At 38.0% G+C, this 144,179-nt stretch overlaps 1 protein-coding gene, 2 long non-coding RNA genes and 1 pseudogene across 3 annotated transcripts in view; 3 read left to right on the top strand and 1 right to left on the bottom strand.

Annotated features, from left to right (window-relative positions):
* The window catches only part of LOC129439701 (uncharacterized), a 6,005-nt gene extending 784 nt beyond the window's left edge, over positions 1 to 5,221 (top strand). Inside the window, exons 2-4 of the long non-coding RNA XR_012360095.1 lie at positions 4,648 to 4,787; positions 4,931 to 5,013; positions 5,130 to 5,221. This is a non-coding gene — a long non-coding RNA (uncharacterized lncRNA). The remainder of the gene's footprint in view (positions 1 to 4,647; positions 4,788 to 4,930; positions 5,014 to 5,129) is intronic.
* Positions 5,222 to 34,346: 29,125 nt separating this feature from the next.
* LOC141352844 (fucolectin-like) lies at positions 34,347 to 50,287 on the top strand. Its single transcript, XM_073858856.1, has 5 exons — positions 34,347 to 34,428; positions 36,160 to 36,436; positions 49,685 to 49,824; positions 49,967 to 50,052; positions 50,177 to 50,287. The coding sequence occupies exons 1-5, from the start codon at positions 34,347 to 34,349 to the stop codon at positions 50,285 to 50,287; spliced, it is 696 nt and encodes a 231-aa protein (XP_073714957.1).
* Positions 50,288 to 61,481: 11,194 nt separating this feature from the next.
* Positions 61,482 to 102,706, bottom strand: LOC141352843 (uncharacterized; annotated as a pseudogene).
* Positions 102,707 to 116,308: 13,602 nt separating this feature from the next.
* On the top strand, positions 116,309 to 120,303 carry LOC141352791 (uncharacterized). Its single transcript, XR_012359924.1, has 3 exons — positions 116,309 to 116,449; positions 116,605 to 116,690; positions 120,094 to 120,303. It is a non-coding gene; the product is annotated as an uncharacterized lncRNA (long non-coding RNA).
* Positions 120,304 to 144,179: the final 23,876 nt, after the last annotated feature.

Genomic DNA, 144,179 nt, shown 5'->3' with positions numbered 1-144,179 from the left:
GGAACTTTGAAGGGTCTTCTTTAATATGTTAACATTTACAATAACAACACATCTTTGTGTTTTTGTCAAATAAAGAAAATAAACAGGGTGCGCATTCAGACATTTCTGACAAAAATCTGTTAAAACTCCATGAATACTCATCACACAAACATGATACATATCCAAATAAAGCCTGAAATGTCTACTTTTAAACAAGCTAATTATAATCGAAAACATCAGGCGGTACGCGCTGTTCACATGGTAATGAACAGACAAACAGTTCAAACAATAACAAACAAAACGTAAAGTTTGATCAGATTTAAAGATTTTACCACATGGTTGGATGATAAACTTCATACACATACGTGAGGAAGATCTTCATTTATGTCTGGACATTGAGGAAGAGAAATGTTAATTCTATCATTACCTAAGAAGAAGAACAATGGAAGACGCACTGGAGGAGAATATATTCCTGAAGTAAGTAATTTATACTCATTTATATTTGCTATCATGTAATATGCTTATGGCTTGTGCAGTTCAGCCTACATAAGCGACCTCAACAGACTGCACGCTTCAGATTGAAAAACTTTCGCATTGTTTACAAATGAGGACGGGTGAAGTCACGTAATGGCGGATAACTGTTACATGCCGTACAGTGTTAGACACAGTAATTCACTTTCGTATCCTTCATGGCAACTTTGAGCAAGGCTGCACTGCAGGATCTTTTAAATGTGTGTGCTTTACATGCGACACCGTTTTTTACGAGCGCCATGTTGTGTACACGGAGACATGAGTACTCGCGCACATGGACGCCATATGCGATGTGTTTTTAAAGTTCATACACACTTACAGAAACGCATTAAAACATTGTTAAAAACAGAAGCTAGACGATCAGTGGTATTGACCCATCAGTTATGTATGTAAGGGTATTTCTGTGGACAATTTATGCTAACAGCTGTTTATAACTCTCTTACAGGTCTGCATCCCTCTCATCAGTACAAAACTATAAAGTGGTAAAACATATTCACACTTTTTGGACAAAAAGTTATATGGTAACATGAGCCACATGAAGTTTACAGCTCTGTTGTGTATCAGTTTCTTAGTTTATACAAGTTAAGTTTTTGAATAGGGTTTGTTTCCAAATAAACTGAAAATGTCCTACTGACCTTCATTTCTATTTTGATTATATTGTTAACTTCTTAATAAACCTCAAACAAACGTGTATATATTCCTTCCTTCATCATCCTGGTGAATGGCAGCAGATTTTTCTTAAGAATCTCCCAGTAAAGTGCGTGGCTGGTTGATTTATTTTGATTGATTTATTTATTTGTTTGTTTATTTGTACAGGGACAACGCACAACAACAGTGTTGTGCCAGAGTTAGCTATAATAGAGCTCATTTGCATCTGCAGTCCCTGGCCAGGATGTTGTTACAGAATTACAATATTAAAAGACAAACAATACAATACATACAACACATACATTATCAAATTATACTACATTAAAATACAAACCCAAGGCAATGGTCATATATCTGATTTTCTCTGTGTATGTTTTTGATGATGTTGCTTCCACTTGTGGTTAATGGCCATAATGGTGCTTACAGGAAGATTCAGAAATTTTAAAATACAGTATAACTGTATCCTATTCCATCAATATGTTGTCTTGGTGCTCTATTAGTGTTCTTTGCTATTACCCACCATGAGATGTTTCTTGTGTGACACCTTGGTAACAAAAATAACATTTTTAGCTCATCAATTTACTAACCCAGCTGATAATAATTTGCACAGATATGTAATATATATATATATACTTTCTAAATACTTATGGATTTCAGCTGGTTCCTTACTTTATTCCTATGTCATTTAACTTTATTGTGCATAACTTTATTTATGGACTTTAATGTTGTGAATTCTTTATATGTGTGTATTTCTTGAGTGTATACGGATGTCTGGTGAACATTTCATGTGAAGAACCGCATTTGAAATATGTGTTGACGCATTCAATACTTATCTATTATAAAAATTTCAATTAACATAAAAATAAAGTTTGAATTAACTCTTTCCCCGCCATTGACAAATGATCAATTAAGAGAAAACACTTCCTGCCAATAATGCTTTCCTGATGGGTTTTTATGGTAATCTAGTGCATCCACTAGATGGCGCTCTTACCCAATTTATAAAAATAACTGTAGCAAAAATTAATTTTACAAATTTTAAACTCTGTGTATGTTTTGATAATCATTCTGAATCTGATCTCTGGTAAATTACAAAAATGCCATTATTTCTGCTTTTTGCTCAAAATTTTGTATTTTTTAAGAAACCTACCCATATTAGAGAGGTTATAAAAAAAGAACAAATAAAGATAGGAAGAAACATTTTTTCCAGTTTTGTTTGTTTGTTTGAAAGCAGAGGGTCTGTTATTTCATTTGATATATTTGTATGTTTATATATTTAAAGAAGAACATTTTCCTGGAAGGCATTTTCTGAAACTTTTGTGAAAATCGCAAAAAAATACTAGCTGGCAACTTAAAAAAAGGCTAGCAGGGAATGTGTTAAAATGTGCTTTTGTGAATTCTTGTGAAAATAGACATTTTTAAACTGTAATTCTGTGTATGTCTATATATCAAGGTTGCACACTCACCCGAAAACGTACAAACAAATATTATTTTATATGTTTAGTTACTAGAGTATTGGGATCACTAGACGAGGGCTTAATGTAGGCTACTTATTTTTTTTTTGAAAACATAATTTTAACAAAATCGACAATTATACTTTATTTTGCCTCTAGCTCAAAATTAGACAGAGCACATTCTGACTTTAGACAGCATTGGTCACATATGCTAACTTTGCTGACAGACACAATAAAATTTAAGGTGATGTACAGCATTCAATACAGTGCTGCATAGCACATAGACGCAAGCAATAAAGGGCTTTGAAAATGAGAAGTGTGTTGTCCATGCATATTAGTAACAAGAAGAATCAATTTATGTCTTGTTAATAAAAAAAAATTATTATCATTATTAGATAGCTATTTACAGTTATGTTTACAGTTATTTTTAAATATATTATAATATTAAATACTAAATTTTAGGGTTGTAACGGTACGCAAAAATGACGGTTCGGTGCGTACCTTGGCTTTGAAGCCACGATTCAGTTCATTTTCGTTACAGTAAGGGGAAAACTGCTAACGTTAAACTGCAGGTTGTTAATTACTATAAACTTTTTTTAACAATGTATTTACACTTTTTTAAACACTTTTTATTAAAATATAATAAATAAAATATATATAAAATAAAAAAGAATATTAAATAGAATACTGCTGCAAAGTTCTCCACTAAATAACATACTTTTTTACATTATTTTATAACAGTATGTAACTCTTTTCTTAACCTTCTCTTAAACTTTTTCTACTTAAACCTTGCACTAAACTAACAAATTCAATTCCTGAATACATTTATGAACTATTAGCTTACATTTTTGCCACCAAAAAAATGTTTCTGTTTTGATTTATTTTGGATTGTTTAACTCACAGTATTGAATTGATTATGTACCATCTCTGTATAAAATAATATAACTGCTCTTAAACAGCATAGCAAGCAACATGATGATATACTTATTATACTCATATTGAGATGAGTGAGTTGCATACATATCCATCTTTTATCTTTTGCACGTTTCTCCTAATCTTTGCTTGTGTCGCCAATGTAAGCTGTGACTAACGAACCCCTCTGCAGCTGAGTAAACCCGGGTTACAGCTCTTCTCTGTCCCGACCAGATTAACTGTTCGCATTGTGACAATGATATGATTGACATGAGGTGCAGATGAAAAATCTGATCACGTATTCCGTTGTTCTCGCTGTCACAGAAAGCGCGACTCATGATTGCGTAGCAATAAAAGACGCGCAACCTCTCACGCACTTTTGAAAGAACAAAACAGTGTGTTGACACGCGTTTAACACGCGCTCTATGACGTGACACGTAAGCGGCCCCGTAAACGTTTACATCAATAATCAAACAAATATACAACTAAGTAAATAAAAATCTTTCTGCGGGCCGAATTATGTCATATGTTTGACAGAAGACTTGCGCTGAACGTGTAGACTTCCACCACTTAATATGTTCGTGTGGAAACACGAAAATTACCTATGTTCCGCACACAAAATATTGCATTCTGCCATTCGGTGCACATGTGCACCGTGCCGAAAGCCCTGTCCCAAAACGCTCTGGTATGAATACACGTACCGTTACACCCCTACTAAATTTCATGTAATTTGATACACTTACAGTTGAAGCCCCACCCACTTCTGGTTCCATCAGAATACAAAACAAATAATTTTGAGATTAATACAGATACAAATACTGACTCCACGGCACACCCATATACACAACTTCTTCAAGCTACGCCTTTGTTATTGTTTAATTGTGACATCTGGCAGCCAAAAATTGCATATTGTGACTATATTAATTGGTTAGTTCCTATCCTTGATTCTGATTGGTCAATTTATTCATGATAAAACATGGCTATGATCACTTCACCCAACAGTTCTAACAGTAACAATACTTATTCACAATACAGCACAGCTTCCCGTACATCATTGCTTACTTATTGCATACACATTAATTTATTTAAAGACTTCCAGAGATTGATTGATTTTCTCTTTGTCTAGATGTGGTGTAGTATCTGGTCTTACTGCCAGTGCCAGTACCTTCAGTTATTCGTGTGATGGAATGGAGGGACGTTATGTGAATGTGATCCTACCTGGAACTGGTTATCTCACTGTGTGTGAGGTGGAGGTCTATGGAAAACGTAATTTCTGATACATAATTCTCTACAGTTAGATGAGATTTTTTTCCATAAATGGTCTGATTTTCATTTATTTGTTTTGCTCTCTTGTAAAGTTTTGGTTGAATATGTATATGATTGTTGAGTTTGTGTTTGTTGTGTTTTAGGTGTTTTAAGAAAAAGCATTTTGAGACTGAAATTTCTCTCCCGTGTTGATGCAGCGGCTCTGAGCGACAAAATCCTCTCTCAGGTTAGAGAAACCGTGAGAAGGTCTTCAAGTACAAAAAAACGTGTTATTAAAAATAGATCTGATACTATAAGTGTGTTAAATGTGAATAAATCAATGTGTGTATTGATGAATTTTAGCTGCAGTCTGCTCTGTCATTATACATCTCTGATTTTAAACTGTCCTGGACACAACGCCCTTTTAAAGAGAAGGCAAAACAACAGAATACAGGCAAGTATAAAGTCATTTTAAAACTATTTACATTAAGTTATTTACGTTACAATACAGAATTATGACATTACACACTAATCAGCTTTTAAAGGTATTACGGAGGATTTTCTTTTTACGGGTGGTCATCCTAGTTGTCAATCATTCTGATGATATGTTTACGTAAGGCCGTTGTACGTGCTTGTCCCAAGGTTCAGGTGTCTGTTTGAGAAACTATGCTGCTGTGTTACATAGGAGAGTGAGCAGAACGTCACCGTAGTGCAAGGACATGCAGGGTGGCAGTTGCATACTGTGTTTGAGAAAGTATGCTGCTGTATAACGCAGGAGTGTGGGCAAAACGTCAACATAATTGTATCCAGTATGAAATATGTAAAATACTGTGATTTATTGAATCCATGTGTTTCATTTACAGGTCAATGTTAAATCACCCTGAAAAAGACTGACTGTATATAAAGGTATATTTATTTTATATTCACTAGTTTGCTGTCACAGTCATTATTGCTTCTGTACGTTTGATAAAAAGCGTTTGTCTAAATGTTCTGTGTACACGTTACAGTTACTTCATTTAGTTTAAAAATATGGGGATAATTTTACTGTATGTTCTTTGTAATGTAATTTTATTTATTGATAACTGATGATAATATTAGTATTTTGGGGTTTGTATTATGTGCAGTTAATATTTGTATCACATACAGATGAAGTGATTTTACAAAAGTTCATCTGCTGCCTTAAAAATGTGAGTTAAATATACTTGAAGATATGTTTGTTTCAACTCGCAAGTAGTTAAGAAAATGTGTAACTTTATGTTTAACTTTTTGGGAACTTACAAACATAAGTTTAATATCTAAAACTTTCCATGATTATTTAAATTAAATCGAAAGAGTAAGTAGACTACACATAATTTAATGAGGCTTTCATGTTTTACAGTGCACATTCTCTTTTAATTTTTTAACAAAATCATAAATTTTATTACTGTTTTGGGCTTTGCAGTTTTTTCAATCAGATAATTAATAAAACAATTGAAAGATATAGTCTGCATATAGTCGTTGTGGTGTGATCAAGAATAATGTTATATGCCTGGACACTGGGGGGCAGTAAAGGAGCTTCCTAGGAGTACAGGGAAAGTTCGTTTGTAAATAAAAGCACAGAGCAGCGCTATGCTCAGGTCGAAAAAGAGGCGCTGGCACTGACCTGGGCATGCGAACGATTCAGTGACTTCATCACCGGCCTTCATTTTGAGTTAGAGACAGATCACAAACCCCTCGTGAGCCTGCTGGGCAGTCAAGCGCTGGATTCCCTTCCACCTAGAATACAAAGATTCAGGATGAGACTCATGAGGTACAGGTACACGATCAGGCACGTCCCAGGGAAAAGCCTCACTACAGCAGACACCCTGTCACGAGTGCCGCTGAAGCATGGCGAGACTGATGGTGATGGCTTGATGGAGGAAACAAACATTTATGTCGACTCTGTGATTGCAAATTTACCAGCAAGTGAAACCTACCTATCTGACCTGCGGGATCAGCTACGGACAGACAGCGTGTGTGCCGAAGTGATGAAATACTGCATCAAAGGATGGCCAGACCGCAGTAGATTGGATGCTCTGGTAAGACCCTACTGGACTGAAAGATCTGTTCTCAGCACTCACAATGGGCTGTTATTGCGGGGTACTAGGCTAGTTATCCCCTCAGTAATGAGAAATAGGGTGCTAGAGAAAATTCACGAAGGACACCAGGGAATCGTTAAATGCCGGGAACGCGCCAAACAATCTGTGTGGTGGCCGGGGCTGAGTAGCCAGATAGGAGAGCTGGTGCTGAAATGCACATTGTGCATTAAAGAACGTGCCAACGTGACAGAGCCTCTTATGCCTTCCAAGCTACCAGATAGGCCATGGCAGAAGCTGGGGGCTGATTTGTTTACATTGAAAAACAAAGACTACTTGCTTGTTGTGGACTATTTTTCCAGGTATGTGGAGGTGGCCCACCTGGGGCCGACAAGAAGTGCAGATGTGGTAAATCACCTCAAGTCAATTTTTGCCAGGCACGGCATACCTGAGATTCTAGTCACTGACAATGGGCCTCAGTTCACGGGGGCTCACATGACTGCTTTCGCCACTGAGTATGAGTTTGAGCATGTAACGAGCAGCCCAAGATACCCTCAGAGTAACGGAGAGGCGGAGCGTGCCGTTCAAACCATCAAAAATCTGCTGAAGAAAGCAACTGACCCGTATCGTGCGCTGCTAGCTTACAGGAACACTCCTTTGAGCAATGGCTTTAGTCCGGCTCAGCTGCTTATGGGGCGCTGCCTGCGCACAACGGTGCCAGTTCACCCGGCGATGTTGGAGCCAGCCATCCCAGACCTTCAGTCGTTACAGCATAAGGAAAGGGAGAAAAGATGGATGGACACAAGCAATTATGACCGTAGACACAGAGTAAGAAACCTTCCAGACCTGTCTCCAGGAGATCAAGTGTGGATTACAGATACAAGATCTACAGGTACTGTGACGTCTGCACATGGCACATGAAAAGATCTTACCTGGTTAGTGGATCACAGGGTACTTTAAGGAGAAATCGTCGTCACCTTGTGCCCATGTCTGCACAGAACCAAGTCTGGAAGATTTAACAACTTTACCATTCAGTCTTTGTAGTTCTCACAGGTCCTATCTGGCTTTTTGATAAGTCTTAAAAAGAGGGTTAATGGGAAGTTTAATCCTGTTGAGTGTTGAATGTTTTTCAGACTACTGGTGTTCCACAAACAAACAAAATAAATAACAAAAAGATAGATAACTGAATATTGATATTGTTGAATGTAATCTGGTTTCTTATTATGTGTTCTCTGGTAAGTAAAGTGTTAAATAGAAATAGGTCTGTACAAAAATGTATTATAGTAGACCTGATATTTCACAGTGTTACAAAAGTGAAATTAAGAGTTTAATGTAACTTAAGGATTTACATCTAAAGTTTATTGCTTTTCAGAAAGGGAGATGTGGTGTGATCAAGAATAATGTTGTATGCCTGTACACTAGCGGACAGTAAAGGAGCTTCCTAGGAGTACAGGGAGAGTTTGTGTGTAAATAAAACGTGTGTATGCCATGTAGATGTGTGCTGCTGCTTCTTTATGATATATTCCACACAGTCTCCTGAGGATGCGTATAAATAGCAAGAAGTGTAAAAATCATGCAATACATACGCCAAATTGGCATGCATATGATACGCCAGTCCTTCCCATGCGAAAATTTAAAAAAAATAGCAAAAAAATTGTGAAACAATAAATAAAACAACAAATAAAGATGCATCGTTTAAGTGAATGGGAAGGACTGGCGTATCATATGCACGCCAAAGTGGAATTTCGCATATGTATTGCATGATTTTTACACTTGCTATTTATACGCATCTTCAGGAGACTGGGCGGGATACATTCTAAGAACCCAAACACGACAGTTGTCTCAGTTAAGCATGAACATGTGAACTGTTGGACAAATATACACAATTGATTTATAAAGATCTTGAGGTAAATTATTTTAGTCAAATTCAGTTCATTTTACCTTTTGCTATAAGCAGAGGTCCACAATAATATATTTTACTTTCTATTCTTCATCAGCCGTCCCACCCACAGTCTGGCACAGATCACAGCAGCTCTACGCAACACCACCAACAGCCAACTAATAATGATCAGTTTCAGAAATCTGGACACAAACAGTGATGATAAATGATGTTAGATTACATTGGCAGAAGAGGAGCACATGCATCTACATATGACTCCACCCTTTAATCTAAACAAAACCCATTCATCAGTTCTTTACCTAAAATGAGCTCATGAGGGTACCACACCCCCTTTTAGTTAGACTAGGCTTTTGATATATTAGGACCTTTAGGTAGTTTAATCAAACATGCATTTTAGTCTAGACTTAATATATGGAAGAGCGGGTCAAAAGTAATGTGGGACAAAAGAAACAAAACAAAGTGATTTTCTCAAAGCTATGACAGCACGTTCAGCGGTTAACCCTTGATAGTGCTGCCAAATATCTCATCATTTCATCATCATTTCCTGCTGTAAGGTTTGAAAAGCTTTTATCCAGCATGAAGAGTAAATTACTGAAGCTGTCATATTTTTTAAATACAAGTTGTGTTTCTCATTTTATGTGTTAAAGTACTGATCAATCTACAGATTATTTAGTGCTCTAACATATCCTGAAGTTTGACTTCTCAGAGGTTTTCAAAATAAAGTAAATCAGGTTTAAATGTCAGGAGTTCCTGTTGGGGTGAAATGGACATTTGTTACATATCTTAAAGCAATACATTTTCCAAGTCCACCTTTGAATTTGTTCACTGAAAACCTCAATAAGTTGACTGAACTCAATTAAATGAGTAATGGGTCTTATAAAAATGTAATATTCAAGTTCACATCGCGTGGTGGTCATGTAGACTGGTGTTTATGTTGTCTGGTGATCTACATTAAACATAAAGATTAAACAGCAATGTTGTTTGATCACTGATATAGCTTAGAGTCTGTTCAAGTGTTATCTAATATAAAGAAGAATCTATTTTAAAATACCCTGTTAGCCATTATCAACAAGATGGGAAAGTTCACTCTCTCCATTATAGTAAAGAGAAATACAATGAGTTGAACAGGGAAAACACTGATCAATTGAACGGTGACAAGTTATAAATTTACAACAGAACAATATTTAAAAAACTTCAAATAGTGTAAAACTCAAAAAGAAATAGTTTATATGTTCCAGTTGTTATTTTTTGACCAAGAGTTAAAAAATGCTCATTAGCAAAGGCTTATGGGTAAACCTTGTGACTTTTGTACTGATAACTTTAAATCCATTGCACTTGCATTTTTTAAGTTTAAATACATTTTTACGTTATTTATCCAAAATGCACAATTTTAGCCATGATTACATGACTTTTTTAGTACAAACAACATTAAGACTTTCAGTGTAGTGCTTAAATCCTTATGTTTTTATTTTAAATGTATGTATATAAAAGCTGGATGAATTTATTATTATGGTAATTCAATTTATTTTTAGATTGTTAAAAACGTTTTATTCTTATCAATTCAAGTGTGTACTGTCAGATTGATTTTGAAGCATTTGATAAAACTGAAATTTATAATGAAAATGTAATTTCATTATTTTTTGCAAAGATGAAGGACAAAATATGTTTGCATGTAGATATTATATTACTTGTAAAAGTTTTGTGTTACTCTTGTATTATTGACAATTTTTGACTGACAAAAGGATGATTTCGAAATAATGCCAAAGCAGAATCAGACTCCTCCGTATGATTTTTCGAATCGCTGTCACATTACTTTGATTCGCTTGACGCTTCTTGTTGCACCGCGTAAATAAACCGCGCATCCAAACGCGAAGGTTATAATACAATGATTTTAATCTCTTTCAACACTTAGTTCGACGTGCAAAAAAAGCACAGTAAAACATATTGTTTATATCTACAGTATCTAACATTTGATTATACACAATGATAACTTTAGTGAAGTCAGAAATCTTCAGCAGGAATAAACTCCTGTTACCATAAAAATCACGCAAAAGCAAGTTTAAAAGAAACAATGCTTGGTGCTTCTCAAAGCAATGTTATCAAAACTTAAAAATTTAGAAAACAAGACGTCTGGAAGTTCAGTGTCACATGAACAAAATTGTCTTGACTATAACCTGAGGGCATATGCTTGTGTCTGTAATTAGTTATGAAGACAAAATTTGTTGGCAAAAATATTGTCCAAATATATTAGCTTCTTTTAATACAAAACTAAAATTTTATTTAATAAAGGTTTTATTAAATAAAACATTTTATTTACAATGACTTGAAATGAATTACTTTAAATAATGAAGAAACAGCCACAGAGCCCTGTGTGCACATTGTTTGGCTTACAATCACTAGACTGATATGGGCCACATACCTCCCACCAACAACTGGCCTTGTTGTCTGTCATCATGGATCCAGAGTCATCATTGCCACAGCAGGCCCATACTTGGTTGACATGTTGCATGCCAGTGCCAGCAGCATGCCAGCAGTGCCATCATGAGGCCACATTTGGCCCGAGTCTGTCTGCTATGTGGGTAGTGTTGTGGTTTTCCTTTTTGGGTTCTTTAAGAATAAAATACCCAAGCCGTAGGTTTCATTTTCAAAAGATAGACTTTTATTAACCAGACAAATAAAAGCCGAGCAGTCCTGCAAAAACTTCAAGACTCACTGAAAAACTTTTCCTTGTACCACAGTATTTAAGCCTGTCTTTGCACGTAATCCCTGACCTTTACATTGACCTTAGCATATGCTTTTATTCCCAAGGGTTTGTAACATGAAGAAACATATGGTTTATATCATATAGAAAAACATTCCTGGAACTGTAGGTCTTTTGATGGAGATTGACTCGAGCTGTAGGACCCTCGCCATGTACGCCCTTAAGCATGTACTTTTTGAGCAAACTGCAATGCATGCTGGTAATTTTCCTACAAACACAATGGTTCACTAAGTAATACATATAACTGGTTATTTCCATTTAGAAAAACATAAAAACATAATGGTAAAGTATTTGATACACATATTCGGATTAAAACAAACCACTTCAGTAGCAGTGGAGTACAGTAGAGTACAGACTATGCTAACCTCCTCTCTGGATGTCCACATATGTAGACGTGAATTTTTTTGATGTTTGCACCATTATATTTAATTTTGTGTAACTGGAACCTGTTGTACACAAACATGGACAAATGCACTGCTTCATGTTCTTAGGAAACAATTTGGTTATTATATTTATTGGTTCTTCCCAACCCCAAAATAGCTGGTAGAAATCTGAAGAAAAAAAGACAAAAGACAAACCAAAACCCGGGTCTTAGGAGGTCAAGTTGTAAACTTTGGTACACTTTATCTTAGAATTATAGAAATGAAATATTTTTACCCATTGCACCATGACCTTTAAAAGGACACCAAACATGGAGATGAAACCTTAGTAGCATCACAACATACAATGTATATGACATTAGATAGATTCAGTAGACCCTAAGTTATCTGGAATTTGGGTGAGGGAGACAGGGAGGTTGAGTCCTGGTTATCAGCACCCCCTGGGGATTTTAGTGTTTTATGGGTATCTCCACAGTCCTACAGTTTCTATATAAAATCTTAGATCAATGGACTGATGGATTTCTGCAGAAAATCTGGTCATTAATATTGAGATTCAGTCTGTTTGTACGATTGAAAAAGTTATTATCTGAGATTGAGGTGTCTTTTCCTGCAATACCATTGCAAACAGAGATAGTCAAGATTCAAGAATGTATTCCCCATCGGAGATTGGCAGGAGTTTGATGGAAGATGCTTTTATTTAGAACACCTCAACTTGGTATAGTAACTAATACTGCATGTGTTTCACTGCTATTGCAACAGCTGCCTACTCTTGGACAGTTTAGTTTCATTTGAGGAGTTAACTGATGCTGTTAAACCGAAAAGAGCACCTGCAATTTGATGGACTATCAGTGAACTTTTATAAAGTTAAAAGAAGTTAACAGTCAAAAAGTCTATCTCTCTCCCCCTCTCTCTCTCTCTCTCCCTCTCTCTCTGAGGATTGTGGGGAGCGGCGAGAGTGTTTGGATCGGAGGACGAGAGGCATGTAGACTGTACGACGATGACACGGAAGCTTCGGCGGCTGCGTCACACGTTGCGAAACGTCACCAGCATGCGCTCGTGGTAAACAAATACCGGCGCGCAGGTCGTAGCAGCAAACACACTGTGCGGTGATCATGCCGAATTTCTGACACTGCCAGAAAAATATCGTAGTCTATCTTGGGACGCAAGACCGGGAAAAAGTCCGTCTTTGAACCTCTCTCACTGTACGACATAGGACCACCGATGGAGAGCCACGATCACAGAAATCGCGAAGATAGTTTCACGATGGCAATCTTTCGTCTGGGACAGCCAATTATCATGCAGTGTATCCCGGGCTTAAGAGAAAAGACTTGTTTTGAAAAAACTTCTATCGGTAATGCCTTTGTCAAATCCTTCCAGGAAAGTTGTTATTTCAAACGTACCACCTTTCATAAAAGAAGGGACTTTGAAAGAAATTGTTGAATAATATGGAAAATTAACCGCTCCGATTAAGATGATTCCTCTGGGTCTTAAAAATCCAAACATTAAACATGTTATGTCTTTCCCACGTTTTACATACATGATATATGACAGAGAATATGAAGAGTTATTGAATGGAGGATGTAGAAACAAATGATAAAAATGATGATAAATCAGATGAAGAAGTAAATGACAATTGTAGTCAGTTGTCTGTAGCCGGCCCTAGTGCCGTCAGGTCTGATAGTGATTCAGATAATGAATGTGAGAGTAAAGGGTTTTTTAGGGGAGACATTGATTCTCAAACAGTCACATCAGAAATGAGTGGCTGTGAAGCAAAAGCCTTTTCTGTAAGAGAGTTTAGTGCTTTTCTTGATGAAACCCACAGCTTGAGTTGTTTTTTTTTCCAGATTTGAGAAGATTTTTAGCGTCCTGTAGAGATGTGATGATAAATGCAACAGTTGAGGAGTTCAGTAGACAAAAACGGTATCGTCTTCAAAAAAATAACAACTAAAGTAAAAAAGACGATTAGTCAAGATATGAAAAAAACAGCCGTTAGAGTTTTGGTAAAAAGCAGCTTTGTATTGATGTCACCTAGCGCATTAAGATAGTATGACATCCTTAAATACTGGATCCTTAAATGTAAATGGATGTCGTAATAAGGAAAAGAGAAGTGTGCTTTTCAAATTTTTGGCTTTTAAAAAGTCAAGTGTGATATTTTTACAAGAAACACAAAAAGATATTTCTAATCAGGCAGAATGGAAAGGACAGGCTTTTCTTAGCCATGGTTCCAGTGTAAGTGATGGAGTAGCTGTACTCATATCAGGAAGTGTGCAAGGACATGCTTTCAATATGATTGAATATTCCTGAAAAGAATGCAGCGGGGAGATATCTTTTTTCTCTTATTAATGTATATGCTTCAAACGTTGGGCATGAACAAGTCCTTTTTTTTTAAGAAATTACAGGACGCTATGATTAATATTCCTCATGACAACTTGATTATTTTGACTGGAGATTTTAATTGCACTCTTGACCTTACACTTGATCGGAATCATAATAAACCTATTCTAATTCTGCAGAAGCTCTAAAGAGAATAATTCATTTTTATTCATTTGTAGATGCGTGGAGAGAAGCTTTCCCCAAAAGTAGGCAATACACGTGGTTGAAAGTGAATTCCAGTATTATATCAGGGGCTATATTAGATTGAATATATGTTCAGAAATGTAAAAGAGGAAAATTCTTTGATAGTATAATCAGTCCTACAACAATTTCTGACCATTTATATGTCTCTGTTATAGTTACAACATCCAGTGCTATCTTAAAACCTTGGCATTTTAATAATATTCTGCTGCAAGATCGTACGTTTGTGCATTTTTATTTTTTTTAGAGCTTGGAGAGAGAGAAAGACAGAGTTTAAATCCCTATGTCAGTGGTGGGACATTGGGAAAATCTAAATCCAGTCTTTCTGCCAACAATACGAAAAAAAATAAAACAAAAGAAATTCAGATGAAAATCGAACAGCTGGAGCAAGAAATTATGAGATTGATCAGCTCTATAAATGAAAGTGGCGGAACAAGTGTAGATTTGCTCGAACAATATCATTTCTCTTGAAAAACTAACATGAAGAAAGAGATCATGGAACAATAGTACAAAAAAGTTTTACTCAACTTAATGACATGGACTCTTCAACGTTTTTCTTTTTTGCTATGGGGAAAAAGGTTCGAGAAAAGAAGTTGATTAATCATCTTAAGTTGTCTGATGGAAGACAGACAACAGACGAAAGAGAAATTACTTCACACGTTTTATCCTTTTATGAAGAACTTTATAGTGCTGAACTTTGTGATCCTGAAGCAACAGACATTTTTCTGAATGAATTTCCAAAATAAAGATGAGAAGATCCAACTAGAAAAAAACACTTTCATTTGGAGAGTTGAGTGTGGCTGTTTAACAGCAGTCTGCAGGATCTCCAGGATTGGATGGACTGACCGCTGAATTCTACAAAGGCTTTGTGGTCATTGATTGGACAAGATTTGCATTCTGTGTTTCTTGAGTGTAAAAAATCAAGAATTCTACCTCTCAGGGTGTTTTCACATATAGTTCATTTTAAAAGAACCAAACCCAGTTCACTTAAAGTGAACCAGAAAAGGAACTAGCTGAATGTGACCCAGGCCTTTTGGTTTTCACAATATAGTGGACTCAAAAGATTTTATTAGATTTTTGAATGGCTCTTTAAGGGGTGGGAAAAAAATAAGCTTTTGCTTCATCCCGCTCCTTTTCGAACACATGAAAGTAAAAGAATATTTTGTTTTTTTATGTGGTAATGCAATTACTGTATGTTCAATTATTGTATTTGCAATTACTGTATGTTCAATTATTGTATTTTCATATTTTATTTTATTTTATTTTTGTTATTTTTATTTTATATATATTTTTTTGTTGTTCGAAATAAAAATAAAGAAAGAAAGAAAGAAAAAGAGGACCCAGTTCTTTTTTTGGTCCTCTTCAGAACTGAATGATCTCAGACCTTTTCTTGTTCACATTACAACTTCATAAGAACTCAGATCCCAGCTTTCTGTGCAGCAGTTGATTTTGATACAATGTCCAAACGACACACAAAGCGGACCGGGACCTCATTGATTTCACATATCAAAAAGAAAGCGAACCACAAAAGAACCCAAAAGCGAACCGTCCTCAGACCACCTCCTGACGTGGTCTGAGTTCGGTTCACTTCTGGGTCCTTTTAGGGGGGTCTGAGATCACTTGGTTTGTTCACATATACACCCTGAACTGATCTGAGAGCATTTGGAGGGCTCAAATGAACTAGGTGTGGAAACACCCTCAGTTGCAGAAGAGCGGTTATAACATTTATGCCAAAGAAAATAGATTTAGGATTTTTAAAGAACTGGCGACCTATCTCTCTTTTAGGAATAGACTACAAAATACTTTCGAAGGCATTAACAAACCACTTAAAAAAGGTTATTACTTCAATCATTTATGAAGATCAGTCTTATTGCATTCCAGGGCATTCCATCTTTGATAATCTTTTTCTTGTGCGAGATTTTTTGGGGCGGCAGTGGCAGCGGCAGTGGTTGAGTGGTTCATGTAGGTTGTCTACAAATCGAAAGGTTGGTGGTTCAATCCCCGGCTCCACCTGACCAAGTGTCGAGGTGTCCTTGAGCAAGACACCTAACCCCAGCTGCTCCCGACGAGCTGGATGGCGCCTTGCATGGCTGACACCGCCGTCGGTGTATGAATGTGTGAGTGAATGGGTGAATGTGAGGCAAAATTGTAAAGCGCTTTGGATGGCCATTGGTCTATGAAAGCGCTATATAAATGCAGTCCATTTACCATTTACCATTTTTTACAATTCACTGAGATTTATGGACTTGATGTGGGCCTCTTGTCTCTTGACCATGAAAAGGCATTTGACAGAGCTGACCATGGATATCTTTTTAATGTCTTGGCAGCCTTTGGGTTTGGAGAACAGTTCATTACATGGATTAAGATGCTTTATGCAGATGTTTTTTGTATGTTAAAGATAAATGGAAGATTAATGAGGACCTTTCCTGTGCATAGAGGTGTAAGACAAGGATGCAGCCTCTAAGGACTCTTATATATAATATCTATAGAACCTTTGTTATGAGTTCTAAGAGAAAAGCTAGAGGGTATTTCAGTCCTTAATCCCGATATATCTGAAACTACTAGAGTAAGACTAATTGCCTATGCTGATGATGTCACGGTCATAATAAGATCTCAAGAAGACATTTTCTAATAACTGCCAGTTTGAAAGCTGTTGGAACGTATCCTAGTTCTAGTGATGAGTTAATGATATTTAGTAATATATATTCCTTTGGGATATAAGCTGTTGGCTATTGTAGTTGTTCTAGAATTATTATAATAGAAATATATCAGAAGCCTCTGACATAGCAGCTCGTAACTTGTTTTCCGAGGAGGCACGAATGCTCAACTTGTCAAAACATCTTCATGTGTGTGGATCGTCATGTCAAAATACGTGCCTGCTACAGATGCTTCGTAAGGGTTTATGATATAAGAGACGCTCACATTTTTAGATACTCGCTTACTCTCATGTGTAATCAAAGTTTACTCTTAAGTTAGCATCTTGCGAGACGTAAACCCTTTCGACACGTATGCAACAGGCATGTATTTTGACATGATACACGATGCACATAGGTTCGCTTGACGCACCGAACACACATTTTGATCTGATGAGCCACACATGACACCCCAAACACATACCGCCACTGGCCTCTGGGGAAGAAATCCCTAGATGGCATACTGGGTCCTCCCAGATTCTGAAACAAGCATTGTTGGATACTTTTCTATCCCTGCCTTCCCAGGAGGCCACAAGAAAGCAAAGTAATCGTCATTATTCACCATGGCAGAGACCAGCAATTGTGTTTTTAAATGTGAGTATTACAAACCAAAAACTCACATTTGTTGAACTACTGTAGAGTAAATTGTTGAAGGTGTAAAGACGGTAGTTTTTTTTCAGATATTTGTGATTTTGCTATAAAGCATGTTTTAATATTTATAGCTAACAGGGGAGGTCCATTAACCCCCAGGGGTCCAAAAATGCGGCGCCGCATTTTGACGTGTTTTCTCCTTATCATAGCAGAATCAACTTAAAATACTCCATCTTTAATAATCATACACTTACGTGTTTGACATCATTTGAAACTGTGAAAGGTTTTCTTTAATTTATGTACATTCATAATAACAAGAGATCTTTGAGTTTTTGTTAAATAAAGAAAATAAACAGGGTGTGCATTCTGACATTTCTGTCTCTGCCAGCTGTCTCTTAAAACGCGTTACAAAAATCAGTTGAAACTCTGTGAATACTTGTCACACAAACATGATACACATATCCAAAGAAAGCCTGAAATGTCTACTTTTAAACAAGCTAATTATAATCTAAAACAAATATTGCCTGTTTATATAATCTGCATTGTAAAGAGAGTACTGTTTTTCCTGTCTGACTTTATTATCTTTAATGCGGTCACGCCCACAGGCGGTACCGGTGTTGAAATGGTAATGAAGACACGAGCTGTTCAAACCATAACAAGCAAAGCGTAAAGTTTTATCAGATTTAAAGACTTTACTGCATGCTTGGATGATAAACTTTACACACACGTGAGGAATATCTTCATTTACGTCTGGACATTGAGGAAGATAAGTGTTTATCTTTAACGTTACCTAAGAAGAAGAACAATGGAAGACGCAATGGAGGAGGATATATTCTTGAAGAAACTGTAAGTCATTATTTACATTTATATTTGCTATTATGGCTTGTGCAGTTCAGCCTACACAAGCGACCTCGGCAGACTGCATGCTTCTGATTGAAAAACTTTCGCATTGTTTACAAACGAGGACGCGTGATCGTCACATAATGGCGGATCTACATGTTGTGTTAGAATCAGTTATTCCCTTTCGTTTTCTTCATGGCAACTTTGAGTAAGGCTGCACTGCAAGACCTTTTGAGTGTGTGCTGTAATTTGATTCCATATATTGTTAACGTGTTATAAACTCTCGCAAGACGAGTGCGTGAATGAACATGGCAGCGCGCTGCTGCTAGAAGTCAACAAACTTTTCTTGGACTTTATTTTTTCACTTCATTCTTAACACATACAATAAACTGGATTATAATTCGGACCTGGATCATTTAGAAGATTATATCGACGAATGCTACAATAGACTCTGCATCATGGGACGCTCTCAAAAAGCAAAAAAACCCACGCACATCAGGCTCTCCCGCTCCATCCAATGCTTCCTCTTCACCTACATCTCCGCACCCTCCATGCTGTCTCGAGGTAAGCGACATACTTACATCTATCAATGCCACTCTGGCGTCCAGTCCGGATAATTTATTGTCTATAGAAGTTTTGCAAAGAATTTCAACAACTTTGCCACAGCCTGGAATACAGCCAACAACAGATCGACACTCTCACACAAGAGAACAGTTCGCTTCAAAACTCGGTTAAAATCATCTCAACGCAACTGTCTACAGTCACAACTCAGCTCGCTTCCGTCACATCCGAAAACAAAATTATGAAAGAAACTATTTTGGACTTACAAACACGCAGCATGAGAGACAACCTAATCTTCACCGGCATTCCTGAAGCATCTGTTGACGAACCCGAGAGAGAAGTCAAGGATTTCATGGTTAAACAACTCCAACTCACAACTGAAACCGTCGATAATATTACTTTTTATCGTGTTCACCGTTTAGGGAAAAAGCTCAGTAACGCTACCCGACCACGCCCAATCATTGTCAAATTTGAACATTTTAAACAGAAAGAACTGGTTAATCGACAGGGAAGACAGTTAAAGGGCACTCATTATGGACTTAAAGGCGGAGTCCACGATGTTTGAAAGCCAATGTTGATATTTGAAATCACCCAAACAAACACGCCCCTACCCCAATAGAATCTGGACCTTCTGTTGATAGACCCGCCCCACACATTACGCAACCCAGCATTTGATTTTATTTGATTGGCTATAAGTGTGTTTTGGTAGTCGGGCTGTCTCCTTTTCCAAACCGTTTTTCAAACATCGTGGCCTCCGCCTTTAACGATCAATTTCCACGTAAACAGCTATTCCCCATTCGCAAGCAGATGATAAAAGAAGGCACGAAAGCAATACTTACAGTGGACAAATTGTACGTCGATGGACAGCTTTTCAAAGATAAGAACATTACCCCCTGGCTTTACTAGCATCCCCCCTCAACAATATCATCCTAGCGATAACATAATAACCTTTAATGACACCCCTCCCCATTTTCTTACATCTATATTATATTATAGTGCACTTACGTCTTGCTGCACTACACCAACATGCAAATCAGTCACCAAGGTCTTACTTTTCAAATTATGTGTTTTTTTATTGTATGTTTTGTTATGGGCTAGGTTTGTCTAGTGAATTCTGTTTTATTGTTCTGTGTTTGATGTTCTGCACAACTCATAGATACAGACATACCAGTATAGGAATATTAGATCAACATGCAACTCAAATTCATAACTTGGAATATCCATGGCGTCGGCTCTCAGACAAAAAAAAATAAAATTCTTAACTATTTGGATACTCTACAAGCAGATATATGTTTACTACAAGAAACCCACCTTACAGATTCAAAACAAAACACACTAAGATCTGCACAATTCATCCATTCATTTTCAGCCACCTATAATTCAAAACAAAGAGGAGTATGTATCTTAATAAGCAAAAAAATTCAGTTAGTCCATAATTTAACTATTTCAGACCAAGAAGGACGCTTTATTATTCTAAACATAACCATTAAAGGAATAGTCTACTCGTTTTCAATATTAAAATATGTTATTACCTTAACTAAGAATTGTTGATACATCCCTCTATCATCTGTGTGCGTGCACGTAAGCGCTGGAGCGCGCTGCAACGCTTCGATAGCTTTTAGCTTAGCCCCATTCATTCAATGGTACCATTTAGAGATAAAGTTAGAAGTGACCAAACACATCAACGTTTTTCCTATTTAAGACGAGTAGTTATACGAGCAAGTTTGGTGGTACAAAATAAAACGTAGCGCTTTTCTAAGCGGATTTAAAAGAGGAACTATATTGTATGGCATAATAGCACTTTTGGGAGTACTCTCTCCCAAGCTAAGTCAGACTACCCCTGGGCTGCTAAGGACTACTCTGCAATCATCTGGGGCCTCTCCAGAGTTATCCCATGTTCCCACTGAATATGCAGACCTGTTAGAAGTGTTCAGCAAGAAGGCAGCCTTATCCTTGCCCCCCCCCAGACCTTATGATTGCGCAATTGACTTGTTGCCTGGAATGTCCCCTCCAAGGGGGATAATCTTTTCCATTTCACCACCAGAGAGGAAGGCCATAAATGACTATATTCACGAATCCCTGAAATCTGGCTTTATACGTCCCTCGACTTCACCAGCAGGAGCTGGATTCTTCTTGCTAAGAAGGATGGGGGGCTCCAACCTTGTATTGACCATGGGGTGTCAATAAAATCACCATAGAATCGTATAAGTATAAGGTCATGCCTTTCGGTTTGGTAAATGCCCCTGCAGTATTTCAAGCTTTGATTAATGATGTGTTAAGAGACATGCTGAACAGATTTGTATTTGTATATTTGGATGATATTCTTATCTTTTCCAAGGAGCTTCCAAGAACATGTGCAGCACGTTCATCAAGTCCTTCAGCAACTCCTGAGAAACCATCTGTTCATCAACAGATTGCATCCTTGTGCCTTTTTCACACAATCTATCTTTTACTGAAATAAATTATGATATTGGTAACAGGGAGTTGATAGCAGTCAAGCTAGCATTGGAAGAGTTGAGCACTGGTTGGAGGGTGCCAACCACCCCTTTGTTGTATGGACTGACCACAAAGATCTAACTTATATCCAAGAAGCCAAGTTAGATCCAGTTAGATGGGAAATAGAGACCATTGTTAGAAAAGCACAGCAGCAGGAAGCTGAACCGGGTAATGGGCCACCTGGCCATCTTTTTGTACCCAAAAGAGTGCGCACTGATGTTTTGCAGTGGGGGCATTCCTCATCAATCACATGCTATCTCGGAGTCAGTAGGCAAGGCAAGGCAAGTTTATTTGTATAGCACATTTCATACACAGAGGTCATTCAAAGTGCTTTACATACAAATGAGAAAACAAAAATCAAAGATTCATGAATTTAAAATATCAATTAAAAGAAAATAAATGTGATTTTAATAAAAACTGTTTAAATGTGTGAAAAAGAATAAAACAGGAATAAAAGTATAAAACAGTTAAAAATAAGAATAAAAACAAAAGAAATAGAAAATAATTAAAATAGGGCATATATGATAGTGCAATCATTTCAGACGTAACAGTGCTCATTCAGTAAATGCATAGCTAAACAGATGTGTTTTGAGTCTGGATTTGAATGTGAGTACTGTTGGAGCACATCTGATCTCCTCTGGAAGCTGGTTCCAGCTGCGACTGGCATAATAGCTAAAAGCTGACTCTCCTTGCTTTAAGTGAACCCTTGATATTTCTAGCTGATGTGATCCTAATGATCTGAGTGATCTGATAGGTTTGTATTCAATGAGCATATCAGCAATGTATTGAGGTCCTAGTCCATTGAGTGATTTATATACCATTAATAATACTTTAAAATCAATCCTAAATGTAACTGGTAGCCAGTGTAGCGACCTGAGGACTGGTGTGATATGTTCATATTTTCTGGTTCTGCTCAGAATCCTGGCAGCAGCGTTCTGAATGAGCTGGAGCTGTCTTATGGTCTTTTTGGGAAGGCCAGTAATGAGGCCATTACAATAATCCACCCTGCTGGTGATGAAAGCATGCACAAGTTTCTCTAAGTCTTGTCTGGAAACAAAGCATCTAATTCTTGCGATATTTTTGAGATGATAGTATGCTGATTTAGTTATTGCTTTGACATGACTACTGAAACTAAGGTCAGACTCCAGAATCACACCAAGATTCCTGACTTGATTTTAAGTTGTTTGACCCCTAACATCAAGGTATGCATTCATCTTGAGAAATTCATCTTTGTTTCCAAACGCAATGACTTCAGTTTTCTTTTTGTTTAACTGAAGAAAGTTTTGGCACATCCAATTGTTAACTTCATCAATGCATTTGCACAGGGAGTCAATGGGGCTATAGTCGTTAAGGGATAGAGCTAAGTAGATCTGAGTCTCGTCTGCATAACTGTGCAATTTTGTTCTCTGTCATTATTTGGCTTAGTGGGAGCATATACAAGTTGAACAGGAGTGGCGCAAGAATTGAGCCCTGCAGGACTCCGCATGTCATGGATGTCCACTCAGATTTATGGCCACCTATTAGACTTCTCAACGGGTCGGGCCGACCCGACAAACCCGACGGGACCCGCAAATTCGGACCGGGTTCGGGTCAAAAATATAAGCAACTGAGTCGGGTCGGGTCGGACCGCGGGCTTAATCTTTTACGCTCTGTGAAAAAAAAAATTAATCATCACTGCTGTTCACCGTAAAGAAAGTCTGGTCTGGCTGCTGCAACATGCATCACAGAGAGGGGCGGGGGATAGCAATAAGCTCCGGGGTGGATCAGCAACGGATCCAGACCGGAGCTGCCGGCCTCAGAGCGGATCCGCCCCAGATCTTATTGCTATCACTGCGTGCACGCCTGTTGCCTGGAGAAGAAGAGATGGAGAAAAGTAAACTTGCCGCAGGTGAATTCACCGTTGCTTGCTACTACAGGAGGAGAAGCCGCTGGCTGGGTACATGTTTGAGTTCTTTTAATTTATTATTGTGTGATTTTTAGGCATATTTATATAGCCTATATTTAAAGTTTATTGTTTACGTTGTTTGTATTTTTAAAAGGCGTGAACATTAAAGCTTGGTTTGAATTTCCGTCTGCTGGTCATGATAATAGCCTACGTGTATGAGAAAAAAAGGCAGGGGGGGTCGGCGGCGTCGGGTTCGGACAGATAATTCACGTTGATGTGTCGGGTTACATCGGGTCCGGGCTTTAAAAGCCACGGGCCGGGTCGGGTCGGGTTGTAATTTTCAGGCCCGTTGTGAACTTTACCACCTATACTTACATAATAACCTCTCCCTTCTAAGTATGACTTGAACCATTTCAGGACCACCCCAGAAAGCCCGACCCAGTTTTCCAGCCTGTCAAGAAGTATGTTGTGATCGACAGTGTCAAAAGCAGCACTAAGGTCGAGTAGCACCAGCACTGATAGTTTGCCTGTGTCTGTATTGAGGCGAATATCATTTATTATCTTTATAAGCGCTGTCTCTGTATTGTGGTGTGGTCGGAAACCAGATTGAAAAATGTCAAAGTAACCATTAGAAATTAAGAATTTGTTCAACTGATTGAAAACAACTTTTTCAATGATCTTGCCTATGAACGGAAGACTTGAGATTGGTCTGTAGTTGCTCAATACAGTGTTATCTAGGTTGCTCTTTTTCAGGAGGGGCTTAACAACTGCAGTTTTAAGGGACTTTTGAAAAGTCTCAGAGTTAAGTGATGAATTTACCACTTTTAGGAGATCTGCTTCTAAACAGTTAAAGACACTTTTGATGTTGGGATTGTGTCAAGGGCACAGGTTGATGTTTTAAGATGCTGTACTGTTTCTTCCAAAATTTTACCATCAACTGCTTCAAAATCAGACATCGTAACTACTTTCTGATGTTGTGGTCTGACTTGTCTGACCCCGGCGCAGCTCAAGGATGTGCTTATTACCTTTCTGATATTATTGATTTTCTCAGAGAAGAAGTTAGCAAACTCACTACATTTGCTGTCTGAGAGCATTTCACTTGGAATGTGACTTGGGGGGTTGTTAGTCTCTTTATAGTAGCAAAAAGAGTGCGTGTGTTATTTATGTTGTCGTTTATAATATTTGTAAAGAAAGTCTGTCTAGCTTTACCTAGTTCCACACTGAAAGCACAAAGGCTGTCTTTATAGATATTATAATGGACTACAAGTTTTGTCTTCCGACACATGCGCTCAGCTTTTCTGCATTGTCTCTTCATATTCTGCACCTCTGTTGAGTTTCTCCAAGGCGATTTTTGCCTGCCATTCTTCATAACTTTTACAGGAGCAATATCATCGATTGCACTCTTAACTTTCGAATTAAAGGAATCAAGGAGAAAATCAACAGAGTCTGCAGATATGCTTGGTGTTAAAGATATAGCCTTCATAAACAGCACACTGGTGTTCTCATTTAAGGATCTCTTTTTGACAGACACAGATCTAGTTTCAATAGTAGGAGAGATTAATATATCAAAGAAAATACAGAAATGATCAGACAGTGCTACATCCTTAATAACAATTGATGAAATGTTTACATCCTTACTGATAATTAAATCTAGAGTGTGTCCACGATTGTGTGTGGGTCCATGTACATGTTGAGTCAGATCAAAAGTATTTAAAACAGCTGTGACATCTTTTCCCATAATGCTTTCTGGCTTATCTATGTGAATGTTAAAATCTCCAGCAATAGCAAAACAGTCAAACTCTGAGGAAATCGTTGATAACAGTTCTGTAAAGTCCTCGACAAATGCTGGAGAGTATTTTGGGGGCCTGTAAATAATGATCAGTAGAATGCGTGGGGTACCTTTCAACACAATACCTAGATGTTCATAAGACTGGTAATTCCCAAATGACACTTGCTTACATTGATAGACATCTTTAAAAAGAGCAGCTAGACCTCCACCTCTCCTAGCAGTTCTGCAGACACTCATATAAGTAAAGTTAGGAGGGGCTGTTTCATTAAGGACTGTTGCACTGTAGCTTTTTTCTAGCCATGTTTCATTTAGAAACATAAAATCAAGGTTGTTTGTAGTTATTAAGTCGCTGACTAGAAGTGATTTGTTTTTAAGTGAACAGATATTTAAAAGTGCTAAGTTAACAGTACAATTTTTTTTACCTAACAGAGATCTTAGTTTGATAAGTCACAGGCAGCAGATTAGATTGATTTGCCACACGATTTGATCTAGCCTTACGCTTTCTATCATGTACTAAAACAGAAATAGAGAAAGATATAGGCACACTGAGTTCCTGCTTTTGTAAACATTTGATAAAAGTATTAGTATTTTCATAGCAGGAACCCGACACACATCACTGAGAGCCGTTATCAGTTGTTTTTGGTTCACCTACAGTAGATGGAGGAGGGTGTGTGCCTTGGCGTTGTGTCAGAGACCGAAGAGCTCTCACAGGACGAGGAGGGGGAACTGGGCCCACTGGCTTTGGTGCTTTTGGGGCTTGCCGTTTTCTGGTTGAAATCTGGGGGCTTGCAGCAATAGAGTGGGATAGTTTAGTTCCAGCATACACCAGTTCCTCCATTTTTCCAGAGAAGGTCAAAAGCCGGGATGCTGGAGAGAGGAAAGAGATATCTAGTGAGGAGTCCTATTGTTCTGATGTGACCAGAGGCTGTGATATGTTGTCCTGGTTTCCCTGGCTGTTTTCCAGAAAGTCGTCCTTGGGTGCTGAATCTTGGAGCCGTTCTAATCTGACACAGTCTGACTGTGGTGAGCTCTGTGGGCAGGACTCAGCTGAGATTGTGTCTATGAGCAGTGGTTGTTGTGGCTGCGTGGTGTTATCTCTGTCCTTGTGGAATATGTCAATGTCGTGTCCATTCAGGTGCTGAAGAGAAGTCCTGTGGTCATTCATACTCTGTCCAGGTGTGTGTGTGCCATTCATGTTGAGTGGATTGGCACACACTGCTAAAGGATGATGAAGGGAGAAATAGATATTGTCCTTTAGCACTCTTGCACCCAGTCTGTTTGGGTGGATGCATCCTGTTTAAATAGTTGTCTCTGACTCCAGAAAAGATTGAAGTTGTTGATAAAGTTCAGTCCTTTTATGTTGCAGTTTTTTTGCAGCCATGAATTAAGTCCAAGCAAACGTGAAAACCTATTTGTTCCTCTTGCAGGAAGTGGTCCCCTGATGAATGGCTGAACTTTCACTGTTCTGAGTGTTTCAAAAAGTTTGTTGAAATCCCTCTTAAGGAGTTCAGATTGCTCTTTGTGAATATCATTCTTCCCTACATGAATGACAACTCGATTTACAGTCTTATGTTTCATCAGAATGTTTTTAAGTTCCCTGTTTACATAAAAAAAAACAGTTGCTTGTGGAAGGCAGCACGTAGTTGAGTCCCTGTTGCAAATGTTTCTGGGCTCGGATGCACTCTGCGCTGAGTGCCGCTGTCTGCTCGATCTTGAGTGGCAGTTAGCATCAGTGTTTGCTGCTGGCTGATTTGATCGGTGTTCAGTCACATTTATCAGATTTGGGGATTCCTCACTCATATTCATTAATACTTCAAATCTGTTCTCAAGATGTATAGGTGGTGGAAGAAAGTCAGTGTTTGCAATCCTTGTCCTAGCTGTATCTGGGGTAGAGGAAGCTATTGCGGCAAAATGTGATGCTCGTGACAGCCTGGTTTCTCGAGTGATTTTGGGTCTTGCTCCCTGTTTGTACCATTGATTAGTGTGTTGATCATTAGATTCATGGGACTCACCGGCTGTATGCTGAGGGCGTCCATGATGACGAAGCTCTGTTGTGTGTTCCGTCTGATTTGTTAGTCCTGTAAGTAACTTTGTTTCAAGAACAGCAATCCTTAGTAAAAGTCTGAGGCAGTTTGTGCAGCAAGTAGATTGTTGATGAGGCTCTTGACTTCATTTCCAGACACTTCTGGTGGTCAAAGATTGCTGGTGATGTCAGATCCTTTGTTGCTGCCTGCCCCATTTGTGCCCAGCATAAGGATTCCAGGTCTCGTCCTCCCGGTTCCTGCTCGCCTTGGTCACATATTTCAATGGACTTTGTAACTGGTCTAACACTCTCCCAAGGTAACATGGTGATTTTGGTAGTTGTGGATAGATTTTCAAAAGCTTCCCACCTTATACCATTGCCAAAACTTCCTTCAGCTCCACAGACTGCTGAGATTGTGTTATTTTTAGGTTGCATGGATTTTCCCAAGATGTGGTGTCAGACCGGGGCCCTCAGTTTGCATCCAGGTTCTGGAAGGCCTTCTGCCAGCTGATTGGGGCATCAGCAAGTCTGTTATCTGGTTTTCCTAGTCTAATGGACAGACTGAAAGAACTAACCAAGAGATTGAGACAACCTTGAGATGTTTAGCCTCATCCAACTCAACGTTCTGGAGCAAACACCTGATATGGGCAGAATTTTCACCTTTTCAATACCAATTTGGTTATCAAGCTCCTTTGTTTTTTGAGCAGGAGTCTGAGGTAGGAGTTCCGGCTGCCCAACATCTCGTTCAACGATGCCACAGAGTTTGGAGGAAGGCCCGAGCTGCGCTTCTGAAAACTTCACAGCTACAACAGCAACGAGCCAACCGTCACCGCAGACCAGAACCATCTCTACGGAGAGGGCAGAAGATCTGGTTATCCAGCAAGGACCTTCCCCTTCGAGTTGAATTCAAGTTAAACGCAAATTTTGCAATCTGTATGACTACATTCCTAAAAATAAAGGTCAAATACATTGATCAATCACCTTAATAGGCATGTGTCTTTCGTGGCAATTATAATTGCGCTAATGATGCTATCTGGTGTTTTAAAATTTGACAGAATCAAACCACTGGACAAGTCTGACAGGATTTGTGCACAATTAGTTACTAGTGAGTAAATTTCCCTCTTCACTTATTGTGCAGTATTGCTGTCAAACTGAATGTACTCTACGCTCTCTTAACACTGGTGTCTTTTTGAAGATGCTGAAATAACCAATGAAGTTTATTTTTCAGGGTTCGGTTGATTGGCTTTAGAGAAAATTACCACAGAGTTCTTTGAAGATGTTTGAGTGATGACAGCTGTTTTCTTTTCTGCACAGTTTGCATGTCTTAGATTTGAATTGCACACACAGCACTTACTGCAGCAACACCAAAAGTATCAATCTCACTATTTTATTCAAAGTATACTAAGGTTATTTAAGGTTGCCTGCCATTTGTCTTTCTGATTTTCTCGCTAAATTGTTACATTTTTGTGTTAATTTTGCATGCTGATTCTTCCTCTTCTGTATTTTCTTCAGTCAAAATCAGCTGTGTTTACTTGTGTCATTTAAATCTATTGAGAGAAGTGTCTTCAATGCACCACAGAATAAACAGGGCTGATGAACTTTACCTGATTCAGTATTGAGAAGTCTGCTGACTGATATTGACTCTCTTTATTCAGAGATGGAAATGAATACATGGAAATGTATTTAAAATAAAAATACTGTGTGGGAAAATGTATTTAAATTTATGTATCTTTGTTTTTATTGTGATTTTATTGTGTATCGATAATTTTTACATTTTCTTTTTTCTCTTTTATATATTGTTTCCTCATTTCTATGTAAAGCACTTTGAATGACCTCTGTGTATGAAATGTGCTATACAACTAAACTTGCCTTGCCTTGCCCTCTGTTATAAGACTGAATTATACACCATTTTAACTTTAATCAAGTAGAACTGACCATGACATCCTCATCTTAAGCCTGATTTATTCTCGTGCATAAGCTCTATGATGTAGGTTATCCGTAGCCTGTGCGTAGCCTGACGTGCACCTCACAAAATGTTTAACAGCGCATCAGTTCTATGCGGACCGCAAGCGATGTGATTGGTCCACCAGAACCCCTCCCGTCAAGTAAAAAAACTGCGTCATAGGTATTTCCGTTTGCGATGGTCAAAAGAAAGATGAGCTAAGTTGAGTGATTTAACTCAAACTGCAACATTAGGCGCTGTTTATTTACTTCCATCATTGCTGGTATTCTCAAATCATACACAAAAAGTTGCTGTTTCTTCTTCGTTTGTTGGTTAACTTGCCATGCTGCTTCTTCTTTGATGGTAGCGCTGCTACTGTGGATACTGTGTTTGCACTGTTGACGCAGACGACGGCATGGAACCTACAACGTCATGGCTACGCCGTAGGACCTACACACAACTAAAACGAGCCCTTTACTCTTAAAAACGTTGCTGAGGACAGCTGCAGCTCACGTGCATGAATGATGGATTGGGGAAGTGTCTGTATGTGTTGTGAAAATACAATATAACTCATTTTCAGTGTATTTAAATACAAATTACAGTTGTTTAAAATACAAAACACAAAATAGTGACTGTGTATTTCAAATACGTATTTTCAAAACATGTATCTAATCCTGCCCATCTCTGCTTTTAGCATTCTTACATTTATTAGTTATATTACTACTTTATTGGTTCTACACCATGAATTGTATTTTTATGTTTGTTTGAAGTTGTTTTGTAATTTTCATATGAATAAACAACCATACACACCTGATGATATTCTCCATCAGGTGTAGAAATCAAGCCTGCCACTTAAACGGGTAAAGTCCTTATTTAAATGTGCAGTTTTGCATTAGTTCCTGATTTGTTTTTAAAATAAGACTTAAAATAACAGATGATGTTTTCTGGAGGTCAAATGATGTGAAATGATCTCATGAAACTATCAGTGAAGTTGTCAGGAGGGAGGAGACTGAAATTCAAGCAGACAAACTGATATATTGGATTGACTGAAGAGTAAAGAAGAGAATAAGGAGATAGACGGAGAGAAATCTTTATATCTAACTCAACACAGGTATGTTATCATCATTATAACCAATAAGATCTCTCTCTCATATTTCTTTTGTTCAGTCATCTCTCTCTCTCTCTCTCTCTCTCTCATCTGTTTAATGATTTTTATAGAGTCAGAGATGGAGAAACTCATTCATCTGATTTTAGTTTGTGGTGAGTACAGCAGCTGACACACATCATGATGTTAAAACACAAGATCTAATATTATAGATGCTGCCTTTCTTCATTCAAATCTTTATTACTGCTTTTTAAAAATTAACAATGACATTTTTGTATCAACTTAATTTAAATGTTTTTCAGATATGAAATATTATCAAATATATTAAACACTTTCTTTTTTTCAACAGTTCTCATTTCCATTCCAGAGAGTTTAGAAGGTAAAACGTTTATATTTCACACAAATGTAAAGTGATGTAAAGTTGTAAATGTCTTTAGTTAGATTACAGCATCATTTCTCATCATTATCTTCTGGTGTTTGTAATTTTAGGGTTTTCTTAATGTTTATTGATTATCCATTTTTGCTAAACATTGACTTCTAATTAATTAATTATTTAAGAATCGTTTTGTGTATAAAACTAAAGTGGAACTTCATACCTTCTTTATAATAAATTAATATAAAATATAGTTTGTAGATGAGATGTAAAGTATCAGATGGATATATTTAAATGTGAAAAAGGAGGGAAGTGTTCACTTTATAGACCTTTTGCGAGTAGATGTCACAGTTACGTCTCTGCAAGCTGCGTGTGTAATGTGATGGCAGAAAAACAGTGGAAATGAATTAGACACGAGTGAAACGAACAATATAACTCACTAGAAAATGTCTTGTTGTGCTGTCAGAATAGGAATGCCAAAAAAGATGACCTTCATTTTTATAGAATACTGTCGTAGAAGACACCATTTGAAGATAAACGTATGGGTTTATGGTTGCAATAAGCCCTTAAATGGACAGACTGGAGTGATGAAATCATTTGGAAATCTTTTAATAATTAGAATAGAAAATTATGTCTGGTGTTCTGTCAAAGTCTGATCCCTCTATGTGTCTCTCATAGCGTTTTCATCACGTTACATTTATAATTTATTTAGAAGGATTAAAGATTTGAATGAATTCATAATATCACCATTTATTGAATATTTCATAATTTTTTGTTTTCTATTACTTCTTTTTACCTTATATATGTCTTCTTCCTGTTTCTTCTAAAATTATGTTTACCTACTTAATAAACATATAAATATAGCACACACACACACATGATGTAAAGTGTTATATAAACAGGCTTATACAAATTAATTTGTATGTAAACATAATAGTTTTATAATAGTTTTAGAACAAACACGTAGGCTATAAATAAAAGAAAGAACTAATAGACTCCTTCACGGTTCACGTCACGGGAGAATTCACGGTTTGCACTGTGCACGTCGGGGTCAGAAAAGTCATTCTATCAAGTACAGAACAAACAGGTCTACAGACAATGCTATTTCCATTGCCCTCTACACTGTCCTGCAACACCTGGAACAACCCGGAACATATGCCAGGCTGTTATTTGTGGATTACAGTTCGGCGTTTAACACCATCCTCCCAGGCAGACTGTTCTACAAGATGACTAACCTAGGCCTTGATCATACCATCTGTCTATGGACAAGGGACTTTTTAACGAACAGATTACAGAAGGTCAGGATGGGCAACTATCATTCTTCACCCTTGTCTCTTAGTACAGGTGCTCCACAAGGCTGTGTTTTGAGTCCCTTCCTGTACTCTCTATACACCCATGACTGTACATCGACCCATAACACTAATACTATCATCAAATTTGCTGATGATACGACAGTGGTTGGATTAATCAGCAGGGGAGACAAGCTGGCTTACAGGGAAGAGGTCCAGAGGTTAATAGACTGGTGTGTAGTAAATAATCTGGCTCTAAATACAAAAAAAGAGGTTATAGTTGATTTTAGGAGGAAGAAAGAGCCGTTTCAGCCTTTGGTGATAAATGGGGAGGTTGTGGAGAGAGTGTCAACATTTAAGGTCCTGGGCACACACATCTCGGAGAACCTCACATGTAAACATAGTACTAACTGCTTGATTAGGAAGGCTCAGCAGCGACTATACTTTCTGAGAGTTCTCAGGAAGGTCAATTTGTCACAACAGCTGCTTATATCTTTCTACCGTTGTTCCGTGGAGAGCATCCTGACTTACAACATCCTGGTGTGGTACAGTAGCAGCTCTGTAGCGGACAAACAGGCTCTGCCCAGAAAATAATCAACACACAACTACCATCTCTGGAAGACATTTACATCTCGCGCTGCCTTCAGAAAACAACAAACATACTGAAAGATTATTCTCATCCTGCTAATCATCTCTTTGAACTTCTGCCTTCTGGAAGACGATATAGAACACTCAAAACACGCACCACTAGATTGTTGAACAGTTTTTACTCGAAGGCCATCATTACACTAAACAGTGCCATGAATTCAACCAGTTAACTGGGACTGTGCAAAAAATCTTAGGCCTATTATTATGTTGCTGATAACGTTGGTGTTGGACGTATGCGTGGTAGAGCGCAAATATTGAGATATTTATGAATTATTATTATTATTGTTAACCTATTGCTTGAGCTTGTTCTTACTTTATGCAAATTTAAATTTCGTTGTATTTTCTTACAATGACAATAAATGAATCAATGAATGAATGAATCAATCAATCAATAAATCAAGTTGCGTATTGTTTGGTTGAATCCAAAGAGTATAATCACCTACTTGTTGCGTTGTGGGCTGTGAAAATCGCACCAGCTCTGCAGTTAAGTTTTTCAGGATTCCTGCAGAATCTCATCCATTAAAAAAAATAGGCGACATATGTGGTTGCAATTAAACGTGCATACTGGAACAATGCAAAGATCAAAGAGGCTTGTGTTTGTAGTGCGAACTTCATTTTAGGTAAGTCATCATTTATCAGCCCTTTTAGATTAAATTAGAAAGCCTGTATTGTATGATCAGTTTTTATTAGCCGTTTATTTTTCTGACCCCATGCTGCGCACTCATCCAACCTAGGCGTTCGATGTTTACAAACATTGAAGGGGTCTATTGAAAACAGGAAAATAATGGAATATTTAATAAATGATATTATACTGCATACATGATAGTATTGCTCTTATATGTACTTTAGCGATTTATATTGTAAAAATAGTTTATTTGCCAATAAAGAAAATACATATACATTAAATGCATGCACACATATCAGTAGCCAAGCCATTTAAACTTTTAATTTATCTAAAAAATAAACGTAACTTGGTGAAAATGTTACAAGAAACATTACACTAATGAGAAACATAGGGGAAACAGACTTCGACAGAACACCAGATCTATAAAAATCACAGTTTAACGCTAAAACACTTCACACCACTACTGCAGAGCTGTCAATTTCTGCCCCACAAAAAACGTCATCTCTGTATGCAAACATGCAAAAGGTCTATACTGAACATGAGGGTTGATGATATTCAGATATCATTAGTAGATTATAACAGATGTTTTTCTACCTCCACACTGACTGTTTAACTGTCTTTGATTTATTTTCTAGAGAATTTAGCACGTAGAGGAACACCTACACAGTCATCCACATATTCCATCTATGCAGCTCAACATGCTATAGATGGTGTAAGATATGGGCCAGGTGCAGCTGCATACTTCTCTGATACTGATTATGAATTGAGTCCATGGTGGAGGTTGGATCTCTTGGATTATTATGAGATTAGTACAGTAGTCATCACTGCTAGATCAGATGATTACTTTTCTGAAACCAATGGATTAGAGATTCGTATTGGAAACTCACTGGAAAACAATGGAAACAACAATCCCATGTAAAGTTATTCATGACATCAGTTTATAGATATCATTTTAAACACTTCTAGAGATTAACTGATTATCTCTCATTCTAGATGTGCTGTAACTTCAGGTTTTCAATTTGGTCAAACTATCAGTTACTCATGTGGTGCAATGGTGGGACGTTATATAAATCTGTTCATGGCTGGACTTACAGATTATCTCTCTATCGGTGAGGTTGAGGTCTATGATACAGGTGAGATCTGACACTTCATATGCAGAAATAAGGCCTGATAGTGTATTATTTTACAATAACAACCTGCTGCTTGTACATTGTCCTGGTTATTACACGCCTATTTACCGCGTTAGTAAGGTAGGTTAAATATTGATTTAAAATCTTTTATTTGCTAATTTATAATGAATGCTGACCTTCTGCGAGACAAACACATTTAGTTCCGGTTTAAGAAAAGACAAGATGTTTAAATGTCACGAACACACTATTTAATTTAATCATTTGTAAATATAACGTCATATATGTTATTAAAAGACATATTTATATTTAATTTTGTGTATTACTAAACTGTACCTAATATTAAAATGAGTTGCAGCATCCGGGTTACTGTGTGTTACTCTGTTGTTGTTTTCTAGTTTTCTTTTTTTCAAACTTCTGCCATCAAATGATTGTATAAAAGTAATATCGCTATTGGATTTGTGTAATATAACTCTATATCATCACGGCTGTAATTACATCTCTGCCCTAATCACACTTGAGCCATATTGCTTTATTAACTCATTCACCGCCAGCCTTTTTGAGAAAAGTTGCCCACCTGCATTTTTGTGATTTTAACAAAAGTTTCACAAAATTCCTTGCAGAAAAAAATTATCTTCTATAAATATATAAACATACAAATTATATCAAATTAAAGAACACACCCTCTGCTTTCAAACAAACAATAAACAAACAAACAAACAAACAAAATGGGGGGGAAAAATGTTTCATTATATATTTACTTTTTCCACTTAATTTAACCACTGAAATATGGATATTTTAATTAAAAAATACAACATTTTGAGCAAAAAGCTTAAAAAATTGCGTTTTTGTTAAGGAATTTATGTTAGAGATCAGACTCAGAATGACTATCAAACATGAAGGCATTTAAAATCAATCATTAAATCTTTTTAACTTTGTTTTGGATAAATTCGGTTTGGCGCCATCAAGTGGATAAAAGCGGTATTACACTTTCACTTTGAAATTCGTCCAGAAAGGCATATTTATTAGTTAAATATTAACTCATAATTGACGAGATAACTCATCAATGGCGGTGAATGAGTTAAAGGAGACATATCATGAAAAACTGACTTTTTCCATGTTTAAATGCTACAATTGCTTCCCTAGTGCTTCTATCAACCTAGAAAATGTGAAAAAGATCAACCCAGTAACTTAATTTTGGTAAACCATTCTCTGCAAGCATGTGAAAAAATAGCTCATTGAAATTTGTCTCCCCTTGTGATGTCAGAAGAGGATAATACCGCCCTTAGGGTGTACTCACTCACATGTCAGCATATTGCATTTAAAAGAACATACCTAAAACGGCAATTTTTTACTCACACCTACATTGTGACATTTTTAACATGCTGTAATTATATATAATTAATATGGGTTGTGTTGAGGGTTTTTCTGAAGACCAGTGGGCAGTTGAATGTCTCAGAACAGAATACAAACCATAAAAACAATCATTGATTATCTGAGTAATATTGCACAGAATCAAACCTACTTCATGTAAACTTGAGAACTGGATTATTTGTTGTAAATTTAGTTATTATAGTGTGTATTATAGTATTAGAGTTTGTTCTTGATACCTTTTAAAAATCATGCAATAATTTTTTAATGATAGTAACATTTAGCAGCTTAAGATGTGTGTAAATTTATGACCTCACGTGTATATAAACACTGATCCACTGATTTAAACATATTTTTTTTCTTTAGAGAATTTAGCACGTAAAGGAACGGTAATACAGCCATCAACATATAACACTAGGGTAGCTGAAAAAGCCATAGATGGTATAAGATATGGATCAGTTGATGCCTGTTGCTCCAGTACTGGACTTGAAGCTACACCATGGTGGAGGTTGGATCTCTTGGATTATTATGGGATGATTACAATAATCATCACTGCTAGATCAGACGGTTATCTTGAGGAAACCAATGGAGCAGAGATTCGGATCGGAGACTCACTGGAAAACAATGGAAACAACAATCCCATGTAAAGTTATTCATAAAATCAGTTTATTAACACAATTTTTGCATGAAAATATCCAAATATCAGAGGGTTATATATTTTGTTCACATGCGTATGTACATGTTTTTAGCAATGTTTGAATCCAGAGAAATTAGCATATTTAACACTTTAAAATGTCCCTCCTTCGTCCCCTGTCAATGGTGTCATATCCGGTTATCATTGCTCTCCAATCAGAGCAGAGTAGGCTACTGAAAGGTGGGGTTTAGGCAGACTGAGTTGTTGAACGGCTTCACACGATTGTTTGGGGATCTCTGAGAAATGGGGTAATTTTAAATTTAGATTTTGAGAAAATTACAGTGTTTTTGACCTTGCATGGATTTAAATCTGTTGTCCAGGACTTATATAATATGGAAGCCCGTTTCCGCCATGTTGTAAAAAAATTAAATAAAATTCTGACTTTATATCTCACAATTCTGAGAAATAAAGTCAGAATTCTGAGATATAAAGTCAGAATTCTGAGATGTAAGTCACAATTCTGAGATGTAAAGTCAGAATTCTGAGATGTAAAGTCACAATTCTGAGATGTAAAGTCAGAATTCTGAGATGTAAAGTCACAATTCTGAGATGTAAAGTCAGAATTCTGAGATATAAAGTCAGAATTCTGAGATATAAAGTCAGAATTCTGAGATATAAAGTCAGAATTTTGAGATACAAAGTCAGAATTCTGAGATACAAAGTTAGAATTCTGAGATACAAAGTCACAATTCTGAGATGTAAAGTCAGAATTCTGAGATGTAAAGTCACAATTCTGAGATGTAAAGTCACAATTCTGAGATACAAAGTCACAATTCTGAGATACAAAGTCACAATTCTGAGATGTAAAGTCAGAATTCTGACTTTGCATCTCAGAATTCTGACTTTATATTTCATCTATATCTGTGTGTTTTAAGTCATTGCTAGGGTATTATGGGTGGTTGCTAGGCTATTTCTGTTGCGTTCTGTGTTTATTGTAAGTTGTTGCTAGGGCATTATGGGTGGTTGCTAGGCTGTTTCAGTTGCATTCTGTGTGTGTTTTAAGTCGTTGCTAGGGTATTATGGGTGGTTGCTATTAGGGCTGTGCAAAATCACCTGCGATTCTCATACGTGTTTCATCAGTAAAGCCGGTTCCTTGATTAGTATTAAATCGGCATCACCTGCTTTCAGATGGAGCGGCATTTAGTACACAGAGCTGTATTTCACTGAGAAGCTAGGCAAAATCACGTTCATAATTGAGGAAAATCGGCTCCGATAATCTATGCGATTTTGCCTAGCTTCTCAGTGAACTAGGGCTCTGTGTAGTAAATGCTTCTCCATCTGAAATCTATGTAATTACTAGACTGTTGATAGGGTATTGTGGGTGGTTGCTGTGCTATTGCTCTGGTTTTCTGGGTGACTGCTAGACTGTTGCTAAGGTATAATGGGTGGTTGCTATGATGTTGCTCTAGCATTCTGTGAGGTTGCTTGGCAGTTGCTAGGGTATTACTGGTGGTTGCTAGGCTGTTGTTATGGCATTCTGGTTGGTTGCTATGCTATTGTTCTTGTTTTCTGGATGATTGCTAGACTGTTGCTAGGGTATAATGGGTGGTTGCTATACTGTTTCTAGGGTGTTTTGAGTGAATGCTAGGCAGTTGCTATGGTTATACTGGTTGTTGCTAGGCTGTTGTTAAGATAGTATGGTGGATTGCTATGAAGTTAATGGGATATTAAGGGTGGTTGCTAGGCTATTCCTGTGGCATTCTATGTCATTGCTAGGCTGTTGCTGGGCTAGGGTATTTTAATTGGTTGCTAGGGTATTGTTATGGTTTTCTGGGTGATTGCGATGGTGTTGCTGTGGCATAATGGGTGATTATTTACTAGGATATTTACGTGGTTTATAAAATTGCTATGACAGGGGGTTGACAGAGAACTGTTATGCATTTAATAGGGTGACTGTGAGTAAATGATAGGTAGTTGCTACAGTATTATGGATGGCTGTTAGTGTTACGAGTTGCTGGGTAGCTTGGCGATTGACAGAGCATTGCTATATAATCGATAGGGTATTTTAAATAAGAGTGATCTAAAATGTCCAGCACATGCTGTATTTTTTATAGACCATTTGCGAGTAGATGTCACAGTTACGTCACTGCAAGCTGCACGCGCAATGTGGTGCCAGAAAAACAGTAAAAATGAAATATACACGGGTGAAACGGGCAAGATAACTCACTAGAAAATGTATTGTTGTGCTGTTGAGTGTCAGAATAGGAATGTCAAAAAAAGATGTCCTTCATTTTTATAAAATACCGTCATCAAAGACACCATTTGAAGATAAACTTAGGTGTTTATGGTTGCAATAAGCCCTTAAATAGACAGACTGGTGTGATGAAATCATTTGGAAATCTATTTATAATTTATTAGAGAAGATGTCCAAATGGGTCCACCCATAGCACTGTACTGTAGTAACTGCCTATCATTTACTCAAAGACACCCTATTAAATAAATAGCAGTTCTCTGTCAACCACCCTGAACAGCCTAGCAATTTTATAAACCACCTAAAATACCATAGAAAAGGACTACCAATCACCCAGAATGCTATAGCAACACCATCGCAATCACCAAGAAAACCATAATATTCTTGCAACCAATTAAAATACCCTAGCCTAAAAACAACCTAGCAACCACATAGAATGCAACAGCCTAGCAACCACCCACAATATCCTAGCAACTTCATAGCAATCCACCATAATATTTTAGCAATTTTAGCAACCACACCAAATGCCACAACCTTCACAGTCTAGCAATCACCAAGAAAGCCAGAGCAATAGCATATCAACCAACCAAAATGCCACAACAACAGCCAGCAACCACCGATATATATCACAGCAATTGCCAGTGTAGCAATTAGCCAGGAAATCAGAGAAATAGCATAGCAACCCCAAATAACACTAGAGCAACAGCCTAGCAACCACATAGGACACCAGAGCAACAGCCTCGCAATCACCTATAATATCGTAGTAATTGTCTAGCAATCACATAGAAAACCATAGCTAAACCCTAGCAACCACTTAAAAACCTTAGCAAAAGCCTAGCAACCAACCATAATATCCTAGCAATTACTTAAAACACACACAGAATGCAACAGAAACAGCCTAGCAACCACCCATAATACCTTAGCAACGACTTAAATCACACAGATATAGATGAAATATAAAGTCAGAATTCTGACTTTATATCTCAGAATTCTGACTTTGTATCTCAGAATTCTGACTTTGTATCTCAGAATTCTGACTTTATATCTCAGAATTCTGACTTTGTATCTCAGAATTCTGACTTTGTATCTCAGAATTCTGACGTTGTATCTCAAAGTCAGAATTGTATTTTATTATTTTTTTACAACATGGCGGAAACGGGCTTCCATACTTATAAGCTTATAAGGATGCTTAAAATTTGCATCTTACTGGCTCTTTAAGAGAAAGCTAGTCATCAAGGCAAGGAACCAGCTGAAATCTGTATTTAGAAAGTTAGTTAGTAAATTGGGCTACTAAAATGTTAGAAAATGTATCCACATGTTCAATTGGATTCAAGTCAGATAATTGAAAGGGCCATTTTAACACCTTGATTTCCTTTATGTGAACCCAATTGAGAGTTTCCTTTGCTGTATGCTTTGCATCATTGTCCTGCTGGAAGGTCCAATCACATCTCATCTTCATTATCCTGGTGGATGGCAGCAGATTTTTCTTAAGAATCTCTCGGTAAAGTGCGTGGCTGGTTGATTTATTTTGATTGATTGATTTATTTGTTTGTTTATTTGTACAGGGACAACGCACAACAACAGTGCTGTGCCAGAGTTAGCTATAGAGCTCATTTGCATCTGCAGTCCCTGGGCAGGATGTTGTTACAGAATTACAATATTAAAAGACAAACAATACAATACATACAACACATACAATATCACATTATACTACATTAAAATACAAACCCAAGGCAATGGTCATATATCTGATTTTCTCTGTGTATGTTTTGGATGATGTTGCTTATACTTGTGGTTAATGGTGCTTACAGAAAGATTTAGAAGTTTTGAAATACAGTATTTCTGTATCTGATACCATCAATATGTTGTCTTGGTGCTCTATTAGTGCTCTTTGCTTTTACCCACCATGAGATGTTTCTTGTGTGACACCTTGGTAACAAATATAATTTTTATAGCTCATCAATTTACTAACCCAGCTGATAATAATTTGCACAGATATGTAATATATAATTACTTTCTAAATACTTATTGATTTCAACTGGTTCCTTACTTTTTTCCTATGTCATTTAACTTTATTGCACATCTGGTGTCTGGTGAACATTTCATGTGAATAACCACATTTGAAATATGTGTATTGAAAAAAAAGTTGGGAAACATTCTCTGGGAAACATTCTCTAACAGCAGTCAAGTTCAATTCAATTCAATTTTATTTATATAGCGCTTTTCACAAGTGTTGATTGTTGCAAAACAGCTTTACATGAGAAGATGTAGAGGAGAATACTGTAACGACACAATAAAGTGGAGGAAGCAAGCGCAGGCGATCAACACAGATTTATTATAAATGATGGTAAGACAGTGAAACAACAGAATATGTGACAGAGTCCAGGATGTTGGCAATGGTGATCGAAGGTCTACGGTGGCGTGAGAAGTGCTGGTTGGTGAAGTCGGTGGTGAGTGTGAAGATGGCCAATGGATGAAACCAGGAACGGACCGGGACACTCACACGGAGACGACAACACGAAACACTAATCCAAACACACGAACACGGGAGACGATAATCCAAACAGTGTGGCTGGAACATGAATGAGGATCTGACAACAGGAAGAGAGATGAGTGAGTATATGTAGCTGATGGGTGATGAGGATCAGCTGGGGCGAGTAATCAACACTTAATCAAACGAGCACATGGACACAACGTGAGTACAAACACAAACACAAAACATGACACGGAGGAAACATTGGATTTCCTACCGTGACAGTACCCCCTCCCCTAGGAACGCCCCTTGGCATTCCCAGCCTGCTTTACCTGAAGATTGTAATCATCAATAAGGCGGTGATCCAGTATGTCCCGAGCAGGAACCCACCTTCTCTCCTCCGGACCGTAACCTTCCCAAATCCACCAAGTACTGAAAACCGCGTCCCCTCCGTCCAGAGTCCAGAATACGATTAACCGAATATGTGGTCTCCCCATTAATGATACGAGGTGGGGGGGGACCGGGGCAGACGGATTAAGACAGGAAAAAATCACCGGTTTAATTTTGGACACATGAAACACGGGATGAACCCTCCTGTACGCCGGTGGAAGGCTAAGACGCACTGTTACCGGATTAATGATTTTGGTAACAGAAAACGGGCCAATAAATTTGGGAGCAAGCTTATTCGAATTGGAACGCATCGGAATGTTCTGGGTTGAAAGCCACACTCTTTGACTGACGACGTAACGGGAGGCTTCGACTGGTGGCGATCGGCCTTAGCCTTGGTGCGCGACCTTGCCTGGAGCAGAGCTCTATGTGCGGTGACACCTCTGGACACCTCGGATTTAGTACTGACAAAATTAGGTGGTTGGTACCCTAAACTACACTTAAATGGAGACATGCCCGTAGATGACATTGGCAGAGAATTGTGTGCGTACTCCACAATTGAGAGTTGTTGACACCACGATGAAGGATTGTTGGAAGCCAAACACCGCAATGCCCTTTCGACATCCTGATTGGCTCGCTCGGTTTGACCATTGCTCTGGGGATGGAACCCGGATGAAAGACTAACAGTCGCCCCTAACAATTTACAAAATTCTCGTTAGAATGTGGACACAAATTGGGGACCCCTGTCAGAAACCACGTCTGTCAGAAGGCCATGTATACGGAAGACGTGGTCAATGACAGTTACCGCTGTTTCCTTGGCTGATGGCAATTTGAGCAAAGGGATGAAATGAGCTGCCTTCGAGAACCGGTCCACTACGGTTAAAATCACCGTATTACCCTTAGAGGGTGGGAGGGCGGTAATGAAATCTAGCGAGATGTGGGACCAGGGTCTCGAAGGGACAGACAGCGGTAAGAGTAACCCATCTGGAGGTCGATTGGAAGTCTTACCAACAGCACAAACCGAGCAAGCCAAGACGAAGTCGTGGACATCACGAGCCATACCAGGCCACCAAAATCGTTGCTTGACTAGAAATTTAGTTCTACTAACCCCTGGGTGACAAGCAACACTGGAACAATGACCCCACTGGAGAACGTCTGACCGTAACCCCTCCGGTACAAATAAACGGTTCGGTGGGCAACGAGCCGGGGGCGTTACCCCTTCTAAGGCAGTCAAAACCTTCGATTCGACCTCCCATCTGAGCGCGGAGATAATGATGGTCTCCGGTAAAATGGGCTCGGGAGTAGCAGTACGATCGGAACGCTCAAAAAGACGGAATAAAGCATCGGGTTTGATGTTTTTGGAACCCGGCCGGTAAGAAAGTGTGAAATCGAAACGACCGAAAAACAATGCCTACCGAGCCTGCCTGGAGTTAAGTCTTTTAGCAGTTCTAATGTATTCGACATTCTTATGGTCCGTCCATACAATGAAAGGTACACCCGACCCTTCAAGCCAGTGACGCCACTCTTCCAGTGCCAATTTGACGGCCAACAACTCCCGATTGCCAATGTCATAGTTAACTTCCGCAGGAGATAAACGATGAGAATAATACGCGCAAGGATGAACCTTTCCGTCTGAGGATGCGCGCTGGGATAACACTGCTCCTACCCCCACCTCTGACGCGTCGGCCTCCACTATGAATTGACGTGAGCGATCAGGGGTGACAAGAATAGGAGCTGAAACAAAGCAGCTTTTCAGTTTGGCAAACGCAGCCTCAGCTGCGTCTGACCACCTGAACTTCAAACTAGGGGAGGTCAAAGCAGTCAGAGGTGCGGCTAGTTGGCTGAAATTGCGAATGAAATGCCGATAAAAATTGGCGAACCCCAGAAATCTCTGCAGGGCCTTGCGAGACTCTGGGGATGGCCAATCTACCACAGCCTTAACCTTCTCAGGATCCATGCGAACACCCTCAGTCGAAATGATGTGTCCTAGAAAAGAAACAGACTGTGCATGAAAAACGCATTTCTCCGCCTTGACAAACAATCCATTCTCTAGCAACCGCAGAAGCACTCATCGTACGTGTTGCACGTGTTCCTGGAGAGACGAAGAAAAAATCAATATGTCATCCAGGTAAACATATATGAACTGATCGACCATGTCTCGCAACACGTCATTAACGAGTGCTTGGAAGACTGCCGGCGAGTTGGATAGACCGAAAGGCATCACGCAGTACTCAAAATGGCCTCTAGGGGTGTTAAATGCAGTCTTCCATTCGTCCCCCTCCCTAATACGGACCAAATGATAAGCATTACGTAAATCCAATTTAGTGAAAATGGACGCTCCCTGCAATCTCTCAAAAGCTGAAGACATAAGCGGCAAAGGATAAGTATTCTTTACCGTTATGTTGTTCAGCCCTCGGTAGTCAATACAAGGTCGCAAGTATCCGTCCTTCTTCCCCACAAAAAAGAACCCCGCCCCCGCTGGAGAAGAGGAAGGGTGAATGAACCCCGTTGCTAGAGAACTGGATATATATTTCTCCATGGCCGCCGTCTCTGGAATAGACAAGGAATATAACTTGCCCTTAGGCGGAGAGGTACCTTGCAATAACTCTATTGCACAGTCATAGGGACCATGAGGAGGAAGAGAATCAGCCCGCGACTTACTGAACACCTCCTTCAGGTCGTGGTACTCCGCGGGCACGTTAGTCAAATCCACTGCTTCCCCCTGAAACACAGACTCAGAAACATTAACACTAGCAGACAAAAGACAAGACAAATGACCACAGATCCGAGACGCCAATCAATCCTGGGGTTGTGTTTATGGAGCCAAGTGTGACCGAGAACAATGGGAGTCTGAGGTGAGTCTGTGATGAGGAATTAAATCTTCTCTGTATGATTACCAGATGTGATGAGTGAAACAGGAATGGTGGTCTGAGTGATGACTGGAAGCTTGTGTCCATCAAGTGCAAAAGGTACAATGGGGTGTTTGAGGGAAGTGAGAGTAATCTTGATCTTACGTGCGAAGATGATGTCCATGAAACTACCCTCGGCCCCAGAATCCACCAAAGCGTGCTGATCCAGTGTGTGGGTGGACCACCGTAGTCTCACCGGAAGAAGTGTCGATGTTGATGAGGTCTTCCTGGCAGAGATCCCACCCGATAGTAGCCTCAGATTTACTATCGGGCTTGATCTTTTACTGGGCAGCGCTGGATGTGATGTTCTGGGCTGCCACAGTATAAACACAGTCCAAGGGATCTCCGCCTGATCCTCTCCTCCCGGGAGAGCCGAGCTCGCCCCACCTGCATGGGTTCCAGATCTCCAGGTGGGCTGACCGCAACCTCTGGCCGCCGGTGCTGAACCTCTGGACTGGTTGTGCGAGTGGTCCTCCCCCTCCGTCTGGCTGCTTGGTCGAGCCGGTTGTCTATCCTGATAGTGAGGTCAATAAGTCAGTTGAGTGAAGAGGGAAGTTCAACGGCTCGAATCTTCTGCTGGATGCGGTCAGCCAACCCATGCAGGAAATGATCCCACTGGGCCTCTTCGTTCCACTTACACTCCGCCGCCAGGGTGCGGAACTCAATAGAGTAGTCTGATACGGACCTATCATCTTGCCGTAGGTCCGCTAGAAGCCTGGCCGCCTCCCTCCCGGCGACGGAGCGGTCGAAAACCCGTCTCATCTCCTCCGAAAGGGTGTGGAACGAAGCACAGCAGCGATCTTGGTTCTCCCACACCGCCGTCCCCCAGAGGGCAGCCTTCCCCGTGAGTAGGGAAAGTACGAACGCCACCTTCATCTCCTCAGTGGTGAATGTGCGGGGCTGTAAGGCGAAGTGCAGAGAACAATGAGAAAGAAATGATCGACAAAATCTTGGCTCACCCCCAGTGGTGATCGGCGGTGTGGGGGGCGCAGTGGGCGGCGGTGGAAGATGTTGTTGAGCCTGGAGAGCGAGCTCGGAAACCTTCGTCACCATCGCTTGGAAAGCTCGACCCATCTCATCTATCGCTTTTTCTTGACGATCCATACGACTCACGGTGCGTTGTAAAAACTCCTCCAGATGAGATGGGGAGCGATCGCCTGCTGCTTCCATGATGGTCAGATCCTTCTGTAACGACACAATAAAGTGGAGGAAGCAAGCGCAGGCGATCAACACAGATTTATTATAAATAATGGTAAAGGCAGTGAAACAATAGAACATATGACAGAGTCCAGGATGTTGGCGATGGTGATCGAAGGTCTACGGTGGCGTGAGAAGTGCTGGTTGGTGAAGTCGGTGGTGAGTGTGAAGATGGCCAATGGATGAAACCAGAAACGGACCGGGACACTCACACGGAGACGACAACACGAAACACTAATCCAAACACACGAACACGGGAGACGATAATCCAAACAGTGTGGCTGGAACATGAATGAGGATCTAAAACAGGAAGAGAGATGAGTGAGTATATGTAGCTGATGGGTGATGAGGATCAGCTGGAGCGAGTAATCACTACACAGGTGACAACACTTAATCAAACGAGCACATGGACACAACGTGAGTACAAACACAAACACAAAACATGACACGGAGGAAACATTGGATTTCCTACCGTGACAAACACAGAAAATCAATAGATAATATAAGAAGTAGAATATAGCGGCTAAGGTTAAACCGTACAACCGAGCGTATTAATAATGTAACGTATACAGTAAAGTGCTAAGTTAAGCCAAAGTTGGCTGACTCTCCCTGGGACGAAAAAAACCCCTAGGAGAAAACCCAGTGGGAAAAACTCCTAGAAGGACAAAAACCCTTGGGAGGAATTAATATATATTTATGTATATATAGATACGGTAGGGATAGGAGGCGGGTAAGCGGATTAAACTGGTTTAGCCAGTGGTTGTTGGTCGGGCATCGCCTGGTCATCACGTTGAAGGACAGTCAGTAGATCAGTGGTGCGATGACCTTCACAGCAACAGGAACTGGGTCTGTTTGGCTCATTGTTCTCGGGGTTGAGGACGAGACAGGGAAACAAAAACAGAGTTCTATTAGCGTAGGGGCCGTTCACATGTAATGCAAGTGTAATACATCATAGTGGTTTAAGTCAGCTCGGTTCCAGACAGGCTAACTATTGCGGCAATAGTATATTACCCATATGAGGTATGTGAGTGCTTTGTTCTAGACCAAATAGCTACTGCGGGAAAAGTACATTTACTGGACATTTTAATGTGAATCCTTTGTTAAAAAAGAATGTCTTAAGTTTAGATTTAAATTGATCAAATGTGTCTGATACTCAACCATTATTTGGTAAATCATTCCAGAGCTTAGGGGCCAAGTAGGAAAAGGATCTACCACCTTTAGACACTTATGATATTCTAGGTATAATTAAGTGACCAGAATTTTGTGAGGGCAGTTTACGTGATGGATTGTATTCTGATAGTAATTCTTTAATATACAAGAGCGCTAGGCCATTTAAGGCTTGTTGTCATTGTTTGTGTCAAACAAGTTGTGAATTTGTTGTAACAGGAGATCATTACTTACTTTGTGCTCAAAGTGATGCTCGGAGCTCCAGTGGTTTCCTCTGTGGGTGAACGAGGAAGATGGTGAACAATTCCAGGATGCTTTTTTTCATTGGTTGTTGCGTTAAATCTTACCCAGATACAATAGTGCTATTGTCTGATTGGCTATTGTGTAGCTTATTTCTTTTTTTTGATGGGCTTATAAGTGGCGGGCTCGATTAAGAGCTCCAGGGGAGACGTGCTTGATTCCTGCCGGTTTCCATTGTGAGAGTGGCTCGACCAGATAAGTTTTGTGCGCTGCGTCATATTAAATATATTATAAATAGTTTTTCTGCGTGAGAAATACAATGTGTGGCAGGAGTGCGTGACAAAAGACCGAAATGAGTGACTGTCACGCTCGATGCATGACACTTGAGTCTATTATAAGAATTGCAATTAACATAAAAATGAAGTTTGAATTAACTCTTTCCTTGCCATTGACAAGTTATCTCGTCCATTAAGAGGAAAGACTTCCCTGCCAATAATGCTTTCCTGACAAGTTTTTATGGTAATTTAGTGTATCCACTAGATTCTGAATTTGATCTCTAACAAATTACAAAAATGCAATTATTTCTGCTTTTTGCTTAAAAATTTGTATTTTTGAAGAAACCTACCCATATTAGAGAGGTTATAAAAAGAGAACAAATGAAGATAGGAAGAAACTTTTTTTCCAGTTTTGTTTGTTTGTTTGAAAGTAGAGGGTCTGTTATTTCATTTGATATATTTGTATGTTTATATATTTATAGAAGAACATTTTCCTGGAAAGCCTTTTTTACTTTTGTATTATCATTATTAGATAGCTATTTACAGTTATGTTTACAGTTATTTACAGCTACTTTTTAAATATATTATAATATTAAATACAAAATTTTAGGGGTGTAACGGTACACAAAAATCACGGTTCGGTGCGTACCTCGGTTTAAAGGCATGGTTCGGTTAAAAAAAAAGGGAAAAATGCAAACATTAAACTGCAGGTTGTTTATTACTATAAACTTTTTTTAACAATTAATAAAAAAACTTGAAACATTGGCCTGCAATTGTGTGTATATATGGGGATGTTATACACGCAGCTTTTAAACAACCGCAGCTTGTTAACAGAACATTAACCGCTAACTGATATGATTTTAATATTAAATTGTCATTGAGTTGAAATACAGGTGACGTTGTCTGTGACTCGGTAAAAGCAATACAAACATTTTATTTAATTTGAACGTGCAAACAGCCGCAACAGATCAACAACAGAATCAGGTCTCATACATTAATAAATTGTCACGCAACATAAAGAGCACGCGATCAGTCCGAGGATTAATATCCAAAGAGGTTAGATCGTCTCTTTTTCATCTAGCCTACCACAGTGGCCATTTCTACAGCAGTACACATTTCAAAAAGTTTTGCTTTTGCGTCTTCTTTCTCCATTTGTGGAAAAAGTCAGATGTTTATGGTAAGTGTCTAGGACACAAGCGGTCCCGTGCACGCGAGACAGACGCGGACTGCCCGAACGTGCGCGAGACAGACGCGGAATGCCCGGGCGCGCGAGAGACAGATCGTGTCATTTTGCGCACACACACGCGTCTCTGTGCAGCTTCCAAGCTATACTCAAGCACGGACACATATGCAGTACAAGTGATTTCTCATACAAATGGTTATTTTACCAGACCGTCAGGGCAGCAATAATTTGCGTCATTTACAGGCCATTCATAAATTAAGGATAGAAAAGTGGCGAAATGTCTGTAGGCACGTACGTGTGGACACGCACAATGCGTTACATTTTTTTTAACTGATAATATTAATTGTTCAAGTTGTTGAATGTTGAAATTGAAGAAATGTGGAAGGAAATAATATTCACTTTATGTGTTCCTTAAGTAATTTGCACATGTTCATTGAACATAAATAAGTCATGCATGTTATTTAACTCGTTGTCTTGCCAATAAACCGCAAAACCGTGGGAATTTGTTGATTACCGACTGCAGTAAGAAAAAATCCAAACCGGCCCAGCCCTAATGGCCATCTGTTATCTTTTGCACGTTTCTCCTAATCTTTGCTTGTGTCGCCAATGTAAGCTGCGACTTAAACTAACGAACCCATCTGCAACTAAGTAAGTTTAACACACGCTTTTAGACGTGGCACGTAAGCAGCCTGGTAAACGTTTACAGTGCTGAAAGCCCTGTACCAAAACGGTCCGGTACGAATACATGTACCGTTACACCCCTACTAGATTTCATGTAATTTGATACAATTCTGGTTGAAGCCCCACCCACTTCTGGTTCCATCAGAATTCAAAACAAATAATTTGGGATTTATACAGATACAAATACTAACTCCACGGCACACCCATATACACAACTTCTTCAAGCTACGCCTTTGTTATTGTTTAATTGTGACATCTGGCAGCCAAATATTGCATATTGTGACTTTATAAATTAGTTAGTTCCAATCCTTGATTCTGATTGGTCAATTTATTCATGATAAAACACGGCTATGATCACTTCACCCAACAGTTCTAACAGTAACAATACTTGTTCACAATACAGCACAGCTTCTCGTACCTTATTGCTAACTTAATGCATACATATTGATTTATTTAAAGACTTCCAGAGATTGATTGATTTTCTCTTTGTCTAGATGTGCTGTAGTATCTGGTCTTACTGCCAGTGCCAGTACCGTCAGTTATGCGTGTGATGGAATGGAGGGACGTTATGTGAATGTGATCCTACCTGGACCTGGATATCTCACTCTGTGTGAGATGGAGGTCTATGGAAAAAGTAATTTCTGATACATAATTCTCTACAGTTAGATGAGATTTTTTCCATAAATATTCTGATTTTCATTTGTTTGTTTTGCTCTCTTGTAAAGTTTTGCTTAAATATGTATATACTTGTTGAGTTTGTGTTTGCTGTGTTTTAGGTGTTTTAAGAAAAAAAAACATTTTGAGACTGAAATTTCTCTCCCGTGTTGATGCAGCGGCTCTGAGCGACAAAATCCTCTCTCAGGTTAGAAAAACAGTGAGAGGGTCTTTAAATACAAAAAATAAATAAATGTGTTATTAAAAGAGAGATGTGATACTGTAAGTGTGTTAAATGTGAATAAATCAATGTGTCTATTGATGAATTTTAGCTGCAGTCTGCTCTGTCATTATACATCTCTGATTTTAACCTGTCCTGGACACAACGCCCTTATAAAGAGAAAGTGAAACAGCAGAACACAGGCAAGTATAAAATCATTTAAAAACTATTTACATTAAATTATTTACAAATTAGTTACAATACAGAATTATGACATTTAAAGCTGCGGTCGGCAACTTATTTGATCATATTTTTTATCATATTCACTGAACCAAACACTATGCTCCGATAGAACAACATAAATTAGAACAACATAAATTAGACTCTTTAAGAAAAAAACCCGCGGTTCTAGCTCCACCTAGAGCCTGTTATTTGTTTTGCAAAAATCCACCGCTCCCGGTTCATTTGGTCTAATCTGCGCAGGGCTGTGCAAAATCTGCCTGTCCCGCGTTACAATATCACGTGCATCCGCATGAAGTTCATAGGTGTTTTGGTTTGAACGCAGCGTGATGGCGGAGAGAACATTCACTAACAAACTTCTGATTCCTCGGTTAACAACTAGAGCTAGGAAAACAACAAATCAAAAGAAGGAAACAACGATAGAAAGCCACCGTGACCGTAATAAAACTAGGATCAATATCGGACCGGCATTTGAAAGATGGAAAAATCTACAAGATTTTAAAGGGCTCAAGCTGGATGCAGAGCTTGCCACATTTCTTCTCAAGAGGTAATTGTGCTTTATAAACCATTGATTGTATTTCGGAGTGTTATGTAAGTAATCTAAGTATTTTTGCTAAGTATGCGTTCACAATAATACTGGTGCACACGCGCTGACGAGAACGAGCTCAGAGGGAGGTTGCTCTGAGATAGTGGGGGGGGCATGAAATTGTAAACATTTGGAAACTGCTCAATCCTCCAGAGTTGCCGACGGCAGCTTTAACACTGATCAGCTTTTTTTTTCCGGGTGGATCATCAAGACAATTAGTCATCCTAGCTGTCAACCATTCTGATGATATGTGTGTACATTTTATTAATTAATAGGATAAGTTTGTTTACACAAGGCTGTCGTACGTGCTTGTCCCTAGGTTTGCTTTCTGCACATGCACACTTTTAGGTGTATATGTGTGGTGAGCTCGGGGAGCAACCTTCCGATCTCTCTGATGAAGCCAATACTGAAGTGATTTAAACTGCAATCATCGACTGGCCACTTGAGACTGGCTCCAAAAGGGAGTCAATTCCCATAGATTCCCATGTTAAAAATGCCCAACTTTACAGCAGAAAATAATATGGTAAAAAAGTGTTTTTGGTCTAAATAGCTAATTTTTCCCTTCATTACAAATGTGAGGGGGGTGAATTTTATTGTTACTCATCCGTTTAAATTATATTAAGCCTTAAAGAGTAACTAAACCCTTAACCAGCTTTTTTTAGTAAATGATCTGTAAGAATGGGGTTTTATTAGTGGCGTATATTGATTTGAGTAACTTTTTTTGACATTTGGGTATAAAGTGTTTCAATGGCCGTTTGAGTGACGGTTAAACAGCCACTGCTGTCACTAGACTCAACATAGGCGGGTATGGTTTCAGCAACCAGCCATCTCAGCTTCACCCATTCTCGGATTTCCGCTAGTGATTTATGGTGACGTGCCAAGATGGCGACGGCAGGCAAAGTTCTCAACGTGTTTTTTCTAAATGAGAAAAAATCGCAAGAGAAAAAGTGTCTACGAATTGTATGACAAGAAGAGAGAGGTCTCTGAAGAAAGAAACAAGACCAGAGTGTTTTTGGGAGAATATTTCACACGCTGGTGTGCGCTAAAGCACAGGTTGGGCTTTCCACTGATGCCTTAGTCATGTAGTTTCTACTTGACAGGTAAAGTTTGTCATGCTATTTGGAGAAATCGATCTAAAATCAACTTTTAGTAAAAGTTGATGTAAGCTATGATTAGCGATGCTACCCCTGGCACAAGTCACGAACCGCACAGACACGTTAAACATCTAAATGTATGAGCCATGCAGACAGCAACTTGTAAACAGCGCGTGCATGAGAAGAATTAGACTTGTGCACACGTTTAATAGGTGTTCCCTCTTGGGAGCAGATAGAGTGTTGCGCAATTGCTTTTTTTAAAAAAGCGGAGTGGGCGGTTCTTTTCTGAAATTTGGGAAAATCTTCCACTATACCATTAATGCTTAATGATTTTGCTTTCCCGAGCATCACTGAATGTTTAAATCTTTTGTAATTATGGGTCCATTCCTGAAGGGCTGTGGTTCTTGTTTTCGTTATTGTTAATATTTTTCCGCTGTGGAAGTCATTGGCAGCCCACAGAACTGTACATAGGAAACATATGAAATATTCATACACATGTACAGTCTTGTTCAAAATAATAGCAGTACAATGTGACTAACCAGAATAATCAAGGTTTTTAGTATATTTTTTATTGCTACGTGGCAAACAAGTTACCAGTAGGTTCAGTAGATTCTCAGAAAACAAACAAGACCCAGCATTCATGATATGCACGCTCTTAAGGCTGTGCAATTGGGCAATTAGTTGAATTAGTTGAAAGGGGTGTGTTCAAAAAAATAGCAGTGTGGCATTCAATCACTGAGGTCATCAATTTTGTGAAGAAACAGGTGTGAATCGGGTGGCCCCTATTTAAGGATGAAGCCAACACTTGTTGAACATGCATTTGAAAGCTGAGGAAAATGGGTCGTTCAAGACATTGTTCAGAAGAACAGCGTACTTTGATTAAAAAGTTGATTGGAGAGGGGAAAACCTATAAAGAGGTGCAAAAAATGATAGGCTGTTCAGCTAAAATGATCTCCAATGCCAAAACCAGAGAGACGTGGAAGAAAACGGAAGACAACCATCAAAATGGATAGAAGAATAACCAGAATGGCAAAGGCTCAGCCAATGATCACCTCCAGGATGATCAAAGACAGTCTGGAGTTACCTGTAAGTACTGTGACAGTTAGGAGACGTCTGTGTGAAGCTAATCTATTTTCAAGAATCCCCCGCAAAGTCCCTCTGTTAAAAAAAGGCATGTGCAGAAGAGGTTACAATTTGCCAAAGAACACATCAACTGGCCTGAAGAGAAATGGAGGAACATTTTGTGGACTGATGAGAGTAAAATTGTTCTTTTTGGGTCCAAGGGCCACAGGCAGTTTGTGAGACGACCCCCAAACTCTGAATTCAAGCCACAGTACACAGTGAAGACAGTGAAGCATGGAGGTGCAAGCATCATGATATGGGCATGTTTCTCCTACTATGGTGTTGGGCCTATTTATCGCATACCAGAGATCATGGATCAGTTTTCATATGTTAAAATACTTGAAGAGGTCATGTTGCCCTATGCTGAAGAGGACATGCCCTTGAAATGGTTGTTTCAACAAGACAATGACCCAAAACACACTAGTAAACGGGCAAAGTCTTGGTTCCAAACCAACAAAATTAATGTTATGGAGTGGCCAGCCCAATCTCCAGACCTTAATCCAATTGAGAACTTGTGGGGTGATATCAAAAATGCTGTTTCTGAAGCAAAACCAAGAAATGTGAATGAATTGTGGAATGTTGTTAAAGAATCATGGAGTGGAATAACAGCTGAGAGGTGCCACAAGTTGGTTGACTCCATGCCACCCAGATGTCAAGCAGTTTAAAAAAACTGTGGTCATACAACTAAATATTAGTTTAGTGATTCACAGGATTGCTAAATCCCAGAAAAAAAAATGTTTGTACAAAATAGTTTTGAGTTTGTACAGTCAAAGGTAGACACTGCTATTTTTTGAACACACCCCTTTCAACTAATTGCCCAATTGCACAGCCTTAAGAGCGTGCATATCATGAATGCTGGGTCTTGTTTGTTTTCTGAGAATCTACTGAACCTACTGGTAACTTGTTTGCCACGTAGCAATAAAAAAATATACTAAAAACCTTGATTATTCTGGTAAGTCACATTGTACTGCTATTATTTTGAACAAGACACTATAGTACACTACCTGACAAAAGTCTTGTCGCTTATCTATTTTGTAGAAACACCTGCTATTAACCTGACTTTTAATTAATCAATTGGTGTTAGAAATAGCTCATATAAAAAGCTAAAACCCACCCAAATGATGTTTAATGCACTGAAATGAATTAGTTTCACAATTTGTTTGTATAATTTAATCAAGACAGAGAGGTCAAATTTTGGCAAGACAAAAGTTTTGTCGCCTATACAAACATTGAACAAATATACTGCAAATACAAAAATATTTCAGCAAATTAAGTAGTGGTGCTGTGAGATCCAAATGTAATATTTTTTATGACTTCCATGAGCTTGAAGGACTGCATCCATGCCGTTTGGCAAGGATTCATACAATGTATAGATGAAGTCATCAGGAAAGGCAAAGAAAGCAGTCTTGCATGCCTCTCAGAGTTCATCAATATTCTTTGGTTTCATCTTCCATGCTTCCTCTTTCATCCTACCCCACATGTGCTCAATGATGTTCATGCCTGGTGACCGGGCTGGCCAATCCTGGAGCATCTTAATCTTCTTCGACTTGAGGAACTTTGATGTGGAGATTGAAGTATGCGATGGAACACCATCCTGCTGCAGAATTTGCCCTCTTTTATGGTTGGGAATATAAGAGGTAGCTAAGTTTTCTTGGTATTTTACCCTGCAGATCTCTTGCACACCCCCATACTGGATGTAACCAGACCATGATTTTTCTGCCACCAAACTTCACTGTTTTCTGGGTGAATCTCGGATTCATGCTGGCTCCAGAAGGTCTCCTGCAATATTTGAGGCGACTGTGGTGTAAATCAACAGAAGATTCATCTGAAAAATCAACCTTCTGCTTTTACAACATCCATCCTTTTAGCAGGCTGTGGGCCTTGGCAAATGCCACCTGGTTTTCAGTTGTCTTTTGTTTAGTGCTGGCTTCTGGGCACTGATTTAACCATGGAGGCCATTTCGAGACAAAATCCGACACACTGTTCTGGTTGACCCAGGGATTTCAGGTGACCAGGTCTCGTGGAGCTCTGCTGCAGTGGAAAATGGGCTGACCTTGGATTTTCAAGCCAACAAACGGTCCTCTCGAGCAGTTGTCTTCTGGGGTCTGCCTGACCTGGGCTTGTCAAAAACGTCTCCAGTCTCTTCAAATCTGTTTTTTCCTCTGTACTTGATGCTGAGACACATTGAAGGTGTCTGCCACATCAGCAGTTGATCTGGTCTTCAGCCTCTTGATAATTAAAACTTTAGTCTCAGGGGGAATCTTAGGCATGTTTGCAGAGGTCTAGTTGCAGTTGATGTGAAGATCTAGTGTACTGGGGTTCTTTTTATACACACCTGAGACCTAATTGATCCATTATTAGTCACAGATGAAGCTCATATGACAAGGCGACAAGACTTATGTCTTTGCAAAAATTGACTCAATGGGCTTTACCAATCTGTGAATATTAGAATACTTTTTGACAGTTTCGTTTTGCACTGAAACATTATTACAAAAGCTGTTGGAATTAAAATGACCCATTTCTTAAAAACAAATCTTGATTAGAAATATATTTTAGCAGCACTTGATTAGAGATTTGTACACAAGCGACAAGACTTTTCTCAGGGAGTGTATAAGACCATCTAAGTAAATTTGGAGTTTCTATCTCAAACCCTTGAGCACCACCATCAGTTTAAAATTCCTCTTGTTTATCTTCAAAACTAAAAATGTGTTCCTATTTTCTTTATTTTCTCTGACTCCTTGGCTAATGATGATTCAAACACACTATGGCATCATTTTCCTTTGTGATGTAAGCATCTTGTGTAAAGCAGTCATATTTGGCATATAGCATCTGGCGATGCTCTTAAAAAACATATGGAATTTGCGTTTAATAACCAAATAGCAGGGGCACGATGCAGCGCAGAGATGTTCGTCTTTTAATACTGAAGGTCTGGTGTTTTTCGCTGCTTTTTCTGGACAAAGCCCGCCCACGAGCTGTTTGACCGAAATGTCAAACAACCAATCACAGTTTGTTTCATCTAGCGTCACGTTTCGGACTCCCCACAATAACGAGCCGGCTGGCAACAAGTCAGTTATTGAAATAACCAGCCGCAACCGAATAGCATCTAAATAAACAACATTACTTACTATAGAACAACGTTGTGCACTTCATCAACAGCCACACCAATGAGACGCTCCTATTAAACGTCTGTTTGAAGCATATCTCTCCACTTTTTAACACATACAAGCAATTCAGGAGAACCAAACTTTTTGACTCCACTAACTGCCTCAAGCAAAACTCTTTGACGTCTTTTAGAGAGTCGATGCCGCGAACTTTGCATATTTTTGAGAATCCAATGTTTAGCTGATCATGATAACTGCTCATTATTATCCACGTGAACACGACTGATTCTCTTCCTCAATGGAACGTCAGAGCTTTGTTTTCCAGGGACCGAAACTAATCGCGACACTCGCGTCTCCTGGAAATCTGTTTTATTTTCAACCAATCAAAGACGACTTTAACATTCTCACAGGGTTTCCAGAAAAGTGAACGAAAAACATCAGACGTTCAGCCAACAGTTTGTGGGCGTGACGTCTGAGGCTGAGACTAAACCGAATGTAAAATTTTATTGCATTCAGTCTAAAAGCCTAATAAACATCTGTTGAAGTCAATAATGTTAATTAAAATAAGATGAAATCACTTACTGGTCCCAGGGCCGCATTAAGAGCTCACTGGGCCCCGGGGCTATGAATTACTGCAGGCCCCCCCCCAACACCACTTTAGGTCACCAACTACAGAGAGAACACATTTTTCTAAAACACTGCTGAAGTTGTTTTACATAAATATAATCTAGAATAATTCAGAATAACAGTTGCACGAAAAAAGCTGTTAGATTAACACTAACCTGTAAACATGACTTGCTAATAGCGAATATAGGGGTGGGCGATGAGCTAAATGTTTTATCATTATACGAGTCATTTTATCTAACAATAATGATATACTTCACAGTCAAGTTATATTACTTTTAATAAGAATTTTATCATATGGAAATTAAATGCAACTAACATTTCAGAATTCTTTTGACCAATTTCCATATCACAAAAAATAATAGTCACTTAAGAAAATAATCTCAAGCTTACTGATGACAAGAGTTACAATTAATAACAATAGAACAAAGGCACACAAGAAATCGACCTACTTGAAAAACTCAAAGCACTGAATAATATTATATTGTGTAAAGTAATCAAATATACAGTACCTATCTTTCACTATAAATTTAACATTCATTCTTATTTATTTTACAAAAGTGATTCAGTCAATGGCAGTAAATTACTTTATTTCTGATGTTTGATTTATTTATTTATTTATATTTATTTAATGTTTATTTGACAGGGACAAATGGATAAAACATTGCTTTATAAAAAATACAAAGTAGATTCCATGCATACAGGTTTATAGCCAAGACTAATTTGCAACCCCTGTCCCTGGTTAGGCTTGTAAGGTTAAAACAGAGATTACAGAGTATTGAAGCACAAATTTATAGATATTAAAATATATACAATAAATACATCAAATACATCAAATAAGATGTGGGCTTAAATAGATGTAGTAGTCACTACACAGAATCTAAACAAATTTATACATTAAGTTGTAGCCTGTATAATCATCGTTCACAAAGTTGTTTCAGTTTTAGCCATTGCTTTAAATGTGTATTAAAAACCTTGAGTCCTTTCAGTGTTTTAATTTCTGATGGTAAAGCATTCCACCATTTTATGCCATTTTAAAGTGATGTCTGACCAAATGTTGTTCTACGTTTTGCGACTATACAGCCTATACAGTGCGGCGCGGCTTTTTATATTGCTAAGCAACCACCGAGTAAGCTGTCTTGTCAATCAAATATTGACACGTGAACGCTCTTTTACTCTTAACTGTCATATTAGCAGAAACTTTAAAAATAGGACGCTTGCTCTGACCTTGTTTGAGGGTGAGAGGTGCACAAAGACGCAGGAGAAAGTGAGCGAGTGGAGTCCGGTTCTTCAAAGCCCTTGCAAACTTCCCTTACCACAACGTAAGGCCCGCCTCTCCCCTCATTCGATTGGACAATGCGCCCGACTCGAATGACGTCGGGCGCTTCTCCGCTCTCAGCGCTTCTTCAAAAGCGCGTGCTGCGGCTGGCGGCAAAAACCTAATTTGTTGGGGGCGTGGTAAGGCTTTGGCAATCAGATGTCTAGTAGCAGTCAATCTGCTTCACAGCCAATCACGGGCCCCCTACTTGTTCGGGCCCCGGGGCTTTAGCCCCGCCTAGCCCTATGGTTAATGCGGCCCTGACTGGTCCTGTCTGTAACTTCGTAGAAAAGATTAACCTATATTTACTTTTAAATAAGTAACGTTAGGCAAAAAAATCCTAAAGTAAGTTTAAGGTTTATAATGGAATTTTGATTTCCTGAACAACGTTTACTAAAGTTACTGCAGTTAACTTGAGATCTTCTGCTTTATTAACAGACAGTTAAATTAGATGTGAGAATTAGGGATGTTAGGTTCTTGAACGAATCGTTCTGTTGAGCCGGTCTCAGGAAGAAACCGGTCGAGCCGGTTCACAAATCGAACTTTAGTTTTGGGCATAGGTTCCGGGTTGATGACGCAGGACGCACAGCCGAAATAGCACGTCAAACTAAAAAATAACCGAACAAAGTTTGTCGATGATTGCCGAGGCGAGAATTGCCGATGATTCTGCGCGTGAATCACAGAGGATTTGAACGAGCCTGATACGCGAAGTTTCTTGTTTTATTAGTTTCTTGATATGCTTGTTTTATTAAAAATCTTTAGTTTTAGTACGATTTATTGTGCATGCAAATCATATTGTAGTTGTTTAAGGAAGACCAATGAGTTTAAAAGACAAGTTTATTTATTCTTTATACTTACACATCCGCAATTGTGCACCAGTGTCTTTTAGGAATCTTATTCAAGTTGTAGGCTAGTCAAAACTGGTATCTGGCATTTACAATCCGTGATTGAAACTGTGACCACAAACATTATAATATCTTGTGAATGAAAGGCAATAAATCAGCTATGCCTTCACAAAAACAACTTTTTATTTGAAATTTTTAATGTGTTGACACAAACTACTTTATTTGAATGTTTCATTGATACAAGTAATTAGAAAATAAATGCGTAGCAATGTCATTTCTTGATGACGTCAGGAACCGTTGAATCGGCTTTTTGAACCGCTCCAATGAGCCGAACTGTCCGAAAAGGGCCGGTTCGCGGAAATGAATCGGACTTTGCATCACTAGTGAGAATTAATAATTACAGTTTTCTTTCATGGGATATGGACCCCCTAAAGTAGCCTTGTCCACCCCATTTATAAAATTAGTTCTGCCACTGTATTGGCACATTGCACCATAGAATACAATATATTGCACACTCCGTACGGCCTACAGAATACACAGTTAACATATTGCACATTCCTCATGGCCTACAAATCACTCGAATACCATATCATACACCTCAACAACCTACATATTACACACCCCAAACAGCCTACAGATTACGAACATATTACACACACCTACATACTAGAGATGATGAGCTTAATAGACATAGGCAAAAAAGAATTTTTGTACTGTCAGGTTGACTGAGCTCTGACCCAGGAGGTTGTGTCATCAGATGGTTACCAACTATCATTGAGTGTTTCGACAAGTTAAGCCAAAGTTTAATATATATATAGATACGGTAGGGATAGGAAGCGGGTAAGCGGATTAAACTGGTTCAGCCGGTGGTCGTTGGACGTGCATCGGCTGGGCATCACGTTGAAGGACAGCTAGTAGATCAGTGGTGCGATGACCTTCACAGCAACAGGAACTGGGTCTGTTTGTCTTATTGTCCTCGGGGTCGAGGGCGAGAGAGGGAGAGAAAAACAGAGTTCTATTAGCGTAGTGGCCGTTCGCATGTATTGCAAGTGTCATACATCATAGTGGTTTAATATTCGCTCGGTTCCAGACAGGATACCTTTTGCGACAATAGCATATTACTAGGGGTGTAACGAGATCTCGTGCGACGAGATCTCGCGAGATTAAATGTGTATCGCGAGATTAAGTGTGTCTCGCGAGATTTCTTGTGTAGGTGAAATTCTGGCCGTTTCTCAAATAAAAGACTGCATCCTTCGGAGGTCGCATTTTTAAACTGCATTTACTTCATAAAGACTGCCTTATTAGAGACTACTAACAATTATAAAGTTTACTAATAATTTAGTTAATCGCAAATTGTTGTAATATGCTCACGACTTGCGAATGTTATGCTCAGTTAATGATCTAAAATAAACCTTAATGACGTATGCAGCCTGCATATGCGACCTCCGGAGGATGCAGCTTTCTGTTTGACCCTTTTAGGGGCCAGTTTTACACCAAAAGCGTTTATGGCAGTTGCAGGCGCCTTTTTTAAATGATATTCTATGGGCATGGAGCGTTTGCGCGCTGTTTATGCGCGCTGAGCGCCTTGCGGTTTTTGCCGGCGGCCGCAGCACACGCTTTTGATGGAACGCTGAGAGCAGAGAAGCGCCCGACGTCATTCGCGTCTTTCCATTGTCCACTCGAATGAGGGGAGATGCGGGCCTTACGTTGTGGTGAGGGAAGTTTACAGTTGCTTTGAAGAACCGGACTCCACTCGCTCACTCTCTCCTGCGTGTTTGTGTACCTCTCACCCTCAAACAAGGTCAGAGCAAGCGTCATCTTTTTAAAGTTTCTGCTAATATGACAGTTAACAGCAAAAGAGCGCACGCTTCAATATTTGATTAACAAGACAGCTGACTAGGTGGTTGCCTAGCAATATTAAAAGCCATGTCGACTCGCACTGCTCTTTTTTAAAAAGGCAGTGCGACGCGCCTTGCGTTTCCAAGCGTTTATAGCATGGTTGGTGTATTAGCCTCTTACAGTGCATGCATTATATTCTGTCTTTTACTGCATTTGCTTTTTTGTTTGGGTTTCCAATAATGTTCGTTTGGGAGCTCGTATGAAGTCTGAGACGTGTTGTGTTTGTCTGTTGATCAGTGTCAGATGTGAAGTCTCAGCAGATTAAACCATCACAGAGTTTACATGATTTAATGTCTGCATGTTCATTTCTATTGTAAAGAAATGGACATATATTAAATATTCAAATGGATTTAAACATTGTTAAAATGGCTAAAAAATAAGCGTTTCTCTCCGTCTAAAGTGAAAGTGAAGATAGCGTCCGCGAGACGAGTCAACTATCTCCCCCTGCAGGCGTTTGTTATAATATATACATAATGCTTTTTATTTATAGACCACAAATGTAATGTGTTTGTTAAAGTAATGTTGTTTAATGTAACTTGGTTTTAATACTTTATTTAAACCAATTATTATTGCATCTTCGTTTAATTTTAAAGGCTACTGCTCACTTGGGTCTATTTTTATTACCCAAAAATAACAAATTACTTCATTATCAGTTAGTAAAATAATTGTTAGGGGCAGTCCTTGATTAGTTAAAACATTTAAAAATAACATGATTTCAGTTTCTTATTCATTTATTTTATCATCGAGGGTTTCTTAAAAAGTGTAAAAATATCGTCTCGTTTCGTTCTCGTGAACCCAATCTCGTGTCTCGTCTCGTCTCGTGGATTAAGTGTCTCGTCACACCCCTACATATTACCCATATGAGGTATGTGAGTGCTTTGTTCTAGTCAAAATAACTATTGCGGGATAATTACATTTACTGGACATTTTATGTGAATGCTTTGTTAAAGAAGAATGTCTTAAGTTTAGCTTTAAATTGATCGACTGTGTCTGATACTCGAACATTATTTGGTAAATCATTCCAGAGCTTAGGGGCTAAGTAGGAAAAGGATCTACCACCTTTAGACATTTTTGATATTCTAGGGATAATTAAGTTACCAGAATTTTGTGATCGCAGTTTACATGATGGATTGTATTCTGATAGTAGTTCTTTAATATACGAGGGCGCTAGGCTATTTAAGGCTTTGTATGTGATTAGTACTATTTTAAATTGTATGGGATATTTAACTGGTAGCCAGTGTAAAGATGCCAGAATTGGACTAATGTGGTCATACTTTTTAGACCGAGTAAGCACTCTTGCGGCGGCGTTTTGAACCAGCTGTAGCTTATTTACCTGATTTGTGTGACATCCCCCGAGTAACGAGTTGCAATAGTCTATTCTTGAGGTCATATAAGCATGGATAAGCTTTTCTGCATCTGATGCAGACAGCATATGGCATATTTTTTAGATATTTCTAAGATGGAAGAATGCTCTGCGGCAGACGTTGGAGATATGACTATCGAAAGATAGATTGCTGATAGATGGCTGTTCAACTATTTAAAGGGGCCGTGAATTGGTCGATTTTATTGCTTTATGACGTTGATTGATGTCTACTTATGCATTTCGCGTTGTTTTTACATTCAAAAACATCAAAAGCAATAAGTAATAGGCTATTTTGTAACATGGATTAGTGGCTGTCTTGAGAAATGGTTCGTTTGAAGGGGCGGGCCGCATTGAAGACCTGAACGTAAACACCCACTGCTATGATTGGACAGCTTCATTCCCCGTCATTACATGTAGGGAAATGTTTTTAAAACATTAATGTGATAAAAATAGCAGCCGAACACAAATATGTTTGAGACACAAAAGATTCTGGGTGCTAAAGATGATACACATAAATGACAATACGTATATTAAAGTAGAAACAAAACTCGACGTGACTAAATTACCGTATAAAACACAGTAAGCGTGCATCCGAATCTAAACTGCGTCTAATAAATCCTTATCAATAACTTCGTATATTTCTATTGTGCTTGTGAGGTTGCTTTTACATTCACGTAATGTTAAATACCACAGTTATATGATAAAAAATAAGCTTTGTTGAGTGTTTGACCTTTCAAACGCAACTTGCCTAAATGACCGTATACAACACAGTAAACGGGCATCAGAATCTAAACTGCGGTTGATAAATCCTTCCTTATAACTAACTTTGTATATTTCTTCCTTTAAATTACAGTCGTATTGTTAAGTGTTGTACCTTTATTAATCGTTTAATGTTTTTAGTAAATTAAAACAGTCAACAAACGTATTTAGACACGGATGTTACAACAGGACATCAAGCAATCTCTTTTAACAAAGCAATAGTGAAACGCAGTAACTTAAATAAAGTAAAATGTCTTACTGTGAATTATACTGCTGTGTCATTGTTGTCAGATCCAATATAAGTGGTGCTTCTGACTGAGTCTCTCTGCAAATCCAGCATCGACTTCTTTACAAATGAATCCATGTCCACAACGTTAACAAACGCTCCCCACACGAGCTGGAACTTCTTCAAAAGCAAACTTTATCCAAGCATATTGCTAATGTTAAGTTCCAAGCCTCCGAATTGAAGTATTTAGCTTCTGTGTTGTTCCCATGGTTGTTCCTACGCGGTTCTTTCACCGAAAATGCGTTTCCATGGTATCATAACAGATCACCGCGTCAAAATAAAAGTCTCTCAGAAAAAAATGTATTTAAAAAGTCATTTTGGTTAAATTTGTCAATTTTTAAAGACATGTTTACTTACTGAGACACACGTGTCACGCGAAGCTGTGGGCGGGGCTACAAAAGTAGACTTGTCCTTTTGGTTATGGGGAGGTGTTTCAATTCTACTTTGACGTCATAGATTTCCGAATTTTTCACTGGAGTGTTTAGCTGGCTTGGTGCCAAAGACGGTTATATTTCAGTAGCACGGACGTTTTCAGTTCTGAAACTTGCGATGTTCATTTAAGTATGATGACCTCTTATATAACAAATTATCAAGTTAAAATTGAGTTTTTGATTCACCGCTCCTTTAACCTGAGGGAACAGGGAATGATCTGTTCAGGAAGAAACGCAGAGGATCCCCAAATCCAGGTGTGAGGGACTTGTTGCATCATTCTCAAGAAGACTCATTGCTGTACTGACTCAAAAGGGTGCTTCTACTCAATACTGAGCAAAGGGTCTGAATACTTATAACTATGTGATATTTCAGTTTTTCTTTTTTTAAAAATTTGCAAACATTTCTACATGTATTTTTTTCTGTCAAGATGGGGTGCTGAGTGTACATTAATGAGACATAAAATTTGCTTTTTTTTATTTTAGCAAATGGCTGCAATGAAACAAAGAGTGAACAAATGTAAAGGGGTCTGAATACTTTCCGTTCCCACCGTACATAAACATATATCTGTAAAATATCTAATAGTACAAATATGTAAACAATAAAAACATTAGGTAAATCACAAATCTGCACAGTGATGCCACAGAAGAAACATTTTTGGTTCCACAAATACATTTTTAAGGTTCTTAAAACATCCACCTCAAAGAAACTTTTGTACTTTTGTGCAAAGCAATCTTTGTGTTTATGGAACCATACAGCCAAACAAAAATACTATCCAGTATGAAATATGTAAAATACTGTGATTTATTGAATCCATCTGTTTCATTTACAGGTCAATGTTAAATCACCCTGAAAAAGACTGACTGTATATAAAGGTATATTTATTTTATATTCACTAGTTTGCTGTCACAGTCATTATTGCTTCTGTACATTATTGCTTCTGTCTAAATGTTCTCTATTCATCAAGTTACAGTCAGTTCATTAAGTTTACCTGAAAAAGATGTGGATCATTTTACTGTATATTCTCTGTAATGTAATTTTATTTATTGATAACTGATGATAATATTAGTATTTGGGGGTTTGTATTATGTACAGTTAATATCTGTATCACATACAGATGAAGTGATTTTATATTCCATGGAGGAAGCACACAAATAATATAACAAAATATATTTTATATCATAAAAGCAATGTCATTGTTGAAGTAAGAGAACTGCTGAGCTCATACAGGACCACAAGATGTCAACCACATTCTTTTCTAATTTTTTTAACAAAATCATAAATTTGATTACTGTTTTGGGCTTTGCGTTTTTAAATCAGATAATTAATAAAAAAATTGAAAGAGTAAACATAATTGATACGTTGCTTGTGTCAGGTGCGACAATTCTCATCTTAACATGTGTATGCTAGAAGAGAGATAACACTGCATATAGTCGTCTCAGTTAAACATGAACATCTGAACTGTTGTACAAATATACACAATTGATTTATAAAGAACTTGAGGTAAATGATTTCAGTCAAATTCAGTTCATTTTACCTTTTGCCATAAGCAGAGGTCCACAATAATATATTTTACTTTCTATTTTTTTTTATCAGCCATCCCACCCACAGTCTCGCACAGATCACAGCATCTCTACTCAACACCTCCAACAGCCAACCAATAATGATCAGTTTCAGAAATCTGGACTCAATCAGTGATGATAAATGATGTAAGATTACATTGGCAGAAGAGGAGCGCATGCGTCTACATATGACTCCACCCTTTATCTAAACAAAACCCATTCATCAGTTCTTTACCTAAAATGAGCTCATGAGGGCACAACACCCCCTTTTAGTTAGACTAGGCTTTTGATATATTAGGACCTTTAGCTAGTTTAATCAATCATGCATTTTGGTCTAGACTAATAATAGGGAAGAGCGGTCGAAAGTAATGCGGGACAAAAATAAAAAAGTGATTTTCTCAGAGCCCTGACTACATTTGCATTCTAAGCTATGACAGCACGTTCAGCAGGTAACCCTTGATAGTGCTGCCAAATATCTCATAATTTCATCATTGTTTCCTGCAGTAAGGTCCGTAAAGAATTTATCCAGCATGAAGAGTAAATTACTGAAGCTGTCATATTTTTTAATTACAAGTTGTGTTTCTCATTTTATGTGTTAAAGGCGCAAAAGAGGATGTTTCCGCCGACTGAGAATCCAAAGACCGTTACTGAGTTTTTTAAATAAGCGCAAGCGCAAGAACAGCCTCCTTCCTTCACAGCTCATTTCTAGGAAACGCCTTCCATAACTCGTGCACGAGTATTTGAACACGACTGTTTGTTTACCACCGGCATATGCTGTGTCGCGTCAGTGGATTCATTATGTGAAAAGATATGATAATAAACACATAAGACGTAAAGTTAGATCAGTCGACGCTACCAACTCCCATTTCAACTAGCGTGTAGCAGACTGGTCACTTACAACTACAGTACAAGAACAACGTCGATATACCTGAATAACTGTACAACAATAATTATTCCACAAAGAAAGAATAATCACTTTTACCTGTCGAAGATAATTTTTGCGACCTGCGCGTCTGTCTTGAAACCTCTCTGTTCCTTCATTGCTCTCCAGTGTTTAAATGTTTCTCAAATCACGACTCTGGTTTGTTTACATTATTCTGACAATTTTCTCCTCTTCTCAGCGACTTAAAAACTCTTTCTTTTGCGTCCTCTTTCGGGTTTCTTCTCTTCCATGGTGCAGATTCGAGGAGGAAAGCAGGAGCGAAAATGAAAACAAACCGAAACTTAAGACGGAGTTTCATGCGCTATGCGCATGCGTCACTCGTGTAACGTTACTGGAGCGCGCACGTCTCTCACAAGAAACGTAATGGCAGTGATTGACAAGCCAGAGGGCCAATGATGATTGCGATGATTGCATCAACGATTGGCTGATGTTTATAAGGCCCTACCTTATGCACAGATGACATATATTAATTTTATTACTTTCAGTGCGCCTAATTAATAGTCTTTCATCATTTAGTAAAGACAGTTTCAGGTAATATTGCAAAAATTTATTAAACAAACATCCGCTTTTCCACCTTTAAAGTTATGATCAATCTACAGATTATTTAGTGCTTTAACACATCCTGAAGTTTGACTTCTCAGAGGTTTTCAAAATAAAGTAAATCAGGTTTAAATGTCAGGAGCTCCTGTTGTAGTTTTTAAGTCTTTAAATGGAATAGCACCACTATATCTCTCTGAGCTAGTGACAGTCCATCAACCAACGAGAGCCCTCAGATCGGCCAACGAGAGGCTCTTAGTGGTCCCTAGGTCTAGGCTGAAGACTAGAGGAGATCGTGCTTTCTCTATAGCGGCACCTAGACTCTGGAACAGCCTGCCCACTGTGATCAGAACTGCCCCCACACTTCCTATTTTTAAATCTAAGTTAAAAACCTATTTATTTGAGTTGGCGTACGCTACATGATTCGTGACCTCATTGTCTTAGTAATGTTTTATGTGATTTCTGCGTATGTTTTATGACTTCAATTTCTTGTAAATGTTTTTATCTGTTCTTAACTGTGATACTATGTTTTTATGTCGTCCTTTATTGGTCTTTACGTTTTGTTCTGTACAGCACATTGGTCAACGACAGTTGTGTTTAATTGTGCTTTATAAATAAATTGACATTGACATTGACATTGACTTGAACAAAATTATCTTGACCATAATCTGAGGGCATATGTTTGTGTCTGAAATTAGTTATGAAGACAAAATTGTGTTGACAAAAAATATTGTCCAAATATATTAGCTTCTTTTAATACAAAACTAACATTTTATTAAAACATTTTATTTACAATGACTTGAATTACTTTAAATAATGAAGAAACAGCCACAGAGTCCTGTGTGCACATTGTTTGGCTTACAATCACTAGACTGATATGGGCCACATACCTCCCACCCACAACTGGCCTTGTTGTCTGCCATCATTGCCACACCAGGCCCATACTTGGTTGACATGTTTCATGCCAGTGCCAGCAGCATGCCAGCAGTGCCATCATGAGGCCACATTCGGCCCGAGTCTGTCTGCTATGTGGGTTGCAGGAGTACAGATTATGCCTTAACCTCCTCTCAGACCTGGATGTCCACATATGTAGACATTAATGTTTTTGATGTTTGCACCATTATATTTAATTCTGTGTAACTGGAACCTGTTGTACACAAACATGGACAAATACACTGCTTCATGTTCTTAGGAAACAATTTGGTTATTATATTTATTAATTTATTAGTAAATGCTCAAATTAATAAGATTTACAATGAATAAATAATTAATAAAACTATTACAATGAAAGTACAATACATATATATATATATATATATATATATATATATATATATACATATATATATATATATATATATATATATATATATATATATATATATATACATATATATATATATATATATATACATATATATATATATATATATATATATATATATATATATATATATATATATATATATATAATTAGCAATTGTATCTTTGTCACCTTTTTCACCCCTGAGGAGTTATATTTCCTAATTAAACTAAGGTCTAGTCCTGGCTTAAGCTAATTCCTTTCTGAGAAACCACCTGCACTTTGTTACTTCTGACCTTATTTTATAAAAAAAATATTTATTATAAATGTAAATTCTGATCTATTTCTACTATAATGATTACAAAAACACAAAACACAAGTCCAGACAACAATAGGCAGTTTTTCTTTTGAGCTTTTTACGGCACAAAAATAAAACTCTCGCTGGCCAACCAAACACTAACCCTGTGTTCATTTTTACGATGGCCAAACAGTATCTTTACCATGATTACTATGTGTGGGTGTGTGCGTGTGTGTGTTTACATTCTATTGAACATTTTTGTTATAAATTCCCAAGTAAACCTTATCATGTTTTTACTACAGAGAAAGTTACATTCCTGTTGAACATTCCTACAAGGCTCATTATGTGGCTCATTATGCAACTCATTTGTTTCTCAGCTGTCAATCACTGTTTATTCAGAAGCTTTCCCCCCTCCAAGCATACGGCCTTTCCCAAGCAAAAGTGTCTTAGAAATTGTAAATCAATATATTGTTTTATGTGAATGAGTAGGCCGAATGATTTTCACATCATTTTAAAGAAAAAACTCTAGACTACTAGATCCTGTTTTGAAAAGTCTTGTTAAAACATGTTTAGTATGGGTTTTGTGGACTTATATCAGTGACTTAAATTTTGCTTTTTCAAAAACCACCCATAAACATTTTTCTCAAAAATACAAACATGTACATAAATGTTGGTCATATAATATTGTAGCCCAGTTTGTGCTGAACACAGTGTTATGAGACTTTTGCCATTAATATGTTTTTAAGCAACTGAAAAAAGCACAAATATCAGTGAATGTCAAAACTTCCCCGGGGCCCTAAACACCCCTTAACCCCAGGGGGTTAAAAAGATATCCATGGTCAGCTCTGTCAAATGCCTTTTACTGGTCAAGAGACAAGAGGCCCACTTTAAGTCCATAAGTTTAAAGACACAGAAATGGAAACAGGCAACTTTTTATAGTACTTCTATTAGTAAAACTGCGTCCAATAGGGGGAAACGTAGTTGGCGATCCACTTTATTCTCCTAAAAGACTGGGTTTTACGGCTCGACAGCTTATAAAAACTTATTTCTGGGTTCTTTGGCTTGTTAGCTGTACATATTGTCACACAGCAGCTTTTAGGCATTATTCAGTTTTTTGTTATAAGCCAGAAATGACAAGGAGGCGGCCTCTTGCAATACAAAGTCAATGGAGACAGTTGGATTGCTTCCCCCCCCCCGGTGGGCGTGGTTTTCAGGTTATGACGCGCTGCGTTCTGTCTTTATGCACTGCCTTCTGTATTGCATTCGTTTTGTACATTTACAGGTGCACAAATACTGGCTAATTTTAATTTCTTTAAGACACTGCTATGTTCTGTATTGATCGATGCTCTGTTAATTTGCGCTTAACAAGCCTAAATGATGTTCTTCAATTTATTTTTGTTTTCTCAAAAATATATTTAGCTGTAGTATAGCTTGTGTTAATCTTTTTTTTTCATAAGGGGAAATACATGTAGCCTACCCTTCTACATTAGTTGACCTCATTGTTCTGAATTAAAAAAAAAAATTATTTTAGTAAATGAAGGTGGTAACCGTACAGCCTTAGTTCACAGTCATAGCTATATTAATACAGTATGAATATGAACCCTGAACGAGCAACTCGAATTCAATTCCTATACAATTCGATATACAAATATTACAGGTATTAACTCATTCACCGCCATTGACGAGTTATCTCGTCAATTATGAGTTAATATTTAACTAATTAATATGCCTTTCTGGACGAATTTCAAAGTGAAAGTGTAATACCGCTTTTATCCACTAGCCAAACCGAATTTATCAAAACGGAAGTTAAAAATATTTAATGATTTATTTTAACTGCCTTTATGTTTGATAGTCATTCTGAGTCTGATCTCTAACATAAACTCCTTTACAAAAACGCAATTTTTTAAGCCTTTTGCTCAAAATGTTGTATTTTTTGAAGAGAAATATCCATATTTCAGTGGTTAAATTAAGTGGAAAAAGTAAATATATAATGAAACGTTTTTTCCCCATTTGTTTGTTTGTTTATTGTTTGTTTGAAAGCAGACGGTGTGTTCTTTAATTTGATATAATTTGTATGTTTATACATTTATAGAAGATAATTTTTCCTGCAAGGAATTTTGTGAAACTTTTGTTAAAATCACAAAAATGCAGGTTGGCAACTTTTCTCAAAAAGGCTGGCGGTGAATGAGTTAAAGGTAGAAAAGTGATTTAGTTAAGAGCAGTGATAGATTTTCTCTTAATGCCGTTTTATTAATACGAGTGACAGGAGCAAAATTAGGTAACTTCCCCTTTAAGACCAAAGTCCGGATCTAATACTCTTACACATGCGTTTTCTCTTTCAGCTGTTTACTTTCTCTTACCTAAATAGTCGTGTTTATAAGGGTACTTGCAAAGATGGGAATTTAGACGCATGTGTGTAACTTATTTGAGGCTAATACAGCGGCAAAATACTCACAAGCTCAATGAGAGGCGGATGTGCGATTTGCACGCTCCTTTCAAACTGAAACAGCTAACGCACGCATAATTAGATGCTTTGTTTCCAGACAAGATTTAGAGAAACTTGTTCATGCTTTCATCACCAGCAGGGTGGATTATTGTAATGGCCTCCTCACTGGCCTTCCCAAAAAGACTATTAGACAGCTCCAGCTCATTCAGAACGCTGCTGCCAGGATTCTGAGCAGAACCAGAAAATATGAACATATCACACCAGTCCTCAGGTCTCTACACTGGCTACCAGTTACATTTAGGATTGATTTTAAAGTATTATTAATGGTATATAAATCACTCAGTGGACTAGGACCTCAATACATTGCAGATATGCTCATTGAATATAAACCCAACAGATCACTCAGATCATTAGGATCACATCAGCTAGAAATATCAAGGGTTCACTCAAAGCAAGGAGAGTCAGCTTTTAGCTATTATGCCAGTCGCAGCTGGAACCAGCTTCCAGAGGAGATCAGATGTGCTCCAACAGTACTCACATTCAAATCCAGACTCAAAACACATCTGTTTAGCTATGCATTTACTGAATGAGCACTATGCCGCATCCGAACTGATTGGACTATATTTTATATGCACTATTTTAATTATTTTCTATTTCTATTGATTTTATTCATATTTTTAACTGTTTTATACTTTTATTCCTGTTTTATTCTTTTTCACACATTTAAACAGTTTTTATTAAAATCACATTTATTTTCTTTTAATTGATATTTCAATTTCATGTATCTTTGATTTTTGTTTTCTCATTTCTATGTAAAGCACTTTGAATGACCTTTGTGTATGAAATGTGCTATACAAATAAACTTGCCTTGCCTTGGCTTGCCTTGCCTATAGCACTGTTGTTTTTGTTTCAACGGCTTAAAATCACTTGTTTTAAAACTGCGGTGCTTAAATACCTGTACAAATGTTAAGTTTTGGTGACCACGCGAAAAGCAATGTGATGTGGGTGCGTAACATTGATTAGAAAATACTATGAGTTAAGTGTGTGCGCTCATTCTGCACAGACTGTTTAAACTTCGGCAACAAATAAGGTGACTATAAATTGTAAAACATAACCCGCCAAACTGGCTAGTGATTTGACATCATTACCACAATATCTGGAAATGATTTTCATATTTTCATTCAATGCAACCCTGTCGCAGACCCCCCTCACCCCTCATTTTCAAAAACTCATCGGATCTAGACGAATCACAAGAATGACCTATTTTGGATTAAAAACGGCGAATTTCGCCGAAAGGTGACAAGTTTGCACCCCTGTTAACAGACATGCCTTAATAAAAGCATTACTTGTGTGAATTTTGAGGCAAAACAAAGGGCGCTGATGTATTTTAAGATATGTCTGTGCAAGTTGTTTTCAGTTTGAGCAGCTATTACATTTATTTTAGTCTAGGACTAGTCTAATCCCTGTCCGAGAAACCGCCCCTTAGATGTTAAAGACATGCACCAAATGTCTATTTAACATCTGACAAGAAAATCTTCAGTAAGTACTGCAGTAGAGAACATAACATGAAAATTCATCATCAGAGTGATGAATGTGTGCTATTATGTTGAATTCACTGTTGGAAACACTGTTTACTAGCCTGGATGCCAGCCGATCTTAGTCCCGCCCACAACATTTTGAGAACGGGAAGATCGGTCTGGGGTTTCTGCGTTGAGGAGCTACTATGCTAGACCAGAAGCTGGTCGAACCAATCAAATTGTCAGGGCGGGCTTTATACGATGATGGACAGATGATCAACAGTAACGTAATGAACCACATCACCAAAGAGCGCGTGTGTTAAATCTGTTTACAATGAAATGGCTGCCGCTGTAGAATTCAGAGGTGAGGATTCTGTTCTGTTCTAAAAGATATCGACAGAGCATTGATTTTAAAAGAGGAACAGAGAAACGCGAGCAAGGCATTTGTTGATGTTTTTGCCGTTCTTCCTACGGGATTCTGCAAACTGAAATTGGTATCACGGTGATGCAACTCGGCGTGCATGACGAGATGGATATAATTAGCGGTCGTTGCCAGCTTCTTTTCGGAAGCCCGGAATCGTGGTTGCTGAATAAGTGGAGGGACATGCTAGGCTCCAATATTTTCAAGCCAACGTAATGGGTATCGTCGTGGATGAAGTTCACCTAACGTACAAATGGTAAGAGATAGTCTTAAAGTAAATACTTAATGTTGTGATATAAACGAAATGTTGTAAACATAGTAGGTGTTGATGTACGTTCTCTAAGACTTAGTATAATCACAATCTTAGTGTCATTGTAGCGAAATAACTAGCAGTTCGGTCAGGCTGCAAAAGACGTAACGTACAACACACACTCCATTTCTCTGATTGGTCGTAGGTCTATCCAATTGAGTGCAGAGGCATTTTTCAGTTGAGACACGCCTCATAATTGTAGCTCAATGGAGCGGTATCAGACTCAAATTCTGACTAGAATTGAGTATGACAACGTCAGGCTAACTGTTTACATTAGATAAATGCAACTTTTATTACACAACGCCAAAGCACACACCCTCCTCCATCTGCTGTAGGTGAACCAAAAACAACTGATAATGGCTCTCAGTGATGTGTGTTGGGTTCCTGCTATGAAAATACTAATACTTTTATCAAATGTTTACAAAAGCAGGAACTCAGTGTGCCTATATCTTTCTCTATTTCTGTTTTAGTACATAATAGAAAGTGTAAGGCTAGATCAAATCATGTGGCAAATCAATCTAATCTGCTGCCTGTGACTTGTCAAACTAAGATCTCTGTTAGGGAAAAAATTGTACTGTTAAGTTAGCACTTTTAAATATCTGTTCACTTAAAAACAAATCACTTCTAGGCAGCGACTTAATAACTACAAACAACCTGGATTTTATGTTTCTAAATGAAACATGGCTAGAAGAAAGCTACAGTGCAACAGTCCTTAATGAAACAGCCCCTCCTAACTTTACTTATATGAGTGTCTGCAGAACTGCTAGGAGGGGTGGAGGTCTTGCTGCTCTTTTTAAAGATGTCTATCAATGTAAGCAAGTGTCATTTGGGAATTACCCGTCTTTTGAACATCTAGGTATTGTGTTGAAAGGTACCCCACGCATTCTACTGATCATTATTTACAGGCCCCCAAAATACTCTCCAGCATTTGTTGAGGACTTTACAGAACTGTTATCAACGATTTCCTCGGAGTTTGACTGTTTTGCTATTGCTGGAGATTTTAATATTCACATAGATAAGCCAGAAAGCATTATGACAAAAGATGTCACAGCTGTTTTAAATACTTTTGATCTGACTCAACATGTACATGGACCCACACACAATCGTGGACACACTCTAGATTTAATTATCAGTAAGGGTGTAAACATTTCATCAATTGTTATTAAGGATGTAGCACTGTCTGATCATTTCTGTATTTTCTTTGATATATTAATCTCTCCTACTATTGAAACTAGATCTGTGTCTGTCAAAAAGAGATCCTTAAATGAGAACACCAGTGTGCTATTTATGAAGGCTATATCTTTAACACCAAGCATATCTGCAGACTCTGTTGATTTTCTCCTTGATTCCTTTAATTCGAAAGTTAAGAGTGTAATCGATGATATTGCTCCTGTAAAAGTCAGGAAGAAGAATGGCAGGCAAAAATCACCTTGGAGAAACTCAACAGAGGTGCAGAATATGAAGAGACAATGCAGAAAAGCTGAGCGCATGTGGCGAAAGACAAAACTTGTAGTCCATTATAATATCTATAAAGACAGCCTTCGTGCTTTCAGTGTGGAACTAGGCAAAGCTAGACAGACTTTCTTTTCAAATATTTTAAACAAAAACATAAATAACACACGCACTCTTTTTGCTACTATAGAGAGACTAACAACCCCCCCCCCCCAAGTCACATTCCAAGTGAAGTGCTCTCAGACAGCAAATGTAGTGAGTTTGCTAACTTTTTCTCTGAGAAAATCAATAATATCAGAAAGGTGATCAGCACATCCTTGAGCTGCGCCGGGGTCAGACAAATCAGACCACAACATCAGAAAGTAGTTACGATGTCTGATTTCGAAGCCGTTGATGGTAAAATTTTGGAAGACACAGTACAGCATCTTAAAACATCAACCTGCGCCCTTGACACACTCCCAACATCTTTTTTCAAAAGTGTCTTTAACTGTTTAGAAGCAGATCTCCTAAAAGTGGTAAATTCATCACTTAACTCTGGGACTTTTCCAAAGTCCCTTAAAACTGCAGTTGTTAAGCCCCTCCTGAAAAAGAGCAACCTAGATAACACTGTATTGAGCAACTACAGACCTATCTCAAATCTTCCTTTCATAGGCAAGATCATTGAAAAAGTTGTTTTCACTCAGCTGAACAAATTCTTAATTTCTAATGGTTACTTTGACATTTTTCAATCTGGTTTCAGACCACACCACAGTACAGAGACAGCGCTCATAAAGATAATAAATGATATTCGCCTCAACACAGACACAGGCAAACTATCAGTGCTGGTGCTACTCGACCTCAGTGCTGCTTTTGACACTGTCGATCACAACATACTTCTTGACAGGCTGGAAAACTGGGTCGGGCTTTCTGGGGTGGTCCTGAAATGGTTCAAGTCATACTTAGAAGGGAGAGGTTATTATGTAAGTATAGGTGGCCATAAATCTGAGTGGACATCCATGACATGCGGAGTCCCGCAAGGCTCAATTCTTGCGCCACTCCTGTTCAACCTGTATATGCTCCCACTAAGCCAAATAATGAGAGATAACAAAATTGCCTATCACAGTTATGCAGATGACACTCAGATCTACTTAGCTCTATCCCTTAATGACTACAGCCCCATTGACTCCCTGTGCAAATGCATTGATGAAGTTAACAGTTGGATGTGCCAAAACTTTCTTCAGTTAAACAAAGAGAAAACTGAAGTCATTGCGTTTGGAAACAAAGATGAAGTTCTCAAGGTGAATGCATACCTTGACGTTAGGGGTCAAACAACTTAAAATCAAGTCAGGAATCTTGGTGTGATTCTGGAGTCTGACCTTAGTTTCAGTAGTCATGTCAAAGCAATAACTAAATCAGCATACTATCATCTCAAAAATATCGCAAGAATTAGATGCTTTGTTTCCAGACAAGACTTAGAGAAACTTGTGCATGCTTTCATCACCAGCAGGGTGGATTATTGTAATGGCCTCCTCACTGGCCTTCCCAAAAAGACCATTAGACAGCTCCAGCTCATTCAGAACACTGCTGCCAGGATTCTGAGCAGAACCAGAAAATATGAACATATCACACCAGTCCTCAGGTCGCTACACTGGCTACCAGTTACATTTAGGATTGATTTTAAAGTATTATTAATGGTATATAAATCACTCAGTGGACTAGGACCTCAATACATTGCAGATATGCTCATTGAATATAAACCCAACAGATCACTCAGATCATTAGGATCGCATCAGCTAGAAATACCAAGGGTTCACTCAAAGCAAGGAGAGTCAGCTTTTAGCTATTATGCCAGTCGCAGCTGGAACCAGCTTCCAGAAGAGATCAGATGTGCTCCAACAGTACTCACATTCAAATCCAGACTCAAAACACATCTGTTTAGCTATGCATTTACTGAATGAGCACTATGCTGCGTCCGAACTGATTGCACTATATTTTATATGCACTATTTTAATTATTTTCTATTTCTCTTGTTTTATACTTTTATTCCTGTTTTATTCTTTTTCACACATTTAAACAGTTTTTATTAAAATCACATTTATTTTCTTTTAATTGATATTTTAAATTCATGTATCTTTGATTTTTGTTTTCTCATTTCTATGTAAAGCACTTTTAATGACCTTTGTCTATGAAATGTGCTATACAAATAAACTTGCCTTGCCTTGCCTTGCCTTACATTGTAAAGAGACACCCACTTAGCCCAAACAACACAATCCAAATGGAGTGGTAAAGGGATCTGGTGTTCTCACTTTTCTAGGCACTAGTGCACCTGTCCCTCAAACAAGCAAATGAGTATTCATGCTTGTTATTACGTCAAGGTTCACCTGATAACGTCAACATGGTGGATGAAGTCCATACTTAACATTATCAGGCGATGATGTATGTACTCTTTTAGTGCTTAATTAACTCTTTCCCCGCCATAGACGAGTTATCTTGTCAATCTGCAACACCGCTCTTCCGCAACTTATAAAAACTGGAAGTATTGCCCTAGGGCAAACAGCTGTATGTCCGTGTATGTTTTAAAGATCACTCTGCATCTGATCTCTATCAAAAGTCCTTCACAAAAATGGTATTATCTCAGCTTTTTGCTCAAAATTTTGTGTTTTTGATGAAACCTACACATATTTGAGAGGTGATAAAAACAGAACACATGAAGGTAGGATAAAACGGATTCTTTTGTTTGAAAGCAGAGGGTCTGTTCTTTTATTTCATATATTGTATGTTTATGTATTTAAAAAGGAGCATTTTCTGGAAGGCATTAAACTTTTGTGAAAATCATGAAAAATGCTGGCAGGGAAAGAGTTAAGTACTTATTGAAATTATGTACCTACTCAGCAGGGCTGGACTGGGACTAAAATTCAGCCCTGGACTTCATCCAGACAAAGCCCACTACATTTGTGCAAACACACAAAACATAAATGAATTAAAAATAAATTAATTAAAAAGTTTGCTATTCAATGTATTAATCCGTTTACTATCAAAAAAGAATCCAAATAATAAACAAGAAAATTATATGAAAATAAGAATAGAACACTTTTTAAACAAAAAACATTTTACAGTATTCATTGTAAATGGTTTATTTGTTCACATACATTACGTTTTTCTTTTTTATATTACCTATTGATTTTAAAGAGAAGATCAATAAAAGAAGAAGAATCATTATTATTATGAAGCAGAATAAATGTTTTTTTTATTATTTATATGAATCGTTAATTTATATACATTTTATTGAATCAGCGGGCAACTGATAGCAGTATTAGGCTAATATAGAACGAGTAAGATTTATTAAGTCTTTATAAAGCGAATTGGGCAACGCCTATATCATTTTCACAACATATTTGTTGTTTTGAATGAAATATAAAATGTCAACACGTTATGAATAAAAAGCAGCATTAATTATCCTCTTACATCCTGAGGCTATTTTGGGGATTTTCGTCAGGATTTGGCCTACCCAATTTCAAAAGCTTCCCATACCCACCTGCAGAGGTTTACATACAAAAGTTTGTTAACATTCTACAGGAAACCCACTGAAATGACATAAAACACTGTTAAAAGTGCTAAACATTGTTGTATGTGTTGTCAGTCTTCTAATAAACACAAAAATGAATAGGCACTTTTTGATGTTTTTTTTTTCTAAAGTCTGTATTTAAAACTCTGGCCCTGAGTGGTCACGAAACCTGTTTTGTTTGATTCCGCAAATGTTAGCTTACAGAGGAGAATTTTTTTTATATATCATAATCTATGCAAAAGTAATTCTATTCTAACTGAAGTGAGGAATAATACCCTTTTTGTATACAATTTCCGCCTAAAAATATTTGAAGTGCTCCCTTAACCACATACAGTGGAATACATGCAATTTCTTTATATCATTTTACAGGAAACCCTTTAAAGTTACTTATTACACGGCTCTCTGGAATGCTTGATTCTGATTGGTCAGTTGAGACATTTGCAGGTTCGTTCTTTTCAAATAATAACCGCTCCAAAGTAATAACGCATAGCCGGACTACTTGTATGTTTTAAATCCCTCCGCGCCAACAAAGATTACTGTTTGGCGCCATCTTGTGACAAACACTGGACAACCACAATTAAGAATGGAAAGTTTTGACATTCATTTTAACATGTACGGAAAAAACAAAACATTTAAACAGTGAATAGAAGAACGAACAACGACAAGACACAGAGAGCTTACTGAGACTGAACTTGACAATATAGAGCATGACAGCTACGAAGCCAACACACAAAAAAAATACAGAATGGGCATTAAAACTTCTCAAAGACTGGCTGAAAGAGAAAAAAATGGAGACAGACAAGTATGAAGCAGAGGATCTTAATAAGGTATTACGATCATTTTATACATATGTGCAAAGTTTCGTGGAAGGATAAAAATGTGAATTTAAAACAAATATGCCAATAAAATGTTTCAAATTCATATTCATGTCCAGTTTGTTTTCTTATGTAGCAAGTAGCCGTGTAATAAGCGGGATGGTGTGGAGGCAGCCGGTAGTTATTGGGAAATAAGTCCCTTCAGTGTGATACAAGATCCTCCGCTTCGCGTCGGGTCCTGATCACACTGTCGGGGCTTATTTCCCGATAACTACCAGCTGCCTTTTCATTATACCTTACATAAAAAGCTGCTGTTTTTGACAAATATTGTTGTTTATGTTGTTTTTCATATGGTGAAACACCAAATTTTCTTTTTTTTATGTTGTAAACACTCTTTGAAAGTGAATAACTCTGGTTCTGTGTGCTCTAGTAGACTGCAGACAGTTCTGGGCCCAGTTCCCCGATAACGTTCACTCTTAGCGCGCTAAGAAAACTCAAAAAGATATATCTTACCAAAGTTGTTTATGTTCAGGGATCGATTTTCCACTTCACGCAAAAGTGCATTACGGCGTTAAGAAAGACAACACGCTCTATACAAATGGAACATTACTCAAATTATTCCAGTAACATTTATTTTAACATAGTTTAAGTTATCCGTAAAATATAGACTATTAATTCAATTATCAAATTGTCAGTAATACGGGTAGATGAACCTCGCTATTTATCCACCCTCCTTATCCCGTTGTGCCACTTGTGCCGCTTCTTGACATGGGTTTAACGACTTAAAAAAAATTATATAATACACTTTTATACTAATGGTAAGGTACTTAACAATCAGAATTACTTGGCAAGCAGCTGTAGTACTTCTGTTTAATGCGGTATTGCTTGCCATTAATGTTTTCAATAAAAACAACCTATCTACAATAAACAGAGAGAGTTAGATAGAGAATATGGTCTGAGAAGATCCAGCAGCTCCATAATGAGTTGTCTTGGGAGGCGATTTTTTATTTATTTAGCCACGTCAGGCAAATTGTCAAAATGTTTTAAGTGTTACAGAATAAAAAAAAATTGGCATGGACTAAATGGTTACGGGGTTACAGGTGTTGTGTGGAAGTCTGTTCCCCCTGTGTTTCCCTTTAGTGTTGTTATAGCATTTTTATCACATTATACGTTTATTCTTTATAATATACATTGGATGTTTTAATGGCTACTGAGATGTGTGTGTGTGTGCATTTATGTAATGTATCTTGATTGTTCTTGATTGTAAATTATTTTTACAGTATTACAGTATGAATCATATTATATGTATAATTTATTATGTATGGAAACATAACAGTTTTAAAACAAACAGTAGAGAAAAAAAGGAAAAAAGACAGGTTAAAAGATATAAAACTGTCAAAAAAGAAATATTTAATAAATTGTATAATAGAATACATGATATTATTGCTTTTAGTATAACAAATTCAAATCTTTAATCTTTCTAAATAAATTATAAATGTAAACGCTATAAACATAGAGGAAACAGACTTCGATGGGGAACAAACTTCAACACCGGCGCAGTCTTTGATTCATTCTGATACCAAATAAAGTCAACTGCATAAATAGCCCTGTATCCATTGCAAACATATTTTATTATAAGTCTTAAAATGTCCATAACATAAAATCATTGTCAGCATACCATAGTTTGACTTGTACTGCGCTGATTTCTAAAGACTGCGGCGATAGCGTTTTGCGCTCAAACAACGCTAAGAAAGAGCTTACGAATGGTCCAGACCAACCTTACGAAAGTGTGAATTACAGAAGATATACTTAGCGTATGAACGTTTTGGGAATTGTGCCATAGAGTTAAGAGAGAGGTTAAGGAATAGGTTAAGAACTACTTAGCGATAAGAACGTTTTGGGGAACCAGGCCCTGGTTGTTACCAGCAGCAGACAGTAAAAACCTAAAAAAAAAGAATGATCTCTTTAGCATGTCGACTTCAAAAGTTATTCTTATTTTACTGAATGTGTGAAAATATTTTTTTTATATAAAAATACTTTTTTTGTTTTGCACATATAATAAATAGCAAGGGATTATTCATGCACACAACCAAAGAAACTGCTGTGAATGGATTCATTTTTCAGAGTAGGATCTAAGATAAAAGGCAGTTCACGCTCAGTTTCTCATACATTTACAAAAGACAATTTTTTACCTCATTATTCAATCGAGAACTGTTGGATATGTGATGATAATACAACAAAAATAACAATGAAGCCTTATTCCTGAGAATGATATAAGACTTGCCCGTGTTTGTCATACTTGAAAAATATGTAATATGTGAATATTAAATCATATAAAAAAATGGGGGGGGTAATAGTGTAAATTAAGTAAGGGATAATCCACGGCTAGCCATGCATTAAAGGGTTTTAATGCACGACGTAGAGGCGAAGAACCACCCGACGCGTAGCGAAGTGCATTAAAACCCTTTAATGCATGGCTAGCCGTGGATTATCCCGCTTATACCTTGGTTATTTGCCAAGTTAAAGCTGAAATGAATGTTTACAGTGTACATTTTTTAACAGACGGGTAAAAATGACGGTCATTTTCTTAAATTAAGGCTCGCACTCCATCTGCTTTAAATAAAGTAGTGCTGAAATAAAACCTGCGCACTTTAAAGAGAGACGCACTTATGTCTTACTCGCTCTCTCTGCAAGTGTAACTGTGTTACTATGGTTACCAATGCACACCTTCCAGCCAATCAGAATCGAGTATTTAAACAGACCATGGTATAAGTGTAAATAACTTTCTTACAGTAAAACATATCTCAAAGTGATGCATATCTGCAGATTCTAAGCTTCAAACAATATCTCATATGTGGTACTGGGTTTATGACAGACCATTACAAATTAAAGGAATATTTTATATTAATTCATAATCATAATAAGTAATTTTGGACCCGGGACAGGATCCACAGAGTTAAACAAGATCTATAAGGGCTTTAGCACATCATTACCAACATCTAGGAAAAAATCAAAAAATTTTAACATATGGAGTTCTTTTTCTCGAATGCTTGGCTTTTTATTGTTCTCCACTTCTTCGTTATTACGTTCAGAGATTTTGTTAGATTTGACAATTGATTTCAGTACATTGCTGTTTTTTAAAGACACACTATGCAGTAATTTTACCTTAATATAACAGCTTCAAAGTTATTTCGCTGGTAAACAAAGTCATAGTAGGGCGAATCATCCTTCTGTTGAAGCTTGGCGAGGACGCTGCTGGAAAAACCAGCAATGCAAGCTTGAGAGGATTGCCCCTGACAAATCTCACGAGAATCACGACTTGCTTTACGGCAACAACGTCACATACAATAGGCTTCTTCGACTTCGTGCGGCGCCGCTAGAACTGACAGACGGATGACGTCAAAGTGCGGCGAGAGAGAGACGAAATTACACTTCGTAGGATTAATCGGATCATTCTCGTGGTACTTTGACGTCATCCGGCTGTCGGTTCTTGCAGCGCTGCATGAAGTCGAACAAGCCTATAACTGCACGCGCAAATTTGAGACGTGATGCTCGACGATTGGAAAGTTAAGAAAGCGCATTCGGAAGAGAGTAGGAAAAGGAAAAGAGAATCTGGCCGCATTAGGACAAGAGTCCCACTCGGTCAGGTTTTTACTCGTTGGCGTGAGCTAAAAGACAGCACTGGATGGGATGCTGATCTGGCGATCTTGTTAATGGACTAGTAAGTAAATCTCTTATTTGTAAATTTGTTTACGGTCTATGTTGTATGTTGTTGCGCTTACTTGTAGTATGTCATGCGATTATCATGACAACAGTTGTCAATATCTCACATAATTATCAGGACATAAATAAGCCTAGAGGTTGTAAATAGTGTAAACATGAACAATTTGCAAACTATTATGATAAATAGCAATAATCATGTATAGTGACATTATAACGAACAATGTTATGAGATGATGCAACGTACGCAATTAACTTTGTCATGGCATTTTGTAATGTTTACATTACAATAAAAAACACAAATTAAATTATACAGTAGACATAGACTATAGACTGTTTACTTGTGATTTAGCTACAATCATGCAAAAGCGTTATAAGCCAGCAAACGCGGTACTTTATTATTATATGCCTACTCTACACTTGGAATAAACTTCTTATTATCCTATTACCATCATCTGTAGTTTAGTAGACTATGCAGTAGCCTAATATTTGTATGAAATTTTGAAAAATCACCTGGTCATTATCTTTGGAGTCCCTCTGTGCATATTCATGCCCAACACTATCTTACAGTTACTGGTGTACAGAGTGGGGGTGGGAAATTACAACAGTTGCAAGTATTCCCCAGCGACTCTATGGGGTCGCTGTTTGACAAAAACAGAAAATGCATAGATCGCCTTTAATAACTTGCAGACTAATCAGTGGAAGATACCAGAGAGGACAGCTTTTGAATTGTTCTAGCAGTACACTAATGTCATACTTCGATCACTCTGCGCAGCGATGCATGAAGTCGAATGCAGCTGTTTGTAATAACTTGATCCTGATTGGCCAGTGCGACATACATACGCCATGCAATCAACACGCTTGTTTACTTGTCAGTCTTGCTGCATGCATTAGCTTCTTTTGTCCTGTGAGAGATGCAAAGATATGAAGTTTGACTAAGACAGCAAGTAATATAAATAAACTTTTACAATGCCCACTGGCGCATAAAGCCCGCAGCACACCAGGAATCTCCTGGTTGTCCCGATGGCTAGTACATGCCTGCTACTCAGAGAGTATGCGGTTTCAGATGCAGCCTTTGTCTCTTGCACGGTTGCACTTGTCACAAGAAGACTCTGGGCCCTATTTTAATGATCTAAACGCATTGTCTAAAGCGCACACCGCAACATCTAAATGGGCGTGTCCGAATTCACTTTTGCTAATTTAACGACGGGAAAAATGGTTTGTGCGCCGAGCGCATGGTCGAAAAGGGTTGGTCCTATCGTAATGGGAGTATTTTGGGCGTAATGTCCAGTAAACCAATGAGAGTCACAGCTCTCATCCCCTTTAAAAGCAAGTTGCTCTGGCGCTATGTCTAATCCCTATTTAGATGACGAACTTAACTGAAAAACTAAGCGGAGGTAGAAGATCCCCAGTTTAAGATTAATGTTAAATAATTGTGTTGTTTTTCCACTTGTATTGAAATTGTTATTTTTTTTATTAAAACCTTTAAAACCCGTTTTCATTTAGTCATGGAAGTAAAAAAGCAGGCTTGTAACTGCTTTAAATGTATGGCTATCCAATATCATCAAAAAATAATTTACAAGTATGTAAGATAAGGTTTGTACTCTAAAAATACTTTATTTGTAACAAACAGGAGCTAAAGAATCCGGCTTTCCTCACGTTTCAGCACTTTGGACAGTGTTTTTTTTAGCAAAGAGTTTTTCTTTAAGCATTACTTAAAAATGTTTCTCATCTCACCATATCCACAGGTACAGAGTCATCATATACAATAAATCCGTGAGGTAGCATAAAAAAAAAAAACATTTAAAAACAGATGCATTTGTTTAAAGCAAAGCATTTATTTACTTACCAGGCTGCAGGTGAAGCAGCTCTTTGCGCCTTCTAACATCTCATAATTAGTCCTCATTTATGTCCAAGAGACTCAATATAATCTTTTACATTCAATCATTTAATCTTTAATATTTAAAAGCATTTTTGTGCTGCTGTGCATTCATGTACTTTGTGATAAGCAAACCCACGTTGTCCTCCCGTTTAAAGGCGCGTATTACTAATGCGCTCTTTAAATAACATAAAACACATTGCGCTATTGACTTTAGACTTTATACCAGGTTTTTGTTGGTCAATGGCGTAGTCTATTTTAGTTGCCTCAAAATAGCAACACGCCAACAATGCGCCTGAACACACCTCGTTTTCAGACCAGAACGCCCATGGGCGCAAAAGGGGGCGCAAATGCATTTGCTATTTAAACAACGCGGCGCCAAACGTGAAAATTAGGGTGGAAACTAGCGAAAGACACTTGCGCCGCGCATTGCGCTGCATTGCGCCGGGTGTAAGATAGAGCCCTCTGTGTCATTTTGTTTCTCATATTTTGCCTCTTAATAGGCGTGTGTCTTTCATGGCAATTAAAATTGCACTAATGATGTTATCTGGTGTTTTAGAATTTGACTGAATCAAACCACAGGACAACTCTCACAGGATTGTGTTGGACTTTATGGCGTCCATTGCATGTTCATAATTAGAGGAGAGGCACAGTATTAAAATTAAACTATTTATTGATCAGATATGAAAAAGTTTTACAGTGCGCTGGGTCGTCTCAAGGCTACAACCTGCAATCGACTACCCCCAGCATTTGGGAAAACAATTATTTATAGAGTATGTGACGTCGATCTTCTTCTTAGAATCTCCACCCACAAAGGCCGTTCCCCTCGTCAATCTGACTCCATCACCACCCAATTTCAGCCTGCAGGAGAAGATAGACACACACAGACAAAGAAAAAACAAACTGTTCTCCGCTCATCCCTGAGAGCCATGCAGTCCGTCACTTCCTCCCCAGTACTCCTCCACTTCACATATGATTGACTACACATAGCATGTTATAATGCTTTCTTAAAAACAAATCATTAATAAAACATTCATTTATTCATACAAAAAACATAAGCTGTAAGATGAAAGTGCTTATTATGTAAAACACATTTCAATATCATGACATCATTTCATTATTCGTAAAATTGGTTATATGAATAAGGCACACATTAAATTCTTTAGATAGATAAACACATATTACATCTTTTACTGCAATACTACTTCTAAGCAAAACACTTTAATCATTATTAAAAAAAACATCTGTCAGGGAAGAAAAGACACACACACACACAAAGAACAAGCACAGGAGATTCTGTTCTTCAAGGTTGAGCTGCCATCCCCCATTAGGTTATTCTGTATGCAACCTTCATTTCATTGGTTAATACACATTTATCAAAGACAACATCATATCTTTATTACATCAATTATTCAATGATTAATACTGATTAAGTAAAAAAATATATTGCATATTTTATCCTGTGAATATTAAAGCATTAGTTAATACATGGTTGTCTGTTTGCTTTTCCCCCTCAGATCTCTTTCTTATCTTGACAATTTCCAGATATACATTCCTAGCTAATCCTTCTTGCAGCTCTTACACAGCACACAAGCTGCTCCCCCTCAGTAACACAAACACCTCATTTTACATAATAGCTCAGTGCATATATGAAACACACAGTGTTTGTAGAATAAAATGATTAATTAAAGAAATATAAAATGGAACAAAATTAATTTCCACAATTGCTAGCGAGTAAATTTCCCTCTTCACTTATTGTGCAGTTTTGCTGTCAAACTGAACGTACTCTACGCTCTCTTAACACTGGTGTCTTGTTGAAGATGCTGAAATAACCAATGAAGTTTATTTTGCAGCGTTCAGTTGATTGGCTTTAGAGAAAATTATCATAGAGTTCTTTGAAGATGTTTGAGTGATGACAGCTGTTTTCTTTTCTGCACAGTTTGCATGTCTTAGATTTGAATTGCACACACAGCACTTACTGTACCAACACCAAAAGTATCAATCTCACTATTTTATTCAAAGTACACTAAGGTTATTTTAGGTTGCCTGCCATCTGTCTTTCTGATTTACTTGCTAAATAGTAAAATTTTGGGGTTCATTTTGCATGCTGAATCTTTCTCTTCTGTATTTCCTCAGTCAAAATCAGCCGTGTTTACTTGTGTCATTTAAATCTATTGAGAGAAGTGTCTTTAATGCACCACAGAATAAACAGGGCTGATGAACTTTACCTGATTCAGTATTAAGAAGTCAATGAGTGTCAGTGTGTGCTGCTCTGATATCGACATCCTTTATTCAGAGATGGACATGAATACATGGAAATGTATTTAAAATAAAAAATACTGTGTGGGAAAATTTATTTAAATTCAAATACAGTATTTTGTATTTTGAAACAAGACAGAATACATGTAAAAATTGGTCATCCAGTGCTTGGCCAGGTGAAAGTTTAAACAAAATGCTTCATCTACAAGAGAAAGCAGCAGCTGCACACCGAATCCACCTCTTGTCGTGTCCCGTGTAAAAGGGCCTTTAAGCCAAAAGTGTTGTCAGCGTTACAGTCCATCTCAGAGCGTGCACACAAAAAATTGCCTGCAAAGTGTGAATTTGAATTTCCTTTCACTGCATACTGCACTTATAATAACACAAAGCACATCACATGCGTCATTTGTGTCCATGCTTCTTTTTCCACTCCAACATTACAATCATTCCTGGCCATTAAAAGATGCACGGATGCATAAAATATAACAAAAAAAAAAAATGTTGCTGAGGACAGCTGCAGCTCACGGGCATGAATGATGGGTTGGGGAAGTGGATCGTGTCTGTATGTGTTGTGAAATACTCATCTTCAGTGTATTTAAATACAAATTACAGTTGTTTAAAATACAAAACACAAAATTGTACTTTGTAATTCAAATACGTATTTTCAAAACATGTATCTAATACTGCCCATCCCTGCTTTTAACATACTTATGTATTAGTTTTATTACTACTTTACTGGTTCCACACCACGAATTGTTCAATCAGGAAATCTATTTTTATGTATGTTTGAAGGTTGTTTTGTCATTTTCAAATGAATAAACAACCATACACACCTGATGATCTTCTCCATCAGGTGTAGAAATCAAGCCTGTCACTTAAACGGTAAAGTCCTTCTTTCATTTGCAGTTTTGCATTTGTGCCAGATTTGATTTGTAAATAAGACTTAAAATAACAGATGATGTTTTCTGGAGGTCAAATATGTGAAATGGTCTCATGAAACTATCAGTGAAGTTGTGAGGAGGGAGGAGACTGAAATTCAAGCAGACAAACTGATATATTGGATTGACTGAAGAGTAAAGAAAAGAATAAGGAGATAGACAGAGAGAAATCTTTATATCTAACTCAACACAGGTATGTTATCATCATTATAACCAATAAGACTCTCTCTCTCTCTCTCTCTCTCTCTCTCTCTCTCTCTCTCTCTCTCTCTCTCTCATATTTCTTTTGTTCAGTCATCTCTCTCTCTCATCTGTTTAATGATCTTTATAGAGTAAAAGATGGAGAAACTCTTTCATATGATTTTAGTTTGTGGTGAGTACAGCAGCTGACACACATGATGATATTAAAACACAATATCTTAATATTATATAAACTTAATTTAAATGTTTTTAGATATTATCAAATATGTTAAACACTTTCTTTTTTCAAACAGTTCTCATTTCCATTCCAGAGAGTTTAGAAGGTAACACGTTTATGATATTTCACACAAATGTAAAGTGATGTAAAGTTGTTAAATGTCTTTAGTTAGATTACAGCATCATTTCTCATCATTATCTTCTGGTGTTTGTTATTTTAGGGCTTTCTTAATGTTTATTGATATCAACATTTTTGCTAAACATTGACTTCTATATTAATGTATTATTTAAGAATCGTTTTGTGTGTAAAATTTAAGTGGAACTTTATACCTTCTTTATAATAAATTAATATAAAACATAGTTTGTAGATGAGATGTAAAGTATCAGATGGATATATTTAAATGTGAAAAAGGAGGGAAGTGTTCACTTTATAGACCTTTTGCGAGTAGATGTCACAGTTACGTCTCTGCAAGTTGCGCGTGTAATGTGATGGCAGAAAAACAGTGGAAATGAATTAGACACGAGTGAAACAAACAATATAACTCACTAGAAAATGTCTTGTTGTGCTGTCAGAATAGGAATGCCAAAAAAGATGGCTTTCATTTTTATAGAATACTGTCGTAGAAGACACCATTTGAATATAAACGTATGTGTTTATGGTTGCAATAAGCCCTTAAACAGACAGACTGGAGTGATGAAATCATTTGGAAATCTTTTAATAATTAGAATAGAAAATTATTAGAAAAGATGTCTGGTGTTCTGTAAAAGTCTGTTCCATCTATGTGTCTCTTATAGCGTTTTTATCATCATTTATTAAATATTTCATAATTGTTTAGTTTTCTATAACTTCTTTTTACCTTATATATGTCTTCTTCCTGTTTTTTTCTAAAATTATGATGTTAACACACTTAGCGCACACACACACACACACACACACACACACACACACATGTTGGTGTATGTGGTTTACAGGGACAATTCCATAGACGCAATGCATTTTATACTTTACAAACTGTTATATTCTATTCCCCTTACCTACCCTAATCCCTAACCCCTGTCACAAAAACCTGTTGGCAGTCTTTGATCTATGATAAACTACCATTTAGTATGTTTTTTTTAGCTTTTCCGTTTATGGGGACACTCTCTGTGTCCCCGTAAACCACCTTTAGAGCATAATAAACATGTCATTATACACTATTCATGTCCCCGTAAACCACATAGACCAACCCATAATTTGTATGTAAACATAATAGTTTTATAATAGTTTTAGAACAAACACGTAAGCTATAAATAAGAGAAAGAACTAATCGACCCCTTCACGGTTCACGTCACAGGATAATTTGCGGTTCGCACTATGCACGTCGGGGTCAGAAAAGTCATTCTATCAAGTTAAGTTGCGTATTGTTTGGTTGAATCCAAAGAGTATAATCACCTACTTGTTGCATCGTGGTCTGTGAAAATTGCACCAGCTCTGCAGTTAAGTTTTTTTCGGATTCCTGCAGGATCTCATCCATTAAAAAAAAATAGCCGACATATGTGGTGGCAAGCAATTAAACGTGCAGACTGGGACAATGCAAAGATCAAAGTGTTTGTGTTTGTAGTGCTCACTTCATTTCAGGTAAGTCATCATTTATCAGCCCTGTTAGATTCAATTAGAAAGCCTGTATTGTATGATCAGTTTTTATAAGCCGTGCCATTTTTCTGACCCCATGCTGTGCACGCACCCAACCTAGGCGTTTGATGTTTACAAACATTGAAGGGGTCTATTGAAAACAGGAAAATAATGGAATATTTAATAAATGATATTATACAGAATACATGATAGTATTGCTCTTATATGTACTTTAGCGATTCATACTGTAAAAATAATTGATTTGCCAATAAAGAAAATACGTATACATTACATACATGCACACATATCAGTAGCCAAGCCATTTAAACTTTTAATTAATCTAAAAAATAAATGTAAATTGGTGAAAACGTAAGAAACATTACACTAATGAGAAACATAAGGGAAACAGACTTCGACAGAACACCAGATCTATAAAAATCACAGTTTAACGCTAAAACACTTCAAACCGCTACTGCACAGCTGTCACTTTCGGCCCCACAAAAAAACATCATTTCTGTTTGCAAACATGCAAAAGGTTTATACTGAATATGAGGGTTGATGATGTTTAGATATCATTAGTAGACTAACACAGATGTGTTTATACTTCCACACTGACTGTTTAACTGTCTTTGATTTATTTTCTAGAGAATTTAGCACATAGAGGAACAGCTACACAGTCATCCACATATTCCATCTATGTAGCTCAACATGCAATAGATGGTGTAAGATATGGACCAATTGAAGATGCGTACTACTCTGTTACTGGATATGAATTGAGTCCATGGTGGAGGTTGGATCTCTTGAATTATTATGAGATTAGTGCAGTAGTCATCACTGCTAGTTATCCTGATCAAATCAATGGAGCAGAGATTCGTATTGGAAACTTCACTGTAAACAATGGAAACAACAATCCCAGGTAAGGTTATTCATGAAATCAGTTTATTGATATCCTTTTAAACACTTCTAACTGATTTTCTCTCATTCTAGATGTGCTGTAACTTCAGGTTTTCAATTTGGTCAAACTATCAGTTACTCATGTGGTGTAATGGTGGGACGTTATATAAATGTGGTCATGACTGGACTTACATCTAATCTAGCTCTCTGTGAGGTTGAGGCCTATGATACAGGTGAGACTTCATATGCAGAAATAAGGCCCGACAGTGTGTTATTTTACGATAACAACCTGTTGCTTGTACATTATCCCGGTTATTACACGGCTATTTACCCATTAGTAAGGTAAGGAATGTTAAATATTAGGGTTGTCATGATTCTCCAAATCCTCGATTCGATTACTTTTTTATGTCACGATTCGATTCGATCCTCGATTTTACCATTTTATTTTTGAAAGCACAAAAAATGCTATGCAATTTTTAGACTAGACTTTTATGAAATATAATATCTGACCTTGAACCCGGAGATGCCCTGCCATGTTAGTCGTGCTGCCAGTGGAAAAAAATGGTACATGCACATACCTGATAAAATGAAACTTCCTGTCAGATGAACATTCCTGTCAGTACTTTGCACCTTAAAAACGCGCTTTTATTACCGTCAGACGAGATTGTGAGACTATACCCCAATAAGTCATGTTTAAATGCTGTTTTCATAATTCTTAAGCAACTGAAATTAGTTGTTGTGAAATTTAAACGAGTCTCACTTCAGAGAAACGTTCGGTCCTGCTGTGCATGCGCAGTCGCGCTCTGATTGAGTTCAGCTGAAGGCGCTTGCTTTTTTGTTTCCCATGAGCAGCTTACGTGGTGTCTCCTGCATCTGCCATGCTATCTTTTGACTGGCTGTAGCTAGCTAAGTTAGAGGAGGTTGACTCGCAGCACTCAACACGTGTTTTTTCCCGCTTGGCAAGCCGACCGGACGTGACATGGGCGCGTGGCAGCATCGATGATTCCATTTTTTAATTCGAAGTTAGAGGTTGTGACTTAATTTCGGTTTAAAATCGAAACCGTGACACCCTTATTAAATATTGATTTAAAGTATTTAATTTGCTCATTTATAATGAATGCAGACCTTCTGCGAGAAAAACGTCTCGGTTACGGATGTAACCCTCGTTCCCTGAAGGAGGGAACGGAGACGTCACGTCGTGACCGACGAATTGGGAGCTCGCTTAGAGAGACCAATCTGCTTCGAATACTACTAAAACGCCAATGAACTTGGCATTGAGATATTTGCATAATGCTGGCGCCGCCCCGCCAGGTGCGTATATAAGACACACGTGCAAATAGGGAAATCAGCTTCTGTTCGCTGAGAAAGCCGGAAGGTGACCGGCCTAAACAGCAGGTGGCAGCACCTGTGGCGACGGGACGTGACGTCTCCGTTCCCTCCTTCAGGGAACGAGGGTTACATCCGTAACCGAGACGTTCCCTTTCAGTCGGTCACTACGACGTCACGTCGTGACCGACGAATTGGGAAACCCTACTAAAACGCCACTAGGGGCTGACCTCTTCCAGTGTCTGCTTAAAGCCCTCCGGTTCCACTTAAGGATAGGAGAATTAGGTTTCAAGGCAGAAGGCCGGGCACTAGATGTTCCTTTAACCCCACAGTAGTGCCAGCGACTGGGAAGCGCCCTATCTGAGCGGTATAGGGACGCTGCGGAAGCCACCGCCCCGTTAAGGGCTAATGGTGGACGAAAGTCAACCGTAGTTGAGGTATAAATGACAGCCGTGGCTGTGTAAGCAAAGCAGTGCTCTGCTAAGGGAAACGTGGGCTGGTAGGATTAACCCCACGGAATAATACTCACAAAGGAACCCGTTGGGACACAATGTGGGGCCCTGGCCAAACACGTAGGTTCGTAAGAATACAACTAGTGAAAGGCTGACAGCCAATGCTCCGCAACAAAGGCTGTCAAGGCAGTGGAGAGAGCAAATCAAACCATTACGCATTTTTGCTCTGTTAGCCTTCCATACTGAAAACTCAATTTGGAGCCTCAGTCGGAGGCTGCAAGCCGACTTGCGAGTCTGCTCTCCGTGCCCTCCCTGGTGAGGACAGAACACGAGAGGATACAGGCTCGATACGAACATTGTAGAATCTAATGAACGTATTAGGTGTCGCCCAACCAGCAGCTCTACAGATGTCTGTTAGCGAGGAACCACGAGCTAATGCCCAAGATGAGGCAACACTCCGAGTGGAGTGCGCTCTCAAATTAAAGGGGCAAGGAATGCCCTGTAAATTGTAAGCCAGGGCGATAGTATCAACTATCCAATGAGACATCCTCTGCTTAGTGACAGCTTTCCCTTTCTGCTGGCCACCATAACAAACAAAGAGCTGGTCTGAGGTCCTGAAGCTTTGCGTGCGGTCCACGTAGAATCGCAGTGCGCGTACGGGGCACAACAAAGCCTCGGTTGGGTTTGCCTGCTCCAAAGGCAATGCTTGCAAGCTCACCACTTGATCTCTGAAGGGAGTAGTGGGAACTTTGGGCACGTAGCCTGGTCTGGGTCTCAAGGTCACACTCGAGACAGAAGGACCAAACTGAAGGCACGAATCGTCAACAGAGAATGCATGTAAATCCCCTATTCTCTTCACCGAGGCCAATGCTAGTAGGGTCAGAGCCTTCATGGATAGAAGCTTCAGACTCGCAGACTGCAAAGGCTCGAACGGAGGACTCTGTAGCGCTTTCAGCACCATGGACAGGTCCCAGGGAGGAATAGAAGGAGGGCGCGAGGGGTTTAGCCTGCGAGCGCCTCTCAGGAATCTAACAACCAAATCATGCTGGCCCACTGATCTGCCGTTAATAAGTGAGTGATGCGCAGATATAGCGGCGATATCAACTTTAATAGTGGACGGTGACAGCCTACCATCTAACCTATGTTGAAGATATAAAAGCACAATGTTAATAGGGCATTCTCTGGGGTCCTCGCGTTGCGAAGAGCACCAGGTGACGAAAAGGTTCCATTTTAACGCGTAAGCCCGTCTCGTAGACGGAGCTCGTGCCGCGTCAATAGTGTTAGATACCGCTTGGGGTAAATCACTTAAACCTTGCGCGCGCTCAACGACCAAACGTGGAGATCCCACAGGTCGGGGCGCGGGTGCCATAATGTGCCCCCTCCCTGAGAAAGAAGGTCCTTCCTCAGGGGAATCCGCCAGGGAGGGGCTGTCGCGAGGAGCATTAGTTCCGGAAACCAATTCCTGGTCGTCCAATATGGGGCGATCATTAAAAGGCTCTCCTCGTCCTGCCTGACTTTGCACAGTATCTGTGCTATTAAACTCACTGGGGGGAACGCATATTTGCGCAGGCCCCGCGGCCAGCTGTGTGCCAACGCATCCACGCCGATGCTGCCCTCGGTTAGTGAATAAAACAGGCGACAATGGGTATTGTTCGGTGACGCAAATAGGTCTATCTGCGCTCGACCGAATTTCCTCCAAATCAGCTGGACCGTCTGGGGGTGGAGTCGCCATTCGCCGGGGCGCGCTGCTCGGGAAAGCGCGTCTGCCGCTGTATTGAGCGAGCCCGGTATGTAAATGGCACGAAGGGACCTCAGATGCTTCTGACTCCAAAGGAGGAGATGACGAGCGAGATGCGACAGGTGACGAGAGCGCAAACCGCCTTGACGGTTGATATACGCTACGGTCGCAGTGTTGTCTGAGCGCACTAGTACATCCTTCCCTCGCAGCTCCTGAGCGAAGCGTACGAGTCCCAGATATACTGCCCATAACTCGCGGCAATTGATATGCCAATGCAACTGGGGTGCTGTCCACACCCCCGAAGCCGTGAGCTCGTCGTACGTGGCTCCCCAGCCCGTGTCGGAGGCATCTGTATGCACAACAGCATGCCGGGAGACCTGTCTCATGGACACGCCGGCCCTGAGAAACGCGGGGTCTGACCACGGGGGGAATGTTAGGCGACACGCAGGTGTAATGGTTACACGATGGATGCCAGCGCGCCACGCTCTCCTCGGGACTCGATCGTGAAGCCAACGCTGAAGCGGTCTCATATGGAGCAGCCCGAGCGGTGTCACGGCCGCTGCTGCTGCCATACGCCCCAGGAGTCTCTGAAATTGTTTCAGAGGGACCGCATTCTTCCCTCGGAATGAACCGAGGCAAGTCAGAATTGATTGGACGCGCTCTTCTGTTAAACGCGCCGATAAATCGATCGAGTCCAGTTCCATACCGAGAAAAGAGATCCTCTGCGTGGGGCAAAGTTTGCTCTTTTCCCAGTTGACCCGAAGACCCAAACGGGCGAGATGTTGAAGTGTTAGATCTCTGTGTTCGCACAGCGTCCGCCGAGAATGCGCTATTATAAGCCAATCGTCGAGGTAAGCCAGAATGCGAACACCGCTCTCTCTGAGGGGCTTTAACGCCGCCTCTACCACTTTCGTGAACACACGGGGAGAGAGAGACAGCCCGAACGGTAGTACTTTGTATTGATATGCCCGCCCTTCGAACGCAAACCGGAGAAACGGTCGGTGACGAGGGAGAATGGACACATGAAAGTACGCGTCTTTCAGGTCTATCGCTGCAAACCAATCTTGGGGGCGTATTGCACTGAAAATTTGTTTCGGTGTAATCATCCTGAAAGACCTCTTCTGAAGAGATCTGTTCAGGACACGCAAATCCAAAATCGGTCGTAACCCGCCGCCTTTCTTGGGTACTATGAAATACGGGCTGTAAAAACCCGATCTCATCTCGGTAAGAGGGATCGGCTCGATCGCGTCCTTCGCAAGCAGGACTTCGACCTCTGCACGCAGTACATGTGCAACGGACGCTTTCACCGTGGTGAAACGTATGCCCGCAAATTTGGGAGTGTGCCGATTGAATTGAATTTCGTAACCGAGGCGGATCGTGCGTAAAACCCAACGAGACGGACTGGGAAGCTGAAGCCAAGCCCCCAGGGACCGTACGAGAGGAATTAACGGCACTACCGGTGTACCCGCGGCGGGGCAGCGAGGCGGGACAGGCGGGACTGCCGGTGCGTCTGCCGTGACAGCATAAGCATCTACAGTATGTGTGTGTGTGACACTGACCTGAGCCCGCTGAGGTAAACGGTCGTCCGGTCTCCTCAGCTGAGGACGCAGACTCCGAAGGGGTTGCTGGTGGTCCGGTCTCCGAAGGGGAGAGCTCGAACTCCTCAGAACACCCACTGGCGACAGAGGAGAGGGAGGAAGAGCATCTGACTGCCCGCTCACATCTCTCTCGATCCTCTGGAGACCTGGAGAAGGAATAGGAATGCACTCTTTTTGTGGTTTTGTGGGTGCCGGCTGAGAAGCCGGCGGAACAGAAACAAAACGAAACAAAAGATTTTCCACCCGGCCCTCTACCGGTGGAAGGAGCGGTGCCGTCACCGTCTCCCGTAGAGTGATCCCATCCAACTCCAGGTCGCCCGTCTCAGGGCCGCTTCGATTTCCGTTTGCCACGGGAAGCGGGTGGTGCGGGCGGGGCGGGCTGCCGACGGCTGTTCCCTCTCCGTGGTCTAGAAGACGTTCTAGCGGGGGGGGCGGAGGCAGCCGCCGGAGGGCGCCCTCGGCGAGGAGCAGACGGGGCCGCCGGCGCTGGGGGGCGAGATGCAGGTCGCTTGCGCCGGGGCATGATCTGAGCGATCGCTTCCGTCTGCTTCTGGGCGGCGGAGAACTGCTGGGCAAACGACTCCACCGACTCGCCGAACAGGCCTGCCTGGGACACGGGCGCATCCAAGAACTTGTTCTTCTCTGCATCCGACATGTCGGCCAGACAGAGCCACAGATGGCGTTCCTGGACCACCATCGTGGACATCGCACGACCGATCGCCTGTGCCGTGACCTTCGTAGCACGGAGGGCCAGATCCGTAGCGGCCCGGAGCTCCGAAAGCACAGGCGAGTCGTGTCCTCCCTCGTGCAGATCTCTCAAGGCCTTGGCCTGGTGGACCTGCAGCAACGCCATAGCGTGCAGGGCTGAAGCCGCCTCTCCACATGCATGATAGGCAGCCCCCGTTAGACCGGAAGACTGTCTGCAAGCACGGGAGGGGAGGGCTGGGCGATCCTTCCAGGTGGAAGCGGTGGCCGGACACAACTGCATCACAACCGCACGCTCCACGGGGGGGATTCCCGTATAGCCCGTAGCGGCTCCATCAGTGAGGGAGGTGAGGGGGGAGGGCTGAAACGGCCGTAAACGGGTAGAATACGGCGACCTCCAGGTCCTGGTCAGCTCCTCGTGCACCTCGGGGAAGAAAGGTACCGGCGGAGAGGGTTGTGAAACCCGGGCAGCTCCAAAGAACCAATCATCCAGGCGGGACGGTTCGGGCTGTGGGGGGTGAACCCACTCCAACCCGACGGTCTCCGCCGCTCGAGAGAGCACGGCCACCATCTCTGGATCGAAATCCGGCGTCACGACCCGTCCGGAAGGGGGGAGGACATCCAGATCCTCAGAGGTAGAGGGCCCACCCTCGGATGCTGCGGTCTCCGTGGACCCGGAGGGAGGCACGACAGATCCAACAGACATCGTAGAACACGACTCTGAAGTTTCCATCGGCGCATCAACCGGCTGTGGATGAGGAGGCTGAGAGGCAGAGGACGAATCCCCTGCCCGGTTCAGCACAGTGATGCGGAGATCATCCTTCGAGAGCTTCACAGCCGCACCGTGGCGGCGATCAGAGCTCGTCGGACGTGGGTTGCGTTTTTCCCGGAGGAAAGACAACCGTCTCCGCAAATCCACAAGGGACATGTTCTCGCAGTGAGAACACTTACCCCCAGCGAACGCTGCCTCAGCGTGCTCGATGCCCAAGCACGAAAGACAACGCTCGTGACCGTCCTTCGGACCCATATACTTCCCGCATCCAAGATCGCACGGACGAAAAGCCATCCTGAAAAGGACGCTAATGTCCGGATATACGAGAGAGTGGCTGCCTTTAACAAGGCACAAAGCTCTCTCGTATCACTCTTTTAGGGAAATTCACTCAGATGCTCAGTTGATGATGCGCACAGGGAAGGCAACGCACACACTAAACTCAAACAAACAAAAAAGATGCAGAGCCTGTGGAATACTGCGAGGCGTCCGCTGTGGTACTGCCAGTCCAACCAACTTCCGCAATCGATCCCAACAGAGTGAAGTAGCTTCTCAGTAGCAGATACTGCCGGCTTTCGAAGCGATAAAAAGCTGATTTCCCTATTTGCACGTGTGTCTTATATACGCACCTGGCGGGGCGGCGCCAGCATTATGCAAATATCTCAATGCCAAGTTCATTGGCGTTTTAGTAGTATTCGAAGCAGATTGGTCTCTCTAAGCGAGCTCCCAATTCGTCGGTCACGACGTGACGTCGTAGTGACCGACTGAAAGGGAACCTGGTTAGTTCCGGTTTAAGAAAAGACAAGATGTTCAAATGTCATGAACACACTATTTGGTTTACTCATTTGTAAATATAATGTCATATATGTTATTAAAAGACATATTTATATTTAATTTTGTGTAATATTAAACTGTACCTATCAAAATGAGTTGCAGCATCCGGGTTACCGTGTGTTGTGCCATCAAATGATTGTATAAAAGCAATATCGCTCTTGGATTCGTGTGATATAGCTCTATATCATCACGGCTGTAATTGCATCTCTGGCCTAATCACACTCGAGCCATAATGCTTTATTAAAGGAGACATATCATGAAAATATTACTTTTTCCATTTTTAAGTGTTATAATTGGTTCCCCAGTACAACCTAGAAAATGTATTAAAGATTCAATTCAATTCAATTCAATTTTATTTATATAGCGCTTTTCACAATTGGTGATTGTTTCAAAGCAGCTTTACATTAATAGAAGCAGTGGAAAGGACAGAAAAACGACAGATAGCACAACATAATACACGATAGCACAAGCAGCTAAATTTGCTGCGGCTTTAAATCAACATTATAAGCGTGCCTATTACTAATGTAACGTAAAGAAGATGGTGCTAAGTTAAGCCCAAGAAGGCTGCCTCCCCGGATTGAAAAACCCCCTAGGAGAAAAAAACCCCAGGGTCAGCCGGGGAAGTAAAAAAAAGTCATAGGAGGGAAAAACCCTTGGGAGATATATTTATATGTGACCTGATCCAGCAAAATGAGTCACAGTGACCCAAATTTCGAAATTGAGATTTTGGTATCAATGGAAAGAGGAGATCATAAGCTTTCAAATGATATCCTAGTCAAAGTCATACCTTGAATGGTTTTAAAGATATAGACATTTGAATTAAGGTTGTCTGTCCTCTTTTTCCAACTGAAAACCTGAGAAAAACGCCTTTAAAGTTTTTTTGCCCGTTTTTTGTAGATATCTTTCAAAATCCATTGCATTTTTAAAGGGATAAACGATTTATTTTACAGCTAAGTTTGACCAAAGACATTAATATAAATGCTATTACAGTAAACCAAGAAACAAGCTTATAAATCAAACAGAATGATGTTTATTGAAAATGTGAAGTAACAAAAAGGTTTCTGTGATGGCTGGGGTTTGAGTTAGGGGAAGGGAATAGAACATTACGTCTATGGAATGTCCCCACAAAACATAGAAACCAAAATGTGTGTTTGTTTATGTGTGTGTGTGTGTGTGTGTGTGTGTGTGTGTGTGTTTGTGCGTGCGCGCGCGCGCGCGCGTGTGTTCGCGTCTACGTTTTCGCGTGTGTGTGCGCGCGCGCGTACGCGTGTGAGAGAAATTGAGAGAGGCAGAGAGACAAGCAAAAAGAAAACAAATAATGCTTGCTTTTGCAATCATATCTTTGTGTAGATAACAGTGTAAACAATTCAAAAAGGAGTTAAATAGGAGAGGAGAGTGCTGCGAGACTGACAGGAGGATGGCTGGACCAATCGCGTGCCCCGGGGTTTCCCATTGACAAATGATCAGCGTTTATGAAGATTTCTGATTGGCTCTAAAACAACGTGTAACACCATATTTGGAGAGATACGTTTCAGGGGATCCCCGGGAGATGCTCCGAGGTGACGAGAGGATTTGAGAAAAGCAATTTCCAGCGAATTTAGTAAAACTGTTTCAACTTTAATAGTCATGTAAACACCTTTACTCAATTATTTAGACTACGAAACTTTGGGAGATTATTTTTTAATGTCTGTTCTTTGAAATTAGCTAAAAATATTTTGTTTGATAATTTCATTGTTTTTCAACATTATCGGCTCATATCTTAAAATAGAACGTTGCGACTTCCGACTCATTTCGCCAGAGCGGGTCACATATATACTTTGAAACGATTCAGGAGATTAGGCGGAGGTTAAGCGGGTTCTGCCGGTGGTCGTTGGTCATGCATCAGCTGGGCATCACGTTGAAGGTCTGCCGGTGGGTCAGAGGTGTGCCGACTTTCACATTTACCGGAACTGGGTCTGTTTGTCTCATTGTCCTCGGAGACAAGGACGAGACATGAAGAAAGAAAAACAAAACCCAATTAGCGTAGGGGCCATTCATATGTATACACATGTACATATACACAAACATATATATATATATATATATATATATATATATATATATATATATATATATATATATATATATACATACACACACATACACACACATGTACATATACGTATTGAAGATACAACGTCATCCCAGTGACAGACTCTGCACAGTTTGGTTTAGGGAGAACGAGAAAAATGCACGGGACGGCGAATGTTTTTGGAAATGGATGCAGTGACACCCTTTTAAGGACTGAAGTCCCGCCCCCGACTAGTGGGCTTAACACCACAAATCTATACCCACGAGCTTTATTCAAATCCGGACGAGCAAGGGAGTAAAGGGGAGACGGGGACGTGACTGCGCCAGCCATCTCCCTGATGCCTGTCTGGGCTTCACAGTACTCCCCTACTCGACTCAGAAACCTCAGGAGAAGGGCCGAGCAAGTGATAACATAATGCCATACATAACTTTCAATCACTCCTCTGCGCTTGGCAATTAATGGCCCGATTCGGGGTTTTATTGGTCTAGTTTTGAAGTTTTGGCCTTGTATTGTGGTTTGTATGTGCACAGAGTAACATTTCATTTCCTTATATGTAGCCTTTTCTATTTTATACGTGACATTTGTTTTTGAAAGTTTATGCCCGGCTCATGGTTTGCTGCACATATGTAAACGAGTAAGGAGAGATTAAAAATTTTTCTTAAGAATATTAATAGCATTTATCATGCTTTGAAGTGTTAATGAAAATGAGGATTTAGTTTATTTATTTATTAGGTTGTGCAAGCTATCTATTGTGATATGAGTACCATTACTAAAACAATTATGTGAATGCCTTGTTAAAGAGATATTTCTAAGATGGAAGAACGCTGTGCGGCAGACGTTGCTGATATGACTATCGAAGGATAAGTTGCTGTCGAACATCACACCTAAGTTCCTAACCGTGGAAGATGGCACCACAGTGCAGCCATCTATGTGCAACTTGTAATCTGACATATTATATTTGTAGCGATTCGGTTCAATAATAAGCATCTCTGTCTTATTGGAGTTCAGCTTAAGAAAGTTATGTGCCATCCAGTCACTAACATCGCTAATGCAGTCTGTTAGCTTAGAAAACGTGTGGGTTTCGCTGGGATGTGAGGAGATGTAAAGCTGGGTATCATCCGCACAGCAGTGAAAACTTATGTTATGTTTCCTGATAATGTCTCCTAGGGGTAACATATATAACGAGAACAGGATAGGACCTAAAACTGATCCCTGCGGTACACCATATTTAACCAGGGAGTGATATGACTCTTCCTCGTTTACATAAACAAAGTGATAGCGATTGGTTAGATACGACCTAAACCAGGCTAACGCCTGACCACTGATACCAACATAGTTTTCTAGTCTATTGAGTAAGATTGTATGATCTATTGTGGCAAAGGCTGCACTAAGGTCTAGGATTGAGATTTCACCACGATCGGATGTTAACATTAGGTCATTTGTAACTCTAAGCAACGCTGTCTCTGTGCTATGGTGGGGCCTGAATCCTGATTGGAACTTTTCATACGTACTATTATTTGTCAAGAATGTGCGTAACTGGCTTGCCACTACCTTTTCTAATATTTTCGAAAGAAAAGGAAGATTTGAGATTGGTCTAAAGTTATTAAGCTCTCCCTGATCAAGCTGTGGTTTTTTAATCAGCGGTTTAATAACTGCTAGCTTGAAAGCTGTTGGAACGTATCCTATTTCTAGCGATGAGTTAAAGATATGTAGTACCGGGGTTGACACTACAGGAAATACCTCTTTAAGTAGTTTTGTGGGAACGGGTTCTAATATACAGGACGATGATTTGGATGATGTGACTAGTTTAGAGAGCTCATCTATTGTAGTAGGTTTAAATGAATCAAGATGTTCATATGGTAATCTAGTGTTTAGTGAACTAATGGGTAGAGTGATGGCTGCTTGGGTAGTTACGATGTTTTCCCTAATAGCGTAATTTTGTTAGAAAAGAAGTTCATGAAATCGTTACTATTGTGTTGAAGTTTACTAAGGATCAACCCAGTAACTTAGTTTTGGTAAACCATTCTCTACAAGCATGTGAAAAAACAGTTCATTGAAATTTGTCTCCCCTTGTGATGTCAGAAGAGGATAATGCCGCTCCTTAGGGCTCACTCATATTATCCAAGGAAACCATGCCCCAGCGCGATTGTCCCCCCTCCCTACTCCCCCAGAAGCACGCACTCACACTGTACTTTTATTGATTCGAGCCCGGGCGCTATTTCGTCATTGGGATGCGATTGTTTTGAAAAAAGCAGAAAGTAAAGCGTTCTCTTAACACTGGAGCCCAAAGTAATTTTGAGTTTTTATGTTTTATTTATTAGAGTTGTTTGGTGCACGATGACAGACAGCCCTCTCACATGACATCATATTGCTTAGTTGATCTGTCGCGTGTGCAGCTCGAACATTCCAACCACGGCACTGCCATTAGGTGCAGATACCAGCTTATTTGCATTTAAAAGAACACTCCTAAAAACGGCACATTTTTACTCACACCTACATTGTGACATTTTTAACATGCTGTAATTATATATAATTAATATGGGTTGTGTTGAGGGTTTTTCTGAAGACCAGTGGGCAGTTGAATGTCTCAGATCAGATACAAACCATAAAAACAGCCATTGATTCTCTGAGTAATATTGCACAGAATCAAGCATACTTCATGTAAACTTGAGAACTGGATTATTTGGTGTAAATGTATTTATTATAGTGTGTATTATAGTATTAGAGTTTGTTCTTTATACTATAAAATCATGCAATCATTTTTAATGATAGAAACATTTAGCAGGTGAAGGTGTATGACCTTACGTGTATACAGACTGATTCACTGATTTCAATTTTTTTTTTTTTTAGAGAATTTAGCACGTAAAGGAACGGTTATACAGCCATCAACATTTTACTCTAGGGTAGCTGAAAAAGCCATAGATGGTATAAGATATGGATCAGTTGATGTCTATTGCTCCAGTACTGGATTTGAAGCTACACCATGGTGGAGGTTGGATCTCTTGGATTATTATGGGATGATTACAATAATCATCACTGCTAGATCAGACAGTTATTTTGAAGAAACAAATGGGGCAGAGATTCGGATTGGAGACTCACTGGAAAACAATGGAAACAACAATCCCATGTAAAGTTATTCATAAATTCAGTTTATTAACACAATATGAACATTTTTGCATGAAAATATCAGAGTGTTATATATTTAGTTTACATGTGTATGTACATGTTTTCAGCAATGTTTGAATCCAGAGAAATTAGCATATTTAACACTTTAAAATATCCCTCCTTCATCCCCTGTCAATGGTGTCATATCCGGTTATCAGTGCTCTCCACTTGACTTCATGTGGCGCCACAGACCGATCAGCATCTGACATCAAAGTATCGCGAGGATGCTGTTGAGTCCTGGCTGCTTTCATCATACTTTGATGTCAAATGCTGAAAACAATAACTCCCATCATGTCCCTTTAGTACTACATTATAAACCCCTTAACTCACTGGGGTCCAAAAACGCGGCGCCGCATTTTGACGTGTTTTCTCATTATCATAGCAGAATCAACTTAAAATACTCCATCATTAACAACCATACACTTACGTTTTTGACATCATTTGAAACTGTGAAGGGTCTTCTTTAGTTCGTGTACATTCACAATAACAACAAATCTTTGTGTTTTTGTCAAATAAAGAAAATAAACAGGGTGCGCATTCAGACATTTCTGTCTCCGCCAGCTGTCTCTCAAAACATGTTGCAAAAATCAATGGAAATTCCGCGAATACTCGTCACACAAACATGATACGCATATCCGAAGAAAGCCTGATATGTCTTTTTTTAAACAAATATTGCATGTTTATATAATCTGAATTGAAGTAAAGAGAGTACTGTTTTTCCTGGCTGACTTCATTATCTTTTGTGCGGTCACGCCCACAAGCGGTACCCGCTGTTCACATGGTAATGAACACACAAACAGTTTAAACAATGACAAACAAAGCGTAGAGTTTTATCAGATTTAAAGACTTTACTGCATGTTTGGATGATAAACTTTATACATAATAACAATGACAATGACAATTTATTTATATAGCACAATTTAAAACAACAGCTGTTGACCAATGTGCTTTCCAAATAGATAAAATAACAGATAAAAGACAGAAGAGAAAATACGATAAAATCACATCAATAGATAAAAGACACAAGAAAAGTCAAATAAAATAAAATCACATTAATTTATATTTACCTCAAAGGCTTTTGAGAATAAAAAAGTTTTGAGTCTGGATTTAAAAGTAAGGAGAGATGGAGCCTGTCTTAAGCTAACAGGTAAGCTGTTCCAAAGCCTTGGAGCCGCACGGTAAAAAGCTCGATCTCCCCTACACTTTAGTCTTGATTTTGGAGTATGTAAAAGGGCCTGAGTAGACGATCGAAGAGATCTTGGAGGGTTATATTCGGTCAAAAGATCAGACAAATAGGTTGGTGCCAGAGTATGTGAGGGGAGTGGAGTGGAAAGAATTTGCGCTCCGTGCTCAAAGCATTTCATAATAACTCCGCTCAAGCTCCGCTCTAGGTGTACAATATTCTGCTCCTCGCTCCCTCGCCACGCCCTCCTTATTAACGCCTCGCTCCATGTTCTCTCCATTGTAAATTTTAATTCTCTTTTGAAACAACACCAACCTCGTTGGCTCTTTAAAATATCAGAGTCCATTGCAGTTCTGTAGCAGAATGCGCCATTTATTGTTTAACTCTAATAAAGCATATGGCATAAGTGTATCACTGACCGCGCTGTAGCAAGGTAAATGGTGCAAATTATTTACAAATTTAAATGGCTTTTTCTTTTTTTCTGTGTTGGTGGTTTAGGTTGTTAAAGCTGTATTAATACCGACCTTTAGATTTTCTTTCCAAGTGTAAGCAGAAAACTTGTGTTTTCTTGACACGTGCCTTTTTAGATTACACAAGGAATCTTTCGATGATGTAATCACCTCCCCGCAATCGCGTTCTTCTTTGTCATCATTACCTTTTAAAATACATTTGTATTTTCCCCCTTTGCACTGTAGTATTTCAGAAACTCTTTATTTCTGTCTTTCTTTAACTGTGCTTATTAATAACTTATGAATTCATCCATCATATAATGCAAAGGCAGAAATCGAGAAGGGGTCAGTAAAATATAATTAAAAACTTAAATAATAAATAACATGATATTATATTAATGTTTGTGTAGTTAAACAATACAAAACAAATGCAATTGGGGCCAAAATATATGTTTAGAAACATTTTCAGTGCCCCTCCCTTGTCTCACAGTGTTTTTGGTTCTTGCTCGTGACTGAGTGATAGTGGAGCTTTTTCGGAGCGAGAGAAAATCACAACGCTCTTACATTCAAAAAATCCGCTCCTCACTCCTGGCAAAATCATGCCACTCCACTCCATGCCAGCCATTTATGGATTTATAAATTAAGCGTAGTATTTTAAATTCAACTCTGAAATGCACGGGAAGCCAATGTTGTGAGCGTAAAATAGGAGAAATATGCTCCCTCTTTTTTACACCACACAAAAATCTTGCTGTTGCATTTTGGACAATTTGCAGGCGGGACAGTGTTTGCTGACTAATCACCAAGTATAGTGAATTGCAATAGTCAAGCCTTGATCCTTAAAGGAGAGAAACGGCTTTGCTTTTGCAAGCAGACGCAGCTGGTAAAAGCAGGTTTCAACAACAGAATTTATTTGACGATCAAACTTTAGATTATCATCTAGAATAAAGTCTCAGGTAAGAGTTTAACTCTCCTAAATCCAAGTTTTTAGATTTTGATGACTCGGATGGACTAAACACAATGATTTCAGTTTTTGTTTCATTAAAAATTAAAAAATTCAAAGAAAGCCATGCCTTAACCTCCTCTAGACAAGCTATCAAATACCCTAATCATGCAGAATTTTGTTTGACAGGCAAATAAACCTCCATATTGTCTGCATAGCAGTGAAATGATATGCAATGTTTCTTAAAGATGGACCCTAGGGGAAGCATATACAGAGAAAAAAGGAGTGGAGCCAAAATAGAGCCCTGAGGAACAGCACAAAACAGATTGGCTTTACTAGAATAATGTTCGCCCATCTTAACTGAGAAACTCCTGTTTGTTAGATATGATGTTAACCATTTTAAGGCTGTACCTCTTACAACGACATAGTTTTCAAGACGATCAATTAAAATAGTGTGATCAATTGATCAAGTCACATGAAATCAAAATATCATTTAAAACCTTAAAGGAATAGTCTACTCATTTTCAATATTAAAATATGTTATTACCTTAACTAAGAACTGTTGAATCATCCCTCTATCATCTGTGTGTGTGCACGTAAGCGCTGGAGCGCACTGCGACGCTACGATAGCATTTAGCTTAGCCCCATTCATTCAATGGTACCATTTAGAGATAAAGTTAGAAGTGACCAAACACATCAACGTTTTTCCTATTTAAGACGAGTAGTTATACGAGCAAGTTTGGTGGTACAAAATAAAACGTAGCGCTTTTCTAAGCGGATTTAAAAGAGTAACTATATTTTATGGCGTAATAGCACTTTTGGGAGTACTTCGACTCGGCGCAGTAACACCCTCCCTCTCCCATTATGAGAGTGAGAAGGGGAGCGGACTTTTCAGCTTGAGCTGCTTAGCTATTTCAAGCAAATCTAAATCAGTAATGGAGTTAAACTCAAAGGCAGTGACATTTGAAATATGGTTAAAAGTAGTAGTAGTAGTATTAGACAAGGGAATTACACCCTGCCTGAGAGTCCTTATCTTGTCTTAATAATAAAAACTCATCAAATGATGAGGACGCGACCCCAGGAAACGTGAGGAACACGTGAGGAAGATCTTCATTTATGACTGGACATTGAGGAAGAGAAGCGTTCGTCTTTAACATTACAGAAGGAGAAGAGGATATATTCCAGAAAGTAAGTAATTTATCCTCATTTATATTTGCTATCATGTAATTTACTTATGGCTTGTGCAGTTCAACCTACATAAGCGACCTCAACAGACTGCACGCTTCGGTTTGAAAAACGTTCGCATTGTTTAAAATGAGGACGTGTGAACTCATGTAATGGCGGATAACTGTTACATGCCGTACAGTGTTAAACACGGTAATTCACTTTCATATCCTTCATGGCAACTATGTCTTTGTTTTCCTCCGAGTGTTCTAGTTTACTGTAATGCCTTATCAGTAAGCTGTGCTAGCAGCAACGCATGTTGCAGTTAAACTGTGGCCTGATTAGCTTAAGTTACAAACTTCCCTAAATGAGTGTAAAAATGTTAATGTCTGTCATTGTTTTTATAATTTGGACTAATGATAAATGATGTGAATTGATGTTGGTTTTTAAACTCTTAAGGGCAGTTTCCTGGACAGGGAAACTTTATTTATGGACTTTAATGTTGTGAATTCTTTATATTTGTGGATTTCTTGAGTTAATCCGGATGTCTGGTGCACACTGCTTATGCTAATATGCTCTGGTCCCCTCCCCGCCTACCGGGGGGATGAAATTTACAGTAGATTAGTGTCTCTTCATGGCTGGATGTCAAAGTGATGCCCTCAGATAACGTAGGGTTTATAGACAATTGGAAGCATTTCTGGGGGAGACCTAACCTGCTAAAGAGAGATGGCCTCCATCCGTCCCCGGAAGGAAGTGCTATACTCTCTAGAAATCTGACCAATAGTCTTACTTCTGATATAGTCTGACTATCGAGTGCCCAGGTCAGGAAACAGACAGATCGGCTTACCCATCCGTCTTTTAGCTGCTTCCGGGCCACCACACAGATTTTCTTAAAGAAATAGCAGATTTCATGTCTGACCTTACAGTCACCGTAGATAAAGCTTTTATCGTTGGTGATTTTAATATCCACGTGGATAACCCAAAAGATGCATTAGGACGTGCGTTTATGGATGTTCTAAATTCTCTCGGTATTAAACAAAATGTGTCAGAGCCCACGCATACTCGTAAGCACACATTAGACTTAATTCTGTCACTCTGACTCAATATTAATGACATTGAAATATCACCCCAGAGTGATGCAGTTTCAATTGCCTTGTGTCATACACGATACTTCTAGATAGGACCGCTCAATCTACAACATGCTACAGATTAGCCAGAACAATAATTTCCACCACTAAAGATAGCTTTATTAGCACTCTTCCAGACCTGTCCCAAATGAAACATGTAGCAGATAACCGTGAAGATCTGGATATTATAATAGAAAACTTAAACTACGTTTAATCTAGCACGCTGGATGCCGTTGCTCCCATTTGAAAAAAAATAATCAAAGAAAAAACGCCAGCTCCATGGTATGACCATCATACTGCAGCCCTTAAAAAAGTAGCTAGAAAATGGAACGAAACTACCGAAGCACAAAATTAGAGGTATGGCGTTCAGCATGGAAAGAGAGTGTTCAACACTACAGACAGGCTACAAAAACTGCCAGATCTACCTATCTCAGCAAGCTTATTAAAGAAAATCATATCAACCCTCGATTCCTCTTTAGCACAGTTGCAAAACTGACTCAAAACAAAGAACAAACAGAAACCAATAGTAAACTCCAACACAATAGTAACGACTTCATGAACTTCTTTACTAACAAAATTATGGTTATTAGGGAAAATGTAGAAGCTATGCAAGCAGCCACCACTCTACCCAATAGTACATTTAATACTAGTTTACCATACGAACATCTTGAGTCATTTAAAGCTATTACCATAGAAGAGCTCTCTAAATTAGTAACATCATCCAAATCATCGTCCTGTATGTTAGACCCCGTTCCCACAAAATTACTTAAAGAAGTATTTCATGTAGTGTCTGACACAGTACTAAATATCTTTAACTCATCTCTAGAATTAGGATAGGTTCCAACAGCTTTCAAACTAGCAGTTATTAGACCGCTCATTAAAAAAACAAACCTTGACCAGGGAGATCTTAATAACTTTAGACCAATCTTAAATCTACCTTTTCTTTTGAAAATATTAGAAAAAGTAGTGGCAAGCCAGCTACGCACATTATTAGTAAATAATAGTACATATGAAATGTTCCAATCAGGATTCAGGCCCCACCATAGCAGAGACAGCGCTGCTTAGAGTTACAAATGACCTCCTTTTAACATCCGATCATGGTGAAATCTCAATCCTTATATTACTAGACCTTAGTGCAGCCTTTGACACAATAGATCACAGAATCTTACTCAATAGACTAGAAAACTATGTTGGCATCAGTGGTTAGGCATTAGATCGTATCTAACCAATCGATATCACTTTGTTTATGTAAATCAGGAAGAGTCATATCACCCAGTTAAATACGGCATACCACAGGGATCAGTTTTAGGGCCTATCCTATTCTCGTTATATATGTTACCTCTAGGAGACATTATCAGGAAACTTAACTGCTATGTTTTCACTGCTATGCGGATGATACCCAGCTTTACATCTCGTCACTTCCTAGCGAAACCCACCAGTTCTCTAAGCTAACAGACTGCATTAGCGATATAAGTGCCTGGATGGCACATAACTTTCTTATGCTAAACTCCAATAAGACAGAGATACTTATTATTGAACCAAATCGCTCCAAACATACTTTGTCAGATTACAAGTTGTCCATAGATGGCTGCACTGTGGTGCCATCTTCCACGGTCAAGAACTTAGGCGTGATGTTCGACAGCAATCTATCTTTCGATAGTCATATCTCCAACGTCTGCCGCACAGCATTCTTCCATCTTAGAAATATCTAAAAAATACGCCTTATAATGTCTGCATCAGATGCAGAAAAGCTTATCTACGCTTTTATGACCTCTAGAATAGACTATTGTAACTCGTTACTCAGGGGGATGTCACGCGAATCAGGTAGTTACAGCTGGTTCAAAACGCTGCCGCAAGAGTGCTTACTCGATCTAAAAAGTATGACCACATAAGTCCAATTCTGACATCTTTACACTGTATGCAATATTTAACTGGTAGCCAATTTAAAATACTACTAATCACCTACAAAGCCTTAAATGGCCTAGCACCCTCATATCTTAGAGAATCACTAGCAGAATACAATCATACACGTACACTGCGATCACAAAATTCTGGCCACTTAATTATCCCTAGAATATCAAAAGTGTCTAAAGGTGGTAGATCCTTTTCCTACTTAGCCCCTAAGCTCTGAAATGATTCACCAAATAATGTTCGAGGATCAGACACAGTCGATTAATTTAAATCTAAACTTAAGACATTCTTCCTTAACAAAGCATTTACATAGAATGTCCAGCAAATGTACTTATCCCGCAGTAGTTAGTTGTCTAGAACAAAGCATTCACATAACTCATCTAGGTTATATACAGAGGTGTAAAGAGTAGCTGAAAGCCATACTTGAGTAAAAGTACAGATTCCTTACTGTAAAAATTACTCCACTACAAGTTACAAGTCACCAATTTAAATAAAACTTGAGTAAAAGTATTAAAGTATCCCAATTTAAAAGTACTTAAGTATTTTTACTCGTACTGAATGTTGGCTCAAAGATGCACTAGTCCTCAACACAAAGAGACATTGTAGGTCAGTGAAAACCAAGAAAGTTTATTTATGAGGTTTTACTTCCTAAAATAGAAAAGAAATCAAACACCTCAAAATTTTGACCTGGCAGAACAAACAAAGATTAAACATAGTCATAGTCTTTTGACTAAAATTTAATTTAGTTTTAGTTATTTTTGTCATCTGAATTCATTTAGTTTTAGTCTAATTTTATTTAACTAAATGCCATGAGATTTTAGTCTACATTAAATTGAATTTAAACCCATTTAATCTTAGTCTAGTGTCATTGTGTACTCTTACATAGGCAAATCCTAAAAAAGTTATAATCTAAATATATCAAAAATTCCAGTATTAGAGTCCAGTAGGTTGTTACAGTTAATATACAGTAACAGAAATTTGCATATTAAAACATGAAGTTGTTCATTTGAAAGATTAATTGAAAACACATGTAGTAGACGTAACACCATTATCTCACATTAAGTGCACTACATTTCTTCAGTCATGCATCACTCTTTACAGTAAATACATAACAGCATACTTGATTAAATGTGAGGACAGTGAAATTATACACTTATTATCAATCTTATAAAGTACTTAAGTTACTCAGGCAATCAGTACCGGACATCGCTGGTTTATTTAGGCTTATATAGTAAGTTATATCAACCAGCTCAGGTTAGCTGATAAAGTAGCATCAGAGTATATAAAACATTTGTGCTTGCCTTTGAGGTGCGGGATGGCCCTCCTGCAATCGCGCATCACTTTTGTTTTGATTGCAGCATCACATGTTAAACAATGGGTCCCTTGACAGAAGCAAATTTGATATGCATCCATATGTTTGCGCTTTATCTCTTCTCTCAGATAAGACGCTAACTTTTCTCTACAGTTTATGACATACGCAGCACGCAGATGTCCCGCTACGGTGGCTCAACGCAAGCCATTCAGCGTTTGACATCAAAGTACTGCGAGACCAGACTTCTCCATATGCATTTGATTCGCTCTCGCAGTACTTTGACTTCATACGATTGCCACATGAGGTCCCTCATTTGTGTGTGTGCGTCTAACCTCGCGACCACAGATTCTATCCATCATCACCCTCTGACACTTTTGTCTCATTTTTATTTGACGAATAAACAATGTAGCGAGTAACGTTAAGTGTCATTTCAAATGTAGTGGAGTAAAGAGTACAAATACCCAATCAAAAATGTAATTGAGTAGAGAGTAAAAGTTGCTTATATTTTTGATACTCAGTACAAGTACAAAGAAGCCCAAAAAATACATAAGTAAAGTAACGACGTACATTTACTTAAGTACTTTACACCTCTGGTTATATACTTATGCCGCAATAGTTAGCCTGTCTGGAACTGAGCTGATTTAAACAACAATACTGTATGACACTTGCATTACATGTGCACAGCCCCTATGCTAAAAGGATTCTATTTTTCTCTCCCTGTCTCGTCCTCTACCCCGAGGACAATGAGACAAACAGACCCAGTTCTTGCTGCTGTGAAGGCCATCACACCACTGATCTGCTGACCATCCTTCAACGTGATGCCCAGCCGATGCCTGACCAACGACCATCGGGGGAACCAGTTTAATTCGATTACCTGTTCACATACCCCAATAGTATCTATATATATACTGTAAAACTTCAAATAATAGCCCGGGCTTTTATTTTCCCAAACCTATCGTCACACCAGGCGTCTAAAAGAGACAGGCATCTATAAGAGACAGGCTTTTAATTTAATTGTTCAAGCATGACAGCAGAAGGTTACCACATATTACATTTTATTTATAATTTGAATGTGTTTAACAAATTAGTTTGTGTAAGAATAACAGTCTTAAATTATTGGCAGCATAAACAAAGCAAACAAGGATATGCTTTTTTATTGGTTTTTGCGTGAAATATTACCCAGATACAACAGTGCAATTTTCTGATTGGCTATTGTGTAGCCTCTTTCTTTTTTTTTTTGATTGGCTCGCTCGACTAGAACTCCAGGGGAGACGGGCTTGATAGAGAGAGCGGTGCGTCCAGATACATTTTGGGAACTGCAGCATATTATATATACAATAAATAGTGTTTCCACATGAGAAATACAATGTGTGGCGGGAGTGCACGCATGACAAAAGACTGAAAGCCCGGCTATTATCAGACAGGCCCTCGCGGGCCACGGTCTCAAAACACTACCGCCCCACCGGGAAAAGTCCTGACTCTCCCGATTGCCACTTTGCTACTGTCATCATCACTTCAATCCTGACGACGAACCTTGTTGTGTTGTCATAGTGATGAGTAACATAACGATTGCGTCTGTCACGTGACATCTACCGGTAATCAAAACTTTAGCGTGTGCAATCTGCACCATAGAACTGGCTTAGATGATCTGACGGGTTTTAGAAGATTAAATACAACCCGAAACTAAAAAACAGACCAGGCCTTTATTTGAGACAGGCGTTTATTTACCCAAACCTGTCGTCACACCAGGCGTCTAAAAGAGACAGTCATCTATTTGGGACTCGGCTATTATTTGAAGTTTTACGGTATATACATTTATATGTATCTCTCTCAGGGTTTTTTCTCCTTCAAGGAGTTTCCCCCAGGACTAGCCAGGAGGGTTTTTCTCCTAGGGGTTTTTTTCGTCCCCCGGAGAGTCCGCCATCTTCGGCTTAACTTACTGCTTTACTGTATACTTTACATTACTACTACGCTTGCTTTTCTATGCTTTTCCTACATCTCTTAAAGTAAAGCTGCTTTGAAACAATTAACAATTGTGAAAAGCGCTATATAAATTGAATTGAACATTTCATGTGAATAACCTCATTTGAAATATGTGTATTGAGCTTTTTGCTCAAAATTTTATATTTTTGAAGACACCTACTCATATTAGAGATGTTATAAAAAGAGAACAAATGAAGATAGGAAGAACAATTTTTTCCAGTTTTGTTTGTTTGTTTGAAAGCAGATGGTCTGTTATTTCATTTGATATACTATGTTTATATATTTATAGAAGAAAATTTTCCTGGAAGGCATTTCACAAAAAATACTAGCTGGCAACTTAAAAAAAGGATGGCAGAGAATCAGTTAAAATTTGCTTTTGTAAAACATATATTTTTAAACTGTAATTCTGTGTATGTCTATATAACGAGGTTGCTCACTCGCCCGAAAACGTAGAAATAAAGATCCTTTTTATGGTTCACATATGCTAACTGTGCTTACAGACACAATAAATGTTTTAAGGTGATGTACAGCATTCTCAAGTTTGTTATTTTAATGTGTTACAATACAATATGTCCATGCATATTAGTAACAAGAAGAATCAATTTATATGTCTTATTAATTATAAGACATTTGTTTTTGAAATATAATATTAAATACTAAATTTCATCTAAATTTCATTGAAGCCCCACCCACTTCTGGTTTCATCAGAATATAAAACAAATAATTTTGTGATTGATACAGATACAAATACTGACTCCACGGCACACCCCTATACACAACTTCTTCAAGCTACGTCTTCGTTATTGTTTAATTGTGACATCTGGCAGCCAAAAATTGCATATTGTGACTTTATAAATTGGTTAGTTCCAATCCTTGATTCTCAATTTATTCACATCAAACACGGCTATGACCGCTTCACTCAAAAGTTCTATCTATCAATGCGCCCTTAGCAACCACACGTATCAGTTTGAGAACGGTTTATTGTTTTTATTTGAGTTTTCATGCATATTACACATTGAAACATTGTTGTTCACGGACAGGGACTATTTTTTTCTATTGGAAGGAATGCTTATTGATTTAACTTCATGAAAGTGCACTAATCATTTTTTTTTACTTTAATATTGTGTTGTTACCTTTTTTTATATATTGCGTGGTTACCATTTTGTATGTAGTAAATTTGATGAAGACATGTATTGATATTGATGTTAATGCATATGGTGATATGTGATTGTATGTACATACATGTGAGAAGCAAAATGTCCATTTATCATTATGTAGTGTGTTTAGTTAGTACGTTGAGTAATATTTATTATGTTTTACACGGGCGTGGTGCAATATAGGGGAGAGCGGGGTATGTTGTCACACTTTTCACACTGTCTAACATTTACTGAGCACCATACATCAAAATGGTATAAATCTCATACCAAATGAAAGAAGGAAGTCTTGGGCACATATGTTGTATTCATAACATCTTTATATCTTATCTCATTACAGAGTTGTAGACTGTTGAATAGTGACTGTGCACTTGTGACAATTTGCCCCATCGGAGGGTAAGTTGTCACACTAGGGCGGGTAAGTTGTCACACTAGATTATCTAAAAATAAGAACACAACTACTTAATTGTGAATATTGATTTTAATTTTTAAACTCAAACCAAACTGGAAATATAAACATCCGTGCCTGGAGAATCTGGAAAAACAATTATTTCAATCCAAATAATGCACATTTCAATTAAGTGGCAAGACCACTTTACTTTGAACTTTGGTTCAAATGTTCTATGGCTTTCACATAAAACCAGATAACTGAATGGAACGCTGCAGATAACTTGCTTAACTTAACATGTTTAACCTCTGAACAAAACAGATGCCCTGTATGACTAATAGGACTCATCTCCAGAATCACAATTCTGACACACATAAATTGCCTGGCCTGAGGTGCAAGCATCATGGGCCCAATTGTTGCATTTTACACATTTTACCCAGGTCTCCTTTGGACGACTCTTTGAAAATGGCTCTACACAGACGAGGCAGAAGCACTCTTCATCATCTGATGATGACTCTTGCATGATTTTTCTTCTTTTAGCTGCCTTGTTTTTCATAGGTCCAGATTTCTGCTTCCCTTTCGTTTGAAACAGCTTTTTGCTAGATTGAGGCTTATTCTTTTCTATATCATGTTTTCTGAGCATGTTCGATGTGTTTGTTTGTACAGGGGCAAGTTGTCAGATGTGACGACTTGCCCCAAAGTCATTGAGACAACTTGCCCCATACTTACTTGTGTGCTAATGTTGTCTAAATCTCAAGTTTAGCTCATCATATCACTTTAGCTAAAGTATCAAAAGACACTTTACGGTCTCCTCTATTTTGTGCAAAATAATCATTTTAAACATTCACACCTAACAAAGTTGTATTGCATAAAATGTAAAGTGATTTTTTTTTACTTTTTAAGCAGAAAAATAAGAAAATTGTGCTAACCTCAGATTACAGTGATCTTGACCACATGTGAACAGGAAGTTCACTATAGAAGAAGAAGTCACATAAAGTGGCTATTTGATTGTGGAGATAGAGCCTCTAGTGTTGGAGTTATTAACAGTGTGACAACTTACCCGTGTGACAACTTACCCCGCTCTCCCCTATCCTAGATGTAGATTTATATATGTGTATTTTTAATGGTATTGTATGTGTCTATGGATATGTAAATTTGAATGTTGTATATTTTAAATGATGAATATTGTGCGTATTGAATGAATTGTGTTATATGTGTGTGGTGTAATCACGTGACACATTGATTATTGAGCTTTTTGGTGTGCGGATCTTTCTCTTTTGTGGCTTACCATTTTTTAAAAGCAATAAGGTACTCGAAGCAAGTACTGTATCGTGAATAAGTAACAATACTTATTCACAATACAGCACAACTTCTCGTACATTATTGCTTACTTAATGCATACTATTTAAAGACTTCCAGAGATTGATTGATTTTCTCTTTGTCTAGATGTGCTGTAATACCTGATCTTACTGGCAGTACCAGTACCGTCAGTTATTCATGTGATGGAATGGAGGGACGTTATGTGAATGTGTTCCTACCTGGACCTGGTCATGTCACTGTGTGTGAGATGGAGGTCTATGCAAAACGTAATTTCTGATACATAATTCTCTACAGTTAGATGGAAGTTTTTTTAATGAGATTTTCCATAAATGGTCTGATTTTCATTTGTTTGTTTTGCTCTCTTGTAAAGTTTTGCTTGAATATGTATATACTTGTTGAGTTTGTGTTTGTTGTGTTTTAGGTGTTTTTAAAAAAAGAGAAATTTTGAGACTAAAATTGCTCTCCAGTGTTGATGCAGCGGCTCTGAGCGACAAAATCCTCTCTCAGGTTAGAAAAACAGTGAGAAGGTCTTCAAATACAAAAAAATAAATGGGTAACACTTTATATTAGGACCCGCAATGTACCGCTTATGTAAACCGAATTCACAGCGTATCTATTTGTAACAACAGAGTACCTCTACAGTACGTACTTGTAGGTATAAGGGAACAATATTTTAAGTTTGAAATAATAGATAGGATATATGGAAAATTATAAATGATTTATTCTCTAAGTATTTCATAACTACAGCGTACCTATTGTAATATTACGTGGTATGTATGACTTGCGTCTATGGGTATTATGGTCTATTAATTTTTTTGTTACAGTTTTTTTCATATTTGCTACTTACCTGATGAAAGTGTATTGTATACAGTCGATGTCTATGAGCCCAACATATAACAGCACATCACTTTTATTTCGGTATAGACTGTGCTGTGTAATAGCAAAAGAGCAGCTGCTTTATTTTGATCGTCTGTGTTTTAAGGCAAGTACAAAATAATAGCAACTTGTACCTCTTTGATCTGTATATGTATACAGGAGTTACCAGGTAACTCTTATACAGATGTGGCCCTTAAAAATGCGCGTCTCTGAGAGCAGAATGCCGCGAGGACTTCCGAAATTCTGCGAGATCCCGCAGAAGGTGGGTTCGGTGGGGGATGCAGGAAATACAAAAACCTGTAGATGGCAGTCGTGTTTCATGTAGGCCATACTGACGACAATTTGTGTGCTTAACTTCATGCTGAGCGTATACTCTATGATATTGAAGTAACATGACACAGATTTTCTGTGTTTAGGAGATACTCTTTGATGCCATACAAATGCAGGCTTTTTTGGCAAACCTTTCGTTGGCGAAGTTTTCTTTGCCAGTTACATAAACAGTGACATATTCTTCATAAAATTTCGACTCAAACGCGCATCATTTGTCTTATTTTTTTCCGTGTACTTACAGTAGAAGAGACGTGATATATGATAACTGTCTTATAACAAAATAACTCGCGAAGACCTTTGAAGAGACCGAGCCCATTTACGCAATATCATTAACTAATTTATCTAATTTTACATTTAGTTCATTTTTGCATCTGAACGTTTAATAGCTTTTACATGGTTGTGTTGCGCTTTTCTGCATTACTGAACAGTAGGAATATAAGTAGAAATATAAGAAAATATAAGTTAAGTGTGTTGTGTGTATTTCCTAATTATAAGCCTTTGGGAAATTGCACCAAATCTAAACGTGCATAAAAACATGAACATGTCATTTAAATAAGCGAAAAATCTTTTTTATGAGCTCAAAATTTTGAATATAATGTGCTATTGCAAAAAATTGCCCATCTCTAAAGGAGAATATTCATCTTTAAAGTTGAAGAAACCAAAAAGTAATGTACTGATAAACATTCGTCAAACATAAATAAATAAATATATATATTTGGGATGTGCCCGAAGCAGAATACGTTATTCGCAAGGGCACGGATAATGGCTTTAAAACGAATAACGAATTCATCCGAATAACAGAAAAAATATTCGGCCAGACATCATAACGTGTTTACTGGAACAGCTAAATTATAAAGCCCTTAAAGCACGTATAATATGTGTGTGAAGTGAATGAGTGTAATCTATAAAATTACATGAATGACATTTTCTGCGCGTCCCTTATTTAGAAACGCGAGATGTTTTGGAATTAGTTTTAAAACGCTGCTAATATCAAACGTCTTTTAATCCAACTGTTAAAAATTACCCTTTTAGTTTATTTAATTTTATTTAAGTACACAAGACCAGAAACCCTTGATAAAATGCTGCATTTTAATGTTTTATAACTTTGAGGCAACTGCATGCCATATTCTTTATAAACATAAAAAAACTAGCAGCTTAACCATGTGCAATAATTACATTTTGGAATTAACTTCCTTCATGTCGTTTTATTTATTCACTGTAAAAATATTTTCTGAATTTGTAAGTAAAGTTAGCATTAAATTTGTTTTACAATTTTAAATGAATTTTTGCTTTTATTATAATTATAAGTTAAATAACTGTAAATATTTATTAAAAATAATATTACATTTTTTTAATCAAAAAGACAAATAACTTGATTCTCATTAATAATAGCCATGGAAAACAAACTTCTCATTTTCAAAGCCTCATACAGCTTGTGCCTATGTGCGTTGAATTTGAGAGCGCTTTAAGCGTTTATTGTGTCTTTCAGCACATTACATATATGACCCATTCTGTCTAAATGAGTGGGATGTTTTCAAGTACTCTATTAATTAAACATCTAATACGTTTTCTGAGAGTGAAATGATTAATACTAAGATGCGTGTCATGTCTGACATCTTGGTTTCGGTTTAAAAACATGCAGGAATTTGAAAATAAAATGCAGGACTTGCTTGATGTTTAAATAGTTATTAACAGAGATAAAGTTCGGGACTGATTTATGTTAAAAAGTTATTAAGATCAACAAGACTCGCGCTGACTGACAGATCCGAAACGCAACGCACAGACACGCAAGTACCTGCACTGACAGAATAGTAAAAAAACAAAAAACATCTGTTTTGGAAAGAATTTACGAAAGCATATTAAGCATTACAACAAACTTGTTAAGCTCATTATTAAATATGTCCATAGCCTACAGCGTTTGCGCGAACAGAACGAATTGTTTAAAAAAACTTTCTCATTAATCTTCATCTAAATTAATAAATAATCAGATATTCGTTTATAATTTCAAATAACAGCTCTATTATTTAAAGTCAGTTTTGACTTAGTTCAAAACAAGCAAAATGATTTTAAACAATAAGGTAATTAGAAAGATGTAATATAAATGTTTCAGTTGTTATTTACAATTACAATTTATCTAACTTTTTATGTTAATTGCAATTCATGTCATAATAATCTTCAGTATAAATTTTGCTTTTAAAATGTTACATTTTCATATTTTCACATTAAATCAGCTGGACTTTTGTTATTAAAAGCAAGTAGCCTAATATAGGCTACTAAAATAAAAGTGATGTGGTGTTAAATTTATTTGCCAATGTGGCTCATAGACATCGACCGTATACAACATTCAGAAAAAAAATCATAAAAAATGAATACATAATTTTCCCATAGACTTCACTAAGTCATACATACCACGTAATATTACAATAGCTGTAGTTATAAAATACTTATAAATAATTTATAATTCTTCATATTCTTACCCCCTTATTAGCCCAAACTTAAAATATCTTTCCCTTATACCTACAAGTACGTACTGTAGGGGTACCCTGTTGTTACAAATAGGTACGCAGTAAATTCGGTTTAATTATGCGGTACTTTGCGGGTCGTAATATAAAGTGTTACCAATAAATGTGTTATTAAAAGAGAGATGTGATACTGTAAGTGTGTTAAATGTGAATAAATTAATATGTGTATTGATGAATGTTAGCTGGAGTCTGCTCTGTCATTATACATCTCTGATTTTAAACGGTCCTGGAAACAACGCCCCTATAAAGAAAAAGTGAAACAACGGAACACAGGCAAGTATATAGTCATTTTAAAACGATTTACATTAAATTGTTTACCTTACAATACAGAATTATGACATTTAACACTGATCAGCTTTTAAAAGTATAGCGGAGGATTTTCTTTTTCCGGGTGGATTAACAAGACTATTGGTCATCCTAGTTGTCAATCATTCTGGTGATATGTTTACATTAGGCCGTCGTACGTGCTTGTCCCTAGGTTCGCTTTCTGCACATGTGCACTTTGAGGTGTATATGTTTGGTGGGCTACGGCTTCAGCCATTCATTGAAGCTCGCATTCTCACTGTGTTTTTTATTTCAAAATGTCTGAGGGTCGCGAGAGAAAAATTGTTTGACAAGAAGAGAAAGGCCTCTGAAGAAAGAAACAAGACCAGAGTGTTTTTGGGAGAATATTTCAATTGTGCAATTGCATTTTTTTTTTTTAAAGCAGAGAGGGTGGTTCTTTTCTAAAATTCTGGAAATTCTTCCACTATACCTTTAGGGGTGGTTTTCCGGACAGGGATTACCTTAAACCAGGACTTGGCCTTAGTTTAATTAGGAAAAATAACTAGTTTTAACAAACATGCCTTACTAAAAAATATAAACATACATTTTAAATGCTTATATACAGTGGGTACAAAAAGTATTCAGACCCCTTTAAATTTTTAACTCTTTGTTTCATTGCAGCCATTTGCTAAAATCCAAAAATTCATTATATGTCTCATTAATGTACACTCAGCACCCCATCTTGACAGAAAAAACATACATGTAGAAATGTTTGCAAATTTATTAAAAAAGATAAACTGAAGTATCACATGGTCATAAGTATTCAGACCTTTTGCTCAGTATTGAGTAGAAGCACCCTTTTGAGCTAGTACAGCAATGAGTCTTCTTGAGAATGATGCAACAAGTTATTCACACCTGGATTTGGGGATCCTCTGCGATTCTTCCTTGCAGATCCTTTCCTGTACCCTCAGGTTGAATAGTTGAACAGCCATTTCAGGTGTCTACAGAGAAGCTCAATAGGGTTTAGGTCAGGGCTCTGACTGGGCCAGTCAAGAATGGTCCCAGAGTTGTTCTGAAGTAGGGCTGCCACTAACAACTATTTTTTATATCGACTAATTTATCGATTAAATTTATTAAAATACTATTGTTATAAATTATAATTGTATAACACAAATATGCAATTATATATTAAAGCCTATATTTCTGCATCTGTCACTGTGTAGCTAATGGACTTTAGCTTAATCTAATGTAAAGTAAATTAAAAGTCAGCTTTAAGAAAACCGCAGATGTCTATAAACAAAAGCAAAAGTTGGTATGTATGGTTATGTTCTCAATAATGCAGGTTTTGTTAATTTAAATTATAAATGACATATATCTGTAAAATCTTTAAAAGTACAAATATGTAATCAATAAAAACATTAAAGGTATAGCGGAAGATTTTCCCGAATTATTTAAAAGAACCGCCCCTCGATATTTTTTAAAAAATGCACACGCAACACTCCCGAGAGGGAACGCCTGTTAAACGCGTGCACGAGACAGAGAGAGAGCATGCAGGAGCGTAGTTCTTCTCTTCGCTCTGTTTACAAGTTTCTGTCGGCATGTTTACCGTGTCTGTGCAGTTCGTGACTTGTTCCAGGGCTAGCATCGCTAATCATAGCTTACATCAACTTTTACTAGCAGTGATTTTAAATGGATTTCTCCAAATAGCATGACAAAATGTACCTTTCCTGTAGAAACTTTGCGTGGGAAGCCCAACCTGTCCTTTTAGCTCACGCCAGCGTGTGAAATAGTCTCCCATAAACCTTCTGGTCTTGTTTCTTTCTTTATAGTCCTTTCTCTTCTTTCTTGTCATACAATTCGTAGACACTTTTTCTCTTGCAACCCTCAGACATTTAAAAAAAAAACACAGCGAGAACGCGAGCTTCAATGAATGGTTGAAACCGTAGCACAACACACATACACGTGAAAGTGCGCATGTGCAGCAAGCGAACCTAGAGGCGAGCACGTACAATGGTTATACGTCAACATATAATGAGAATGATTGACATCTGGGATGACCAATAGCCTTGATGATCCACCCAGAAAACGGAAATCTTCCGCTATACCTTTAAGTAAATCGCAAGTCTGCACCGTGATGCCACAGAAGAAACAAAGAAATTTTTAAGGTTCTTAAAACATCCACCTCAAAAACTTTTGTGCAAAGCAATCTTTGTGTTTATGGAATCATACAGTCAAACAAAATACTTATTTTTATAATTGTATCCAGTATGAAATATATAAAATACTGTGATTTATTGAATCCATGTGTTTCATTTACAGGTCAATGTTAAATCACCCTGAAAAAGACTGACTGTATATAAAGGTATGTTTATTTTATATTCACTAGTTTGCTGTCACAGTCATTATTGCTTCTGTATGTTTGATAAAAAGTTTGTCTAAATATTTTCTGTTCAACAAGTTACAGTCACTTCATTGTATTTAATCAAATGATATAACAAAATATATTTTATATCATAAAAGCAATGTCATTGTTGAAGTAAGAGAACTGCTGAGCTCATACAGGACCACAAGATGTCCACCACATTCTCTCCTATTATTTTAACAAAATCATTAATTTTATTACTGTTTTGGGCTTTGCAGTTTTTTATTAGATAATTAATTAAAAAAATGAAAGAGTAAATATGATTGATACGTTGCTTGTGTCAGGTGTGACAGTTCTCATCTTAACATGTGTATGATAGAAGAGAGATAACACTGCATATAGTCGTCTCAGTTAAACATGAACATGTGAACTGTTGCACAAATATACACAATTGATTTATAAAGAACTTGAGGTAAATGATTTCAGTCAAATTCAGTTCATTTTACCTTTTGCTATAAGCAGAGGTCCACAATAATATATTTTACTTTCTATTTTTCCTCAGCCATCCCACCCACAGTCTCGCACAGATCACAGCAGCTCTACTCAACACCTTCAACAGCCAACCAATAAATGATCAGTTTTAGAAATCTGGACAAAAACAGTGATGATAAATGATGTTAGATTACATTGGCAGAAGAGGAGCGTGTATGAGACTCCGCCCTTCACCTGAACCAAACACATTCATCAGTTCTTTACCTTTACTGAGCTCATGAGGGCACAACACCCCCTTTTAGTTAGACTAGGCTTTTGATATATTAGGACCTTTAGGTAGTTTATTCAAACATGCATTTAAGTCTAGACTTAATATAGGGAAGAGCGGGTCAAAAGTAATGCGGGACAAAAGTAACAAAGTGATTTTCTCAGAGCTCTGACTACATTTGCATTCTAAGCTATGACAGCTTAAAACCCCAATAAGTTGACTGAACTCAATTAAATGAGTAATGGGTCTTATAAAAATGTAATATTTAAGTTCACTTCACGTGGTGGTCATGTAGACTGGTGTTTATGTTGTCTGGTGATTTACATTAAACAAAATTAATAAAGATTAAACAGCAATGTTGTTTGATCACTGATATATCTTAGAGTCTGTCCAAGTGTTATCAAACAAAGAATCTATTTTAAAATACCCTGTTAGCCATATCAACAAGATAGGAAGGAGTTAGTCCTTTTAAAAGTTTAATCTCTTCATTATATTAAAGGATCCTTCCTTAGATTCTCACGTGCAGAATGTTTTTATTATTGTGTTTTTGTTTGTTTGTTTGTTTGTTTTATTCCTAATCATTTATTTACATAATCACCATAATCATTTTATAATCATTAGCTATCCATATAATTGTTTATTTGATTATTTAATATTATTTTATCATTATCAATTTCATTATTACATTATTGTTTATTTATTTATATTTTCTGTTCATTTACTTATTCATTCATTATATTTCTATATTTGATTATGTTATTCATTCATTTCCCATATTTTGATATTTTATTATATTATTCATTTATTCATTATATTTCTATATTTTATTATATTATTCATTCAATCATGCATTCGTTATATTTCTATATTTCATATGTCTTATTGATTTCATTGTTGTTCAGTCATTTGTGAAGTGTCATGAGCTGTCCTGTATCTCTGTAAAGAATGTTTATGAAAGCTCAAGGTTTGTGGGATGTTGCTATTAAGTTTTGGTATAACAGTGCGTGTTGAATTCATGCTGGCTAGACGAGGTTGAATAAGGTTTGAACATTGAGACATATGCAACTGGAGCAGTCCATCAATAAAACTTTGTTCTATTTTATCATCTAAACCTTCGTCTCATGTCCTCTGCTTGTGCTCTTCTCTAGCAACGATTGATCAACCTCTTAACTGACAGAAGGGTGTGGAGACCTGATCTAATAATAGTAAAGAGAAATACAATGAGTTGAACAGGGAAACACTGATCAATTGAAACTCTCAAAAAGAAATAGTTTATATGTTCCAGTTGTTGTTGTTTTTAACCAAGAGTTTAAAAAATGCTCAGTAGCAAAGGCTTATGGGTAAACCTTGTGACTTTTGTACTGATAATTTTAAGTCCATTGCACTTGCATTTTGTTAAGTTTAAATAAATATAATTGTTACGTTATTAATCCAAAATGCACAATTTTAGCCATGATTACATGACTTTTTTAGTACAAACAACATTGGGGCTTTCAGTGTAGTGCATGAATCCTGATGTTTTTATTTTATGCATATAAAAGCTGGAAGAATGTATTATTATGGTAATTAAATTTATTATTAGATTGTTAAAAACTTTTATTTGTATCAATTCAAGTTTTTACTGCCAGGTTGATTTTGAAGCATTTGATAAAACTGAAATTTAAAATGAAAACGTAATTTCATTATTTTTTGCAAAGATGAAGGACAAAATATGTTTGCATGTACATATTAACAAGGTCATAGTCAAGTAAATTTAATAAAAACAAGAGTAACAAAAAACTTGTAAAGGTTTTGTGTTACTCTCGTAACACAAAACAAGAGTGTTGCGTTAACAGGAAAGCTTGTCTTCTGTTATTTGATTGGCCACCTCAATCATTATTGACAATTTTTGACTGACAAACATGATGTCGAAACCAGTACGGTGTCCATATTAGGACATCCTCAGACCTCAGCGTCAGTACTCAGGCATCAGATGAAATGGCATCGTGCCTCAGACTTAAAAGCATCAGTTCTCAGAAAAACATGGTCTCGCACAACAGACATCGGGCAAACGGCCTTGGACTAAAAGTCATCAGTTGAAACGTCATCAGGTCTCGCACAACAAGGTATCGGACAAGACGCCATCAGATGATTTTACACGTGGCCCCGCCCCTTCACATGACATCACTATCGCAAACTTACCAGAGATCAATAAAGACTTATGAGGGCACTTTGGTTTGCTTAACTGTGTATTTAATTGTAGCATCGACATAAATTGTTGTTGTTCTTTTTACTCGCCTCTGTATAACAATGATTTATTTAAACACGATTTTACACATGATCACGCTTTTACGTGTGACGTCACTATAAAGCTATTGATATCTTTTTTACTGTCTTTATTAATCCCTACTGTATAACGTGTTTCATGACGATTCATTTATACACTGAATTAAATGCCGTTAACAATAAATGTGCTGTTTTTAACATCTCTCTCTTTCTCTCTCTCTCTCTCTCTCTCTCTCAAAATTAATGTTTTAAGCTGGCTAAAACATTATTACAACTACATATTGCCGTTTGTATATAGCTAATTGTTTTCGTTTAACTGGCTATGGTTTTCTGTTGTAAAACTTGCTTAAAATTTAAGCACATTATAATAATGTATGATATATTATGTATGATGTAAGCTGTATAAGTTTGACCGAATTCTGTATACTATAGCCTAATAAAAAACGTTTATGAAAGATAGAGACAGGTAAATATGAAATAAGCCCTTGATATTATTATTATTATTATTATTTTGCTTAAGCCCAGGGCCCCGGACTGGGAGTGTTTTCTGATAAAGTGACCACAAGTGCCTTTCAAGTAATGAACAATGACGAAACGGTGCGTTTTTATCTTTTTTAAGGTAATGAAAGGCAACGTATATAAACATTAATTAAATTATTCTTCGTAACACTTAAAAGCCACGGTGTACAGAACAGCACACAAAGATAATACACAAAACATTTCATTCAGACTTACATTTATATATTTAGACTTATATTTATATATTCAGACTTATATATATTCAGACTTATATTTATATATTCACAATTTATATTTATATATTCATGATTTACATTTATATATTCAAACTTATAACTATATACTCAGATTTTATAATTAATTATTTCCTGTTATCACAGTTCGGTGCGCACCTCGGTTTTGAAGCCACGGTTTGGTTCATTTTCGGTATAGTAAGAGGGAAAATGCAAAGATTAAACTGCAGGTTGTTTATTACTATAAACTTTTTTTAACAATTTGTTTACACTTTTTTTTAAACTTTTATTAAAATATAATATATAAAATATATGTAAAATAAAAAAGAATAAATAAAATACTGCTGCAAAGTTCTCCACTAAATAACATACTTTTTTACATTATTTTATAACATGTAACTCTTTTCTTAACCTTCTCTTAACCTGTTAGCCAGCACTTCTAGTTTTGAGCATTTTCTGAAAAACGACAACTCCAAACTAAAACATCTGCAGCTCTTAAACCCTATGGTCTATATTCATAATTCTTAGATCAGGTAAGCAGAGAGCCTCCATTGCAAAGCGTTACTTCCGTTAAGGCGGGTCCTCTGTTAAAGTTTAAAACTATTGTATCTGCTCAGTGTCACTCTGAACCGCTAACGTGTGGTCGTGACGTATATCATGCGCCGAAACTGGCCGGAAACAACAAGTCCGAATGATCAGACCAACAAAACTTAGCAAACATTGTTCTTGCTCTGGCTTTAACTTCTGTATATTCGGCAGTTTTGCAACAACGGAACAAATAGCTTTTCTCACGTCTTTCTCCGCTGCCATTACTGAACTACAACTCAAACTGACGCACGACCTCAACGTCATCGTTCTTGGCCACCCCCCTCTGTTGCAGGAGAAAACAAAACTCTACACAACAGTCCCAGACATAGTACTGAAGCGAAATGAAAATTAAGCGGAAGCACGTAGGAGGGCGGAGCCAGGTTAATGAATGTGTGCTTTTGAATTCACTGTTGGAAACACTGTTTACATTAGATAAATGCAACTGTTATTACATTGTAAAGAGACATTTGGCCCAACAATGCAATACAAATGGAGTGGTAAAGGGATCTGGTGTTCTCACTTTTGTTGGTGCAAAATAATGTATAGTTGCATTTTAATCTGACTTCAATTTATAGTCATAAACATTTATTGAATACTTACAATCATCTGCGGATCATAATTTAGATATTATATTATTTATATATTCTGATAATTTTAGTTATTCATTCATTCATTCATTCAATCATTTTAGAAAATTAGTCACCAGTGTGTGTGCAGAAACATCTTGTTATTCTTCTTCATCTATTGTGTACTCTCCTTTAAACCACAACAGTCACACAAAACAGGCTGTTGGGGATCCCCTATTAATGTGATGTCACACTGATTACACCCCACCCATGACCACTCACAGACTCCGCCCTTAGGAGCGCGTAGTTAAACCTTATGCCAGAGACACATGTTTTGATGTAGTTCAAAGCACATGTGTAAACGCTCTAAACCCTACTTTACATAAGGGGATGGGAACAGAAGCTTTCTTTCAATTTAAAGAAACAAACACAAAAACACTGTGTTTTTCATTGCAACCACAAATGATCATATTCAACATCATATAATGAAAGATCTGTGATTCTTAAGAAGCCTTCACTAGACCCCTCTATTTTAAATAATTTTCACCCAATCTCAGTTTTACCATTTATCTCAAAGATTTTAGAAAAAATTCTACTTGACCAACTACAGTCCATTCTTCATCTTATGGTATACCTGAAACCTTCCAGTCTGGTTTTAAATCTGCTCACAGCACAGAAACGGTCCTCCTTAGAGTTTTAAATGATATCTTTTTAGCCTTTGACTCTGGTGACTCTGTGGTCTTGCAGACGATACACAGATCCACCCACAGGCTTCCACTGTAGATCTGGGAAGCCTTTAAGCTTTCAGATCCACCCACGTGCGAAATCTTGGGGTCCTTTTGGATGAGTCCCTAAAACTGGACAAACATATCTCCTCTGTTATTGGCGCGAGTTTCTACCAACTACGCCTACTATCTAAGGTTAAACATTTTTTAAATCACAAAACGCTCAAAATGTGCCGTGCACGCTTTTATTACCTCTCGTCTGGACTACTGCAACTCACTCTATAGTGGTATCTCCAAAGCACAAATTACCCGTCTTCAACTTGTCCAAAATGCTGCTGCTCGCTTACTTTATAACAGTCGCAAAAGCGACCATATCACTCCCATCCTGAGATCCCTGCATTGGTTACCTATCCAACTCAGAATTGATTTTAAAATCCTTTTACTGGTATACAGATCGTTACACAACCTTGCCCCCAGTTATTTATCTGAGCTAGTTCATCTTTAGACTCCCGCCATAAACCTCAGATCCAGTGATCAGCATCTCCTTTTAATTTCTCCCTCAAAATTAAAACCTAAAGGGGATCGAGCCTTTTCAGTGGTAGGGCCCCGTCTATGAAACAACTTGCCGCTCAAGATTAGAGCGGCACCTTCTATATCTACTTTTAAGTCTCTTTTAAAAACCTATCTGTTTGAGTTGGCATATTAATTTTTATATGTATTTCACTGTAGTGTAAAACCTGTTTGGTTTTAAATTAAAATTGTTTATGGATTTAAATGCATTTGGTTTTTATTTTTGCTTTATCTGTCTTTTCTATATATTTAATGTACAGCACTTTGGTCAGTCTTGTGGCTGTTTTAAATGTGCTTATAAATAAATGAACTTGATCTTGATCTGTGGTGTATTTTAAGCTGAAACTGCACAGACGCATCTCACTGACAACACCTAGGTTAGGGGCCCTTTAAAGTAAATAAAATATTTTTATTTCATTCATTCATGCATTAATGCAATTATTCCGGTTACCACAGACATTGCTCAGGTGGTTATTTTAAGACATTTGATAGAAAAATAATCAACACCTGTGAAACATTTCTCAAGCAATCAGATTTAAGCATTCAACAGCCACGTTTAATAATGTACAGTACCACACATGCTTCATGTATAATACTACATATACATTCGCTGTATATAATATGCAGTACCTATTGTGGTACACTAAAATATGAAATTTACTTCATGTTACTTTATTTTAAAAATGTGTTTAGATAAATGCACTTTACTACTTCAGATAAAAATTAGCAAAATTATAAATGCAACACTTTTGTTTTCCCCCTTATTTTTCATGAGCTGAACTCAAGGATCTAAGACTTATATCTAAGATCTAAGATCACAAAAGGCTTATTTCTCTCAAATATTGTTCTCAAATCTGTCTAAATCTGTGTTAGTGAGCACTTCTCCTTTGCTGATATAATCTATCCACCTTGCCGGTGTGGCATACAGTATCAACATGTTGATTAGACATTATGACTATTACTAGGGTGGCCATTCTTGCCAGTTCCGCCGGACACGTCCCGAACATGTTTTCGAGTGCGTTCTCCGGAAGTCGCGTTGGTCGACCGCATACGTCATCAAGGTTTAATATTTCGGGTTCAATTTCAGAAAAGCAACCGTCACATTTCAAGGTAAGAATGAAACTACAATGATTGTATGTCTTACATAAAGAAAGAAAGAAAGAAAGAAAGAAATCTTAATTTTCGAATGTATTTTAACTGAAATGTGAGATCCTCGATGACGTATGCGTTCGAGCAATGCGACTTCCGGAGAACGCACCAGAAAACATGTTCAGGAAGTGTCTGGCGGATCTGGCACGAACACAATAAAAGGCTACTCTAAAATTTAGCCAATTAATCACTGTAGTGGTACATGGACAGTAAATTAAAAATTATTTTGCCAGTTAGCCACTGTATTGGCATAGACTTGGCATGTACTATACTAATCACCACGACAGATGCTTTATATGTTACTTTAATTTGGAGCAGTGTACAGTACAAAACAAAGAGGAATCACAACATATCACAAAATTAAAATAAACAGAAGATATTAGAAAAAACAACTAACTGCATTTTCTGTAAAATTGGCAAAATAAGATTACATACAATAACATGATAACCAGTAGCTTAACTTTCAATGACATCTGTAATTGGAGTTACTAATGCAATCACATGTTAGTGCACCTGTCCCTTAAACAAGCAATATATTTTTTATGCTTGTTATTACGTCAAGGGTCACATGATAACGTCAACATGGTGGATGAAGTCCATACTTAACATGATCAGGCGAAGATGTATGTACTCTTTTAGTGCTTAATTAAGTACTTATTGAAATGGCAGTACCTACTCAGCAGGGCTGGACTGGACTAAAATTCGGCCCTGGACTTCATCCAGACACAGCCCACTACATTTGTACAAACACACAAAACATAAATGAATTAAAAATAAATTAATTTAAAAGTTTGCTATGCAATGTATTAATCCGTTTACTATCAAAAAAGAATCCAAATAATAAACAAGAAAATGTTATGAAAATAAGAATAGAAAACGTGCATAGAATAAAACATTTGACAGGATTCATTTTAAATGATAGATTTGTTCACGTACATTAAGTTATTATTATATTACCTATTGATTTTAAAGAGAAGATCAATAAAAGAAAAAGAATAATTTTTATTATGAAGCAGAATAAATAATTTGTTTTATATTTGTTTATTATTTATATGAATCATTAATTTATATACATTTTATTGAATCTGCTGGCACCTGATAGTAGTATTAGGCTAATATAGAACGAGTAAGATTTATTAAGTCCTTTTAAAGGGAATTGGGCAACTAAACCTAAATCATTTTCACAACATATTTGTGGTTTTGAAGGAAATGTCAAGACGCTATGAATAAAAAGCAGCACTTTTTTAATTATAAGGGCTTTAGCACATCATTACCAACATCTAGGAAAAATAAACAAATTTTAACATATGGAGGTCTTTTTCTAGAGTGCTTGGCTTTTTATTGTTCTCCACTTCTTCGTTATTACGTTCAGAGATTTTGTTAGATTTGTCAGTAGATTTCAGTAAATTGCTGTTTTTGACTACTTGCAGACTAATCAGTGGAAGATACCAGAGAGGACAGCTTTTGAATTGTTCTAGCAGTACACTAATGTCATACGTCGAACACTCTGTGCAGCGATGCATGAAGTCAAATGCAGCTTTTTGTAATAACTTGATCCTGATTGGCCAGTGCGACATACATACACCATGCAATCAACACGCTTGTTTACTTGTCAGTCTTGCTGCATGCATTAGCTTCTTTTGTCCTGTAAGAGATGCAAAGATATGAAGTTTGACTAAGACAGCAAGTAACATAATTACATTTAATAACTTTTACAATGCCCACTGGCCCATAAAGCCCGCAGCACACCGGGAATCTCCTGGTTGTCTCGATGGCCAGTACATGCCTGCTAACCAATGAAGTTAAGTTCACGAGGTTCGGTTCATTGGCTTTAGAGAAAATTTCTTTGAGTTCTTTGAAGATGTTTGAGTGATGACAGCTGTTTTCTTTTCCACACAGTTTGCATGTCTTAGATTTGAATTGCACACACAGCACTTACTGTACCAACACCAAAAGTGTCAATCTCACTATTTCATTCAAAGTATTATAAGGCTATTTAAGGTTGCCTGCCATCTGTCTTTATGATTTATTTGCTAAATTGTAAAAAAATTGTGTTCATTTTGCATGTTGAATCTTTCTCTTCTGTATTTTCTCAGTCAAAATCAGCCGTGTTTACTTGTGTCATTTAAATCTACTGAGAGAAGTGTCTTTAATGCACCACAGAATAAACAGGGCTGATGAACTTTGCCTGTTTCAGTATTAAGAAGTCAATGAGTGTCAGTGTGTGCTGCTCTGATATCAGCTCCCTTTATTCAGAGATTGACATGAATACATGAAAATGTATTTAAAATAAAAATACTGTGTGGGAAATTTTATTTAAATTCAAATACAGTATTTTGTATTTTGAAAAAAAAAGACTGAATACATGTGAAATTGGTCATCCAGTGCTTGGCCGGGTGAAAGTTTAAACAAAACGCTTCATCTACAAGAGAAAGCGGCAGCTGCGCAACGATTCCACCTCTTGCAGTGTCCCGTGTAAAAGGGCCTTTAAGCCAAAAGCGTTAAAGTCCATCTCAGAGTGTGCACACAAAAAATTTCCTGCAAATGTGTGAATTTGAATTTCCTTTCACTGCATACTGCACTTATAATAACACAAAGCACATCACATGCTATTAGTCATTTGCCTCTGTGCTTCTTTTTCTACTCCAACATTACAATAATTCATGGCCATTAAAAGATGCACATATATCGTTTACCCCGATAGGCCTATCAATGTATACAAAGTAATTCACACTTCATTTCAAGGCTACGATATGTATTGTCATATCACCCAGCCCTAACATGCTGCTTTAAACACATGAAGCATCAAGTTTGCAGGTTCGTCATTCCACATCACTGAATTCATTGAATTACATAAATACAGGAGCAGCATATAGTGGACTCTCGGGCTGTAAACAGTAATGTTGTCTTTTGGTTCATGTATGTCAAAATTAATTCATACTGACTTACAAGTCACACCTGACTATAAGTCGCAGGACCAGACAAACTATGAAAAAAGTGAGACTTATAGGAAAATACGGTAACAAGTTAATGTTTCCATATGTTGGTGCTTTGTTATAACTAAAGGCAATACTGAATTATACACCATTTTAACTTTAATCTAGTACAACTGACCATGACCTCCTCATCTTAAGCCCGATTTATAGTCGTGCTTAAGCTCTACGCCGTAGGTTATCCATAGACTGTGCGTAGCTCTGCGTAGCCTGACGTGCACCAGTGCGTCAGTTCTACGCGGACCCCAAGCGCTGTGATTGGTCCAACAGAATCCCTCCTATCAGGTAAAAAACTGCATCATAGGTATTTCCATTTGCAATGGTGAAAACAAAGATGAGCTAAGTTGAGGAGTGAATTAACTCAAACTGCAACAATTCATTCAAAAATCATTGCTGGTCTTCTCAAGTCATACACGACAATTTGCTGTTTCTTCTTCGTTTGTGGGTTAACTTGCCAAGCTGCTTCTTTGATGATAGCGCTGCTACTGTGGTTACACGCGTGGATACCGCCTACCAGCAGTCTGCGCGTGTGTTTGCACATTGACGCGGTTGACGACGCAAAAGTATAAAAGAAAACTAACCGACGCAGAACCTACGCTGTAGGACCTTCACACAACTATAAAAAGCTCTTTACTGTTAAAAACGTTGCTGAGGACAGCTGCAGCTCACGTGCATGAATGATGGATTGGGGAAGTGGATCGTGTCTGTATGTGTTGTGAAAATACAATAATACTCATCTTTAGTGTATTTAAATACAAATCACAGGTGTTTAAAATACAAAACACAAAATAGTACTTTGTATTTCAAATACATATTTTTAAAACATGTATCTAATACTGCCCATCCCTGCTTTTAACATACTTACATTAATTAGTTATATTACTACTTTACTGGTTCTACACCATGAATTGTTTAATCAGGAAATGTATTTTTTATGTATGTTTGAAGGTTGTTTTATAATCTTCACATGCATAAACAACCATACACACTTGATGATCTTCTCCATCAGGTGTAGAAATTAAGGCTGGCACTTAAACGGTAAAGTCCTTCTTTCATTTGCAGTTTTGCATTTGTACCTGATTTGATTTGTAAATAAGACTTAAAATAACAGATGATGTTTTCTGGAGGTCAAATGATGTGAAATGATCTCATGAAACTATCAGTGATGTTATGAGGAGGGAGGAGACTGAAATTCAAGCAGACAAACTGATATATTGGATTGACTGAAGAGTAAAGAAGAGAATAAGGAGATAGATGGAGAGAAATCTTTATATCTAACACAACACAGGTATGTTATCATCATTATAACCCATAAGACTCTCTGTCTCTCTCTCTCTCTCTCTCTCTCTCTCTCTCTCTCTCTCTCTCTCTCTCTCTCATATTTCTTTTGTTCAGTCATCTTTCTCTGTCATCTGTTTAATTATCTTTATAGAGTCAGAGATGGAGAAACTCATTCATCTGATTTTAGTTTGTGGTGAGTACAGCAGCTGACACACATGATGATATTAAAACACAATATCTTAACATTATAGATGCTGTCTTTCTTCATTCAAATCTCTATTACTGCTTTTTCAAAGTTAGCAATGAAAGACTTGACATTTTTGTATAAACTTAATTTAAATGTTTTTTTAGATGTGAAATATTATCAAATATATTAAACAACTTTTTTTCCCAACAGTTCTCATTTCCATTCCAGAGAGTTTAGAAGGTAACACGTTTATGATGTTTCACACAAATGTAAAGTGATGTAAAGTTGTAAATGTCTTTAGTTAGATTACAGCATCATTTCTGATCATTATCTTCTGGTGTTCAGTTATTTTAGGGCTTTCTTAAAGGGACACAAGGCAGCATTTTTATGTTAATAAATCATCTTCGTAAGTCAGTATATGGTTAAATGATTCATTACCGGACGAATGAAGACTCTCTCGCCCGCCCCTACCGTCTGTATGAAGAATACCCCACTTGCAAGTTCGCTGTATCCAACCCGGTGTCCTTCAGTCTCCAAAGTCTCAGATATCGCGAGAAGCAGGATCACTTTACGGCAAACAACACAGAGGCAGGCGAGCGAAACATGGCTAGCGGTTGTTGCAAATAGCAGAGCTGGGGAACAAGCAGCGAAAACCCTTGACGGAAGATTCCAAGAAAACAAAAAGAGATTCAGACCTAATATATATATTAGGGTGACCATACGTGCCATTCCTCCCGGACGCGTCCTGGCCAGGATTTCGGATGCGTCTTCCGGAAGTCATATTTGTCGACCGCATACGTCATAGAGGATTATTATTATTATTATTACAGAAAAGCAACAGCAACATTTTAAGGTAAGAATGAAACTACGATAGCATGTCTTATGTTTTTAACTGAATGGCGTATGCTGTCAACAAATACGACTTCCGGAAGACGCACCGAAATCCTGGACAGGAAGCGTCTGGGAAGAATGGCACGTATATATATATATATATATATATATATATATATATATATAGATATATAGATAGATAGATAGATAGATAGATAGATAGATAGATAGATAGATAGATAGATAGATAGATAGATAGACAGATAGATGGATAGATAGACGGATAGATGGATAGATAGATAGATAGATAGATAGATAGATAGATAGATAGATAGACAGATAGATGGATAGATAGACGGATAGATGGATAGATAAATGTAGAAGGATAATATTAGTCTAAAGTTATATTAGTAAGGTCTATAAGTTCATCTGGAGGAATGACGTTTTCCTTTTGCTTGTCTATAAATATTTGAAGAGTTTGGTTCCACTCTGTGGTCATGTGCATTCATCTTTGCCATTTTATATTCATTTAGTTGACTAGTTGTACACACTGACTTAAAAAATAAAAACATTAATGGCATTAATCAAAACACTTACTTTGTCATATTAAGAACACTGTCATTGCTGCGGTTATACTTGATGTCGTTGCTTAGTATTTTTCACAGCGATCAGCTGTAAAATGTTTTGGTCCTGCTCGATTTTCGCTGACTTTGAGTAAAATAAGGTAAAGTTTTTCATAAGATCTCCTGGGATCAATGTGTTAGCATGAGAAACTTGATGCTGTCGGGAGATAAGCACCGAGTGCTTCGTGTAAATTATTAGATGTTGATGACAATCTTTCCCATCACAGAAAACAACCACAGGTTTATCAATGCCATTAAAGTATTATTTTGTTTTGTTTGTTGATCACGAAGTACAAAATAGATGAGGAAAACTAGGACTCTGTGTACTCAGCGTGCCGCCATGTTTGTTTACGTTGCGTGAATGGTCCGCTGTAATTTCTTTAAAAACGGAGGAGTGCCGTTTATTGCATTTTGGGAAAAAAGGGAGAAAGGATGACAGAATAACACGGCGGTTTATGTATTTTGCGTAAAATTAATTATTTACTTTTAAATACTGACCTGATATAATACTAATTTTGGCAGTAACTCATTTTTTCAAAAATGGCGTTTATTGCGTTTTGGAACCAAACTCTTAAATTATTTATTTATTCATAATTATATTATTCTCATGCCCACTCTCCCAATAAAAAACAAAACACGAAAGCATAAGTTTGCCTCGTTCATATCAGTCGTTCACGGTAAAAATTCTATTATGCATGACAAAACAATTTTAAAAAAAATCAGTTGGAAAGGATATATTACTTGCCTAACTTAGACATATAATTGGATTGGAAATAAGATGATAAACTGGGTTGCAGGGGGGAAGGGACAACAGTTTGTTTTTACGACAATGTGTTTGAAAGCATTTAGTTCCAGACACTAGGGGGAGCTTGTAGAGAAATAATACGCAGACTTGCCTGGTTTCCCTTTAATGTTTATTGATATCAACATTTTTGCTAAACATTGACTTCTATATTAATTAATTATTTAATAATCGTTTTATGTGTAAAACTTAAGTGGAACTTTATACCATGTTTATAATAAATATAAATAAAGTATCAGATCGGTATATTTAAATGTGAAAAAAAGAAGGGAAGTGTTCACATTTTGCTAGTAGCCATCACAGTTAAGTTACTGCAAGCTGCGTGTGTAATGTGTAGAGTTGTTCCGATTCCGATACCAGTATCGGAAATGCGGCCGATACCACAAAAAATTCTGGCATCGGAATCGGCGAGTACTTGAACCCATGTACCGATCCGATACCATTTTCTTACTAAACCTAGTTATGCCCGTTGTAGCTAACGCTGCAAAGCGGAACTCATTTCTTCTTCGCTGCTCTGAATGCAAACACCAGGAAGTTACCTCATGCGTGACACAACCACTGTTTACTTAGAGCGGCAAAGAAATGAAAGCATGCAGCCGTATGTCCGCTGTTTGTTAGTATTTCAGACTAATAAAACAAAACATCAAAATGTCTCAACGGACCCGCAGATTTTAGCGGAGTACTCAACGGAGTTAATGCCCGTGATTGACAAGCACACATACCCCGCGCTTGAGCGCGTTTGTGATTGACCAGTACTGTCATTGACAACAAGTACACATACATAGCATCGCGCGTTTGAGAGCAGCATTGATAAGTACATAAACCCTGCGTGTGCTGTTTGCTGTAATTGTTTTTAATGATAAGAGCATGAACCGTTTGATATTTGAGATGAAATAAAACTTACCACTGAGTTTTACCGCAGATCTTACTTGTCTCTGTCGTCTATGTGACGCGACAGTCAGCACAGCACATCCATAATTTCAAATCCGTTTACAAGACGAATGCTCTTGTTATGTTTAATATAAAGTTTACATTGCGTTGTAAAAATGATAAAATTATCTTCATACGTGCTTAAAGGGATACTTCACAGATTTAGCATTCAGCTTTGTATCTGTAGAAACCCGGCAGTATTACTGAATGACCATGTTTCCCTCCATCATTTCCCCCTGAGAGGAGAGATATCTGCATTTTGGTTCTGCAAAAAAGTCCTCCGATGATGCAAAAATCGTCATATTACATCATCGGAGGACTTTTTTGCAGAACCAAAATGCAGATATCTCTCCTCTCAGGGGGAAATGATGGAGGGAAACATGGTCATTCAGTAATACTGCCGGGTTTCTACAGATACAAAGCTGAATGCTAAATCGGTGAAGTATCCCTTTAATTCATAATGAGAACGTTTACACAAGCTTTTTTATTCTGCTATAATATATATTAACAATAATATATGTCATTTTATATAGGCTACAAACTATAATTCTATCTTGACATGCACATTATCTGGTTCATGTTGGTCCAGTTTAATTCAGAGGACTCATTGGTTTGGTGTATTCGTTTTAATTGTAAGCCTTTAAAAAGTAATTATTTTAGATACAATTTTGTAATATTTAATAGCTTAAATTCTCTAATTTCTTCTAAAAACATTTAAAATCATCCCACAGAATTCCACAGATTTTTCAAATTTTTCTAAAACTAAAATACCCTTTCAGTGTACAGTGTTAGATTTGTGGCTCGTTTTCTCTTAGGAAAAATAAATATTACTGTCAAATGTCTTTCAGATAATAAAAATACTAATAATACTAAAATAATGTTTTATACAGGAATAAGTCTGAAGCACACCCTAAAACCGTTATATATCCATTCATACAGGACTAGTAGTATGTATAGCTGTATATTTTACAGATATACACCCAGGTATCGGATCGGTACTCGGTATCGGCCGATACCCTGAGCCCAGGTATCGGAATCGGTATCGGGAAGAGAAAAATGGTATCGGAACATCTCTAGTAATGTGGTGGCAGAAAAACAGTGGAAATGAATTAGACACGAGTGAAACGAACAATATAACTCACTAGAAAATGTCTGTGCTGTCAGAATAGGAATGCCAAAAAAGATGGCTTTCATTTTTATAAAATACTGTCATCGAAGACACCATTTGAGGATAAACGTAGGTGTTTATGGTTGCAATAAGCCCTTAAAAGGACAGACTGGAGTGATGAAATCATCGGAAGATCTTTTAATAATTTGAATAGAAAATAATTGATCCTTCTATGTGTCTCTTATAGCGTTTTCATCACGTTACATTTATAATTTATTTAGAAGGATTAAAGATTTGAATTAATTCATAACATCACCATTAATTTCATTTTTTTCATTTTCTATTACTTCTTTTTACCTTATATGTCTTCTTCCTGTTTCTACCTTTCCGGTGGCGCTGCACTGCGGGCGACACGGACTCTCACGCTCTGGTCTCACCTGACACACTTTATTTTATATAGTTTGTGTTTTTAAGGGACATTTATTTTATTTATATTAGTGTGTGCTATGGGAAACAGATCATTTGATCTGTTCTTATATGCACTTTGTATTATGAACCAGCTTTAAGCATTTTATTATTGTTTCCGTACGCGGCAACTAAACGAACTGGCACTTGTAATAATTTGCACCTGAGGACGGCAACTATATTTTCGGCAGCGTCTTCGGCGCCGAGGGAATAGACCTCCCCTGCCGGGAATAATTTTAAGTTATGTAAGATCTTCACAGAACAAAATCGAGGAGCTCCATGTAAAATCAAAGGTCTGCTTCGAGTACAGAGAGGCTGGCCTTATGGTGCTTACAGAAACATGGCTGCATCCGGATCTGCCTAGCTCGCTGTTTGAGATTGACGGTTTCTCTCTGGTTCGAGCAGATCGTTCGGCAGCATCAGGCAAAAACCGAGGTGGAGGTGTCTGCTTGTTTGTGAATGAAGGTTGGTGCACCCAGTTCACGGTAATATCTGCTGTATGCAACAGCGACATTGAATTTCTCTAAGTATGAGACCCTTTTATTTACCAAGGGAGTTTGGAAATATCATCATATGTGGGGTTTATATTCCACCTTCTGGAAATGCAGCAAAAGCAGCGGAGCAAATTTATGACTGTGTCCAACAACAACTTCACAGTTGCACACCTAGTGCCCCCGTATTTATATTGGGGGATTTTAACCATTGTAAACTGGAACTGCTACTACCTGGCTTTGAGCAATATGTTAAAGGTCCCACAAGAGACAACAAGACCTTAGACAAATGTTATGGGAACGTCAAAACACAGTTCATCTAATTCCAACGTACAGGACGTTCTTGAAAAGCTCCAAACCTGTTGTTAAAAATTAACAGGTGTGGTCAGATAATGGCATTGAATCCTTGAAAGGCTGCTTTTTTATGTACTGATTGGGACATTTTTAATAGTTCTGATTTAGATGAAACCACAGAAGTGACAACTGACTATGTTAACTTTTGTACGGACAATGTGATCACTAAAAAGCAGGTTACTATTTATCCGAACAACAAGGTCTATATCACTAAGGAGATAATGCATTAATAAGAAAAAGACTGCTTTTAGAAACAATTATCGTATAGCTTTAAAATCTGTTCAGAAAGAACTGAACCTGCTGCTAAGATCAGCAAGGAAAAAACAAAAAAATATTCTAGAAGACAATTTTTATAAGTCCAATTCAAAAACGATGTGGAACTCAATAAAAAATATAACTAATATGTAGAGATGAGCCGGATACTCGGCTGAAACGAGTATCCGGTACGGATAAAGCACTTCTGCCGAGTACGAGTATTATACGAGTAATACGAGTCAATATCTGTGCTCGGATTAAATAAAAATCATCATTGGGTAGCTGATTATGTCAGCGTTCTGTGATAGGCTAGCAGTAACAGCGCCCCTCCCCTACACACATACAGATGTATTGTGTTGCTCGGGTTCTCGGTTCTTTTCCATTAACGTTTAGGGTTTCTTCAGCTTTTTACTTCGGGTTGTAACGTTAATACGTACTAACCAGCAGAGTTCTGGTAAAAGTGGGTTAGTTCAGACGTGAATGTGACTCACATTGCGTCTCTGCCTTTTTTCTTTTTTAAACCTTCAGCTGTCTCTAACCAGTAACCAGACACTGAGTGTCTCTGACACGTTTTTGCTTTATTTCATAAAAAAATAAAGGTATTAAGCTAGTGTTATAAATATTACAAATTAATTATTAAACTACACACACACACACACACACACACACACACACACACACACACACTCACCTGGTGTGGAAATAAAAAAATAAAAAAGAACCAAAATAAAAATAAAAAAATAACACTGATTATAAAAAAATTAAAAGTTAAAAATGTTATGTTGTTCATTACATTTTACTTCATAATTGTATACTGCAGCACTGCATTGTTTTGATTTCATTGTTGCAAAACTTCGTTTGCTATCGTGATCAAAACCATTGATCTGAAGCTCAATCCTGATGCTGTCCTGTAAATATTTTTCTAATCCGCAATAAATATAACAATTTCTGATCAACCCATATATTAATTGCATGCTTAAAATAACATACCGGTTAAAGCCCCGCCCATTTCAAGACAAACCCTGCCTACTTCTGGATTAGGCCACACCCACTCCGAGTACAGATACAGATACAGATAATTCATATGGTTTACAGATACAGATACAGATACAGATAATGCTGTACTCGCTCATCCCTACTAATATGCAACCAGCAAAAAAGCTGTCTTTCATTGGTGATGACACACAAAAAGCAGATGACCTGAACAATTTCTTTTTAACTCTTTCACCGCCAGCATTTTTTTTTTAAAAGTTGCCAGCCAGCGTTTTTCCTGATTTTCACCAAAGTTTAATGCCTTCCAGAAAATGTTCTTCTTCAGATATATAAACATACAATATACCAAATGAAAAAGAAGACCCTCTGCTTTCAAACAAAAAAAATGTTTCATCCTACCTTGAGTAGTTCTTTTGTAATCAGCTTTTGAATATGGGTAGGTTTCTGCAAAAACACCACATTTTGAGCAAAAAGCAGAGATAATTCCATGTTTGTGACGGACTTTTCATAGAGATCCCATTCAGAGCGATCTTTAAAACAGACACGGACATGCAGCAGCTTGCCATAGGGCAATACTTCCGGGTTTAAAAAGTTGCAGAAGGGTGCCACCTGGTGGATAATAGCTGTATTGCGGAAAGACGTAAAATCTCGTCATTGGCGGGGAAGCGTTTTCTCTTAATTGACGAGATATCTCGTCAATGGCGGGGAAAGAGTTAAGGTTTGACACTCACAATTATGATAAGGAATGCATGAATGAATTGAGTTCTATAAATATTTCTGACCATGGGGATAACAGGCTGTTAATTGACTCTATTCTTGTTCAGTCACTGTTTAAACATATGTGTCCTAGAAAAACCGCTGACCCTGATGGTATTTCCTCTAAATTACTAAAAGTTTGTGCAGAGGAATTGTCTCCGGTCTGGTGTTTTATATTTCAAAGGTCTATTGACTCTAAAGAAGTTCCAGCTATCTGGAAAAAGTCTCTTATTATTCCTGTACCTAAAACGTCTCACCCCCGGGAGAACAATGATTTTAGACCAATTGCGCTCACGTCTACAGTGATGAAGTGTTTTGAGAAATGTATGGCAGTGGTTCTCAAACTTTTTCTGCGTGTGGCCCCCCTTGTGTACGGCGCAATTCTTATGAATTATGTACATTGAAGGAGGCCAAAAGAATTTTAAGTGACCCATCACATATACTTTATCCCTGCTTTGAAGTGTTACCTTCTGGTAGAAGGTACAGGATTCCTCGCTGCAAACTAAACCGTTTTAAGAACTCGTTTGTGCCAGTATCTATTAGACTGCTGAATATGGAGAAGTGACACATTTTAATCTTTTATAATGTTATATAGACATGAATGCCTTCTGTATGCATAGTGTTGTCAGAATCTTTTTAAGATTTCCTCTTTAATGTATTGTGTGTATCAGGTGATGTAAGAATGTTGATTTGAGTCTACTCCAAATTTCCCTACTAGGGACAATAACATATATTTCATTAATTTCATTTCATGATGTTTACCTACTTAATAAATATATAAGTATAACACACACACTTACCTACCCCAATCCCTAACCCCAACCATCACAGAAACCCTTTTCCTACTTCACATTTTCAAAATACATCATTTTGTTTGATTTATAAGCTTGTTTCCTCATGGGGACGTCAAAATGTCCCCACAAGGTCACAAAAACACTGGTATTCCTATCTTTGTGGGGACAATTGGTCCCCACATCGTGATAATTACCAGGTACACACATACATACACACACACACACACACACACACACACACACACACACACACACACACACACACACACACATGATGTAAAGTGTTATTAATATATAAACAGGCCTATACAAATTAATTTGTATGTAAACATAATACTTTTATAATAGTTTTAGAACAAACATGTTGGCTATAAATAAAAGAAAGAACGAATAAACCCCTTCACGGTTCACGTCACAGGAGAATTCGCGGTTCGCACTGCCCATGTCGGGGTTAGAAAAGTCATTCTATCAAGTTAAGTTGCGTATTGTTCGATTGAAGAGTATTGTCACCTACTTGTGGCTTCGTGGGCTGTGAAAATTGCACCAGCGCTGCAGTTAAGTTTTTCAGAATTCCTGCAGGATCTCATCCATTAACCCTCATAAGCCCCTATTTTCCTGTATACGTTAGAGTTCCCTTGGGGTAAAAATGACCCCAGAAATTAAAAGTGATTACAAAAAATATATTCTTTTTTAATGATACAAATAATATATATTTTTTTGTTTACTTCCCATCTATACATTACTGCTGTGTTTTGGGAGATATGAAGTACTTTTATACCCGTTTACCACTCAGTTCCTCAACTACACCATTTGCTTACCTGTAAAATATCAAATTTTATGAAAAATGCACATACATTTTAATCTAAATTTGATTTTAATTGTTTTTAGATCTAGATGTTATGTGTCTAATTCAGCCATTTGGTGTTTAGAAAATAAAATAAAAGATAAAATAAATCATTTTGACCAGCAGAGGCCCATAGAGACCCATTCATTTCACTGGATGTGGCCAACAGCACAACATCAATACTTTATTGATACATTTTGTGAATTTATGTTTATATAAACATTTTAAAAAACAAAAACGTTTAAATAGTAGAATTTTTGTAGTTTTTGATGCATTTTGAAATGTCTGTGTCACAAAATGCCACCGAATTTTGAATGAATGTAAGTGTGTCTGTGTTTATGTGTGTGTAAGTTTTACTGTGTGTGTGTGTGTGTGTGTGTGTGTGTGTGTGTGTGTGTGTGTGTGTGTGTGTGTGATTGAGCATGTCTTTTCTATATTGCATTTGTGCTCTAGTACCAGGCCTACCTTTCTGTGTTAAAATTTTCAGATTTATTATAGACATTGATTTGGACAAATAAAAAGAAAAAAAGATTTTTTTTGCATTTTCCATTCATTTCAAT

Source organism: Misgurnus anguillicaudatus, chromosome 21 (genome assembly GCF_027580225.2).
Source record: "Misgurnus anguillicaudatus chromosome 21, ASM2758022v2, whole genome shotgun sequence".
Classification (NCBI taxonomy): Eukaryota; Metazoa; Chordata; class Actinopteri; order Cypriniformes; family Cobitidae; genus Misgurnus; species Misgurnus anguillicaudatus.
The sequence above is the reverse complement of the archived record's forward strand: the minus strand, read 5'-3'. Positions and strand labels throughout refer to the sequence as shown.

Coding starts and splice junctions, on each gene's coding strand:
- LOC141352844 (XM_073858856.1), top strand. CDS start 34,347: ATGGTGGGACGTTATATAAATCTGTTCATGGCTGGACTTACAGATTAT. Junction 49,825..49,966: donor GATGGAGGTCTATGGAAAAA/GTAATTTCTGAT, acceptor GCTGTGTTTTAG/GTGTTTTAAGAAAAAAAAAC. Junction 50,053..50,176: donor GCGACAAAATCCTCTCTCAG/GTTAGAAAAACA, acceptor GATGAATTTTAG/CTGCAGTCTGCTCTGTCATT.